The following is a 111380-nucleotide window of genomic DNA, read 5'->3' on the forward strand; positions in this document are numbered from 1 at the left end:
CACCAGATAAAGGGCCATCTTAATGGCATCATCTTGTGCACATATTTAACCACAAGAAAAGGAAGGAGCAATTCTGCAATTGTAAATTTATATGTGATAATTTTCATATTAAGTACTAAACTGTTCTGTGAAAAAAGAAACATAAGAAACACCATGACAAGTGCATGACCTGTGCCACACACAGAGAATGAATGCATCTGCTATGTCCAATTACTGATGTTGATCAATTTAAACCTGATTTACAGTCTGCTGCAAAATCTTACACCAGGAGACTCCTTGATGGCAGTATCAATATACATAGCTCTATCAGGAGAAAAAAAAAAGCACTTCATACTGGGCAAACACACACATTCTGAAAAAATTAGATTAAGCATTTACAGGATGGAGGTTTGTGTTCCATTAAGTCACTCTTATGCCATCATTAGAAAATGCCCCTAAGCAGAGGTGGGTTTGAGGGATTAAGAAGGAAAACTTGGCACAAGGAGACACCTAATACTGGCATTGCATCAACAACATAACTGCACTCAAGTCTCAGCAAATGCGGGTTTTGCTGACTTCAGTTTGCAATTTGTGACAGCAGATGGTTGAAACCTGCCCCTATAAAAATTCCATGCCTGAAGTGGCATTGCCTATGTTTACACACCCTGAGAAGTAAGACTTGGATTTACAAAGAACCAAGTGAGTAACTTCTATTCCCACATGCTGGGATGCCTGTTACGCAGGGTACAGGACACTTGAAAAAACAGCAAAGTATTTGGCCACTCTTACATAGTCAATAAGCTTTTATTTAGACGATAAAGGGCAACGTGTTTGCAAGAAGAAAGATCTAGGTAGATTTATTGCTCCCCTGAAATTCAGAGAAGTCCCACAGGTTCCCTGTCCACATATCAGTGCTTGAGTGAAAGAACAAGCAGGTTCTTTAAATCACAGGCAAAGTCACTATCTGCATTAACTGCACAGAGATTTCATCTTAACGTTGCCTCCCGCTGGATACATTCTGTGTATGAGGAGGAATCTAAATATTGGATGGCACATATTTGGCAGGTCTTGCACCCCTCTTCACAGACAATGGTTTTGTCATAACTCACAATGAAGTTACTGTAATACTGCTTAAAGAGTGTGCTGTGTGGCATAGACAACTGTTTGGCCATTTCATATAGGCTTTCTGGCTTCAAGTCTTCAATGCCGTAAGTTTTAGTCAGGATGTATTCTAATTTCCAGTTGGATTCATTTTTCTTATTGGCATCTCTGAGGTCCAAGTAAAACTGCCAAAGATCCTACAGTTAAAACAAAAAAAAAAAAAGAAAGAAAAAAAAGAGAAAGAAAGAAAAAATAGTCACGGCTGTATTGCTTTCTTCCCTGCTTCATTAAGTCTCTGGAGTGATATATTGATTAGGAAGCTGTCACTCCTCATTATTCACAAGCGAATAGAAGGTCATGTCCCACCCCAAGAGCTGGGCTTACACCCAAAGCTGGTACTTGCAGTGCAGTAATGGTGGGGGGATGGGGAGGAGAAGAAAAAGGAGACACAAAAGGAGCAGTGCCAGTGTTGTAGGTCTTTCCTGTCCAAACTCCTCTGTGCTCATGTCTGCCTTCGGAGTGGGGCAAAAGGGTAAGAATCAGAAGTCTCCTTTCTGCAGGCACTCCTTGAGGGGCAGAATGGACAGAAAAAGAATGGCCCAGGGAGAATTTAAAGGAAAGGAAGAGATCTCAATGCAGGAGTGAAATCTGCACAAGAAAGGAGCAGCCTTTATTAGCATAGGTCTCCAGAGAGAAACCCCACTCCCAGTCAAGTTGCAGGGCACATTGTCACTGAACTTAGTGGAGTCAAGATTTTATCCTGAATTACAGAGAGAAAGCCCAAGTCATTCAGAGTCAATATAACTATACAGGATTCACTTTATCTCCAAAAATCACGAGACTACAGAGTAAAAGTATTTTATTTTTTTTTCCTTCTAAATTTATCTATCATTTCCTATAAAAAGTATAAACTCTATATAGGCAGATGCATGATTACAAAAGACATCATATGGTTAAAAGCGCTTTTCTTCCTCTGCCCTTCTACACCCTTTAAAAGCCTTTCATGGATTGCATCCCAAAGCTCAGGCTATCTTCAGCAAACAACAAGCCTAGGATTTGGGGTGAACCTCTTTCACAATTGCAGAGCTCCCTGGATTTTGCCTAGAAAAATTCTGATTGTCTTTGATCTATGTCATAAGAATATGCCATTGAGAATAGAAACTACTGGGTAGTCTAGCAGGCATAGAAAGACAGATTTCCTTTCCTTTGTCCAGGAAGAATAATTAAGAGTAAGCACCAAAGTTCCACCAATAGTCATGATACTATAAAGGCTGATATCTCACTGTAATTTTCAATGACACTATATTTAAGGTCTTAAACAATGCTTTAAAATATTTACTTACCAGTAAGCTATAATCAAGAATATCATACTGATACAATCTGACACCAGGGTTATTGGACTCCATTTGCCATACACTCTTCACTGGGGTTACAGCAGGTGCCACAAACAAGGAATTGACTGGCTTTTCTGCAGGAAAAGGGAAGGTGAGAAGACAATTTTCTTTCAATCATTTCTTTTTCAAACAAATATTTTTTTAGAGAACCAACATAGGAAGAACAAGAGTGACTGGCTTAAGGACATTAGCTTTTTTTTTTTTCCCCTGAATAAGCTATATCACTGTGAACTCCTTCTATACTTTCAACAGATAGACCAAAACCTGTGTCAAATACAACAGTACCCACTCCAGTGTGTACCATTTAAGTTTGTCTATACTAGAGGCTTCCCAACCAATTCAGCTACCTGTGCGAAGTGGTCTTGCCTATATGTGAAGCCTCTGCATTTTGCATATTTCTACTGAAGACATATTCAAAACCTTTAGCTGCTGTTTCCATACTGCATTTTACATGTCACTTTACGTGTTTATGCTATTATTAGAAACACCAGAGTCTCATCACCTGACCCTGACTTCACTCAGCTACATTAACTCAGCACCCAGTATATGAACACTGATCTTCACAGCAACTGAACTGTGAGGATGCACATGGGTTTTAATGAGACAGAATATGTAGGTAAGTACATTAAGAGGTTCTCTGTGGAAGAAGAAAGAAACCCTAACTTTTCCCTTCTCTGACACTGTCACAGCAGTGAAATCACAAGGTCAGTCTCCATATATAAGCAGAAGTTTTGAAAGCCTGGAAATCAGTAGAAGATAAAAGAGAGAAGATAAAACTGGAGAAGATAAAACTGAGCTCTATCTCATTACACTGATGTTGGCTGCAATATTACATTTATATTGAATTCTCTGGAATTTTGTCAAGAGGAAAATGTCATGAATAGAAGACAGTCTAAAACTGTACAGATAAACACCATCTGTATGTAGCTACATGCAACTTCACTGTTTAAATCTTGTCAAAAGACGCAAAATTACTAAAATAATTTGGAAGCAGTTGCACATATGAACTGTAATGACAAACACCAAGATCAGTCTGTCCTCAGTGAAATTTGCAGTAGAGATGATGATTTCAAGCACAAATGGGACAAGGTACAAAAGATGTAAGTATGAGACTGCCTTGAGCACCATCAAAAAAAAAAAAAGAAAAGCCAGCTCTTTCATTAGTCTGGATTCTTTTTTACTGGAGATTAATTCCATGATTACACCATGTTAAAAGGTAAAAGATTTGGAATAGTGTTACCCCAGTCATCATTTTGGGTATTGCTTTTATAAGTTTATAAAAAACACAGATGAAGAGCCAATTAACATTTGGGTATTTTACATAAAGCAAAGCAACGGACCTCTCACTGTTCTGTGCTACAGACACAACTTATTACATATCTTCTGTTAGAGATGTTAAGAGTGCTCCATATGGCCATGCACATGCTTCAAACCAGGGGATTTCCAAGCAATAAACAAAAATTTCAGTGTGGGTGATTTTCTTGAAGGGAAATTAGCTGATCTAAGAGATGCAACAGGGAGAGACTTTCTTTCCCCTGCCTCCTGCTTACCCTTATCTTAATTAACTTTGAAGCAGCAGGGAACTCAGCAGAGAGGCACAGTAATGATGCAGGAAACACAAGAACATAGAGCATGTCTAGCTGGCCTGAGAACATTCCCTTTGACACATTACACAATAGCAACTGGCTAGTATAATTTGCCTGTGTCACTGCCGAGAGTAGAGAGGAAAGACTAGAAATTCTTGTCTAGGCATAAGCATTCATTTAAAAAAAAATAGATTAGGAAGCTTGAGGAGTCTCTTCTGACTTCAATAAAAAAAAGACAGTCTGACTTTTAAGATTCTCTTTGGAAAAAGAATGGGAGTGTGTGAGACTTGAGCTCTTGCAGCTATAGAGCGGTATTTCACAATTTCCTTTTTCAATAATTTATAACAGAGGCTGACTAGGAAAAACATGCAAGAAAGTATTAATTTGCTTTTAATCAGGAAGAAAAAGATTTAGGAGTCAGCAAGCATCATTACCTTCTTCATCCAGGAGGACCATGATACTATCTCTATGTGTATGTCCAAAAAACTGGCCCGCAATAACACTACTGTATTTGCGAAAAATCTTTACCAGTCTCTCATTGTAATACTCCCTTATAGCTGTAGTATTCCTTGCATATGGCAAGTATCCTACCGGTACATGACCTATTATATATACCTAAGGAATTAAATACAGAAAGCACGATTAGCACCTTCATTTGAAACTTACACTTTTAGCTGTAACCTAGAAATGGTTACTACAGTTTCATAATAATGCTGTCTCGGAAATGGCATTCTGAAAGGTGTAAATCATGACAAGTTTTTTTATATAAAATACAAGAAGTAAGAATGTTTAAATTTATATTATCACTTAAGTACATTATTAGAGGAAAATATTTCCAATAAATCTACATGCGATTTTAGGCCTAAGGAAAATGTAATCAATTACTTCAAATGAAAAAAATTTGTTACTAGAGCAAGACTTAAAATTTGGCATCTCAAGAGGATAGAAGGAAAAACTTATGTTCAAGTATTACAGTGCTTGCATGGTCAGAGAGCCACCAGAAACATGGAAAAACCAGTTAAAACCCCTCTGTCTGAGGCAGAGACTTAGTGGCAACTGCACACACCAGCTAATATGCTGCAGAATTTCATGAGGAAGGGAAATCTCTCATTTCTCCTGACTGGACTATAATATTTTTTAAATTATGACACTGCATCAAAATGTAAACATGCTTCAAATTAAGCACATCTTCTGCTCAGATGATGATCCAATCCCTGCACCAATCAATCAATCAATCAGGAGCCAACAATTCACTTCAAAACCTCAGTAATATATGATAATTTACTATAACACTCAAATCATAGCAATTGCTGCAGCTTGGCTAAGTTTTGTGGTTGACAAACTCCTTTCTAATTTCTATTTTTTATACTTTTAATTATATGAAAATGTAAATCAAACATGCTAGCTTTTGTCTTAGTCCAAGACTGCAGATTTTAAAATTAAAGGCTATGGGTAGAAAAGGTAAGAAACTGGCTTCTGCAGTATTTCACACAATAGGAAAGTAAAGGTGTTCTACTGTATACTTTGAGAAACTTCATTGAACTATTTTATTAATTGTTGCAGTATAACGTAGCTATCCAAAGAGGAATTACTGAAAAACAAATTTTAATTTTTTAGTATCTTTGGCAGCATTAGTATTCTTCTAGAAGAATGTTTATATTTTCATTGTCTCTACTTCTTCTGATGGGTTGTGTTCATGGTCCCTACCTTTTCCTTGTTTTGTGAAGAGGTTTCAAGTATTGCCTCTAGCCAGGCAAACTGGCTGGCTGGGTCAGTGATATTCACAGTTACGCTGTTGGGACTGTAATATAAATTTGTGTTCAAACTGATTATCCTGAGTGGTTGAGAGCTGTCACCGGATTCAAACAGCTGTGTGTAGAAGCCACCTGAGAAAACAGGACCAATATCCTATGAAAAATGAAAGGCTTCAAGGCACAACTTTACAATCAAAGTACACTACTGACAAATTACCCAGCCTTACTCTTTCTAATAGACTATGCATGCTTATTCAAGCCACACATCACCTAGTCACAACAGAACATCTTAACGTTTTCAGCCATATTTTAGTACAAATTGACACTGAATTCTTTACGAATTCTTGCCTGTAATTGTCTTTGTGTTTATTTGACAGTATTCAGATGCAATTATCACAAGCAAGAAGCCCTGTAATGTTTCTTTCACACTGAGATACAATAGTTGTTAAAAGGTCCACATTTCTTGAAATACTGCAAACATACAGGCTCCTCCAGGAAGAACTGTTTGAGTTTGGTAGCCTTGTACTTTGAAAGTCATTTAACTTCAGATTGATAACATGATGAAAAGATCACATTTTTCAGTTCTAGCTCCCAAAACTCTCCACAGCATGCTGAGCTTCTTCAGTGGGTGTAACCTCATAGCTCAGTGGAGCTATAGCAACAGAATTGTAATATATGTGAATTTATGGTCTGCCCTTTGAGTTTTGTTATCCTTCTTCAAGTTTCTGCTTCCATTCTTATCCCACGTTTGTTCTCTTTCAGGACAAAACCCACAAATTAAACTTCCAAATCCCTAATGTTTGAGTGGATTGGAAATCGGGTTGCGCTTTTCAGTCCTTTGCTAAAAAGAACAATCCTAATTAGGATATCAATATTCTCCCACTTAGTAAATTGGACACAAATGTTAACAGTATAATCACCGTGACTATGTGCTATCATAACCTGAACAAAAATGTACCTATTCAATATGCTCTGAAATACATATAGCATTTAAACAGAAACAACATTTTAACAGTTTTTTACAACCAAAGTTAAGTTTTCTTGTGCATCCATATGCCTTCATCTAAAAAGTATTAAGAGATATTAAAGGCAGAAAGGTATTTCACATGCATTGGTACAAAGTAAGTAACACTGTACATCTCTACAAGAAGCAATAATTATTGTATCAGAAAGGAATAAATGTATTCTGAATACAGGTATTGACATTCAAAAAGATAAGTAACTTCTTCCAGGAAAAGCATTACAGATAATCCATTGTTCTGATTCATCCTATGAGACTTAGCTAAACAAACAGGACAAATCCATAAAAACATTAATTTCCTAAACCCTAGCTTCACAATGCATTACTGCCATACTTTACCTTTTCTGAAGGTATTGATTGCTTCATCATTTAGCCAAGGTTTCCAGAAATCGGCAACAGCATTGTAAACTTCACTAGTAGTCACAGGAAGCTGATCCTGTTAGAGAGGAGAATCTGGCTAAGTCCTAGCGTTCAGACACACAGACAAAAAAATCTCTAAATTATGCTACCTGGCCTCTTGCATAACACGTAAGTGTATCCATTCATCACCAGGAGGAATCCAAGAAAGGAAAAAAACAACTTCTGAACTGCTGATTAGCTTCGAATGCCTAAACTTAGTCAGAACCGACTGCATGGCCTTGTTAATGCATTGATAAACTAACGCCAGAAATATGTCAAACTTTAGGAATACAGCAGAATGGAAAACCACACATTCTGCAAAATTAATAAACATATCAACTGACAAGTCAAAGTCTAAAAATAAACTCTCTTGGATGACAAGCTTGAATGTAAGCTCCTTTTAAAGAAGGTGATTTTTTCAAGACCTTGAAGTTCATAGCAGCTCCCCAAAACTCCACTACGGTCCTCAGACACATTCAGATGAAATTGGCAAATGTTACTGTGGTGTCCTGTAGTTCTAGTAACAAAGCATTTAAAATATAAAAGAAAAAGTTTTGTCAGTGTTTTCTCCCACCAGCTTTAATTAGGACTGTAGCATTCTTCAGCCTGAGCCACAGCCTGTTAAGAGCCATGCTGTGATCTAACCCTGACAGGAAGACACCAGCCTGGCCTAAGAGGGGTTGAAAAACAGGAACAGCATTGCAGTGCATGTTTTCTTAAACATAAAATTTGACCTTTCCAAGATCTTTGAAACCAAACCTATGTTGTTAGAGGCTTAGGCAGTAAGTCTCTGTCTAGGCGCAGTGCAATCAGACGTCTGTTGAGAAATTTGTTTCTTGCAGTGCAGAGACATCAGTAATTAGGACAGCTTTGAGCCAGACCTAACAGTCACTAACAGACACAGCAAAACCTGATCTCAGATAAGAGGCCATGTTATGGACTGAAGGTGTTTGGGACCCAGGCAAGCCAGTGTTCTGTGAACTGCTAGACAGCAATTTGGGAATCTGTTTTAAGCAGAGGCAAGGGTGTGAAGCAAATAAGACAATGCAGAAAGACTGAGGTCACAATATACGATCTGAAAGGTATCCCAATGCTTGATTATACTGAGTAGTGTTTATAATATGTTCTGCAAGAAAAATCACCCAAGACTGTTTAATTGTTAAGACAGGTCAAAATACAACTGAGAGCAATAAAATTCTTCCATGCATGGGGAGCACGCAGCTTTCACACTTGCTTTGGAGAAGCCTACAAGGGTGCGGCTTGCTCCACATCACTTCCAGCCTACAAGACATTTGCCAAGCATGTCCATATGAAATGGACATAGAGAAGTGTCATAAACTGCAAAAAACAAACAGTAAAACAATCAAAACAGTTGAAATGACCCCATGGTGGGGATATCCTGATCCCATCGCCTTTTTCAAGCAGTAACTGAAAAGCATTCCAGTTCTGCACATTGGTGAAGCACGCCATTTTCAAAGCAAAGTATTACACAAACACTCCTGTGTGGCTTTGCGCAGAGAAAACTACAACAATCACCAGTTATTCTAATCATCTGCCTGCTTCACAGTCCTATTTGATGTCCATCTGCCCCTCCTGACCATCTTTTTTTCTATTTTCAGATTTAAATTCAAAACCAAAACTCGTATTTGTTGAAAAATTCCCTACACTGTTTGTCTACAAGGTTATTGTATCTAGTTTTTTTCTTCTATATCAAAGAAGACTTCTGAATGACAACTATTCTCTGTTCAGACATTTTTAAAAACAAAACAAAATGAAAACAAACACTGAGACCTTAGTTAAGGTGTTTTAAAATACTTTACCAGAGGTGTCCAGTGAACCAACCTGTCCCCATCAGTGCACCTGACAAGCTGACACAAAACTACCACAGTAAAAACACAAGAGACTGAAGTCCCAGTTTGGTTTGTATGCTCGCATTTCCAATATATGTCTAGTTCCTATTACTGTCTCTCGCGTTTCCTTTTCCCACTCTCTCAGCACCTCTGTTACTCTTCAGTGTCCACTCTTCAGCAGGAAACCACTAATTCCAGCAATGACACAGGCAATTATATAATTACCTACTACACCAACATATACCCTGACAGGCCTAATGAATAACACAGAAAGCTGGAATAAATCCTTTGGGTTGTGAAAGGGTGTTACTGAATTGCCATGAGGCATTTCAAACAAAATATTTTAGTTGACCTGCTCCACATCCCTTCTGATCCCCTCAGATCCAATGACAGCATTTGCTTCTGAGTCCTGTGTGCTGCCAGATCAACCCACAACACGCTTTAAAGGACACATGAAGCAACTGTTTACATTTGAGCTATGCCAAGAACAATATTCGCAGTACAGTCAAAGTGAAAAAGTCCTCAGCTGCACAGAGAAATATTCACATTGATGATTCACTGGCTAAGTGTCCAATAAGGGAAGAAAAAGACATATTTTTAATAATAGTGGCAAAACTATAGGGACATTACAAAAATTCTGCCATTAGTTTGATAAAAAAAAATAAACCCAGTGATGCCAGCACACAGATTTCCAGTAGGCCTTGAAACTTACCACAGACTCACAGATCCATTAAGGATGCAATTTCTGATGCACATGCATGATGCATACAGCAATAAAAAAATAAGCATGTATTAACTATTCCAACACGTGGTGGTTCCAAACCATGAGGACCAATCAGCAGTGAATTCACATGATCTCAGGCCATGTACAGATTTTACCTGGCACCAGCCTTTCCTTAGGTATGAGCACAAAGAGAGAGATCTAGTTTCTGTTCTACAATGGAACTATTGATCATTTTAAATGCTAACTGCAAAATTGTAGAATTCTGTTTCCAGAATGATTTCTGAGGGGTTAGGAACACACTCAATATAATGTATAAACAAACAGCTAACTTGTTTTACCTGTGGCCAGTAGTCATGATTGCCCAAGGCCGGGAAAACCTGAAGATCTGGAAAGAAATTACGAATTGTAGAACTCATATTGCCAATGATGTTAATGACCAACTTTGTGGAGAGCTCTTTTACAGGAACATGAGGAGGGCTATCTCTGAAAAAGAAAAAGGCTTTATTAACAAAGGTTTGTTAGCAACATAAGGGAAGGTAAAAAATTCTGCAAACACATCTACATTCTAGCATGTAAGACTACTATACTTTTTGATTAAACCCACTGAATTCCTTGAAAGGCTCACTGTAAAGGCATTAAAAAATGCAAACAAGTAGACTAATGTTTATCCTATGTTTCACATCATAATGAAGATTTCTTACAAATTAAAGTAATGCCATCATTTTGAGCTACTGTGCAGTTTGGGTTATGTTTTTCATCACCTGCACAACTTTGTAGATTTTTTTTTCCCTTTTAACAACATCCTGTTGAAAATTAAGTACAACAAGGTAAGTGAAATAAATTCATCACTTATCTTCATATACTAGTATTTTTTAACACCCTTCCCTCAGCAAAATTGACACAATATAAACAAGCTGGTTCTCACAAACACTCAAAAATATTAATCTCTTTGATAAATCATCCATTGATCTATAACAAAAAAAAATTATGTGCTGGTAAAACTGAGAGTTTTCCTATGGCAGAAGAGTACATCAATGCTATCTTTCATCAATACCTAGAAAGTAACAGGGCACAGTACTATCAAGCTACTCATATGCCTCCCTTTCATACTTCTCCAGTCCCACTGCTAAGGCACACAAAGCCTCACAGGCAACACCTCTGTGAGAGTATTATTATGCTCACTTTCTAATATGGAAGATGGAAGCAGGAAAGGTAAATGTTTTTACTCAACAGAGGCCTGCAATGAGGGACACTTTCTTTAGAAGTACATGCAACTATGAGTGACAATACTGAAGAGAGAGGCAGCAACTATGACACTGTTACCCTCCCCCTGAGAGCCTCTGATCTAGAATCCATAGAGGTACCAAACCAGACTGGTAATTTTATACATTAAAAAAAAAAAAAAATTGCATAGGCTATAGTATTGCTTGTTCTAGTTACCTCTTAAAGAACCAAATACAATATAGTTACAGGGTATCTTCTAAGAAAGGATGCACTTCAGATTTAGACTTCAGATGCAGACTTGAAGATGTGCAAAATTCACTGCCTCCCATAATAATTAATTCCAGTCAGTTAATACCCTTTCTTTTTGCTTTTTGCATTTTCCACCCTCCTGGCACCATTGCTATTAACTTACACTAACACAGCCATGTGGTAAATATCGCAATGAACAGTCCAACAATTAGTACAGAGATCGAAGTCTGTTCCTGAGGCCTTATATTCTCAGTCTTCCACCTAGTAGCCATTTGGACAACTAAAGGGACAACTATCATTTGTGACATACTGAACCCGGATCTGTTGGTGCAAATATAAACCTGTGAATTACCGCACTATCTGGATATCCAGCTTTCACTGCAGAGTGACTTGAACACTTACCCTGTCCAAATCATGAACGAAACCTGCTCTTTTGAATCCTTCATGAATGCAAATGCTGACAAAATAAGTTGGTAAGGAGAATCGCACAAAAAGTCTCCAAATGGGCCTGGGTTGGAGGCATTGGCTCCTTTGGAAGAAGAACAAACTTTGGTGCGATCAGGGGTAATGTGATAAGTCGGATCTAAATGTAGATCAGATACATGCCAGAACTGCCCTGTTTTCAGAAAACAAAGATTAAAGAAAATGCATTATTTGCATCTGAACTGGATATATAAGGGTAGTGCCAAGTTTGCTCCACTTTGTCTACTGCTATTCCTCTCTAAAGTCTTGAAAAGGAGAATAAATTTAACAAATTGTTGATTAGCCTGTCTGATAAGCGTGGGCAAGTTCTGCATTCCTGACAAGAGTCGAGTCCTTCATGTGGTCCACTTAGAAAAACTGAAAACAGAAGCAGAGGCATGGGTTTACACTATTCACCAGAAATAAAATGGGGATTGGAAGGAACTGAAAAATCAGCTCTTTTTCATTAATAGCAATCTGGAAACTGTAGAGCAGAGAAGGCAATAAAAGGACTTCTCCACTTCACCTGAAAAGAGAGGGAGTTGCATTTTAATTATTTTTCCAGAGCTTCCCCGGCTGGAAGCTACCATAAAAGATCAGTCTAGGAAGAATGGCAAGAAACAGCAATGTTTCTTGTGTGTGCAAAATGTTCTTGTTTCAACGTGTGCAAAAATTTCAAAGCTCTTCTCCTCAGCAGCCACAGTAGAAGAGGTTGGGCTTCTTACCATATAGCAGTGTGTCAGCCTTACCTATTCACTGCTTTCCAGGCTGACGTGTTCTCAGCCACGGCTACACAGCACTGCATGGATAAAGAAGCTGAGAAGTTCAGGAGTATGCTGAGCATGGTGAATGAAGACTGTATTAGTCTACAAGCCTTGAAGTTTCATGTAAAATAAGAGTAATTCCTTTCTGTCCGTTTCAAAGCACTTGGTAAAGGCTGTGATACGCATGTATCTGGGGCAGTGGTTGTGAAACAGGGACGGATATAAATTGATTTTTCCCAAGGTCACATGCCCACTCTGTGGCTGAGCAGGCACCACGCCACTCTACCGCGTGGAGCTTTATTTCAGGAAGCAAAAACCAGCAGTGTTCTTCAAAGCCCGCAAAACTGTGACTCCTACGATCAGGACTCAGAGAAACGCCGGGGTACTGCTGCGTGTTCGGTCCGAGGCCAAGTGTGAGGCGCCATGGAATGAAAAGTCCGTGGGAAACCCTTTGGGAGCACTCACCTGCGCGCAGGGCCGCACCAGGGTCCGCGGCGGGCAGGGCGCGGGTGTGTTTGCTGACAGCGCGGAGCCGCGGCGCGGTGTTTGCAGTGCGTGCCTCGGGACAGCGCGCCACAGGCAGGGCCCCGCTCACCTCACCTCACCTCACCTCGCCTCGCCTCTCCTCCCCCGCTGGATAACTGGATATAAACCCCGCTTATCCCCCCCGTACCTGAAAAGCGCCGTGTTTACTGATCTAACAGTGACGCGCAGCTGCAGCCAGCTGGGACAGGGAATACCGCGGCAGGGGGCTAAGCGCGGGCAGCAGTCCAGGGGAGCGGACAGGAGGCACAAGCGGGCAGCGCGCACCCCGGCCACCCCACACTCCCCCCGCAGCCGGGCCGGCAGTGCCCCCGGCCGGGCCTCCCTCCCCGGCTCCCGCCAGGCGCTGCCTCCCGCCGACTCACCCACGGCGGAGCGGGGCTGCGGGCCGGCCGGTGCCGCCTCCAGCGCGGCGCAGAGCAGCGCCAGCCCCAGGGCCTCCCGCAGCTCCATGTCGGCCGTGCGGGAGAGCGCGGCCCGCCAGCGGCTCTGCTCATGTGACTGCCCGGGAAAGGGGCGAGCCACGGGCGCCTTGTGCAAGCCCCGGCCCTCCGCGGCCTCGCCGGGGCCGCCGGAAACCACGGCGCCCCGCCCGCCCGCCCGCACTCCCGCTCGGGGCCAGCAGCCGCCCCGGGCCGCGGCTCCCAAGGGGCCCGGCTGCCGTCGCCTCGGCCCGCCGTGCCCGCGGTGACCTTCAGGGGAGCTCGCAGGAGCCAAGCCTGGCCGCGGGCAGCGCTCAAGTCAGGGCACCGGCTGGTGTGAGGCGGCCTCGAAGGAAGGCTGCTCTCAAGACACCCCACCCACATCTCAAACTTTTCTTGGAAGGATGGATCCCGGTTACTTAAGGTGCTTAAAACAAAACAAAACAAAACAAAACAAAAAACTGATGAAATATGCTATGAAGTACATGCCTAATGCAGCTTAAGGGAAGCGATGAGGTGTACTGTAAATTACGAGTCTCCTCTGCCAAGGCTGTGTGGTAGCAGAGCTGCTGTTTATTGCTAAAGTCAGAGTAGTTTGTTCTAGAGGAAGAGTACTTGCCATCAGTTTTAGGAGCACATGACAATTGTGGTGTCATGGATCCTGTGGCTGCCCTCAAATGTCACAATGCTCAGTATGCTGTTCTGTACAGATCTGCTTTCCAGGGCTCTGCAAAGCTGTTTTATTAGCAGCAGCTGGAAGTCCTATGTCACTTCACTCCTCTGAGCAGTGTCACAGGCACTACTTCTCCACTTTTCTCTAATTTGACATTTATAATGTTTATCTTTAGAGTAGCAAAAGACTTTACCAATAAACTTCATAGTGGTTTCATATTACATATAAAACTGATGTTTGTAGGGGAAAAATAGCCCCTATAATGCAAAATATTTACTGTTTAGGGTTTATTTTTAAATGCAATGTCTCTGCATTCCTTTCCTCACATTTAATAAAAACTTTTTGTTTTTTTTTTTAAATAATGACCTCACAAGTCACTTGTTGTGAAGATGAGTGCTAATATTGGGGAGGCAAGTGTGTTTTTCCCAGTAAAGAAGGAAAAGCAGCTGCTCCCACCTTTCTCAGAAGGGGTGGCTGGGAAGGACAGTCATGTGGCAAGTGCACCCGCAGGCAACAGAGGGAAGGCAGATGAAAGCTGCATCAGATACTGAAGCTGAGGATTAAATCAGCTAATAAAACTGAAGGGCAGAAGATGCTGCTTAAACGTAACTTGAACTGTAGCAGCTAAGCAGCCCAGAACACCTCCCCATATCACTGGAGCAAGTTCTGCTTTCCATTTCTCTGATGAAAAATATTTGCTCCTAGATTTTAAAAACTATCAATAGCCACCAAATAAAACATATCTTCAATGGTTCATAATTAAGGGATCTCTTCTAGACGTGTAGTGGTCCCCACAAAACAGACTTGAATCTTCCTTTCAGACAGCTTCTTTGTGAAAAAATAAAGCTAATGACATTGAATTTTATATTTTATAGTTGTGTGGGTTAGGTGCTAGTTATGTCTGAACTTTCATCAGATGAACGAAATGAGCTACCCACGTTATCCTACCCATCCAGGGAAGTCAGCAGCCTCTTTCCATGATATCACATAGGAGACCTGAAGGATGACACAGTGCAGGATTAGGCCTGGGAGTTGGGCTCAGCTGTGCCTGTATGCAAGGCTATAGGTAGCTACATCTCCATGTGGTTCACTAACTCAGAAAATGTGTGTAGAAAACATGGACTCTCTAAACAATCTCCTCCCAGCTGCCAACAACCCGTTTCAATTTTCCTAATAATCTGAGGCATAAGGTAAGTTTTCTCACCCTGCTCTTTTAAGGAAATATTGGTCAGGCATAAGGTTTTAATTTATATTTTTAAGCAGCATTTTATTTTACATTGCTCACAGTGCAGACTGTTCCCTCTCCTGTACAGAGTAGCTAGGAAAAAACACCTCACGGAAGGGAATTGTAGTAGGTTTGCCTTGTACTGTTTCCCTGCCATCCTTGTGGAAACTGAAAGTTATTTATCGTGTTGACCCTTTCCTCTGACCCTGTGAACGACTTCAATATTTGCACATTAGCAAAAACAAACAAACAAAACTTAACACAACACCACAACCAAAAAAACAAACCTATCAAAACAAATTAAAAACTCTCTTAACTACTAAACCCAAAACTCCATGATAGCCCCAACATCAAAGTCTGTCTGTCTACTGACCTTAACCTGCACTGGGAAACAAATTCCCTGTGAAGAGTAGAGCTGAAACTGGCCTGAGAATCTTACTCCTTTGTCTACATAAAGACAGGGACTTTATCTTTCTCCAGCAAAAAGAAGCCACTGAAGTAAGTCAGTTTTTCATTTCCCGAAATACTCTACACCACATAGAAAGGCTGCTGCATTATTGTGCTGCATGCTTTTCCACCCTTAACCTCAGAAAAGGAACTTTGAACACCTCCCTCCAGAACACTGGAATATTAGCTCATTAAATGCCAAAGGAGCACAGGTTTAAAAAATGTTTTAATTTCTTTTTGATTTGCATTCCAAAACAATTCACATATTTTCCATTTACTGTAATAAAAAAAAAAAAAAAGAGGCAAGTGTTTCAGAAATTTAATGCCAAGTTTAACCTGTTTCACGATAGAGCACAAGCATGCCAATTTGATGGCATAAAGTTGGTTTTTTTTATAAAAAACATTCCCAAAACTCTTTATTAACCTTTCATGCCAGAAATGTGCATTTTAGCTATGTTCGATTATGGACGGGACATTAATCCATCCAGCAGAAGTAACATCTGGACAGAGGTCACGTAAACTCTACGCTTTCTCATAGTGGCGAACAGCAACCACATCACCAAAGGTGAGAGTCTGCAAGTCCAAGGAAAAGACAGACATGTTAGATGCTGGACCATTTTCTGTTATAACACATATTATGAAGGTTGTGCTAGAGCAAGTTTGGTTTACATTATATAATTTATAGAAAAACAAATTGATCTAGATTGACATTTTAAATGAAGAAGCAGCAAAGCCTTAGTTATAGTTTCCATAAGAAATGAAACTTTCTCACTGCTACTTTCACACCCAAGAAGCACATAATGCACATTTACAAGGCAGCGCAAGTGAGGTTAGAATTTAATTTGTTTAATATAGTATTGTTTTAATACAGATTTAGCACTTGTTTTCCCAAAGCTGATCACACCAAGATGTGCGGTCTAAATTTCCAAGTCCTCTCTATCCCTATTCAATACTATTATGCATAGATATATACTTAAGGAGAACCTTGCATTAAAAAAATGCTTTCTGTGCCTTCTGTAGCTAGAACTAGCAGATACTATAGTTGCTGCAATTGTGTAGAACACTAACTACAGTATGCATTCTGGAGGTATTTCCTGAAGTAGAACAGGGCACCTCAGAATGTTCAAATTCCAAAGAAAAAGGTTTTCTGTATATTTGTAGCTATTTCAAAATGCAAAGCATGTGTTTTCCCTTGAATTACTTGCCACATTGTGTTGCACTGACTGTATGCTTTAAAGTTTGTATCATTTGCAAGTCTCCATCCATGCAGATACTCTCCGAAGTATGCAGGAAACAAGCTAACTCCAGTAACCACCTTTGCTAGAACAGTATAGCTGAAGACATTTTTTTGAAAGCTACATCTCAGTGCCAAAAATAAGCAGGAGAAGTACTACCCTGGACATTAGCTACAGTAACTTATAACATTTATTCACCCCATACTCCTGTTTCTGAAAAGTCAGGGAAATAACATATTTAAAGTGAGACTTTTCTCCACACAATTGCTGTTTATTGTAGTTTATAAACAAGAGAGAACTAAAGCCTTTATTATTAAATATGAAAATGCCATTACCTCCTGCAATATTGTAATTTTATTTTCACAGGGAAATACTTGTTTTGTGTAATTAATTCTTTACGTGTGCATACACAAAGAAGCCTGAAATATCACTGGCAACAGATAATTTCCTATATAATCAAGAACTTAGTATCATTACCAGAACTTTTTTTTCTTGGGTATTTACATAAAAGTCTAGAAAGAACATATACCTTCTGGAAATCCATAGGTGGGCTCACCTAAAATCACTAGCAATTCTTTAGTTGTCACTAAGACAAGACACAAAACAACTATTTGAAAAATCCCTGCTAGCTTTCCCCACCAATTAGTTTAAGGATTTGTGTCTAAGTAACACTATCTGTTCGCAAAGCTTGAGATAAGGGTAAGTGAGAAGTGTTAGCTGTGCATTCAAATGCTCAGTGAGCTTTATACTTACCATTACCATTTTGCCATCCTTAATTTCTCTCACAAAGTTTGTCTCTTTGCCGTCCCACTTCTGTACGTGCACCAGTTTGTCTCCATCCAGGGTCACAACTGACTGTGAGATACCAAGAAACACAAAGACCTTCATTTATTTGGGATATTTGGGATTCTGCTCACACATTCACCATTCTATTGAATTCTCTTCAATAGATGGATGTGGATCTAGAATTATAAAGTAGTCCTAGGCATTTTCAAGCCAAGGCTATGAATCATCCTTGTTTTAAGCATGAACTCCACACAATTCTTGTTTGTGTCAAAGGATGAAAAAGTTGTTTCCTTCGAGTTCCAATCTCACAAGAACCTGCGTCAGATGTGCTTTGGGATAACGTTTCACGTTAAGCCCTCAAAGGTACAGGAAGAAAAAGGAATTTAACTATTTCGACTGGAAAAGAGTTATGCCAAATTGTATTTGGACTGAGAGAAAAGCGGGCAGCTAACACAATTCGTCGACACTGGAAGGCAGACAGGAGACTGGGGAAAGGACACGTTCATTCAGACAAGACGGTAAGCGGGCTGGGCAAACAAGATGCAATCTTGCCCTTTTATTCCCCCCTGTCCTTCGCAGTGCTACAATTACTAGTAGCAGAAGTTACTTTTTTTCCCTTTGACCCTACCAAAATACAGCCTCGGGGGCGGGGAGGAAGAAGAGAAGAGGCCACCGCAGCCCCAGAGTTCACTTACTTTGCAGTTTCTATCATCGGGAGTAGTTTCATCAAATTCCTCTCCAAGTTTAAAGCTGATTTCTGTGTTTTTGAAAGTGCTTTGAGTCCTGATCACTACTTTGTCCCCCTCGCTGCTGATAATCACAGTGGGTTTAGTCACATTCCCCACCTGCCGTGTTGCAAACCCCACTCCTAGACCATTCAAAGACAAAGAGAAATCCATCAGACCTTCGGGTTTTAATACATTTTTTTTCTTTTTGCCGCACATCGAGGTACAGAAATCTCTTCTCCCGCTCGACAGCTGTAAGCTACCCCTACGAAATGCTGCTTTCTGCTTCGCTTGTGCCCTGGTACCGACAGTATCCATCGGTACTGGCCCCCCCCGCACCCCGGCTGTAGCTCCGCGCCCCCCTCGCCGCCACCGCACCCCGTTCGCGGTCACTCGCACGGCCTCGATCGCTTCTGCTGCTCTGAGTTTCAGTTCCTTATCACTCCAGCATAATGATTTCTTTTGTGTTTGTTTGTGTCCAGCTTATCGGCAAGCAGCATGTGCCCGTCTTTCACACGCTTCTCCTCGCCCGGGGCCATCTCCCGGAGCCTCCATCCGCAGGACGGTTCCCACGCAAGCACACCCGCCCCCCGAGGCTGAATGACCCGCAGCGAAGTACCTCTGGGCATAGAAGCACAGCCGTCTCAAACACGCCCCCCTCATCACCCCCACTGCTGCCTTTATTTTTAGTAGGGTGCAAAACTCCAAGGTCTCCTAAACAGGTGCCGCCTCCCGGCCGTACCTACCCAGTGCCTTCATGTATTCGTCGAAGTTGTGGCTGTCCACCAGCTTCCAGGTGGCGCAGAAAGCCTCGACCATGGCGGCCGGCTGCGTGTTCCGAGCGCAGTGCCAGGGAGTGGCAGAAGCGCCGGTCCTACCGCGCCGCCCCGCATTTAAAGCGAGCGCCCGGCGGGGGGCCGGGGGTGGGGGGCGGCCGCGATCCGCCCCCGACGGCCCCGCGGAGCCGCCCCACACTGCCCGGGGAGGGCGCTCCCCGCCCCGGCGAAGGGACGCGGTGCTGCCCGGCCGGGGCACACGGCGGGACGCGGAGGGGAAGGGAGAGGGGAGCCTGAGGCACCGCTCCTCACCCGAGCCTCCCTGGGGGCACCCCGGTCTGCCTCCGTTGCTGTCCCTAAATGTAAATTAACACGGTGGGGAAAAACAGAAGCGGGCACCCAACGTGAAAGACTCTACTGGGGATCACAACGCTGCTGAGTTTTCCCATGAAGATTTTCCAACCCAGTTTGGTGTTGGCCAAGTGCAGATCCCTTTACCCATCACAGCATCTATGTGGATGCTGTGTGAACTTGGCATTTGGTGTTGCTGGTTGGAAACAGCACCTTGCCCCCACAATTGGCAGCATTTACAGACTAAGAATGAAAAAAGAAGGAAAAGAGATTAAAACTTGGGGGGGGTTGTTGGTGATTTTTTTTTTTTTTTTGGTGAGCGTTTTTGTTTGGTTTTGGGGTGTTTTTGGTTTTTTGTGGGTTTTTTGTGGGTTTTTTTGTTGTTTTTTTTTTTTACTACAAGAGAGGGAATGTTTTCTTCCTAGTTGTTCTTTGAAATCGTTTTAAGATGCTAGGTGATCATCTTGTCTCTCAAATGTTTTTCAGAAAGCAGCCTGTCTTTGTGGGACACACCACAGTGCCAGCTTTTCCAGACCTATGACTTGGATGGATTCCAGAATACTGAATTTAGCACTTCAGCTCTTGTAACAAAACTCAGGGACTAAGTGAAAGAGAATTTGTGTGATTCATGAACAAAACCTCAACAATTTTTTACCTGGTTCAGCCATACAAAACATAAATAATTATGAATATTTTCCTAATATTTTAAAATTAGCTTTTGACCATCATTTGCATTTCTTTCAGGCTCTTGTAGTATGGCACATTCTTTGAGTGTAGGGCAAATGATAATTTCTGATGGGATTTTAATTTAATTTGCTGTTTTCTCACTTGTCGATAATAATAAGGAATTAAACCCTCTCTGAATTAATCCCAGGAGTATAATCCTAATTCCTTTTACCACACAACACAATTTTCATTAGCCTTCATAACCTAACGTTACAAACTAGTCCATCAATTTCTCTTTAACCTTCCATCCACTTACTTTGAAGCAAAAAGTGCCCTCCTGCAGCTGCTCAGTTTATGTCTGATTGCCTCTTCCAACCAGCTCTTCTGAGGCTTTTCAGACAGTGCTCAGAAAGCCAGGGAGACTAGAGCATCACTTGAAATGACAGACCTCCAAGTTGATCATCAGACTGAAAGGAATCAAATCCTCTTTTTTTTTCTGGTCAAAGTTGAGTAATGCTCTACCTCCAAAGTTTGCAGAGAATACCAGCCTTAGTGGTGCATCTCCTACAGATGTTCCCCAGCCTCATGTCCGTAGTCAGTCAAACCCTCTGTAATGAATGAGAAATACACTTTGTGATTGGCACTGTTGTGGCACAGGGCATATGGGTTTGATATTGTGCATGCATGTCATCCCTCGCTGCAGTTCAGTTTGGGGATTGTGTTTCCTCAATGCAGTAACATTATCAAGTAAAAAATGCCCACCACTCATACCCGAACTCTTCAGTGGTGGTCTCACAGAGCCTCATCTCTGACACACAAGGACATGCCAACTGACCTCATCACTTACCTACTTCACCTGAGATGCATCTGTACCTAATGCAGACCACAAGAAAGCTCGAAAGGGACTTCTTCCATGGGCATGCAGTGATAGGACAAAGGGTAAATGGTTTTAAACTGGAAGAGGTTTAGATTAGATATTAACAAGAAATTCTTCTAGTGCACAGAAACATGGTCACATCTGGCCTTTAGAGCAGATTAAATTTAAGACCTATCAACCTCAACAGTGTCTGTGCCAGTTTTCTTCCTCTGCACTGACAGGGAACAAATTTAAAGCCCCTGATGCACCATTTCTATATCTCATGCTTTGAGTTATTCCCTTCCTTTAGCACAGTAGGCCTGTTCCTTTCCTGAGTATGATCATTTTTCAGCCAAACATTGAAGTTGGTGAGGCACTGGAACATGTTACCCACAGGAATTGTAGATGCCCCATTCCTGGAACTATTCCAGGCCATGTTAGATGGGGCTTTGAGCAACCTGGCCTAGTAAAAGGTATCCCTGACCATGGGGGGCGGGGGTCGGACACAGATGATCCCTTCCAACCCAAATCATTTTATGATTCTATGATATTAAATTCTAAATTATTTTACCAATATCATCTTGCTCTGTATAAATGCTTTGCTATGGCTGGAACGGAGATTGCAGTGTGAAACACACTGACCTGGTATGCATTTTAGGTTGCTGCACAAGAGACCAGCTTGGAGTTTCGTTTGTGCAGTCAGCAGTTTGATGGTTTTAACAGACTCTGTACTCCCCTGTAAAATGCCTGTGTGACGAAAGCTACCTCTGGAGATTCCTCTCTGAACTTGAAGGGATTCATTCTCCTTTATACTAAACTCTTTATAACACCTGAGCAGTCTAAGTAGGCACATTTGCATTTTCTGTGCAAGGTCTGCTTGAAAGACGAAAATGCTGTGGCAACACATCCCTGTGTAATGAGTAATCTTTGCTTCCAAAGGCCATTCAGGGTGAATGTGAGGCTACTCTAACCTTCAGCCTTCAAATACTGGTCACAAACCCTGCTTTTAGCTACCTGTCCCCTCTGTTATATCCCTGCTTCACATGCCCTCAGACATTCAGAGATGGAGGCTGTCAGCCTCGTTCAGCCTTCATCCTGTACTTGAAAGAAAAAAAAATTCACTTGTTCAGGAAAAATAAAAAAGAGGAGGAAGGGGGCACCACAGGATGGCTGCCAGGCTCCTGTGGTAGAAAAGTCTGACCATGAGGTTCTGTCATGTGTGTTCCTCACAACCAATATCAGGAGCTGCTGAGCATCTAATCACTACAGCCAGTCACTAAAGGCTGTAAAAATGTAGTGAATTTGGTGCAGTTAGTGTTTGAAGTCAGATTTATCTATCCTTCTGCTCTGTAGCTCAGTGGATCTAATGCAGGCAGGGCACTCTTGCTACACCACTTCAGTTAAACCTCCACCCTTTCACCATCTTACAGTACAATAGGCAGGAACAGCGTATTACTCTGTAAAGTTTGATCAGTAGTTAAGGGGATACTATGTTATAAGACCTTCAGATAATTTAGTGATGACTGCATCATTTAAACATTTCTCTGTTCGAGGCAGTAAAGACCCTGGAACTGCAGAGTATCTTGTATCCATGTGTGCAACAAAGGGCAGCAGTGATACCAGGGCCTAACTCCCCTGCTACAAAAGCAGATGTAGGCACTCAGAGGCCTTTTAGGTATTGAATCTCATTGAAAACCAACAGGATTCAGGGTCCTAACTGACTTAGGTGTTTCCTTAAACTGTTAGCATTGTGCAACATATAAGGGGCTATTTGCTTCTGAATTATGGAAATTGAAAATAATGTGCAGCTGAAAGAAGACGTTTCCTCCATTTACGGACAGCCAACTAGGGTATTCTTATCAGGTTTTAAGCTTTTTTGAAGCCCCACTGTGAATCTCTGTGCAGTTTTGATATCAGTGCAACACAGTAATGAACAGATTTTAGTAGCTATTGTGTCAGATAGAACGATGTTACATCAGGGCTGAGTGTGATTTGATTTTTGGTGCTGCAGAAAAACCTAATATCAAATAGGACAGTAGAATGTCCTTAACTAAAATTATCTCATACGCTCTCTAGCTGTCTGAGAGATTTGCTAATCCCCCTAATAAAAATAAACCATCTCGGTGCTGTTGGTGAATCACAGAAAATACCTAGGTTTATTTACTCTATTGATGAGCAGCTCTTTAGAAATCCCAGTTTCAACAAATGCCTTATGGAGAAGACACCCAATTATGCAGCTACAAAAGGAAGTGGTCGCAGAATGGTCCCAGGTACAAAGCATCTGTATGAATCCAGTCTTGTGCTGCCTAAATCCCATGTGAAGGGCTTTGCTGGAGCTGCAGACCACATGATAGGCAGGGTGCAAGGTAATGCAGGCAGGAGCAGGAAAGGCATGTTTATACCATATCCCTTCAAAGAGCAGGGCACACCCTAGGCAAAATTTAGGAGCACGTTCAGCAGGCTTCCTGCCACTTCCTGCTCAACCAAAATAGTGCCAGGACAGTCTAACATTAGACACAAGTCACGTTAAAGTCTAATTCTGGTGTTGATTGCTAATTGGTGAAAATGAAGTGGTCTGTGATCATGCATTTCATTCTTGCAGATTCTCTCTTATGTTACAAATTGGTATGACATGAGATTAGGAGAGTCCTGGAAAGTAAATACCCACTAATACCTCATTATGAACTATTAGACATATATTCGGATTGGTTTAAGCTGAGAGGGCAGCTGGTCGACAATGGTTTTAAGAAGTAAGCAAATGCTATGAAGTATCTCCAGGGTCTTCTCTGCATCTAAAAGGCTTTCAGGGCATTGTTATCTGTTGTCTAATATTACTGTATAAACTCATTTAGTGGACTCAAGTCAGGTTCTCCTCAAAGAATTAGCCTGCACTAAAGCCAGCCACCTTCCTGGCTTCCAGTTCAATTCATTGAAGATGCAGCTACTTTAACTTTGTGCCATCATGCCTTTTTAATTTTAATATTTGTCTTTGCTTTCCTTTGTATTTAAGAGTAGAAAACCTATTTAAAAGCCTCCAAAATGCAACAGAAATGTTTGATACAGGGTGTCACTTACAATAGCAGTCTAGTTATTGTAAAATCAATACAAGTAATTAGCTTTTCAGACTTACAATTTCAGCATGTGCAAATGTTAGGTTGTACACTGAGGAAGAAAGAAATAGTCTTATAAACAAGCAATTGACTATTTCAGGGGTAATAATGACTCAGAGAAATTTAGGAGACATATGAATAAGAGGAACAAACTAAATTAAAATAATCCTTATGTGGAAACCCAGAAAAATAGCACATAGATTTAAGGAGATTAGATGACTTGCATTTGACTTGTTGCAACTGATTCTGAGAGTCATGTGTGGATTTGGTGTTCAGGGCATACCAGTGAGAATATTAATGGAGCTGAAACACACTCTGTATTAAGGTCCAAGGATTCTGTATAATAGCAAAGGAGGGAATGAATTTTATCACCATCAATATAAATTTTACAGTGTTAAAGGTACAAGTTTAAATTATCATATGCCATTAGTGTCATATTCTCTTTCTGTAGCTCTAGTATACACCATGGAGGCTGTAAATACTTACTTAGTGTGACTACTTGGAATTCAGTGTAATCAATCTCAAGCTAAATCCTTTCAGCACAACAAAAGACAACCCTGTAGTCTGCAGGGCTGGATTTAAGAAATTTTTGGAATAGCTCAATGTAGCTTCATTCTGTTTATCCATACTGAGTCATTACATTTTCTTCATTATCCTGAAATCACTTTCAACACCAGATGAGGTTTAGATAAAAATAAAATCAGGTTTATTTGACTAAATTTCAAGTTTAAGAAAACAGCTACTGAATTTAAAGAACAGATGCAAAATTAAAGCTCAGCTCATTAACTACCTGCATTTGGATATTTCTAAGGTCCTCCTCTGTTCCAATCAGCTGTGGACTTAAAGGACACAGTCACAGCCTGCTGGAGCCAGATGTGATGCTCCAGATGCAGCTGGAGCCACCACTCCTCTCAGTTTGTGTCCTCTAAATCAAAATCTCTCACCTGGAGGAAGCCATTTTCTCTGAAGTTCTAAAATGCAGTGTTAACACACCCTGGAGAAATGTCTGAATTCTGCAGTCCTGATAAATAATTTAATTATGTTATCAATTTGTGGGCCGGTCATGGATGAACAAATGCCTGACACAGATCAGGCATTTGAAATGAAACCTCACGCTGGGTGACCTAGCTGGAATTACACACCTAACTTGATTCATTCAAGAGTGCAACTATATCCCTACTTTACACACTGGTTTGTGACCAAGTGTTGAGTAATTTCTGAGTTTTCATGAGTCTAAACACATAAACTTCCTGGAACACAAAATTCTAAAGCAACTTGAACCATTGTAGAGTTAAAATAGCTCATTACTAGCTTTAAATATGGACTAACACCAAGACAAACTTCAGGAAAGTTTAGGTCATACTGGCTGTTTGGAGACAATCCCAGAGAAACAGTGGTCTCTTCAGTCTGGTATACAAAACTACAGTCATTGAAAGTTATGCCAACAGAAATTTATATTAAATTTATATTAAATTTTATATTAAAATTTATATTAAAATTTATATTAAAATTTATATTAAATTTATATTAAATTTATATTAAATATGAAGTGCATATTAGCTGTCAGGAGACTTAACCCTTTGATCAACTTTCAAACTGCCTTACAAGACCTTTTATCCCTGCAAGTTGTAAACTATGCTAATAACCACAGCCATTGAACATGATGCAGAAAGTGATTCAGAGAAGTTCTATATACTGGATTGTGCAAGAAATCACATGAGACGGTTGCAATAAGCAAGTCTATACCAGGAAACTTAAAATCACGTCCCACTTGCTAAGTGTGGGTTTGCACTTTGCCATATTCAGAGTCTACCATGGGAAAAGATAGAGATATGCATAGAAAGGAAAAAAGGCATGCAGTCCCTGCCTGGATAATCATGGGACTCACTTTCTGGACTGTACTGCAATAAGTGCCAGAGGGGAAGTATAGATACAGCCACTATTCCTTTAATTGTATACATTAGTGTGTTTCAAAACATGTTTTGAAATATTTCCCTCTCTGTGTGGCAGTAGTAAACTTAATCCAGATCCTCTGTGGCCAAAATGAATAACTAATCTTGTAACATTTAAACAAAGCTTCTAATAGCATCTTCCTCCAGACCTTTGAAACCTTCTTGAGTGGCTGATCAGCCTTGCAGCCAGAGCTCAAAACATCCAGAGTCCAGAGCCAGTGGAGGGTGCAGGAGCAGGCTAACTTCCTTGCACCATGACTGGCTCATCTGTTCTGATAAAAGAAGGGCTATGGAGAAGAAACATGGCACAACTTTCATGCCTTTAAGTCCATTTCACTGTCGTTTTCTCCCTGTCCTTAAATATATTCCTTCTTATATTTCAGCATTTCATTTTATCCTTTATAAATTTACCTAAAAGTTTCAACTCACAACAGGCCACGTTAAAATAAAAAAAAAAAAGAAAAGACAAAAAAAGGACACAAAGTTCAAAGGCTGTCTGTAAGAAGACACTTATTTCAGCACTTTCTTACATTGCAACACCATCTCTGTATAATCACATGCTATTTGTTTTCTACAGAAGCTATCTCCATGTTCAAGACAAGGGCTGTTCAGGGCCTGGCTCAAGGGTCTCTAATGTGTCTGCCTGATATGTAAGATTTGCCCAGAACTTGGTGGGAGAAACAGCAATGGGTTGTCCTTTTACCATTTCATTTTAGTGAACACAGAGGTAATTAAAGAGAATCGTTTCTTGTGTTGAAAGCAATAATAGTTGATGTTGGGCATAAGAAGGTGTGAGTGAAGAGAAGGGTGAGCACTGAAGATAAGGCAGTAAGTGGATGTGAGCTTTGACTGGAGTTAGATGAGAAATTAAGACGGAAGGAAGGAAGGCGATGGGATTGTTGAGCAATTAAAATAGAAAATGGGTACAAGAGTGGTGGGAGGAACAAGAAGGTTCAAACCCTGTAGTTCTCTTATGAATCCATGTATGGAAGTTTTCCTCTTTTTTCACTTAAAGGGACTTTTTCGTTCACGGTACCCTGGATGCCTTGGCTCATCCCCGGCTGTCTGTTGGAAGCCGGAGGATGTCCGGGTAGCTGCCGGGGAAATCCCAGCTCCCCGGGCAGCTCTGAGCGGCTGGCTGCTGGGCCATGGAGGGGCTGCTGGGAACCGCGGGCTTGCAGGAGCCACAGCTTTGCTGGAGAGCGAGACTTAATGATGTAGCGCTGCTGTTTTAGCTGCGCAGAGGGACGACAGTGCGGTCTCTACGCGAGGCGCCTCCGAGGGGAGGCCACCTGCCCTTCACCGGCAGGAGCTGTTGGGGAGGCACGTTTCCAGCCTAATCTCCCTGCTTTGGAAGCCTCGGGAGTCCTGGCGCCCAGGGCCCGTGTGGGGATGACCCGCCGGGCCAGAGGCTGGACGCGGCGGCGGGAGCCGAGGCCGGCCCAGCGCAGGGGCGCCCTCTGCCGGCACCGCCCGGCGCCCGCGGGGAGCCCTGTCCTCCGTCCTGCGGCGCCGGGCGGCCGAGGCGCTGGCACAGCCGCCGCTCTTTGTCGTGTTACTGATCATCCTGAAGGACAGGCGAACTCCGCCGTGTCCGAGGCGCTGAGAGCCGGCGGACGGACAGAGACGAGGGCTGAGGAAGGCGAGGGCTCGGCCGCGTCTCTGGCAAGGCTCGGGCGCCATCTTGTGCCCGCTGGGCGAGGGCTGCCGCCTGACGGCTGCGGAGCCCGTCCTTCGGGAAAAGGTGTTCCTGCAACCTTAGGAGAGTGGGTGCATTATGAGACAGCTACATCTGAAATACTGATGAGGCTTAACAGCAGTTCACGTGCTCCTTCATTTTGTGTTTACCCTGCTGGTATGTCGTTTACAAACATGCCCAAGGGATCTGGGGGAAAAAACAAACAAACAAACAAACAAAACCAACAACAACAAAAACCCCACCACAAACAAACAACAAAGCACCAAAATATAAAATACACAGTAAGGTTAAACCAGCCACAGATTAGCTTTTCCGTACACTGTATGGTAAGCACTGGATTTAAATCACCAATCCTTGCACAGCAGAGTGCCAGGAATAAAACACTGGTAGGGATTGCCCAGATCCTCACATCAGGGCCCTTTACATGGCAGGCAATTGTTGAATACATGTTTAACACAGAAAAGCCCACAGCACCCGGGGTGCGGATGGGTGTGGGTGGTGTGTGTGTGAAATCCACCAAATCCAAGTCTTGCACTAAAATCCAGAGATCTGGCATTAGGATATGGCACAAGGACAACGTGAAGTGACAGCCTTCAGGCTTCCTATCACTCCCAGCCATCTTGGGATATTAACTGGCCCCATTGGGCTGAAGAGGGAAATAAACCAAAATAGCAAAATAAAGTAACAGCTCTCAGCATTTATTGCTAATTACTAGCCAAAGTAGAACAGCTTCAGATTGGGAAGATGAAACTGAGTTCCCCTTAACAACAAATCAAAACCAGTCAGCTGTGGTGGGATTGACACCCCAGCCCAAATCGCGGAGCAGGCACCCAAAGCTGGGTAGGCTGTAAGCCAGGCTCAGGCACCTGTTTTACAACAGAATGGGTTGGAACACGAGATGCCTCCTGCTTGCCACCACCCACATTTATGAATACAGAGGCACCAACGTTCTGGGCCTTTAGCAAAACCCCTGGAGTGAAATGTCTCAGATTAGCTGGAGACAGTCGGCTTCTCACCAGGACAGTTTGCAGCTGGGTTTGAGGTCTCTTAAACTGTCTCCCTTCACTTCCTCGCACAACCTCGCAAAGCTGAGGATCCCACTAGGTGGCAGGACCGTTTAAGCCTTTGCTATTTCTACTTCAGAGAAATCGCCCCGGAATCCCACGGGCTCAGCCCCACTGGTCTGCGCTGCCTGGACCCTAGGGAATCCACACTAATCACGATCTGCAGCTTATGCTCACTGAACACAGCAAATATAAGCTGTGCCATAGAGTTGGAGAAATCCATGCAGAAATCTCTGTTCAACTCCTTTTCACGGGCTTTATCACACATAGAGCTCCATCAGACAGAAGAGAGGAATACGAACTAATCCTAACTTGCTAAATCTTTAAGTATTCCTCTTTGTGTGTGTGATACATAAAGGATATTTGGCTTATTTGGTAAAGTGTAGTTTAAATCTCTTCTAGCCGCTGCTTTGTTATAATTTTTAAGTAATGCAAGTGCAGTTATAATTTTGTATGATCACCATTGTATGAAAGCTGCAAACCAGAGAAGTGGCCACTGTGGTCAGGTCATAGATCCATATAACTAAATAAGATGTCTTGGATAGGGCAAACATATATGGCATTTCCACTTATTAGCTTCCTTGCTTCCAAGTATTTGTGTTTATGGACTTTCTGAGTTGGGAGATATTTTCTGTATGGTTAGTAACTCATGACTTAAAACTAAAGCTAGGTATAATTCTCACTGTAACTAGTATAGAACCCATTTTTATCTTCAGTGATAACTAGATTTGCCCTGCATATGGCTGTACTATCAGTGATTTGGAAATTTCTTTTAAAATACACTACCTTGTGAACTGCTTTGCCATTCATTTCATCCACCCAAGCTCAGCCTATGCAGTACTACACCAGAAAGATGGTACTTATCACAGGTGAGGATAGTCTGCATGAGGAATCATTGCAAATAAGCTTCACTTTAAAAAAATCCTTAATTACTTCAAATTATCTCATTAACATTGTAATAATCAGTCCCCTACCTTGAATCTATTTAGTCTTTTATTACCTTTCAGATAAAAAATTGAACTCTCCTGTTTTATATTAACAAAAGATGTGCCTCAGCATATGTATTCATCCACCTCTTACATGAAGCTGCATCAGAAGCTTCATGACCCAAAGAAAATGACCTTCTTAGTGACATCTGGCAAATACTATGGTCAGTTTTCTGTATATTCCAAATATCTAAATTATTTTATATAGTCACAATAAAATTACAAGGGTATTTCTTTTTCTGTTGTTTTTGTGGTTTTGTTTGGTCTTTTTTTGTTGTTGTTGTGTTTTAAATATGCAGAGTGGGTAAGAATGGATAATTGCTTCATTAAGTTTTAAAATTTGGAAACAACAAAGTTAACTTTTTCTTGGTAGTAAAATGAAATTCTTTATAAAAGCCTCAGAATAGTGCTGTAAGATGATGAAAAAGTTACTATGACCTGTGCCACACTTGCTGGAATGGAAACTGGGATTAATGCATTATAATACCAGATTAGCCTTAATAGAAGTTTGCTGCAGTAATTTATCAAGGTAATTAAGTATGTACCTAATTTTAGTCACCTAAGTAGTTCTGTTGACTCCTGTGAGACTAGTCTGCATTTAAAGTTAAGCATGTTTTAAAATACCCTGCTGATTCAGGGCCGTAACTCTGTCACCACAGTGAATTAAGAGAGCGCACTGTCTTCAATAACCCATTAGTTGAGTTAATGGGGGTTGGTACAGCCTGGATAATGACTGAAACTGGATAAACTGGCTCAATGACAAATATATTCAGAAGCACTTCATTTGTTCTTTATATGCTCAGCTGAAGTTTAGTAGGACTATTCCCTATCTTCAAGATACTAACAAGAACATGAACCAGAGCTTTCCCAACTTTGGCTGTGCTTAAAACAGTAACCCCACCCAAACCCCAGACTCCTGGACAGCATGGAATAGAGTCCCCCCAGACAGCTCTAAAGGGGCTAGCTCCCATCTGCCTAAGTCAAGCATAATGCACAACTAATAAATTCTGCACCTGTTCAAAGATTATATGGCACAATGTCTCCCACACCAACCAGTTCGTGGTTCAGTTTATCCTGGTCAAAAATACATATCTGGCTCAGAATTGGAAAGATTTGACAAAATCCAGGCATAACTAAATATTCCTCTTCTACTTATGAATGAGCTCTCTCATTAGTCTAGACTTATAACTGTTTAGACACAAACAGTACATACACGTGGCAAAGAAGCATTTCTGTGTCTGTAGCTTGGTTAATATGTAACTAGGTAATACACATGAAACACTGTATAACATACTATAGATATTTTTAAAATGTTCATCCCGCTTTCAATTGAGATGCATTTTAAATCTTAGTTTTTACTACTTTTGTATTTTTTCAAATTTGCTGTTAGAATTCTTCTTTCGGCACAATGTGTTTTCAATGACAGGTTCATACAGCTCAAGTGTAAAGTAAGCACTGTAAGCACCAGAGTGCTTAGAGTAATCCTCCAGGGTGTTGAGCACTCTTGACTAGTTCTAAGCTCTACATTTGTGAGCGGTTAACTCCATTTATGTACACAGCTGTAGAATGATTTTAAATAGAATTTAGCACATTAATAATTTGCTACATTCAGCTGGTTCATAATTGGTGTTTTAATAGTAAAAAACTTCAAATCATCTTAGGCTAACAAAGTACTAAAAGTATCTATTCCTGTAGCCCAAATTTCAGTGTCTGTATTCTATCAGGGAAGAATCTAAATACATTTAGTGCTGCAACTGCAAAGGTGCAGAATTCGATACAGGCCATGACCCAGAAGAGCACATTAGCATATGCTCCACCTAAGGCATATAAGGAATTCTGTTTCAGTAATACTCGGTTACTTGACTTCCATGGGATCATTATAGCTTCTTATAATTTGCCAATTTTATGTACTGTGATGCTATAAAGGAGGCTGGTATATGAGAATGAGACTGCAACCCAGAGTGTGCCACAAAAATAGTTGTCTCCAAGTCCCTCTCCACTGCAGTTTTCAATGCTGATTCTCCCACTTCAGCTAATTGTCTCTCAGACTCTCTTATATCACCTGTTTTTCTCCAATGGAGCAAGTTATTTTACCTTTTCAAGCCTGAAAAAAACCTGGGATGTTGCACTTGTTACATGAATACGGGTTAAAGAGAAGGGAACTAAATGTCAGTTCAGTTGAAAGAAACTGGATCCTTTATTGAATGGTCCCCAAACAGCAGGGCATGAGTAAATGCACAGCAGGAATGGAAGTTGTACACAGAGGCCTCTTACAAGTTCTCTGCCAGCTGTAGAATACACAAATATTTTAAAGATGGCATACCAGTCAAATGTGGAATGTACCCATCAAAGATGCTTCCTCTGTCTGGCTATAACTCAATGGTGGGCAAATAAAAGCATTTGATTGCAGGTGTTGGTTAGGTTTCAAGATGTAAGTGGCTGCTATCCAGGCTATAGTGAAGGTGTTTGTACCTGAATCTTAGGTCTCCTACAACAAAGGAATGAACGCCAAGTATCTTCAGGAGCATGACCTCAATAGCAAAACAATTCCTTTCAATAGACAAAAACTTTACTTAAAATCCTTGTAAAAATCACAATGATTGAAACATCATCATTGTCAGTGAACAATAAAGCAAATTCTAGATGAAATAAAAGAAGTATGTATTATGGGGTTTTGTCATATAGGAGAAACATCAAGGAATCAACCCAAGACAGAAAAGACTATAGATAATTAGTTTCCACAGTGAGATTAAACAATATTCATCATACACAAACATGGCTACTTTATTTTAGATACATATGAACAGCTACAATATTCAGCCTGAAAACAAATTACAGAAGTGGCAAGACTGCTAAGAGTGGGAGAGCTGAGATAATCTGCCATAATTAAATAGAACTAAGGAGGTTTTGAAAACCAACACTGGTGTTTAAGTTGTTTACAAAACCTTTTGGAGACAGGAGAAGGAAAGAAAAAAATGGTTTCTTTTTTATTTATTTATTTTTTATTTCTCACACCCATCTACATATGTCTAATGAGAACAAAAATCTCAGAAGATAAATTACAGATAATGTCTGTAATCTAGTATATATTTCATATCATGGTGGAGAGAGTGAATACACCTCTGTGTCAGAGAGAAGAAGGCTGTTTTAGGAAATTAGGAAACAAGATTTTTATTTTGAAACAATCATTCTTGGAACATCTGCTAGATATATTAATTGTAACTGTCCAAGAGGATTAGTTAGGATGAATACTATAACCATGAGAAAACCCCAAACAAGAGATACATTCTTTAGTTCTCTTCCCATTCGGATGTGTAGAACATTGGTTTTGAAGGATGACAGTATCAAAAACAGAATGTCATTCACAATAATGTCATCTAGATACAAGTGTGTTGCAAAACCATGTCTATGCTCCTAAAGTTGCTACCACACTTCAGAAAGGGTGACACAGGGAAGCTGAAAAGTCTGTTGAAGGGTTCCATTAACCTAGCAGTCCTTAGGTGTTAGGAATCATTGCTTTTTCCTTCCGCCTCTTGACTTTCCAGCAAGGCTTTGGATGATGGCACTTCTCCACCCTCTGCTCCTGCATCTAAAAACAGACAGAATTAAACATTTATACCACACACATTCTTATAGCTTTTTTAATGCAGCCAAATATTTGAGTTCATCTCTGTTTGGACGGGCTCTTTATTACCACAGTCATGGATGCCTTAGAAAGAGAAATTAACTTGAAAGATAAAGAACTTGCAGAGGATCTTCCAAAAGCAATTGCTTATTGGTGTTGATTTGCCTGCTCCTTGCACATACTGATCAATGTGCATTTGGTTTTAACAAACAGATTGGAAATAACTTTGTATTACTGTTACTCTTTTTTTACTGGCTCATTTCCATAGTCAAGTTACAATATTGCATTCCTCTGAGCACTGCTTGGTTTCAGGTAGATAACGTTACAGTTTATGAACATGCCAGTTATCTGTCTGACCTTCTTGGCCAAGAAATACCTATGTGAATTCCCCCTGTCTTCACAAGACGAGAGATTTTTTATTACTCTGATTTGGAAGTTTGCTCTTCCATAGATTGGAGTTGAATACTTACATGACTAATATATGTAGAAGCTCCCCAGTGTGCCTGGTCATTATATGAAGAGTTCCACGCTGTTTCTTTTGATGCTCAAGTTTACTCACTGAGAAACAGGAACTCCTGTTCCCTTGTTTGCTTTGATAACCATAATAATTTTCACATTACCTTCAAGTCCCACATGGCAGTACTAGGGGTAACAGAATACCCAAATCTATGGCAACACATAGTTTTTGGGGACAAGAGGAGACCTGCTCAGCACATCTTCCACTTTAACAGTTTTAAATGTAGTCTAAGGAGTACATTTTCAGCTATTTGACCTAGAGACTTGCTATAAAATATCACAAACACCCAGAAGAGTTAATGTCTTGATCTCTATATATCACAGCAAATATATAATGCTGTACACAATTCATCAGCAAAAGCTCTTGGCAGAAACTGATTATGTTTTAAGTCTGGTCAGATGTTTAGAGGCTTTGGAGATCTATACTGGTAAATAAAGAACTGAGTTATTTGACACCCTTCAGCATTACATATCACAGCACTGTTGAGGAAAGGGAGACAAAGCAATCTCCTCTATTGGCTATTTCTGTGCGGGGTTGGATGTCTAATGTCTTGCAAACAGGTTAGAAGAAAACAGTTTGTTAGAGGAAATCTAATCTCATAGTTGGTAGCACATAGGCGTGCAAACAGGTGTTAAGCTGCTGAGCATATTAAGATAGGTATACAAAGTCACCTAGAAAAAAAAATCACCAAATAATAAAGGTTATTGGCAGAGTGGTGCCTTAATGCAGATTACCAAATGTGGGAGACCAATATAGCTTCTTTGCTCTCTCTTTGCATCCTGCAGCCTCCTCTTTGACCTTTGGATCATCTGTGACACCAATCAGCTGTTTAACCTGGTTCCAGTACGACCTCCCACCAGACAACCTGTGGCAAGTCTCTGCCCTCCAAAACTTATGCACCATTAGAGGACAATCAGACAGGATACAGATGGTCTTCATTTCAGAGTTAGGCTCCCAGAAAAACAGCTGGTGTCAGAATCTTTCCCTCTCATCTCATGAGAACTTTATTTGGTGTGGCTTGCAGAGTACATGGACATCTGTATCCCACAGCCACAATCCTTGTATAAATAAAGCAAATATCTTTTCTCTTCTAAGCCAGACAAAAGGTATTAGCACATCCTGTTCCTGACTTTTCACTATGACAGGAGCTGACAGCATTTTAGAAAGAGGAAATGTATGATCCAATGAGCATTAGCTAAATTTGAAACAAGATGGACAGAGTCCTCCTCATCATTTCCTGCAATCTTCACTGAATCTGAATTTCAGAGCAGAAACAAAATAGGGCATACTTTATATAGCTACATGTTCCATCTTCTGCACTTCTCTCATTCATCTAATTTCTTTGTTCTGAGCTGAAAATTACTTTCATTTTTTAACAATTCATTATTATAGCCTGAAACAGGCAAAAAGAGATGCCTGTTTGAATCCCAAATGTTTTGCAAACAAACTCTTTCCCTGTCACGGCGTTTGATCTTCAAAACTGTCTTTCCATTTTGATGAAGTCTTCTCAATTTTCTTGCTGCCTCATCAGAAGTTTTAACTTACAACACAACGAGGCTGTAATTCCCATCTGATGCTTGAGGAATTGCCATCCCCAAAAAGCATCCAAGCAGTCAGTGAACCTAACTGCATCCTGTATTCATTTCCTATTATCACTGCTGCAAACTGCCGATAACAGAATCTGCTCCCTTCCAGCATGCTCTGGCACAGCTATATGTCAATGACAAAAACAAAGTACAGTTCCATGATCTTAATTGTTCTTCAAATCCCAGCAATGCTGGTCCCTGTATTTGTAAGAAAGCATCACTACATTTTGCTAAAACTAACATAGCTGTGTTTGATTTCTTCTTCTTAATTAATTGGATGGGCACAAGGAGAGAGGACTATTCTGTCTGGAGGGCTAAATACTTATTTTATGCTATGCTGTAACATTTCTTCTAATAAGACTTTCCCTCTTTCTGGTTTTTTTTTTTTTTTTGGGGGGGGGAAGACTGAAGAGAGAAAATTTTTATGCTTTAAAAAGTGTATTCTTTCCAACTACTAAAGTTGCCAGAGGTGAAAGTGAAACCATGAGAAATTTATCTATAGCTGTTGTATTCTTTTGTGGTTTAACATGGTACAACTCCCTCAAGATTCACTGCTCTAAACAATACAAAGGCTAGTTACACTTAATATAGCAATGAATATTTCAGAAGACTGGACCTCTCACTTCACTTCCACAGCTCCTGACACTAATAACAATATAAATTCCCATCTACCTTCCCTTTGGTAATGAAAACAATTCTTTCCTGCTGAAGCCTGACCATGCCAGGCAGAAGAGCTATTTGGAACAAAAAACCCTATAACATTTGAAAACCAGAACATTAAATGTTAAGTGACTGTTTGTACTCTGGAATGGATTTCCAGTGCTTCAGCTGCACATACCAGAAGGAGAAAATCTGTAGGGACATAATGTTCATATTAATAGGAAAGAAAAATCTCTCCTTGAGACAAAGGAATTTTAACTGGACTCACAGGACTCCCAGCTTTACTTTGAATGAACTCTGTCACAGGAATCCCACCTACTCTTCCAGATTCTCCCAGTTCCCTCACTATTACTCTGCAGCCTGAAAGTATCTGACCTTGCCGTCTTTCCCAATTTTTGTTTTATTCCCACTCTCTTTTCTTCATAAATCTTTGCACCTTCCTTTCTCAAAAGTAATGCCTTCTTCCAGCACCCATTCAGATTCTTATTTTCCTCTCTTTTCCTAGTTCAAGTCAGGATAAGGTCACTCAGTCCCTTGTCACTCCTCCTGGAAATGTTTTTCCACCTGTCCAGCAGTCCTTTGATTAGGCTCATGTTTGGTTTAGATTACAGAACCTCAAATACATTAATATAAATTAAATCACCAAAGCAATTACAATATTACAATCTGTAATCAAATAAATCCTCCTCTCCACCCCAGCCTTTATGGTGTTTTAGGAAGCTGTAACCTCAACATCCTATAATTGCTTCAGGCAATGTAAAATAAGGACACGCATCCTCATCCCTCCTATAATCTACTTCAGTTCAGATTCATGGACCCTCCACACCTCAGCACAGGCTTGCCTTTCCCTGTGCTTGCACCCACACCATCACTGCTCCTGAATATGGGGCATTTGTCATGGCAGCAACAGTGATGGACATGAGAAGAAAAGGTTTTCTGAAAAGATTCTGATTAAAAAAGTAGGGGCAAACCATGTTTAAGGTCAACCTATAATTTTCACTTCATAGGCATTAGAAACCAGATTTTTCTGAGTATGAAAATCCCTCTGAAGTCACTCTGAAAGTAAAAAGCTCACACACATAGCTGGGGTTGACTTAACCTGTGCTAAATCAACAGAGTACCGTATCAAATTAAAGGACGTGGCAAAATTGGGCACTGGTCTCAGACAGCAAAGTTGAAAGCCTACTATCAGGAGTAAATCACTGTAAACTCTACTCTTAATGTATATGGCTGAGTTAGGTTTGCTGTCATTGGATTAAGAGCACAGCTTGCTGTCTTGTGCTAAGTTATCTCAGAGCAGGAGTACACTTGAATAGCTAGTTTTCCAAGTTGCCCATCAATGCAACTGTGTTTGCTTTTCCTCAGGGGAACTGGAATTCAGTTCCCAGCACTGAACTGTTTCCCCAGGCTGCTGAACACTGAATCTGTGGGTGAATATGGCAGACTTAGTCTGGGTTAGTATTAACTTTTCTTATCAGGAGGTACAAGAGATAACTGCTTTGGAAGGTTGAATTTATTTATAATTGAAAAAATAAAAACCAGTATTGACATCACAACTGTGTGGTGGCAGAAATCTTAAGGAGGAAGCAAAGGACGACTGCATAAAAATGTTCCTGTCTGCGTGTGCAGCCATTACCTTCTGAAACAGAGAGTTTAGCCAGTTTGTGTGGCAGGTCTGAAGTCCCAGCACCAGCAGGAGAGCCCAGGATATCTGGTAAGGCGTTGCGGCGCCCTGCCCGTCCTGATGCTGCAAAATCTGTGACCACAGGCTCCACATCAGTCATTGCTGACTCCTTTCGTCATAGCAACGTCTGCATACAAACAAACAGAAGAAGCAAACAGCTGTAGTCTGACGGATGGTAATCACCTGCTCAACAATACAATAGCCATAGGCTTTGTCCAATGGTTCTTTTGTTAGTAAAAGCCATACATTTCAATACTGAGTGCTTAAGCTTTATTTCTGCCCCAGACGAAGATAAAAAAGTCTGTGCATTTCCTTACGGTGCCACTTGCACACCACACTAGCATTACGAACAACTCTGTATTTACAATAAACCTTTGAAAAAGGTCAGCAACAGCCCTTTCTGCCAGCCACCTGTATGTCTTTTCATTACCTGTTCCCTTTTTTTAAGTGGTTTTACCATACAACTACCTGGAAGGAAACTGAAACTCCTTGTTGCCATACAGTGCATATGAAGTAAAGCATGTTTTCTTTATTACGAATCTTGCTCAGATTCTTATTTAGAACAAACTTGTTTCACAAAGGAGCGAATTATACAAAAAAGACCTCTCAAAAAACAAACTGAAATTCTTCATAAAGTTTCTTTATCCAGCAGATACCAAACCACTTGTTTTCCTCTACTCCTTGTTAGCCTGGTTGAACTCTTGCTTGGGAATGTAACTTTTATCTAATAAGTAACTGGATCTTGGAAATAATAGAGCCAACAGTGCTCTGCTTCCTTGATCTCTGTTTCAAAGCCCACTGAATTGATGGGAAAATTGCTGACCAAAATGGGCTTTGGATCAGGCACAGAGGTGTTTGCAGGATCATACCCCAGAGCAACAGATTAAGTGAGAACACCCTGAACAGATGGAGGCAGTACTTGGCTGCAAGTGGCACACAGGGATAGTGTGTGAAAACTGCCATTAGCAGTCCCAAAAGACTATCAGACCAGAATTTACACAATAATTTCTGATAATTAACAGAGTAATAATAAGGCATAATAATAATAATAATAATAATAATAATGCATCTGTTACTCAAAAACAATAGTTACTTGCCCTATATGAATGCAGTTCTGTGTGCAATATGGGAACAGGAATTTTGTCTCTTCAGGTAAATACAGTCAGTACTCTGAGTGGGAAGGGATATAGATGGAACTGGAGACCAATCTGATGGAAGGCTGTCAGCTTTTGTTTGACAATTGGCTGTATTTAGTATAAGAACTGGATAAGGAAATTCTCTATCATGTTAGTGTTGTTCGTGTAAGAAGCACAGCATCATACTCCTCTTTCTAAAGTTCTAAGGTTGGGAAATATAAGTGCTTTCACTCCATGGATAGAAAAAATTGTAGAAATAGAGATCAAACATGACTTTTCTGTTCTGCAGGAAGGAAGGATCAGAAATTTGATTACTGATGATGACCTGGCATTTCCACCACAAACATTTTCTTTTTCTCCCTCAAAGTGCCTTTTAGCCATGTCACTCCAAAAACAAGAATAAATATTCTTCTTCTTCTTTTTATCTCTAAATACTTTGTAACAAAATAAATGAAGAATTTTTGGTGAGAAATGAAGGCACAAGTAAAATCTTTAAGTCTGAAAGATGACCTGAACATGCAAATAAACCACTTTCTTTAACCAAAGTCAGCAAGTGAAAGTTCTGACCTGGAGATTTTGTAGAAGTTTCCTGTCCTGCATGAAAACAGGTCAAGTCCAAATGAATCTTTTCTGTAAGTGGCAACAATATAAAACCATGGATATTCAAGAATGCAACTTTTGAGAAAATACATAAAGTATAAGCACTGACATTCTTAGATATAGCATTATACGATGTATTACTTAAAATGGCTGAGATTCAGTACTTGACATTTAATATAAAAATAAGGAGAAAGAATCCATGTTTACAGACAGTCTCATGGCTTTTTGTGAGTGTCCATATTTACTTAACTGTAGGTGTTCCAAATGTTTTTCTTCACATGCTCACCAGAGCAAGTAAAGACACTGTAAATTGCACTTCAGAACAGAAAATACTTGGGATCTTCTTTTACTTAGTAAACTTGTTAAAATTTGTTCCCAGTGCTAAAATACTGGGAATTTTGCTGCAGTTCCTGCCCATTTAATTTCAGCCATTTATACAGTGAAGACAATAACACTGCTGTGAGTTGACTGCTGTCCACATGAAGATAAAGAGAATGACATTAGTGTTAAAACACACCAGACTTTCTCAAGCCTGCCTTGTGGAGTTTTTTTCCAGTCTTTTCTCTCTTGCATAGATGTTTTGGTCCCTAAATGGTTACTTTTTAAATGGAGCAAATCTGCTCTACAACTCATGCTATATTAAACTACACTCCTGCAGTTCAGTTTCACCTTACCTTGTGTATTTGTTTCAAATCCCTCCTTTCCTCTCCAGCACACCTCCTTCTCCTCTGATGCAATCTCCCTTCATTGCACAATATCAAACAACACAGGACGATGATGAAGGACACAGTCTGACATTCCTTTGTGTAAATGAATTTTGATTTATGCATTTGATTAAAAAAGTGTGCAAAGACAAATCTAGAACATCTGTCAGACAGAAAGTCAGCTGATCATTATCCATACATCTGGTGTAATTCAAATGGAGTTATCTAAAAATAATAAAAGTACACCGTCCTTCATATACATAGCAGTTATCAATATGTTTTCACCTTTGTTTTTTCTATGCTACCCAGTGCTAGCACAGGATGTTCTCTAAGTATATTTGAAAGATGAAGGACTATCCCAGCAGGCTTATAATTGACATTAAAAAACTTAAGTCTATTTAGGTCCATATAAAACAAAGCTTAAGTTCACCTCCAAACATATGACAGACATTATTCAAAACAGCTTGTTGCTGTACTTGAGAGAAATGGTATTTTGTTCTTTAATGTTCTAAGGAATATTTTTCAATTTAATTCTGCTGCTCTCTTATAATAGCATTTTCTAAGGCCTATATCCAAGTAAGGATGTAGAGTTTCTCCTCTTCATCTGCTTCTACCTTTAATTTTTTTAACATATCCATCAGGAAATATCTACCTTTCTGGCATCTTCTTTCATCTGTTAAGCACAGTATTATTCATCCTTACTCACAGAGTAAACAATAATCACAATGTGCAAAGCATCTATTTTCTCAATTCCACTCCTCCTCCTGCTGGCAACATCTCCTTCAGCTTCACTGAACCCATTTTGCTCTAGCCTTATCCAAGATAAAGATACTTACATCTTGCCAACTCCTGCATGCAATTGCTTCTCTCAGTTTCCAAATTACTGTTATCATTTTTCTCCCATGTCACTGCTCACCAGATTAACAGAGCACAGCTCTAAAAGAATAGTGCCAGATTTCCAAAACAGAAACTTCTGTTTCTGTACTTTCCCAGCTCCGTTTTTTCCACAGCAAAAACTCAGGCTACCCAAAAGTATAAGGAGACTGTATGAAAATGAAGAGCTGGGTAAGGACGCAGGCTGCTTGCAGTAGGGTCAATACTAGGAAAGCAGATGGATTTCCCAGAAAAGCTCACCTACTAAAGTTAGAGACTGAAGGCTTTGCCTGGCATCCCATCAGTACTCCATGGCACCAGGCTAACTTTGCAACTCATTCCTGGGCCAGGTTTTTGGGAATACTAGATTAATCCTCTCATATGCGCCTCTGAAATCCCTGCAGGACCACCCAGAATGCACATCAGGCCATTCAGGTGTTGTCAGAGACTGAGACAGTTAATGGTTAATGATTTTCATGTTCTGGGACTGCCAAGGGACTCTTGCAGGCTGGGAAGAGACGGCTGCTCACCCAGCGGGGCCCATCCTCCTGCCAGTGCTACTGAGGAGTCGAGTCCTGAAAGGCGGGATGAGCCATTTTTGCCATGCCCTTCACGTCAATTCTGCACGTCAGGCCTGGGCTGTCGGAGATGCTGGAGGCTCATGGCATGGCCTGTGACACTACCCATGGTAAAACTCCCTGCCCCTGAAAGGTACAAGGTGTTCACACCTGAGCTGGAAGTACATAATACCTCATAACTTCTGTGAGTGTGTGGGTTTCCCTCCCCCACCCCCAACGGACCAAGACCACCACTTCAACTAATAGACATGGAAGCTGCAATTACCAGGTTTCGTCGCTGGATCCAGTGGGAGGTGACGATATACATCTTTCCACCTTTATCCTTTCTTTCCCTTTCTCTCCCTTATGCATTTCTGTAAGTGTTATCCTTATGCTCTAATGATTGCTATATTGCTATAGATGATAGGTATAGATGACAACACCCAAAATGGCAACATACATGTTTACCTTTGAAACTACATTGTTCTAAAATAAACCCTACATATATATGTTTTCAAACACTGATTATTCAGTGTCATTTTCACTCTAATCCACCCCAAGGGATTAATTAATAAGAATTTGGGTTATCCCTCCACTTTTTCCAGGGCTGGGTCACAACAGGTGTGCGAGTGGCAAGGAAGTGCTCTGCTTGTGAAAACTAGCTACAATCAAAAGTACAACTCAATTACTGATCTATGAGACATTCAAGTAATCATTCTCAGACAAAATAATGGCAAGTAAACTACTAGTGGCATTTCTTTTGAGAGACAGCTAGTTTGTTAATCTTTGAATCTTTTGTTGGCAGCATAGCCAGCCCTTTGGAGGAAAATGAGTCACAGAAGCTGGTGAGAATTTCTTTGAATAAATGACAAAGGAAGAGAACAAATAAGTCTCCTGAAACGATTTGTGTGCAGCAACAAGAGAAATAATGCTTCAAGGCGCTCAGTTGTTGCAGTCCATACGAAATGTCAGTGCTGTCTCTTCCTCATTCTTATCTGCTAGGAAGTAGATAAATCACCACCTTAAGTATTTGTGAAAGCTGTTTTTTCTCCTGATCTTTCTACTGTCTAACACAGGTAAAATACTGGTTTTGTTCTGTTTGGAAGGACAAACTGTTTCTCAATAAATGTCAAAAGGTTCCTGACATTAGTATTGTGGCAACTCCACTCCACGCAGGAGACTGAAAGACCAAACATATCACTCCTTGCCACTCAGGCATTCTGTCAAAAACTTTTATCTTAGGTCTCAGGAACAGTCTCTGCCTGTAGCAGAGAAAACTACACTTCCTAAATACTGTTCCTTTTCAATGCCACTTAATAGGAACAATCTGGAAAGTGTGAAATCCTCTCAAAATCAGATAAAAAATCAGTAGCCAAGTAGTACTTTCAGAGGCAGGCTGACTGATTCTATGTCTGAGGGTCTCTCTCTTACTGTAAGATTCATTTCAGCATCTTACTATATTCAGAAAGAACTTTTGTCCTTTTAGTGTTGTTTAGTTCATTTTTATTTACTTGTAAGTCATAAGTGTTCTCCAAGCACCTGTAGGTTCAAAACTTTAAAAGTAAGGCAAACAAAACAGAAAACTTATTGAATGAAATGCTTCCGACTGTGCAGCTGAGTTGAAAACCACATCCGCTTGCTGTGCAGTTTGCCACGGTTTCACATCCACTTCTGCTGCAACTGCATCCTGATGGCTTTGCCTCCTCTTACCAAAGGTCTCAGAACAGGAACATTATATATGTGCTCACATAATCCTTATACCTTATCATGAGGCATTTCTGTATTACAGAAAAGGGAAAAAAACCCTAGGAACATCCGTGCTTTTAAGGAAGACAGCCCAGAGACTATGATGATGACTAACAGTAACCCGGGCACTCGCATAACAAATTTTGCGAGAAAAATTCCTGCTATCTGTTTTTTCACATCAGGAACGTTTGTAACACACTGGTAACCCTAGTGCTGAGAAGCACACAGAAAGGTAAGCAACTGGTCTTTACCATATGTATATCCAAAAACAGGGGTCTTGATTTTGTCTGGGGCTTAAGACAAGAGACCACACATTTCTTAAAACACAGAAGCAATACATCTGACTGTATGAATGTTAGAAGTGATTCACTAAAGAAAAAGAAGTAAATTTGTTAGCTTTCAGGTTTTTTTAATACATCATTAAACTTCATACCAGAGTTCCTTTTATTATTTCATGTTAGAAAGATGATTTGGGTTTCCCATACCAAAAGAGTTGACCTCTCTAGTCCATGTTCTCCGAAAAACTGATGAGCTGTTTTTCCCTACAGGGAAACTAAACTATATCCCATCTCAGTAAATCTACAGTGCAGAAGCATCTGTGAGTCCTTCTACATCTGTGTCAGTTTGGATGTTGTACAGCTCAAATAACACATGACATTTTTGGGATGATATTTCAAAGTCTGGTGTATTGTATAACAGGTTTTTACTTTTGGTTGCTTACAGTATACACAGCTGGACAGACGTTTAACAGAAATGTGTTATGTGTTCCTTCTGCTCTGGATACATGACCTGCTCTACACTCTTGCACCAGAAGAACATTCTTACCGATAATGTGCAAAAGTGGGTTCCGTTTTTCCTAATGCCAAGTTTGTCAGCATGGGATATCATGATTATGCCAATCCTCCGTTTCCTCCCTTGGTGCTCTTAGAAGCACTGAATGAAAGTCCAAGATCTTGATCCTGTTGTTCAGAAGCTCATAATTTTGGGACACAGAATCTGAAAGCCTTGGCAAAACCTGTAGGATTTTTTTCTTTCTCAGAATGGTACTTCAAAACTTACAGTTGAATTTCCTGATCACTTCCATAAAGCCAATAATATACTCATGGGAGAGACAAGAGATAAAAAGCCATGTAATTTATTAATCCTGCTGCCTTCATGCTTCTGGAGAATGCACAGATACCAATTGTGAAGTTCACCCTCTACAAGCCTGTGCAAAGTAGAAAGCTTTACTATGAACTGTGTTTGATTCCTGAGTATGCATAGTGCTCCAGTGCACAGGAGAACACATTACAAAACTAATAACAGTTCTAAGTAATGGCACAATTTTCCCTTTGTGAAAGAAAATAAGGGAGAGAGGAGAAGGGGTCATGATACTGACAACTGAATCAGAAGTTATCTGCAGTGAGTAATAAATGAAGTGACATTAGCTGAAGTCAGTCAATACCAGGCAGGCAAGCATGTCACTTTCCAAATGTCTGTGAGTGACCAAGAGCAATGACAGACAAAAATATTTGTCAACTTCACGTGAAACACAATTCAATTCAAACTCATCAGCTATGCTGGAAATAAATCAAACTAATCCTCTACTATAGAATAAGAAGTAAAGTTCAATGGTTACAAATCAACTGACCAACCTAATTCTTCCTCTTATATTTTGGCCATTCATCCTCACAGAGTTTTCATTTCCTGTTGCAATACCTATCCCACATACCCCCAAATCACTTTCTCAGTTCAGCCATGAAGTTCCAGCCTTCTAAATCCTTTCTTAGGATCTGTACCTGGCTTGAAATCCAAAAGAATTTTGCCCACTTACAGGTATATACATGAGGAGTAATTTAGAATCACAGAATCAACCGGGTTGGAAAAGACCTCTGAGATCATTGAGTCCAACCCATGACCCAACACCAACCTGACAACTAGACCACTAAGTGCCACATCCAGTCTCATCTTAAAAACCTCCAGGGACGGTGAATCTACCACCTCCCTGGGCAGCCCATTCCAATGTCTGATTACTCTCTCTGTAAAGAATTTCTTTCCAAGGTCTAACCTAACTTCCCCTGGCACAGCTTAAGACCATACCCTCTTGTCCTATTGCTGGTTGCCTGGGAGAAGAGACCAACACCCACATGGCTACAACCTCCTTTTGGGTAGTTGTAGAGAGCAATAAGGTCTCCCCCGAGCCTCCTCTTCTCCATGATAAACAGCCCCAGCTCCCTCAGCCTCTCCTCACAGGGCCTGTGCTCCAGCCCCTTCACTAGCCTCATTGCCCTTCTTTGGACACTCTCCAGCACCTCAGAGTCCTTCCTAAACTGAGGGGCCCAGAACTGGACACAGCACTCAAGGTACAGTCTAACTGGTGCCGAGCACAGGGGCAGAATCACTTCCCTGGTCCCGCTGGCCACGCTGTTCCTGATACAGGCCAGGATGCCATTGGCCTTCTTGGCCACCTGGGCACACTGCTGGCTCATGTTCAGCTTCCTGTTGATCAGAACTCCCAGATCCCTTTCTGCCTGGCTGCTCTCCAGCCACTCTGTGCCCAGCCTATAGCGCTGCACGGGGTTGTTGTGGCTGAAGTGCAGGACTCAGCACTTGGGTCTTGTTAAACATCATACCGTTGGAGCCAGCCCAACTCTCCAGCCTGTCCAGGTCCCTCTGCAGAGCCCTCCTACCCTTCAGCAGATTGACACTCCCCCCCAGCTTGTTGTCATCTGCAAATTTGCTGATGGTGGACTCGATCCCCTTGTCCAGATCATCAATAAAGATATTAAATGGGACTGGGCAACAACAGGACAAGTCAACAACTATGTAAGCCAGCACATATATGTCAATACTGTATTCTTCATTAGCAGAAAGGGATTTGGTTCTTTACTTGCCAACTCTGTGGAAGAAAACTACTCTGACAAAACCACTGGGAAAAGCTGAGGCAGCAAACAGCTTAAGGGATACTGAAGTCTACTTACACAATGCACTCAACTAAAGCAATCAGCACTGTGCAATCTAAAATGCAATTGAGAGAAGATGAATTTATAGTTTAGCAAATATATGAGAATGGCGTAATCCTATGCACATAACCAACATAGTTGTGTACCCAAAGTCTCTCACTGGAAAAGGCCCAAGTCTCCTTGAGATCTTACTGACATGAATGAGGAATGTGTCGATCTGGTCCAGAGTGAATTCGAGGGTACCAGTATGTACAGGCCCAGGAATGGAAATCCTTGTGGAAGTGCTTATAGAAGAGAAGGAGTTGCAAAGCATGAGAGGTTGACTGGTAGCATCATGTGAGCACAAACTGAACATGTGGGCTAGGAGCACAAGGACGACAGAGAAGAGGCATGGGGAGCCTGGAGCTGTACCTGTATGTAGAGAGGAAAGATTAACTGAGGGTGTACATGGGATAAAGAAATTACATGGCAAGTTAAAGGGGCACAGGAAGAAAGGAGGCCTCTGGAATCTTACTGAGGAAGAGAAATGAAATCAGTAATGAGGAGTTTCTTTGGAAGACAACCAAGATGGAGACAGGGATGAAGAGAGGCTTGTTCAAGTTTGGGGAACATTTCATGAGACTGAAATGCAGGATGATGCATAGAGATGGGCATAATAGAGAACCTATGGATTAACAGCAAACTAGCTAAGTAGCTAACAGATTAGTTGTATTTTATTTGTATGATTCTTCCTTCTTCAAACCTATGAGTAGCATTTTTTATGGCCAGCAGACCATCCCACACTCTCCATGGTGCAGCTCAGTTGCACCTTACTGATGTGGAAATACTTTGTTTTAGCCAGTTTTGTAGTCACTCTCCTTAGCATTTCTTCACCTGAAGATAGGAGAGGATACTCTCTGTCTCATAATGATAAGGTTTATATCGAGAGGATACTTTGGAAAAATTGAAGTCTAACCAAATCCAAGCACCATTCTTCTCTTAATTTTTACTTCTATTTTAATTTTTCATTTATGCATTCTGGTGTCATAGGGCCAAGCACACACAAGGAGGAGTCATCATTTCTGTACCAAAAACTACTCATAGCAGTCTAATACAAAAATAAACAAACAAACAAACAAACCCTAAACCCCCAAAATGAAGCAAAACCCCAAGCAAACCCCAAAACAACTCCCCAAATAAACAAACCCCCAAACAAAACAACAAACAAAAAAATCCCCCAAGACAAAACAAACCAACAAAAAATGAAGTGGAACTTAATATTAAATTGCTACTTACACAGAGGTCTGGATACAAAGTCAGCTTAACTCTCCATTCTTTATTGAGCAGTTAAAGTGCTAACATACTAATAAAGGCTATTTTTATTTTATTTAGCACAGCAAGCTGCAGCAAAGCCTGCTTGTCTTTGTCATGAGCCAGCTTGTAAATCTAATCCTCCAAGTTTTTATTATTCTGTAGCTTCCTTAAGCACCAGCCTGACAGGTAAAGCAATTGACAGCTTCAGCTATTTCGGTAGCCTTGACTGTTGATGCCTCTGCCACTCTCTTCACAAAACACAAATATCAGTCTGAGAGCCACTAAGCTATCTTGCAGACATCACCCCAACACTTCACTGAAACACAGTTTTCTGAGTCTCAGTGTTCTTTGCTTTCATCATGAAGCTCTGCATAACTATTTCCCCCATAATTGTTTTATATGTTTCTCACTTCAGTTGCTTCTTTTACTCCACAAGTGATCTGGGTTTCCTGAACTATTCTTCTGGCTCATCCACGAATGCTTCTGGAAAGCCAATCCAAACGTCCTTAGGCCACCAGTGGTGCTGGAAAGTTCTACAAAATCATTTTGGTTCAGTTTGCCCTCAGGGGAAGATGAACCAACAGAGAGGTGAACACTGTGCTTTTCACAGTAATCTGGAGACTTTTAAAGTATGCCCAGGCAGCAAACAGCCATTTGGCGAGTGAAGACTGATGCAAACAAAATGGAGCTAACTCCCAACTGCAAGTCAACCTGGTGCACTGAAGAAGCCTTTAATGAGTTACTGAAGTTTCCTACTGCTGTGCTCAATATGTCAGTGACTTTAAGATTCACAATGATTAAAAATCAATAGGACATACGACTACATTTTGAGGAGTTTTATGACTTTGCTGCACTATCTTTGAAAATTGAGTTTTAAATCTGGACCCTCAGTTCCCTGCTCTGTATGTTCAATTTATATTTTATTTATGCTTTAGCGTAAACTCTGGCCTCAGAAACAGTATTTCTTCAATACTGAATGGATAATTTTTCATTTTCATTTCATTCTCCAGCATGCATCATACTTACTCTAATACAATTCCACTCAGGTCATATCCTCTAGAGCTTACCTGTTCCATCTTGGCAGTAACCCTATTTTCTGATTTTAATGAAGTCACAGGTAGAAAAACCTGCCCCCTCCCATGGCGACTCACCAAGAAAATAGACTGAGATTTGAGAAATCTATCTTCCTTTAGGTTTATAATATAAGTTAAATAATGACCTTGATTGACAAGACTTTCTCAGTTATATTTACAATAGACCTTAACATGCAAGTAAAAAAAAAATCTAATTACAATTCACTGAAACACATCCTGATAGTAGAGGTTTACAATTTGACCCTGTAGTTCTGTATGTACTTAGCTTCATCTAACTGCAAGACTTCTGTTGCTTCCACTGAAATCTGGTAATACATACAGGAGGCAGTACTAGGAATGAGCTCTGACATTCAAGAGCAGAGCAATGAGTTGGGTTTATCCCACTCAAATTTGGTGATAAGGGTTGTCTCCAGAGGATCAGACTCTTGATGATACTGTCCCTGGTTATCTACACACCAGAAAATCTGTGACTGCACAGATAAAGGTCAGAGACTGCAGAGTAATTACACTCACAGGCACAAAGGATCAGAACAATGCAAACCTCATATTTACTCCTCTGTTAGAAAATTCCGAGACTGGGGGAAAAACTTTTTCCACAGAACAAAGAATATAGGTCACAAATATTTGAGAGCATCTTGTTCTTAGGTTTTCTGGGAATGAGCTAGCTACACACTGCTTCCCTAAATATCACCGATGAGAGAAATGAAATAAATAAAAAATCCACAACTCTCAATCTCTTGAGGACTAATGATAGAAACAAACAGGCTATATGATTATCTAACTTATTTGGATTAACTTTACACTTCAGGTGAAGGGTTTATCTGCAGTACTATACTTGCTCCTGCCTTCCTATTTTTAGATGACTCCATTTGTTTCCTCTGTGTCTCTGCTGAAAGGATACCATTGATCACAGCAATTTATAAACCTATCTGACTTTTATGCTATTTTAGAGTGTCTCTTTTTCCTAGGAGAACAAGTCTAACAGGTAAAATTCATACTAGTTACAAGCCTAAACAGGTTTAATTTTTTCAGCCTTTCAATATGCTTCTATTTTATCAAAATATGGATCATCTCTATTACCCTCCCATGCCCCTAGCCTAGGATATTAAAATAGCCTTCTTATCTTAGGACTTCACAGTTATAGACTAGTTTGGTAACAAAAAAAAAAAAAAGGAAAAAAATGTATTTTAGGATCTTACTGAGCTTATGAGCTTACTTGGCAATTGAGGAAAATTATTGTCTCTCAGAAAAAGTAAGCCTTAAAAGCAAATCCCTACCTCCAAATATTATAGCCTATCTGTTGTTCAAGAGTAAGCACGAAACAGACCTTTCCAAGACATGTATGTATGAGACTGTCAGTCAGGTAATTTCCACACAGTTGAATTAATGTATTTTAAATTAAAATTATCTCAAATTAGGGCTGATGGCTTTAAAAGAATCTTTTCCATTTTGGTAAATGATGCTTCAGTAAATATGCCCTGCTATTGAAGGCACCTGGAAAAAGTGCTTCAAATAGGGATCACAAAAAGATAAATTTATATCTCAAAAGATAATTAGGCTGTGGAAAAGAACCAGTACATATAGGATGATTTAAAAGATGACAACAGAAAGTAAAATGTGCTTTTTATAAGTTTTTTGAATGAAGTACTTGCAGGTTTTGAGTACTTAAAAGGGGTCTAGAAGAAAGATGGGACAGACTCTTTAGCAGCGCCTGTTGTGACAGGACAAGGGGTAATGGTTTTAAACTGAAGGAGGGTCAATTTAGATTAGATATAAGGAAGAAGTTTTTTACAGATGGTGGTAAAACATTGGAACAGGTTGCCGAGGGAGGTGGCAGATGCCCCATCCCTCAAAACATTCAAGGTCAGGTTGGATGGGGGTCTGAGAAACCAGAACTAGTTGCTGATGTCCCTGCCCTTGGCAGGGCAGTTGGACTAAATGACCTCTAAGGATCTCTTCTAACCCAAACCATTCTATGATTCTATGATTCTAAGTACAGCTAGACCCTTAAGCTATTTTAGCTGAGATGCCATGAGCCACAGAACTTTTATTTAACTTTATTAATCTGCATGGGCCACTGATGCTTAAGGAAAAGTGGAGGAATGACACCAAAATATAAAGCAATGAAGTCTTGTTTCTATTTGTCATACAAACAGCATTTAAATAGAAATTCCACATAATTTAAGTAGAAATTCCACATACTGAATCTTTTGGGTTTAAAAGCTTAATCAGTTGGCTTTCTCCTCATCTTTTCAATTTTAATTTAACATTTAGCCTGCTATATTCTGAGTGAAAGGTGGGTTTAACTTTGACATCTTAGAGCAGATCCATCAGAGCCATTGCAAAAGCAAATGTTGCTTCCTTTTGGAGCTGAACTGGATAGGATTTTCATCTTGAAAACTGTCACTATAGCAGAATCTGCACTTCCACTGCACAGGGGTCTGTTGGAACCATGCCATTCCTGAATCACATCAATTTTAATGAAACTTTTTTACTAGTTTCGTCAAGAGAGAGATTGCTGACTGCTCCTAAAGAGTTGCTTGCCAGTACTCAGGGACTGGCACAGTGTGGGAGGACAGTCAGCTTGAGTTGCTACAGACATGGCGAGTGCTTTAATCACCAGGCTTAACTGAAAACTCCATGGGATTTTTTTTTTTTTTGTGGAAATATGAGTTGAGCATTTCAAAACAAAACCTGTAAGTGATACTGACTGACAAGTGATGATCACTGAGGGATTATGCTGATGTTGTAGCACTCAAAGCATTTACTCCTTTTTTTATGTACTGGCATTTACTTCTGCATTAAGACCTATATATTCAAAAGGTCAAAAATAAGACGGTTGCTTGCCATGGTCTCCTGATGAGTGCATATCCTTAGAGATGGTGGATTCTCTTTTTTCTAAATACCACTCAGCACTGGAGTTGAGTAAAGCCTACACCTCATGTTTAGAGTCTTGCATAAATCTGGGTGGAAAACTCTCTCAGGGGAGTCTTTCTGCAGATGACTTCTTGTTCTTCAGGAGCTACTAAAGACTATGGGCATGATAGGAAAAATCTTCTACATATTTATGTCTCACTTTAAAATGAGCAGTTGAAATGTTTGTTTTATTTATAACTTTTGTTTTTATTTTAAAAGTGCAGAAATAATTCTGCATTTTCTTGATTGCAGATGAATAGGCATGACCTTTCACTGAACAGACCTGTATGGTATTCTCATTTTAAAGCCATGGGTCACATTCTATTCCTTATAATATCAAATAAACCTATACAGATTTGTTCAATGACATGGAGGTTTAGGAGAGCACTGTCAGGAATTAAATCTCTGTAGATACCCCTCCAAAATCCTGACTCGTTAATGATGACAGAGGGGAAAAAAGTAAGAGCAAAATTCGTTCCTGCCTGAGAAGTTTCAGCACTCCTCCCTAAACTGCAAAGGGTCCCTCAGACTTGTGAGGACTGTGTGAAGGCCAGGTCCAAGCAAAAGCAGCTATTCCTGCTCATTTCAGAGCTGTTTGTGTCCACTACTCCATCTCAGACTCCTGATGGTCACAAAGGGCTCCAGAAACCTGGCTGTGATACATATGCCTCTACAGGACTGACCTGACAATCTGCACCTTTAGGGCCACATAAATGGTTTTGCAGGATGAATCCCTCTTCCCCTCCCCAACAGAGAAACGGAACCCATTTCTGTACTTCTCAGCAGGGAACTCCCTAAAGCACAGACAACCACAGCCAAAGAACAAAATTTTAACATATAATCTAGAGTAGTCTTGGCTTTTAATCTAACCACATTTATTAAACCAATAGAGGCTTGCTCTGGCATTTCAAAGGAGGCCCTAGAAAGACAAAGATGACTTTCACAGTGTGTAATGCCCAGTGAACAGGAGTACATGGGCAAGGCTACAAGTTTAAATTAAGAGGAATTACTCTGTTTGCTTAGTCTGTTCAAGGCAGTAAGGAAACAAACACTGCCCTTAAACTAAACTTCTTTAGGAATGGTAGATATTAATGAAATGTTGTTAAAACATTTTAAAAACAGACCTAAAAGAGGTAGAGAACACAATATGGAAAATAAGAGCATAATAAAAAAAGCTACTTACAAGACAGCAAAAAGGGGCTGATGAATACCAGAGACTCTCAGAAACAACTGGGAACATGATCTCAATGTCTGTTTTTTCAGCTGACTACAACAAAACACCAAGGGAAAGCGGAACTGTTGCCAAGAGGGAAGATAAACTTGCATACATTTAAAATAAAGGAACAGATTACAAATTTACATACAGAAGCACATGCCTTACAGGCAGACTTCTGGACTTCAGCCTTTCCATTCAGGGAATTTCTGGTACAAAAATAAGTCCTTACAATCATGTCATTGAAGGAATTCTACATCCTCCCATAATAGAGGGCAAATCTCTCTGCACCAGCAATGCTGTTACATTCACCCCAAAGGTGGCAACTGCTGCCTGGACACGGTGTAAGCAAACAAGCTTTGGCTGCTCAGTGGCATTCTGCTATCCAGCGGCATTCCGCTATCCAAAGGGAGAACATGTAACTGGCACAAAACCCACTTCCACACTGTTGTAAGATAACTAATACTTTCCCAATGCATTTTCAGCAAAGGTCTACAACAGTTAAAATTTCAGCATCTACACACAGATCTCACAGCAGACAAGAAAGCTGCCTGGAAATAACCATACTGCTTAATTTTGTATTAGCTCTCAGTTGACTTGCCTGGAGAACCAAACAATCTGCAAGAAGAGGGTCATCCAGTATGGCTACTTGGCAATCTGCCCAATTCTGCCTCCCTAAGTGCTAAGTACCTGGAAGTTTGTGGTTCAGGTATGCCTTCAGCATCCACACCAAGAGGGGCCAGGCACGAGCTGCAGGAGAAAGCCACTGCTTGAGCTGTGCCAACAGCTCTAGAATCCACTGTCTCCTCAAAAATAATCTGCTGTCACATAACTACCAGAGAAGCAAACTGCCACTGGAAAAGCCTCCCTGCTTTTAAAAATGAGGAAGGCTGAAACAATTTGAAGCCATACAAATTAAAAAAAGCTTCTTTTGTGCTGAACATGTCAGCAGGGTAAAAAGAGGAAAGGAACGCTGAAGAAAAATTAGCTTCTTGATTGAGGAAATGATTCAGTATTCTGTGCCAAGTCAAGACAGTCTCCACTGACATTTTTCGAAGGTCAGTCAGCCACAGGTGAGGGACTGAGGGAAAGGTGAGGTTTTATTTACCATCAAACAGGTTTCTTCAACATGGGACCAATGCTGAGTACAACTCAGATGCTGTAAATCTAGAGCAATCCCACAAGAGTTATGTTCCTCTGGATGTATACCAGGGCAATTGAGATAGAGATCTTAGTACAGACTGTTCAGATCAGTCAATTACTTAGTTACCAAACTGAAAATGGGACATTTCAGTGGATGTCAGTGGAAATATAAAGTCAGGTAGCAGAAATAGAAAATAATTTGCCTAGATACATATTCCTTTTCTGCACAGTGTCATCTCTATTTCAAGTATTTAACCTAGACATGAAAAGAAGATAAAAAAGGAAACTTTTTTTTTTTAATGGTTATATTAAACTAACCTTCAAACAATTTATATATTAATTTGGGTACCACACTAAAATGAAACCACAGTAAAGTCTACACATATCTATTAAACAATTCAGCACTTGCCGAAAATACAACCTTTTCTTCCCCATATTTTCTCTTGGATGAACATTCTGCACTTTCATACTAAGAGATACTACTTCATGAAACCCTGTCCAAACTCTGCAAAGAGCTCAAAGAACCCTGCCTGTTTCACAGGTACTAGTTATAAAAATGCTTCTCCAGAAAGTTATTACAATAACAATATGAAAACCAGGATTGTGAAGTAGATACGGGTTCATCATAGAGAGATGACTGGATTTAAAATACTTCAAAATAAACAAACTGTAACACTTCTCAGCTTCCACCTCAACATTTCTGCAACAGTAGCTGATACAATGAAGAGTGCATAAATTTACAGAAAAAGTGCCATCTTCCCTGAAGCTTTTAGCACTCTGTAAAATTAATTTTCTTGTGTATATTGATTATGGCCATTTTATTGGTTTTGCTTAATTAGCACTATCAGAAAAAAAAACTTCAACTACATAGCTGTCTTTGACCATTGGTTACAAGATATGCTTCATTTATTTTAGTATAGTTGGCAGGGCCAAGCAAAAATGGGTTTCTAATTAAGAGCCAGGATCTGAAGAGACTAGTGTGAATACAGGGAGACAGAAAATGTTATCAATTTCTACCTGTTCTACAGTAGCAGAAAGTATGTGGCTGCCACTATGCTGATGCTCACAGACAACCCAGTTAGGGTAATGCAATGTCTACAGCACCATTAGCCCCCTTTCCAACCTGTTTTCTTCTCTTCTATTTCCCCCTTCCTTCCCCCCTCCCCCAATAAATCATGCCTGATGTCAGCAGGGAAACATAAAATTGTGAATGTTATCTCAAGTTAAAATGCCATCTTGTTCCAAATCTGTTGCTCACCTGAAGATCAAACCCCATGCTTTTATTTCAGCTGATACACTACTGGACCAATTGTTAGTACAGTCAGTGCTTTGAACCCCATCCTTAGCCCAAAATACTTTCTTTGCACACATGTCCTTTCAAACCTGACATTTTGTGTGTTAATTTTAGCTGCTCTATAGTTACCTAAGTGCTGAGGAGAGGAAGAAAACAACACGCACATACAAAAGGTCTGTTGATGGGTTCTCTCTATTTTGAAGTTCAAAAGCATATATATTATACAACTTTGCAGCTCTCCAGGGTTTTCTACTAGCTAAAGGATAGATTTTTTCTGAGCTGTTACTGCAGCTTCCAAAACAGTGACTTAGAAACCAAATTTTCACACTTAGAAGTTTGGCAAGTGACGTGGTGCCAGATAAACTAATGATCTAAGAGCTTTCTAATATGCAGCAGGATGCTTTAAGGAACATTTGCCTACTAAATATGCAAGGACAGATTATTTGCTGTAAACTTGGACAAACGTTGTTGGTCTTGCAGCATTGAGAGCATTCAGAGTCTCACAAAAACCATGTTTGGGTTGTGTAAAGTCCATTCAGTCATGTCATCATTTATTAAACCTTTTGCATTTCCAGAAATTAATTTTCTAGATAATTCTGCTGAGACTCTTACTTACTGACTTTCTCTACCATAAGTTCTATTCATTAATTCTTTAATTTATGAACAAATTATTCTGAACTTGAATTTGGTGCATTTGAGAAGCTCAGGTAAATCTTTTTATAGACTGACCAAGCTATCTTGCATGAATTTTTAAAGAAATCAAAATCAGAACATGAGGTATATTATTGGATCAATGTCCAGATGGTTCTTGGGTTTATAAGATGCATACAAAGGCATTTCAGGTTATTTTTAATGTGCATTTATTTTGTATTATTAGGTATGGACAGCTCCACATCTCCTACACTGAGGAGATATGCTATCCAATTTCTTTTCTCTCTGAATGCTCTTGCCATAACCATTAAAGTGAGATGACAAGGGATGAAAAGAAGTTCTCTGAATTTCACTGGATGTGAAAATATTTGGGGTCATCCTACAACTGACAAACCCACACTTTTCTCTGAAGTGAATAAAGGTGGAGTAAAAGCAGCCATTTGCAAAGTCCAGCTTTTTATGGACTGTCATGATGAAGGCCCACTACTGCCCCTGGAACTCCTCTTGCCTTTTTTATTGTTTCACACACCACAGTTCTTCATCGCATTTGGGAATGGATTTTCTTCATTCTTCAGCAAAGAGCATGTGTATATAGGACAAGTGCCACAACACCCTTGCTTGAGGTAGCAGACCTGCAAAGGATACAGAAGCCAAACTGCAGAACTAGATGCCAAAGTTTCCTGTCCCAAATTAGATGCTTCAGAAAACTGCTTCAACCTACAAATTTCATACATAAAAGGAGAACCAGTCGGAACTATCCGAAGGGTAATAGCTGGGAGAAGGGCATGCCTAGGGATCTGACTCATCATGGACTTTGCCTTGCTCTGGGTTGTCAGGCAGCACCTACATCTGCCCACCGCTCACTTCAGCTAACAAAGAAGTCATCACCTCTGCAATGACATCCTCAAATCACCAGGCACAGTTCATGCCTCCTTTTGAAAACATGGCAAGAGGAATACCTTATGATTTGAAGAAAAACTGCCTTGAGCTGCTGTCTCCTGCTAGAATGTTTTGATCAGCAGGGAAGAAATGAAGTTGAGCAATAGCACTTTCCACTGTGCAGAAGTATTTTAACTGAAATGCTGCTCTTTTGACGTCCACTGAAATTTTGCCCTATTCTTTACACTTTAATGCAATGCTTTCTTTGAGGGGGAAAAATGTATGCCACTGAAGTTGGGGGTCAGGACTGGCATTAGTCAGGCCATCGCTTGAAACGCAGAGGAAAAAATATTATGCTTTATACCTAAGAAAACTTGCTCCTGTAATTTATGCAGTGACTATTTTTTACACAAGAAGAAAGAGGTCTTGGAGTCAGGCCAACATTCACAACTTCCACATTGCAGCTGAGTACCATAATTACTGTCCTTGTTTTGTCCCCACAAACCATGAATTCTTATGTGTCCTTTTCTCTAATTAGCACCCAATTAGCTGAATAAAAACTGTCAGCAGCACTGAGCTTTTAGAAAGGGTTAAATCAAACATGAGTAAAACCAAAACAAAATCAAACCAACCCAAAAACACTGTATGTTTATTTAAGTAAGACTTGACACTTAAAAAACATCGACCATGCTGCATGAAACATGCAGAGTGTTTCTATGAAAGAATATTTTCCTTGCATTGCCAACATTACATTACAAAAATACTGCTAAAGAAAGCACTCAGGAGGACCCCCAGACACTCTTCTCTTAGGGACAGCAGTTGCAAAACATTTTAGGACGTTTACATGCTTCTTGCAACTGAAAGTGAATGAGATCAATCACAACACAGACCTGCTGATCTGATGACAGCACAGTTGTAATTGCCTCTGTTGCTACATGCTACGTTAACTCACCACAATTAATAGTTTGATTTTTCCTATCTCCCTGGTGGAATGGTTAATAGAATTTATCCCTGCTAGTGAGGAGTTACCACATCTAGAAAGGAAGGAACAGGATTAAAAGAAAGTTGAAGAGTCAGTTTTCAATTGTATGTATTCTTTGCATGTACCAAACTCAAACAGGGATTATTTACTCCAGAAAGAGTTTTTAAACAGTTTTAATACAACTACACTCAGGGAAAAAGTATTCCTCTTGCCTGACTTTGGTGATGTTTAAAAACACAGCATAGATTAGTTTGTGAGGAATACTGGATTTAAGAGTTCTGAAAAAAAGGAGGTCAGTGTAGCTGTTAGACACACACGGCACTAGAGACAAACAGACCACTGATGCCCAAAATAAGCAGAAGTTATTTATGTAATTATTTTGGAAACTCTAGACATCAATTTTTGTGTATATCATTCCTACATCACATGTCTCCGACTGCCACCTCAATCCCCAAACATGGACAAAGCTGTACCGAGTTCAAGAGCTGCATCATCACATAATGAAGCCTTTATGATGCCAACACTTCATCATAAATCACAAATCTGTACTTCATCATAGATCAGAAAATGCCTCTTGTTTTGTTCCCCTCACCAAATAGAAGGCTGATTTACCCAGATTCTGAAAAGTCTTGCTCACATTGCTCTTTTGGAGAGAAATTCTCAGGCATATCCCAAGTTAATCACTGAATTTGAAGTTCATGAACTCTTAGCAACTGTTGAGAAAACAGTGATGACCATTTCTCAAGGCAGCGTAACTGGGTAAAATGAAGTGACTTTGTATAGACAGACTGACCATCCTACCTCTCTGACAACAAGGAGCTGTGTTTTCCGGGAGAGACTTTGCTCACCTTATTGTAAGCCAGGTTTCAAAGTAACATTTTTAGGGGAAAAATGTAATACCAAACATTCAACAGTGGCCTAAGAGCAAAAAAGACGTGTTCTTGTTATAACCTTTGTTATATACTTTAACACATTGGAAACTGAGTCCTTTTAATCTTAGGAAAGAAAATAAATCCTGACATTTTCCTAACTTTATTTCACATTTTATTATAAAGTTATTATTTCAGACTACTCATGGGCAAATTTTAGATGATGTCTTTGTATCTGCCCATTCTGTACGGATTCTGACTCTGCTGCTGAAGAAAAGTAAGAGCTTTCTGAGTTTTTCTCAATGTCAGCTGAGGAGGGTAAAGGAACAAACAATATAATTAGGAAAACTACAAACTAGTTCAACTTTCTGCTGTTTAGTCTTCTAAAAAATAGTTCTGTGTATGAAAATGAATTAGGGTCACTGCTTCTGGGACAACTAAAAAAATGATTTAAATCAAAGCAAGGAATCTTACTTGAGTTTGCTGAATACTTTCTGAACAGATGGGGTACATGAGACATGAAGAAAGGTCTGTGAGGAAGCAGATTGTGGTGGCTTCTCAGAGGCCACACTACACTGATGCTAGCTTCAGAATAACAACACAGATAAATTTCGGGATAGACTAGAATGTCTGCCTCCTGAAAAAAAGAACAGTCATCTCTTTCACAGTGAAAACAAGTTAACAAAACAGAGTTCTTCTGTTCAGATGGGAGTAAACAGATGAGGCAGTCAGGAAGAAATCAGTAACTTTCACTTCCAGCACTGGTTTGAACCATCATCTTCACCAAGCAGATTCACAAGGCCCCAGGGACAGACTGGCATAGGTTTGAACTCTGGTACAGAATCAGTCAAGACGGTGATTGGGTGTGAAACATGTTTTTACACTTCTCTGATGTAAGAAGTCAAGTCTCTTGCCAATGACTCCTGGGTTTGCTGTATAGGGTTTAATTTTTTTTCCATCTGTCTTTTTGCCTAAATGAACATGTATCCAGTGCCTTTGGCTCATTTCCTGCTCCTGCTCCCAGAAATTGCTCCACTTTATTTTGGACCTGAATACAAGTTCTTTGAACTTACTTGAAGAAGGAACACTAGACAGTATTATTTCTTCATTTTCTGAAGTGGAAGGAAAACTTCATTTTTGTTATACTAAACTCCCTCAGCTAAGTGTTTGTTGGAATTCCGTTCTGCCTTCCTACTAATTATTGCTATGGCTTCTTGCCAGCCATCATTTTGAAAAGCCAAATACTAGCTTCCAGATGAGCAGCAATGTGAAAGACAACAAAGAATCATTCTAAATATGGCAGCATGAAAGGAAAGCAAATGTTTTCCTGTTGGGATAGTTGCCTACAAGTCCTGGCTAAGCAACTGCCTTAGGAAGACAAGGAGGGGTTTTGTCAAAGTGGGAGTTTGTCCACATCTCAAAACCAGTAGTTTTCATCATGTCATGGCTCAGCTGGTGGAGAACAGCATTCCTTCATTCCTTGTAGGTCTCTGAGAATGGGATAGGAGGAGGTGTCTGGGACAGAGGTAGAATTAGAGGACAAAGCTAGGCTGAAAATTTGGTGATATAAAATCATAGAGTAATTCAGGCTGGAAGTGACCTCAGGAGGTCATCTACTCCAATCTCCTACTCCAAGCAGAATCAATAATTAATTCAGATCACAGTCCTTGGGAATTCGTCCTTTCAGCTATTGAATATTTTCAAGGATGGAGACTCCACAAGCTCTCTGTGCCAGGGTTTGACTGTCATGAAGAAAAGACTTTTCCTTACTTCACGTCTGAATCTGTCTTGTTCTAGTTCATGACCATAGTCTCTTGTTCTCCTGCTGTGCAACTCTGTAAAGAGCCTGGCTCCATCCTCTCAGTAACACCTTACAGGTATGGGAAGGCTGGTCATAGGTCCCCCAAGTCTTCTCCAAGCTGAAAAAACCCAAGTCCCTCATCCTCTCCTCTTCCCTGACCAACTTGGTGGTCTCCTGCTCCAGTTTATCAACATTCTTTTGGTAAAGCAGGAGCAAAACTGGGCAAGTCTTCTATACACAGTCTAATGAGTGCTGCCCAGGATGTTGTTACGCCTTCCTTGGTGAGTAAAGTTTGGCTTGCTGCAGGCAATGCACAAAGCAGAATAAGATGATTACTGTTACCAAGAGTTTTCAGGTTGAGGGGCTCACCCTGACAGGTGTGCAAAAGATGGGAAACTATCCACTGATCCAGCAAGATTTTGTATTCCAAGAGTCTCCACCTTTTGGAAACTGGGCATGGTGACAGATTTCCAGTTCAGCTGTGAGACATATAGAGCGGAGCATGTGGTACCCAAATCAGGCATCAAAAATCAGTTTTTTTATTCTGAACAGGACTGGCACCGAGTCTGGTTTCCAGATGGTTTTCTGTTGTGTGTTTCTGTTGCGTGTTTCTGTTGCTTAGAGGAACACAGCAAAATCAGAAGGGGAAGCCCTTCCCCACAGAGAGGCAAGGAATCAGGGAAGCAGAAGTAAAAACCTGAAGAATAAGGCAATAATTAGAATTTTACGTCACTTTCCACATCAACTTTCTGCAGTAAGGAACCAGCTGTGGAAGCTCTCACTTTTATGCCAAACAATTCAGTGTTTGACTCTTCTGTTTGTAGTAGCTTTGGCTGGCATTTTCCAGTCTTATATATATTAGATGCAAAGTAACCCATTAAAATGCTTGTTATTCCTTTATAAAAAAAATGTGGTCTTTTAAAGGACAGCTCTTGTTTGCCATCCCCTCAGATTTCAGTCAAACTTCATATCAGTGTTTGTGCTCTATACTGTACAAAGTCTGATTTCTTTTGTTCTTTGTCTGCTTTTGATATTTAATTTTTCAAACTATTCAATGACTCTATTAGGGTCTGGTTTAGTTGTTTCCATATTTGGAAATGTTCCTTACAGCTCATTGATTCATTTATGAATCTCATTAAAAGTCAATGGGAAACTTCAGTTTAAGAATTTGATCTCTGGAGTAGCTCTGGCATCTAAAAGACACTCTGCACAGCTGAAGAGTCCATATTTACTAAAGCAGGGACATCACAAAGTTGGCTTAAAGGATTGCTAACTACTATTTGTTGGTGTTCCATTTATTTGTTGTATTAAAGCCCCTTTGTTACCTAACAAAAGACAACTCAAATACAAGAGAGGATAATGTAAAATCAATAAACTGAAGCACAATATACAATGAAATGCCTTTTTAAGTCCAAGCTGCAGCACTACACACCATTGTACTGCATAGCTCCAGTACATAGGAGAAGTTGATTGCATGTCCAATTTTCGTAGTTGCATCCTTAAAAATAAATACTTAAGCACTTTGTAAAACTAGGACCATAAATGCTTATTTTATCTTACCTTCTAATTTATTCTTTAAAAATAGCAGATGTAGGCTTAAGCAAGACTACCAGGACACAACAGGTCCAAATGTTTAACTCTCTCTTTTTAACTCTGCAGAGTACTGATATTGCTGACTTCTAACAGGTACTGGGCAGACCTAAAGTTATTTAGCAGCTTAAAAGACTGAGCCCTGTTAAATTACAGGAATGTGCAAGACCTCATCAGAAAGGTTTCTTTCATTGGGGAAATCTTTTCTAACAGTAGACTTTTCCCTGACATCTGATTTCCTGTAACAGATGGGATCACGTTCTTGTAGGTCTTTTGTGCTGCTGTGGTCTTGCACCCAGGCGTCTGAGCGGACAGAGAGAGCAAAGATACAGCAAATTATAAAAAACAGGACTCCTTTTGGTGCTCATACCATCCTGCCTAAGGGCATGCATAGGAGGCTGAGCCTGGGGCTCATTGCTGCTGCTGAGCAGCAGTACCTGGAATAGAGGAATCCGGGCAGGAATTACATTACCCTCTAATTCTAGCGCTCTTTCAGCATTTTCCTCTTGACCTTCAACTCATCTTATAGTTTCCTCACTCCTTGCCTATTTTTCTCTTTGCCTTCCATCTTACTGATTCAGAATTCGAGGTAATAAGCTTTATGAGTTTATTACTTTTTCCTACAACTTACTCGTCTTGAAGTAGAAACTCAGGAAATCTACAGACTGTGGTAGCCAAAATGTCAGACTATCTCTGCATAGACAAAGGCAAATGTGTGGTTGCAGCATTAGGACCCATGAAATACAAGGGGTGAACAGGCAGCATTTTTAAGGGTAGTTTAATTTTAATTCCTGGTCAGAGATTTGCCAAAGGGAGAGAAGGCCTTTCAGGCTTGCCACTATCTACAGCACAGCCACACAGATGCCAGTGCATCAGTAAAAGACCTTTTTTCACATGCCCTAGCACAAGGTGGACACAAGCAGAGCCACATAGACATCAGCAGAGCTCTGACCAGCCCTGTCTGCTGGCCTGAGACCCAGAAACAGCCATAGACTCAAAAGGGGCCAGGGAGGGAGAGTGGCCAAAAGGATTTAGTCTGTCCTCTTATACTGTAGAGCCCATTTGGGCCTGTTTGTCAAATAAAAAGGGAGAGGGGAAAGAAATCTCTCCCAAACATCAACATGCAATCTTCCACAGCTTGCAGTCAGGAATCAGCAAATTCACACAGGCAGACCTAGGTCTGAGTGAGGCTACAGCTTATTTCTGTGTAGGTTATCGTACTGTGCACAGGTCTTTGAAAGCACAAATATAGTTCCTGACATCCTAACTAAACGAGTGGAGTGGTCACCATAGTAACACCTGCATCACATGGCACTGAACACCTGATACCAATCAATCGTGAAAACATCGTTTTAAAGAAACAGCCTCCTGGAAAACTGCAGATGAATATTTCTTGCTAAGACTAAGAAGATGCTCTTACAACAAAAATGAAAATTTTACCTTATCATCTTCTTATCTGACTCTCCCTCCATAAAATCCCATTCTCTATCAGCTGATAAAGGTGATAGAAAATAAACTAGGGCAATGTTTCTGTGCTGAGAATAGTTACAAACAACAAAGTACAGCTGGCACATAAAAGATCCCTTGCATTTTTTTCCAGAGCATGAACTGTGGCTTCTGAGAATACAGCCATGCTCTGGTTGCTGAATCAAAATATCAACATGCCCACCAAAGTGCCTCTCTACCTTCCTAGGACACTAGATTTCCTTCAAATGTTAAGAAAAATCCCAGAACTTACATCAGCTTCTTTCTCCTTTTTTGCTTCCCAAGTCTGCAATTAGATTTCATTGATTAGCATTGTGTTCCTCTGTGTGGGTATAGGAAGCAGAGTATGTTTAAAGAAGTGATATTTGCACTTAGATTGGTTCTTTGGCTTTCTGAAGTGTGCTCTGCCACCAGCCCTCCAGACATGCCCAGCAACCAAACAGCAGATGATGCTGCTGATGTCTCTAGGGTTTTTGTCGTGTTGCCTTTTTTTTACAGCTCAGTTCCACCCTAACAACCTTCGGGCTATCTGTGCTGTGACTGATCCTCTGCCTGTTTCAACAGCCTGCTGCCTCTTGTTACCCCAGCAAGAGCATTGCTACAGGTTGATGAAAATAATCCCAGCAAACAACTCATGGACAAAGTTCCATCAGCCTCATCAGTATTTCCAACATAGTCTTGCTATTTCCTATTTTATTCTATCCCAAGTTATCACTACTTGCATTATTTCAGTCTTCTGCTTCTTAGTTTTCCTTCAAAAAGGATTGTTTCTGTTCAGGTGGCTTCCATCTTTGTCATCATTCCATATATATTTTCTTTTTCAAATAAGTCACAGCTATAATCACCTATTCTGACAGTGCCTCTCCTTTATTTCGTATGATTTCAGAACAAGAAAGCCACTGAATCTGCAAATGCCATTGAGTGACAAAATTTGGGTATCCAACTGCCATAAAGCTAGTAACAAATTTGCACAGAAATTCTTTCAGCATCCTGGAGATGTGTGTAAAACCAACAGAAGTAAACACTGCATGAGTCTAAGGAGGGAATGAGACATCCTTTCATAAGCCTACTGAATGCACTAGAACCTGCCCCACGCCTTGCCATTGCTGACCCACCAGAACAGATTATGTGCCCATGAACTGCTGCCACAGGTTGTTTGAGCTTGTCTGGGTGACTGTACACCAAAACTGATTAGGAAGATGACTCCACAACTAATTTCCAGAGAGACGGTCATATCCGGAACTAACTACTTAAATCATCAGATGGCCACCTAGAAAAGCAGATGTCACTACTGCTGTTCAAGAAGAGCGCTATCAAGATTTTGTAAGAAAGGAAGTGCAGTAACTGTGTGATTATGGTATGCGTAAGTCACTTTGCACGCATCACAACTGAAATGTCAAATCGTACTTGTTTTGCTTAGGTAGGAAAAAAAATCCAGTTGTCTCCAATTTTAATATAATATGGGCCTCTACCTAGAGGTGTGTTTCAGGAGAAAAGTGAGGAGTGTAGAGAACTAAGATGGATGTTATTTTGAAGCTAGAAAAATAAAGGGAATTGGTGGTATGTAAACACTTGTGGCAGCTGTTCTCTGCCCTCATGTTGTCATACAAATAACTCTGAGCAGCTGTACAAGGTATTTTTGCTGTCTGTGATGCTCTACAAGCCAGTGCTTTCTACAAGTCAGCTCTAGCAGTCATGCAGTCCCGGTACATATAAGGAAGTCCGGCTTTAAATCTGCTTTCATAGTGTGGAAGTTACATTTATTCAGTAGTGGTTCTGACGCACATCTCACAGTAAATGGCATTACTTTTCAACAGGGCAACAGACTCCAGTGATAGAAATATTCTCCAAAATCCAAATGAAGAAGTCAGTAACAGCTTATTGGGTTTTAAGCTGTGCCAGGGCCCAATTATGGCTTTCAAACTGCAGAGGAATCAATGGCAGAAGAGATCTATTTATTCCATTGATTTTGGTCAGGATCAGAGACCATACTTCAACTACAACCAATATCTTTTGCAAAGATAAATGGCAAAGGAGTATCAGGAAAGTGCAAGTGAGTTGTCACAGCAATTGAGAAAGCTGCCTGTGGCTTTCTGTGATTTATCAGCCTATAAGAAACTACCCAAAACCTGACCTTCCCAAATCCTTAGTTTAGAGACAACAATGTATTCCTTGCAGTGAAACACAAAACCAGTCCACCCTCGCCCTGAAAGAGCATTGTCATAAATAACTAATTAAGCACACAGTTCAGCCTGGAAGCTGAGTATTGTACTTGCCACCAGAAAATGTTGATTCCTTTGTTTCCCGTATCCATTTATAAATAAAGGGTCATCAAAAAAAAAAGCAGGGAGGGTCAAAACCACCATAAATATTTTCATTACCTTATCTAGCAGGTCTGCATACTCTTTTGCTGACAGGAAGATCACAAGTCTCTCACCTCTATGCAGCTGACTCATCAGTGCTGTAGAAGCTGTCAGTACTGCAAGTTTTGAAATGTACGCTAAACTGATGCTTTCTGTTCAGGTTGCTACTAACCTTATGTGTATGAACTTCAAACACCAAATACCAGATTGTGAATATGGCATGTGCCTTTTAGGCTGGGGTTCATTTTTTAGTGCTCCCTTAGTAATACAATCTTCATGTAAACACATCTACACTGTGACTCTTTTTTATCCCCTGATGCTGTGTAGTAGAAATAACAAATACCTTGCTAAAGGGTTATTTATACAAGTACAAATGCAAACCCTTAGATTTGATAATATATTTTTCTTTTGTACTGGTGTAAGATAATAATGAAATAAAAATCATCTTGATAAATATTTGATACATAAAGAGAAAACAGGATCAGAACAGCAGAACTCTCAATCAAAGCAAGTCAGAAAGTCTGCTCTCTGAGTTCCCCTTTCAGATTCAGACTTCCATCCCTGGCACCTATGGTTAAGATTTTTTTTGCCTAGTCCAGTTATAATTTCTGAATCTCAGTACTATCACCTAGACACATCTGACACCTTTTTTTTCTCCTCCTCAAGAGCAAAAGGCTGGATTCTCTGACAGGGTTTATCTTCACACTGTGATTAATGAAGCTGATGCTGTATTGAATTTTAACTTGAAAACATCAAAACCAACAACATCCCTCTGATGCAGTGTGGAAGAAAGGCACCAGTTCAGTCCCTTGCCGGCCTGAAATTGCTTAGAAAGGCTCAAAAACTTTTGAAGACATAGGGTCTCCCCTACTCCGTGAATTTCCCTACAAAACCATTCAGACATAAACCATTGACCAAGCCTGGCACTAAAATTGGGCTCAGCTATACCTAGGCTCCAATAGGAGTTTAGAAAGCAAGGGAGTCCTCCTAAAACCTCATGACTCAAAGTCCCTTTTGCATCCCTGGACTCCATGTAAATAATTTAAAACTGATTCTAATCTGATTTTTCTTTGTAAGCTTTATCTACATAGAAAGTCACAGAATGAACGTTGCCATCAAACTTTGTCAAGATGCACCTGCACAAATTGAGATTAAACCTGCTTTTGCCGGTACCTTGGACAGTGATTCATTAAGTGACGTAAACCACTCATTTGCAACAGTCTCCAAAGAGAGCATCCATGGTAACAGTTTTTATGCTTTGTCTCTCTCTGCCTTCAAGTGAGTTTGCATCTGTGTTAGGAGCAGCCTCCTAAGCGCTGACCTCTACTAAGAGGCATTTTATGCCAGCTGTTGAGATGCACAGGATTATTAGATGAGTACAGCTCCACTGAAGGGGAGAGACCAAACTTTGGTCTACAGACAAACCATTCTCCATTTGCTTCCTATTCCCATGACCACAATTTCAGCATCACATTGGCTGTAAGAGGCAAACTTGCTCTTTCTTCTGAAACATGGCATCAATTTAGACTGTGCAGTGCTTTTACAGGACATCTTTAATGCCCATGTAGAGCAGCTTTAGAGATTCACCTGTTCTTTTTCTGAGAGGTGTAGACAGGATCTCTTCAATGAAAAAATCCTTTACTGCAATTTCTCCTGGGTCCAGTATAATTGTATTGATCTGGAGGACTGTTTCCCCATCGCAGTGTGCTGCCCAGGCTCTGGAGGTTTTGAAGAGGAAAAAGGTGTCTATATTATAGAAATAAAGATGTGATGTTAATGTAGGTTCAATACTCGATCCAACTCATGCTGAAGTCAGAGGAGCAATTCCAGGATCTCAAATGCAGGACAGGTCTCTAAGAAAGGGATTTTGTATAGGTTTGGACCAGCAACAAGGAATTCAGCCTTCTGTGAAGCATCTTTGAAGCCTGAGAGGATGCACAATGGCTTAATCCTCTTCACACAGCCTATGCTGAACATGAAGGATATTGGCAGGCACGATTTCTACATTGTAAGCTTGTATTTGAGGAGTTTATCTTTCAAAAATGAATTAAGCTTATCAGTTTGCACATTTCAACCATTCCCAGACACAGAGATATGTGGGCTCTACGTCTGAACAGATAATGAAGGTCAATTCAATTTCTGATCCCACGTTGCAGCTACTAAGCTAAACAACTTGTGTCATAAGCATCATCTGCAGTGAAATATGTAAAAAAATGACATTTCATGAGTTCTTTTATCAAGGTTAAAAATATGTCTATAGGTGCTTCGTAGGTTATCTTATGCTTAAGCAACATCTGCTTACAGTTGTAGTTCTTTCCTCAACCAGTAACTCACATAAGGGCATTGTAAAACTTTCAAAAGAAATTTCAAAGGTTCAGAGAGAAAAAAAAAACTTTCCATACCCAATGTTATTATTACTTATTGATGAGCATTTAAAACCCTAAATCTGTTTTAAACATTCAAGAATGAGCAATGAAGGAAGCTTGTTTTTAGTGGCAGAAAAACAGTTTTTCAAAAACAAATCTGTCTGTATTAATGACGTCTAATTAAGCAACTTTCCCTTAACAGTCCTGGCTGTAAGCGCATACTGAATTACTAATTTGCAGAACTGCTGAGCATGTACTTCTCATGTGGAATCTGTAGGAATTTAAATGAAATTATATAGCGCAAACATAATCTCCTGTAACTAGGCTTTAGTTTTAATTACACAAGTTCATATGATTTGTTAACATGTAGTTTCTTCAGGTCTTCAAATACAACATTAAGGAACTCTGCTCTCCTCAATAGGAGAGAGTTCCTGTTTCTTCCAGAGTTGTGACTAGTTCCTGTTCCATTCTCTTCCTCTGGGACATTTCAACATATACCCTTGGTATAATCAATAGCTACATCATCTGAGAGGTGTTCACTGCACACATCCCCTTTCTTACCTCAGTATTTCTGTGTGTGCTGAGAGGCTCAAGAGCAAAGCTTTTGTCTTCAAAAGTGCTTAGCCTTAGCAAGGCAGTGACAACATCCCTACATACCTGAAGTGGACAAGAAAGCAATGGCTACAGCTGGGGTAGGGGACAAGGAGCAAACCACATCATCTGGCAGAGCTTGATGAGGAGGTAGCAGTTACATCCAAAAGAGAGGTGAAATAGGGCAGCAGTGAGGCCTGGCTTTGAGAAGATGGTGGCTATCATTCCCGATGTCCTGTCTCTTGGCCAATATCTCTGCAAATTCACACACCTCCACATACTTACGGTGTGCTTTCCATTATACATGATCTTAGCATTTCAAATATTCACAGAATTAACAGGCAACAAATTTCAAATGTTTCCAAGACAGAACTTGCCTCATATCATGCAGGTGGCTTCAGGGAGCAACTTCTGTGGCAAATCTATCCTGGATTTGAAAAATGTTCAACGTAAATAAATGATTGAGAGGTCAAAGAGGCAACTGATAACGTTGAGAAGGTCATAAAAAACCTGAAGCAAGCAAAAATCTATCAACAGCAATTAAAAAATACTGTGTCTGGCTTCAGTAACCAGTGAGCTGCTGAGCACTGGACACATGAATATACAAAGGGATGCACCTTTGTGCATTCACAGTGGTTTTCCTTATTTTTTACCTCTCTCAGCAACAACACACTATACACTAGACTGTATTTGATAAGAACCAGCTCAACTGTCCTCAACTGCTCTACAGGAAAATATGAAAACAAACTCCCCACAAATGAAATCCCCATTATGTCAGTACAAAGAAAATGGAGAAGTTCTCTCCCTTTCCTTACCAAAGAGCAAACCAAGTCATGTAGTCACCTCTGACTTCAGAAAATTCATTTCTTTCTGTGACAAGGCAGAACATCATGTTTCTAACAAAGAGAAGACTATATAAAAACATTTTCAGTTCTGATTTCAACCTCCAGAACCTGGTGTGAGACATCACCTTCAACTAAGCCCACAGCAATCTCCTTCAGAGGGGCAGGACTAGTCTCTCCTATGGCAAGGAGAAGTCAAATGTGTCTGCCGATTTTGGAGGTGAAAACAGAATGCAAAAGTGGAAAATTACAGGGGTATTTTGTGCTAAGACATCAGCTTTCTGATGAAAATGGGAAAGGATCCCTTTAACTGTTCATGCAGTTTAGTTTTTTTTTATTTCAAAGAAGAACTAGACAATGAAAGAGCACTCTAAAGATTGAAAGAGATCAGTTAGAAAAGAACATAAGATTATCAATTTTATCTTCCTATTGAAATTATGTTACCCCTTCACTCGTGCTAAACTCTGCCTGAATTGTAAAATGGGAAGTTTCACATTGCATAAAGAGATGAACATGTAGGTTTTCCCATACTGATCACCCTTGAAGCCCAGCAACTCTCTTCTGGTGGTTGCAGAGGTAGCCCTGCAGTGCTGCAGGGTGCCCTTCTGAAAGGACAAGAGGAGCAACCAACTCCCAAAGCAATGTTCTTTAAAGCAAGGTGATGATGATGAAATTTAAAAGTCAAATGCCCCAAAGAATCAACAACTGCTGTCCTGTCTACAGAGACATCTCTGACATTGGGCAGGCAGAAGATGACAATTTATGTTCTGTCTCTGCCATAAGTAAAGCCATCAGCATAGATGTGAGACCTGAAGTCAGCAGTTCCTAAACTAAATCCCTCTTTAAAACTTATGATGTGAAGGAAAAGGGGTCAGAAGCCCAGACACACTCCAGCTGCAGATTGCAGTCCCTTGCCAATATTCAGCTAAAGCAATCTGCTCTCACACCAGGGTTCTCCAAAGGCTGAATGGTATTTGGAGGTGAGCAGAAGGCACTCCCAGACAATGACTCATGTCTGATCCCTAAAGAGATGCAGAGGGACAGCAGAAGCAGAAAAGGGATTTCTTCAGTCTTTGTTCTTGCACTGTGCAAGCCAGACACACAGTACTTATATCTGCATGTAGCAAATAATAACAACAACAAGATGCATAACTGATAATAATGGCCTTGATGATTAGCCTGAAGAAAAGCATGACTGCTCAATCCACCATTCATTTTCTCCTCCCTAATTTCATTCACATTATCATTGTGCCTACTCCTCCCTTGACCCCATGCAAACTGTCCTGCAAAAGAAGACTCATAGAATCACAGAATCAACCAGGTTGGAAAAGACCTCTGAGATCATCAAGCCTAACCCTTAATCCAACAGCACCCTGACAACTAGACCATGGCACTCAGTGCCATATCCAGTATCATCTTAAAAACCTCCAGGGATGGTGAATCCACCACCTCCCTGGGCAGGCCATTCCAATGTCTGATTACTCTGTCTGTAAAAAATTTCTTCTCAATATCCAAATTAAACTTCCCCTGGCAGAGCTTAAGGTCGTGCTCTCTTGTCCTACTGCTGGTTGCCTGGGAGAAGAGACCAACACCCACCTGGCTACAACCTCCTCTCAGGGAGTTGTAGAGAGTGATGAGGTCACCCCTGAGCCTCCTCTTCTCCAGGCTAAACAACCCCAGCTCCCTCAGCCTCTCCTCACAGGACTTGTGCTCCAGTCCCTTCACCAACCTGGTTGCTCTTCTCTGGACCTGCTCCAGCACCTCAATGTCCTTCCTGAACTGAGGGGCCCAGAACTGGACACAATACTCAAGGTGTGGCCTCACCAGCGCTGAGTACAGGGGAAGGATCACTTCCCAGCTCCTGCTGGCCACACTGTTCTTGATGCAGGCCAAGATGCCATTGGCCTTCTTGGCCACCTGGGCACACTGCTGGCTCATGTTCAGCTTCCTGTGGATCCAAACTTCCAGGTCCCTTTCTGCCTGGCTGCTCTCCAGCCACTCTGTGCCCAGCCTGTAGCGCTGCAGGGGTTGTTGTGGCCAAAGTGCAGGACCCAGCACTTGGCCTTGTTGAACCTCATCCTGTTGGAATCAGCCCAACTCTCCAGCTCTATCCAGGTCCCTCTGCAGAGCCCTCCTGCCTTCCAGCAGATCAACACTCCCCTCGAACTTAGTGTTATCTGCAAATTTGCTAATGGTGGACTCAATCCCCTCATCCAGATCATCAATAAAGATATTAAATAAAACTGAGCCCAACACTGATCCCTGGGGGACACCACTGGTGACCGGCTGCCAGCTGGATGCAGCCCCGTTCACCAGCACTCTCTGGGCCCGGCCCTCCAGCCAGTTCCTGACCCAGCACAGAGTGCCCCTGTCCAAGCCATGGGCTGCCAGCTTTTCCAGGAGTGTGCTGTGGGAGACGGTGTCAAAGGCTTTGCTGAAGTCCAGATAGACACATCCACAGCCTTCCCTCATCCACCAGGTGGGTCACCTGATCATGAAAAGGAGATCAGGTTGGTCAGACAGGACTTGCCCCTCCTAAACCCGTGCTGGCTGGCTCTGATCCCTTGTCCATCCTGTAGGTGCCGTGTGATTGCACTCAGGATGATCTGCTCCATAACCTTGCCAGGCACTGAGGTCAGGCTGACAGGCCTGTAGTTTCCCAGGTCCTCCTTGCAGTCCTTTTTGTGGACTGGTGTTACATTCCCCAACTACCAATTGTCTGGGACCTCCCCAGTGAGCCAGGACTGGTGGAAAATGATGGAGAGTGGCTTGGTGAGCTCTTCTGCCAGCTCCCTCATCACCCTAGGATGGATCCCACCTGGTCCCATAGACTTGTGAGGATCCAAGTGGCTCACTGTTTCCTCCTGGATTACTGGGGGGCTATTCGGCTTCCTGTCTCTGTACCAGTCCCAGAGGCCAGTTGTCCTGAGGACAACCTGTCTTACTGTTGAAAACTGAGGCAAAGAAGGTGTTAAGTACTTCAGCCTTTTCCTCATCTTTGGTGGCTGTGTTCCTCTCCATGCCTGACAAAGAATGGAGGTTTTCCTTGCCCCTCCTTTTGCTATTGATGTGTTTGTAGAAGCATTTCTTGTTATCCCTAACAAAAGTGACTCGACTGAGTTCAAAGTATGCCTTTGTCTCTCTAATTTTCTTTCTACATGACCTAACTATATTCCTAAACTCTTCATGAGTACCCACGTCAGTCAGCACAAGGTTATCCATCATGCAGGCTCTATAACTGCATTTCCTAACGTTTCTTTTGACCTAACAGGCTGTGACTGACCACGTGTTATTCCATGTCTGGTATCACTGAGATCAAACCTGAAATAAAACAACGGAAGGAAGCCTTGGCACACTGGGTATCACATGGCTGAGAACTGAAGGTCACCTCTGGACTCAGTGTGCTGTGACACCAGACCTCAGGCAATCTGGTGGTGTTCTTGCTCTTCTCTCTGCTATGTATACATCTGAAACTGTGAGACACTACTTGTGCAGCTTTAAGCAAGCTGCAAGTGAACATAATTCTGATGTTAATTCACCAGGTATTATTCCTGGTGCATCGCTCTCTCGGGTATGCACAGGAACAGTATTCTCTATGTTCATTCCAGGAATGACAGCTTCACCTTACCCTATGTACTGTGAGGAAAAGCACGAATGCACTTACGCTTATTCTGAACACAGTTCACATGTCAGTGCTCTACACAAGGATATAGTCAGGTCATACATCAATGAACCATGCAGCTTTACAGTGACAAGCAGGCAGATGTATAGATTTTTTAATTGCCTTTGGTATGGATGACATCCCCCCCAGAAAAGCAGGGCCAGTGTACCACTGTGCTGCAGAGATGCATCTGTGAGGCTAATGTAGCGAGGCACGATTTGTAACAGATATTCTGATATATACCAGAAGCCAAATTCACTCTCATTTACCCTCAACCTCCACAAAGCAGAGAGGCACCAGCACCAGACTCTACCCTTCAAGTCCTGGGTGGTCCATTCCTCAAGTCTTGATGAGTTATGGGTCTAAGCTCCCCCTGAGGGAGGAAACTGTTCTTGAAAGAGCTGCTAAAAAGATCTCCTAAGGATGCACTGCTTCCAAACAAATCCATAAAACCCCAATTGAAATAGAAATAGGGTGGATACGTCTCACAGAAATGAAGTGATACATGGCATAGGACTCAACATTCCCTGTATTCAGCCAAGTTCCTTTCAGAGTTTTATTCAACATCATAAAAATATTCATGCATAGCAACCCAAGCTACCCATTCCCACTGTAGGATGTTCAACCTCCACAGCCAACTTCTCATACAATGCTCTTTTTCCTATTTGTCCTTAGTAATTTTTTGATTTGTCAAAGAATCCACAGGGCAGCATGAAGGAGAGGAGACAGCAGTTATTTAGCAGAACTATCATGTCTGTTAAAAGTACAAAAGCTACCCTGCCCCAAACACCATCAGTTAGGGGTTTGTGCCTAATGCCATTCCTACCACATGTCCTAAGGATGCATCAGTCAGCCGGTCCTACTTGGTCTTCTCAGTTTTCATGGTCACTGAGTTTCATAAGCTAATTCTTGATTTCTCAGAGAAGTGTGTTTTGAACACATCTGGGAGGTGACTAACAAAATACTCAAGATGTATATATGAAAATTGTATGTATATGAAGAAAAAAGGAGCCACATTAACAAATAAATTACTGTCCTGGAATTCTGGTCTTTTGGCTACAGAAAAAGGGATACCAGATATCAAAACCTGATGCAGACAAAATAACCTAGTCAAAGGAGAATGAGTTGCAAGTTGACACTAAGTCCTTTACCAGAGCAAGTGTTAATTTAATCTGGAACTGTGAACAACAATAAAAAGAAAAATCAAAGTCAGGATATACCAATAGCCTTTCTGAGCCTTCATGCAGCAAGAAAATATGCTGAACCTACATATCCAGGAAAGCTGTATTTAGTAAAGTGAGGTTTCAAACTGCTTACAAAGTGAGCTGAAATAGCTGAATGGACCAGGAGTAGTTTAATGGCTGTAGAGAAAAACAAACTGCGTGAGAAAACAGTGCCCAGTCTGTGTGATGGCAGAACCCTTGCCTTGTGCACCATGTTTTACATACAGGTCTGTAAACGTTTCTGGGATCATAAAGGTTTCACAAACAATGAATTTCTATTATCACTCGCTAAGCACAACTGAATCCAGGACATGTCACTCGTTTGCCTCACTAGAGGACATGAACTCCTCACTCTTTCAAGAACCTTCCATGGTGATACAGTTGTCTATTCTGTGCTTTGAAGACTTCATCTCACAACTCAGAAGGTAATGTTTTCCCATCTTAGCAGGGACAGGAAAACCCACCCTTACCTCACAGATCCCCATCTGAAGGGTGGCCTCCAGCCACAGAAGAACACTTCCAATGCAGGATGCCTTATAACTCTTCATATCACCAAATCAGAATGTGGAGGGATCTTTCAGATGCCAAAACCCAGACCCTAGCATGAGTCATCTCTGACAGCCACATGGGGCTCATCATCAGGATGGGGAAAAAGCTGAAAACTTGTGCAGCAATTGGGGCCAAAATGGCCATGAAACTACCAAGCCAAGGTGGGGGTAGGAGCCCAAAGCCAGTGGTGTGAATGGTCAATAGATGCAATACAACAAGCAGCAGAAAAACAGCTGAAGATCTTACTCTCCTTCCCCATGTTCCACACTACTGGATATGGTACTTGCTGTTGCTGGGAGGTACTGCGATGTTGCACATCAGTATGTTTGTTGAAGCTCATTCTGGATTAATCGGATAGCTGCCCTCACTACTCAGTCCCAGAGAAAAAAAACCCACAGAAAAAAATCAGAGTTGCTTGGTAAAAATGCTTTTTCAAAATCAAGTTGTGAAAGGTAAGAATGGTTTAAATAAATTTCTGAATTAGTAGTAATCAGTTTGGTGGTGCAATAGAAAAGCTGTTTTGATGTGTTTGGTTTTTTTGCTTCTTGATTGTTTTTTTTTTTTTTAATCTGAACCATCCATCACTCTAAAGCTCTGCACAATTCCTGCATTATCTCAGTATGCACTGCTGATTCAAAGCAAGGATTAGTAACAAATCTGTGCCACCCCAGAGCTATTAAAACAGCAAGTTAGTGGACGGAAAAAAGACATATTCACATGTGATAACTAAGAGGACCTTTCCTACAGATATTCATGTTTGATTACCGGTATCTTTTCTTGATACAGATCCACTAGTCTGCCCTAACATCACAGCTCTTACTGAATTGTGGAGACAAAAATAAGATAGTCTTTACAACAAAACAGTGCTACGTATACAGTGCAAAATAGTACAAAACCACCGGAACAATTCTGTTCTTCTGAATAGTGAAGATACTTTCATAAACCCTATTAAACCCAAGCATCAGTACCAGCCCCAGCATTAAACTGTTGAAGAGCAGTCTTTTTATGGGAAATTTATGACCAAAGGAAATGTTCTAGCCTTGGTATTTTTATAGCATCCATTCATTTGTTAATGGAGGAGGTAATCCAAGATTTTAAATGGTATTCAAAGTGTCTTCTATCCTGAAGAAGAAAAATAACCTACATGCAAACACCCTGCCACAGCTCCCGAAACATGAGATGACACCTGGGTACAACTGCTGTTGACAAAGCACAATCATTTAGCCATCCACTGTTCTCCTCAACAGACATCCTGCACATTTTGGTTATAAAACCATCCTGACCTTTTTTTTCACTCAGTATCATTGACGCCCATTGTCAAATCCCTGGTGGACAGCCCCAAGGCCAAACAGTGACGGTCCTCAAGCTCTTTCCAGGTGCCACAGACCTTGTTCCCCAAGCTGCCTGCTGCTCTGTCACCTCAGCTTTGCCCCCTCCCACTGGCGGCTGCCTTTTCCGAGGCGTTCAAGTGAACATCCTGCAAACTCAGCACCCCAAACAAGAAGTACACACAAGTCATGAGCTATTTTCCAGTGATTTATTACCAAACGAAGCATGACCTGAGGAAAAAAAAAAAAATTAACTGTTATTTTTGTTCCTCTAATTTAGAAAATGAGGGCACGATTTCCTCCAGAAAGCAGATGCCACAGAATTAGTGGTGATTTTTTTCTTGGTACTTTGTTCACAGTTTAAACATTCAAATTGGAGTTGCAATATGTGTTTGTTAAATTTTTTGCACAGTTAAACTCTATTTTTAATTAGGTAAGTATCATTTCAGATGTCACAGTTCACCAGCAAATGCTGAGCACCACCTTTGTATAGAGGGGCATTTCCCATAGGATTACAACTCCAGAGCTGTTAGTGGAAATGCCTTTTTCTCCTGAGTGGCAGCTTTTCCAGTGAAACATAATTAACAAGATATCACACCACTGCAGCTCTTCTGCATCTTCCATTTGCAAACAAACTGGTGCTAAGCCCTATCATATTCCAGCTCTTTTCTCAGCTTGCCTTCCCCCTCACCCTCCCTTCCTAAATTCAGGGACACAAATCTACAGAAAAACGTGCTAAGATACTTTCTGAAGAGATGTAAGGAGAACAGTGTCTGCTATGTTCCTCACCCAAAATAAGCCTATGTGCCTTTTATACAGTCCATATGCTTATTTTCTTAACAATTTTGAAACTTTCTTACTGATACCAGACATGAACATGCCATAATATTCCTTCCTTAGTTTCAGGGCTTTTTCTCCCCCAAGGATTCAGTCCTCTGAACATTCCCAGAACATCTCCAGCCTTTCCCAAGTTCAGTACTGGCTGTGCTGGCACTGTGCAAACACAGCTCACAACACCATGGAGCTGTTTTTAGCTCCCATGCTGCCTGAGGCTGAGATCTTCCCCCTCATCAAATCCCATTTCATGATGAGCCATCTATCCTCATGCTTTTGAATGCTACACTGTCTCTTAGGAAATCAAGCTTTAAAAAGCCATGCTCTTCATCAAAAGAGCGTGTCTGTATGTATTTTGCTGTCAAGGCCTTTGCCCCAAAACATAAGAAAAGTCATTACAGACACTAGAAAATCAGATCTACGTCTTACTCGCCCCTATTATGTTAGGCTGCATATACGGACCGGCCTCCTGTCTTGCTGGAGCAGTTCAGACCGGCACAGGAGGAGTGGAGCCAGATCTCTCTGCCACCTCCTGCTAAGACATCTGAACAAATACCCCCATTTTGTGAAAAGCTTAATTTCAAATGGTAATTATGTGTCACCTTTGATGGGCTCCTACTTTTCTAAGCCTGAACACTGGACCACCTCACTTGTCACAGACACAACCAGTGGATCCACTGCCATCTACACATCAAATGTGACTCCTGTCAGACAGCAGCTCGAGCTGTCAGCCTTGCTTCTCGTCCTATACGAAATACTGACGTTGGAAATTCTCAACAAGGAAACTGGGATTACAGGAGACATCCTTTGCTCCAGAGACAGCACTGACGGCTCTTATCTCTGTTCTCCAGTTCTCTGTCAGGAATAGTGCAGTAACAAATGCATTCAATTCTACCCTGAAAGGCAGCCATACAGAAAGGTCTGGGTTGGAAATCCCAGCTTTTTGGTGGCTTTAATCAAATGGAACAGCTTTGGGAGGAGAGGGGAGTGTGGTAGTCAGGAAGTGTTGAGCCATTCAAATTTAAACTGACCTTTTTTAAATTTGCTTTTATTCACCTCTTACACACTTTTTCCTAAATTTTGAAAAGGTATAGAAATGAGGCCAAGATACAGATTAAAAAAAAAAAAAATTACCATTTCCTTTCAAAATGTATGACTAGAAAAGTTGCATAATTAAAATATTTATAGTAAGGGTTAATTGAGTCATTAAGTATAACTTAAAAGTTTCCTTTCTTAAAAAGGTGCATCTCTGCATCTCATCTTTCAGTTCTTCCAGAGTATAAATCTTTATTTAATTTTAAGCAATAGAACTTCAGGTTCTAGGTTTTACAGAAATCTAAAGAGCCAGTAAGTTTTAAGATCATTAAGGTGTGAAGTTTTAATTGATTTTTTTTTTGGTTGTCAGAATCATGAGGCAAATACTGTGCCATGTGGATGTGCAAAATAGATCAGCTGGATAAATTTGTTCAGCTTAGTCCTATGCTCCGCAGACTACCAATTGCTATTTCTTTCTAAAGAGGCCTCCAATTTTCTTTGTTCTCCCTTTATGTGAATTAAATTCTCTACAAAGTTTGCATTGTTAACCAGTTAATTAACACAGTGCATATGGAGTCAAATATCTTATTACATCCCTTTAAAATAGCTAAGTTTCTGTAACAACATTCGATTTCCATGCTAAGATGCATGACTTATTACAGTTCATGCAAAACAAGAAACAGTCTCTCCTTAAATGTGATTACAGCAATAGGCTTCAATTTGGAATTATTTCAATATTCATTAAAGGTAAATGAATTAGTGTCATGAGTTATTATTTATTTATTTTATTTCTTTTTCAAAACTTGCTAGAACAAAGCAATACATTGAGTCTCTTGGGAAATCTGTTTGAGAAACAAATCATCCCATTTATTCTGTTTTACTTTGAAGCAGTACTTCCAGCTACCTGTAAGTAATGAGAATCTGGAAGGAGAGAAGGCACATAAAAGTGAGTTACTCATTAATAAAAGGAACTGCATGGACAGCATGTACACTCTCTTCAAACTGCAAGTAATAAAACTACCAATTCAGAACAGAAAAAGGTAGCATTGCCTTTTCAGTGAGCCTTTTTCCTAAAGGCAACATGCTGTATACCTTCCACGTTCAAGTGGAAAGCTTCCAACCACATCAATAATAGCTTGTTTCCATTAGGAATTGGCTGAGATTTATTTTTATTCAATTCAATTCAATTGCTTCCACGACTCTAGCTTTTCCAGCAAACAAATGTCAGTTTAAGGAGAAAGAAAACAAATATTCCTCCAACCCTCCCACACTCATCTTTTTAAGCTTTTTTAAGCTCTCTGAGGTAAACAGCAAGCACTTTCAGTGACAGTTTCTGAATAATGATGGGGAAGAGCGAGGAAGTGGTTGAAAGCACCACTGGCTTCTTAATGCAAACTCTTTTATGTTACTCAGGGAACATATGTTCAATCACTGCTTATGAAACAGCTTTGAAAACATGGAGAGGAGCTTTCTGCTTGCTGTTTGTTTAAATGAGACTATCTATTGTAGATGAAATTGCTTTTGATTTTTTTCCCTTTTTTTTTTTTCTTCTGATTAAACAGAAGGAACTCACAGTCTTAATAACATATTAGTGAGTGGCTGTCTTCTCTGGAGACTTTGTTATCAAGAGGTTTCACTGCACTCCAGCTCTTCTGAAAAGACATTTAGAGAAAACATCGGAAGAGTAGCATTGAATTTCTAATACCTGACCTTCCTGAGAAGAAAACCAAGCAAGATACATTAGAAGAACCCCATGCCCACTTAGGGACCTTTCTTTTAAAGATCAAAATCACACCATTGCACATGTGCCTACTTCCAAGAAAGCAGGAGGTTCACTGTTTCATTTTTGAATACAGAACATAGCTATCACATTAAGGCTTTAGTAAAACATGTTTACAGAAATCCCTGCATTTTTATTGTGCTGTATTGTGCCTTGGAGAAAGCTTTTCTTAAGTGAACAAAAGCAGCAGCAGCAGACTGAATTAGACTTGAAACCTGAAAAAGATTACATGCAGCACAGTTAGAAATTGTTTTACAACATTGAATTTTATCATATCTAAGGCAGACTATATTAGCAAGATATCTAAAGGCAGGGACTGCAAACCACTATGCTGTTGTTTTCATCTATTTGCTATTTCTTATTAAATTCCCTCTTACTTTTTTCATGCACAGATAGTTAACAAGGACTTCACTGTAACTTTACAGAGGCTCAGCTTTGAACTTTGAATGATAGAGTCTTAGGACAGCTCAGGTTGGATGGAAGCTCAGGATGTCCCTGGACCAGCTCAGCGTTGAGGTCAGATGGGGCTGATCAGGGTTGTCCCCCTTTGGGACTGGAATGCCCCCAGAATGGAACTGGCACAGCCACCATGGGCAGCCCCCACCTCTGCCTCCCTGGCCCTTTTTCCTTGTGCACCATCTGAACATCTCTGACTTGTTCCAGCTGATGCCCCTTGTGCCTCTTCTTGACCACCTCCCTGCGGTACCAGCGGCTGCTGTCAGTGCCCCTGGTACCATGCCCCCTCAGGCAGCCTGTCCCTCAGTTTCTCCTCACAGGGCAACTGCTCCAGCCCTGACCATCATGCTTTTGATACTCTAGAAAATGGCTCCTTCCCCAGAGGAAAGTGCATCCCATTTTACAAGGAAACAAACAGGTAAAGTGAACTTGGGGCACCGACAGCCCTGCCCAACTCCACAGCACCATCTGACTCCCTGTGTCAGGATCAGAAGTGCGTGCTTGTGTCCAGGCCCGGCTCTGCTACAGGCAGGGTTACAGCTAAACCAGTGTCTCATCTCCCCATTACAAGTTGTCTCTGTAAGAACATCCCATCCATGTTCTGGAAGAAGTGGCAACAGAATTGCAGAGCTCTGCCCTGCTTCTCTGTTCCAGGGTGGCTTTTATTTTCAGAACAGTCTATAAAGCCAATCCTCAAAATTTTTATTCATACAAAGAGCAGAAAGACTCCAGCACTCCCACTGCATCATAGATTTAAGTTAAGATGAAGTGCCATATGATTGCTTAACACCTTGTGTCATCTGCCAAAGCCAATGCTATTCACAACTGGCTAAGCCCTGAGAAACGTGTATACTTCAGGTATTAGGCAAACCATATCTTTCTACTTGGTACCACAGGGGAAATTCTGGTTAACATTTCACATTCTACTTTCAGAACTGCTTGTCCAGTCAGAGACAGAATTTCCAGATGTCATTTTCCTGTCTTCTGCTTCCTTTTGTCCTCTTATCCAACCATACCTCGTCCACAACAGACGGAAGAGACATACAAAGGTCTCCGCGTAAATATTCACAGGACAAATCTTATCAGATTCTATTTAACAGAAACTACCTTAATTAAGGACTATAAAATCCACCTTTGTGGATACAAATTGTTTATGAACAAAGCATATCACATATTGCCCAGGAATTAAAGCTATTTTTAATGAGGCAGAGAGGGTGTACACTCATCTCAATGACAATCTTTGGCATCACTCAGTGATATCACAGAGCATTTTCATTAGTTAGTAAGAAATATTTAGGAAGCTGCCAGTGCTTCTGCATTTGTCTGAGCAGGTGTTGCTTCCTTTTCTTTTAAGGCCTATCACACAGGTACTGCTAACTGTTTTGAATTCACAACTAATTCAAAATACCATGAAGAATATCCTAGTGACACCACCCTTCAACAATTCAGCCTGCTCTATCAGGAAGAAAGACCAAACACAGAGATCTGAAGGCATCTGGGTTTGTCTTCTCAAAACTGCGTATGTACTCCAGTGAGGATCACTGTAATACTTGTTTTTATGGATCTGCTAGCTTCTCTTTATGCAAAATGAGTTGCAGGGTGTTGATCCAATCCAGTGCTGACTCTGAGGGACGGGTTTTCATTGCAGAGGAGGAAGCTGTACCTACTGCCCAAGAAGTGTTGAATGCTGCACATCTTCCAAGGTAATTTCAACAACTGTGAAGCTGCATTACTAATCACAGTTCCAGGTTACTCAGGAGCTTATGAGCAAACTTCTGGGTTTCCCACATAATTCTGTAAACTGGTTGCAGAGGTAATTGAAAAAGGCCAAAATAAAAGGCTGCCCATTTGCCCATGAGGGCTAGAAAGTAGTACAAATTATTCCCTCTGTTCTGCATCAGCAGATGTTCAGACCTGCAGGCATGACTAGTACTGTGTACAACAAACTCTCTTCACCTTCCTCTCTTGGATGGAATATGTGGACAGGATGGGGAAAACCTACAGAGATATCTTTGCTATCATTATGTATGCAGCAAATACTGCTTAATCTGTAGATTAAAAGAAGAAGTTAGAAGAAAAAAGCAAGAGGTGCTCCCTGATCTGCACTTTTTTCTCTGGGATTTTCCTAAGGACACAGAAAATGGAAGGTATTTAATTAAGAGCTGTGTCCTTGCAGCACAACCTAGCACTGCTGACCTGCTCCCACTCTGGGGTCAGCACAGAAAGATGTGTGCCACATACAAGAGCAAGCACATGGAGAAAGCTTCTGCTGCATGTATTCAGCCCACACTGTGCTCTGGGAAGCAAACTGAACATCTCCTGTCCAAGTGCCTCAGCCTGAATGCACCTGGCAGAGATCCACACTCAAAGGCTGCTCAAGGTACACGTCTTCACATGTGCTCTGCAAACCTGATCCAGCTGGTAAAATCATCACCTCCCTTCGCTGACAGTGTTTTTTTAGGCCATAGTCAGATTCGCCTCAGTCACAGGTGAACCATGTGAAGGGCTCCTGCTCTCAGCCCTGCTGACATCTTGCCCAGCCCACGCCCCTGTTCTCTGGGCAGAGCCACACTCCCTCTCTGCAGGTTGTCACTGCCCTTCTCCAACCTGCCAAGGTAATGGCACAGGTTTGCACACCCTGCCCAATCTTTCACCACAATACAAGTTAAACCGTTCCACTGGCGTGGTTTTGAGATCCATCCCTTGGATGCATTTGAACTGAAACAGACTGGGTATCACCTACGTATGCTGCTACATCCCACATTTCTGGGAGCGACACAACTGCTGGTGAAGGGTAGGGGGTGAGAAACCTCTGTGGGAGTTGTCTCTTACACCAGCTGGGAGGCACCCAGCCCAGGGTGCAGAGTGGCAGCTTCACAGAACACAGGGAGAGCCACGTGGGGCTGCCAGGAGGCCACATCCTTGCGGCAGGGAAGGATGTTTGGCTCCATCAAAGTGCAGGAAGATGAGGCAGGGCAAGATGCTACGTGAGCATTGTTCCCAGAGAAAAAGATATCATCGTGCACCTTATTCTTCCTCTTGCTAAGATAAAACAAGAGAATAAAGTCAAAATGTAATTGTTATACAAGCTCATAGTGCTCTGTCCTTAATAGGGAATGAAGGCTTTAATAACATAGAAATGATTATAAAAAATGTAGAGGAGAGCTTAGTGCAACTCGAATGCAGACAAGTATTTTAAAAGAAATGAACATTATCCACTGAGCACTTTAATAAATTTGTTTCATTTATATATGTATATTCATGTATATATATATATATTCACTCCCAGAGAGTAAGGCCAGTTGATATGATTCCTACAATAGGGGAAAAAAATAGCAAATCAACTTAATATATTATTAAAGCTCTCTAAAAAGCAAAATTTTAAAAAACCCAAAACAACCAAACTCACCTCCCCGAAATAACCTACTCACAGCAACTTTATAAGGAGATAACGAAAGATAAAAGATAGATGAGTATTGTGATGATACTAAAGTTGTCAAGACAAGGAAGGAGAAAATGGGCAATTACCCATAAACATATCTCTTAACTTTAGCCATATAGCAGAACAAATAATCAGAATGATAACCACCACTTAAAGCCAATAAAAAGCAACATGTATTTATAAAGGTCTTGCTAGATAAACTCACAATACCTTTTCATATTTCTCCTCCATTATCCTTCTCCTGTCATGACAGGGGGAGAGTGTTAGAGCATCCTGCTGTGCAGGAAAAGCAGAAGAGGATGTTCGGATGCAACCATAACCAGAAGAAACAGCAGTGGCAGTAGGAAGCAAATTAAAGTCTAATCAAAAACTTGTAAGCAATTCAGAGAAACTGACTGTGGAAGAAACTGGATTTTATTGTGACCACATTAATCGAGTGTTTGCACTGAGTCAGGAAAACAAAAGAAAATTACTGCACCATTGGCTATCAACCCTGTATCAAGAAGTATTAAATTATGGGCCAGGAATTCAACACATCAGCTTATGAAGTTAAAAAACCCCAGCATTTGTACATAAAACTAATTACCAGAAACATCTCAGAAAGATAAAGCTTATTTTGAGGGGACTATGGAGAAGAAAAAGCATGATCAAAACTACCAAGACTGTGCGCTCCCGAGGAGCAAAGAAATTGAAAAATACAATCACCAAGCCTTGAGCAGCAAAAGCTGTAACACTCAGCATCCTATGGAGCACCCACACAACACCAGAAGTCTTGAGATTTGTAAGATTTCATCACTTAGAAATCTCTGCTCTTCTATTTATATTGGTTGAAATTAATCTCTAAGGGTAAAAACATTACTCTGAGGCAATGAGGGGAGCTATCAGTCAGACAGCATTATTATTATTTTAGCATCATCTCCTTAGGGAACCAGGGTGAAATGAATAAAGACAGAGCAGAAGGGAAGAAATAACAAACATTAATCTAAAACAGGAAAAACTTTTAAACCCAAAATTATTAAGTCAAGTATAGAAGACATTATTTCACGTGAGGAAAGCCAGATTTGGGAGCTTTTCACAAACAGATCACCATTCTGACTTTCTAGGATTTCTGCTAAGCCATACTCTGAGGCTGTGATGAAAATCTGGATGATCCTCTTGTAAAAACGCAAACACCAGAATCTTAATCCATTCTAACACAGATGTTTGACTGTCTAAATACTTCTACCAGACAAGATCACTTGGATTTACTTTTGTAATTCTCCCCTTTCAGTACTGGAGGTGATCCCACGTGTCTGAGTGGCCAGTCTGGATGCCACAGAGTGGAACAGATCAAGGCACCAACCCGAAATCCTGCACTGTTCCACTGCTCATGAAACTGTTCGAGAGAACAAGGACCACCCTAGGGAGACACAGTGAATGGAAGCTCTTTGGACATAAGATATGGAGAGAGCACACCAATTTCCCTCGCTTTGCCTCCAAAGCCAGCCAAGAGGGAGCCATGCCCAAAGAACTGAGTGCAGTCCTGGGGCATCTTTGCCTGGAGAAGAAATCAATGAAGTCCAGCAAAAAGCCCAGAGGGAGTTCAGGGAACATATGATTTTGAGCTGAATGAGAAAACTACACAAATGATTCCTCACAGATTTTCCATCCCAGGTTTTGGAAACTGAAGGAAGCAGTTACATTCTGAAAGGCTCACTAAAAACACTCATCAGTATACAAATAGAAAATATTATTTGTACAGGATAATAAAAAAATGGACACAAGGGAACAGTTTTGCACTTCCAGACAAATTAACAGCATGACCTGGATGAGTTTCTCTCTCTCTGCATTTCAACATTTGCATTAATATTTTTAAAATTTGTCATGATTCTGAAATTCATGTATATTTTTATAGCATACTGATGTATGTTATGTTGTTTTGCTTAAACTTGCCATTATCATGACATGATTAATACAAAAAAAACCAAACAACCAACACTGGTGTCCGTTCCAACAGGGTGTATTTCAAAACTAATTTACAGAACTAAACTTTCCCTCTAACAGTACAGTAAAGTGGCTGCTTTTAGGAGTTATTTGGGTATTTCTAGTTAAGTTTCAAATTATTTTTCTTGTGTATAAGTAATTTTTATCAACCACAATCTCATATTTCAAAACATCATAGCACAAACACTGAAGTTCAATGTTTCAAAGAGAATATTAACAATTGAAGCAAAAAACCCCAACAACCATTCTCATTCCCATGACTCCTTCAGTGAGAAAAGGTAAACAAAGTGTCATGGTCGTTCCTTCAGCTGTTTTCAAGGTCTCTGTTCTGATCAAATATTTCATTAAAATATGGGTTTTTTCTAGCTTCAAAAGGTGATGAAGTTACGCTGGGTAACTCAATATGCCTTATATATTTCCACGTTGTCCAGTCTTAACCACAATGACCCAAAAGGTGGCCAGGATTTTCTTGGAATGACCAAAGTCTCATTACTTTTCAAAATGCAAAACCAAGAATTGTACGTATCTGTACCAACCAGACAAATAGCCTGGTGTAGATAATTTTATCTATCATACTGCTTCAGGAATATTTTATCTATTGCTTCAGGAATTCTGAATACGCTTTTACTTCTCCCTTTGTTAAAAGCACTTGCCTGCTCTTCGGAGTCCATAAATTACCAAATGCTGAGAAGCACCATTTATAACTGGACTAAGATACAATTTTGTTACTGCCAACATTTTGTGGCAATCAGAAGGAATATTTTCTGCCTTGTGCATAATCTAAGTACAAGGACACTCCTTACAATCACAGAAAGCTGAAAGTTAATGAGGTATTTTAAGTGATTTTCTAGGAACATCTTTTGCATCCACAAACTGCATGTTAGTTGTTCATTATCCTGTCCGTGCAACTTAAATTGTGGACTTCATGCACAACGGCTATGCAGTGCCACTGTGTAAATAAAAACTGTATTTTTACTCTGTAGTCTTCATGATGTCGCTACTGATTAATTTGACCATACAAACATAATTTCACAAAGGAGATGCAGTTAAAGGTCGCACCTGGCGCACTTCTGATTGCTTTTCTGCCGGAGAAAAACTCATTTCAGTTTCCTTCCCGATGAGGGGCAGCCTACGTATGATACCGATTAGCGGTTTCCCTAAAGGTTTGATACCTGGCGTTAATAATCATTAAACCTGGTCGGTCCGGAAGCATCCAGGGCAGAGAGGCACAGACAGATTATCCGTGGTCTATCCGAGGCCACGCAGAACGCCTGGGACACGGTGGGACACGGTGGGACACGGTGGGACACGGGACATCACGCCCCCAGGAGCGCCCTGAGCAGCAGCTTCACCACTCGCCCGGAGTTGCCCGCCCTCCGCTCCAAACTTCTCCCCCTTCCCTTCGGTGCCCACAGGGGTGCCCGGGGCCGGGGTCGCGGCGCGGGGGACCGGGAGGGACTCACACGGTACCTGGAAGCTCCGCACCGCCGGGAACGCTCCTGTTCGCGGGCGCAGGGCGGCCCCTCCCACGCCCCCTCCGCCGCTCCCGAGTTGTGTCCCCGCAGGCACCCGCACCGGGCGGCGGATTCACCTCCCGCAGCCACGGCCCGGCCGGAGCGGGCACCGCCCCGCTCGCCCCCGCCCGGCCCGGTCTGGCCCGGCCGGACCCCGCTGCCCGCACCCCCGCGCTCACCCTTTGCCGCACTGCCCCGCTCGGTGCCCTCGGCGCGGTCCCCTGCCCGCCGGGAGCGCGGCCGTGCCCGCCGGGAGGCGGCGGGATGCTGTGCCCGCCCCCGCGGCGCGCCCGTCCCGGCGGGAGCGGCGCGGGGGGGGCCAAGCCCGAGGGGCTGCCAGGCCTGGAGGGGGCGGGCGTGGGGCATTGTTGCCCAAAATAGCGACCGTGGGGTGGCTCAGCTTGCCTTTGCCGACACGGCTGGGACCCCCCTCCCCCGCTCCAGCAAGCGCGGAGGGACGCACCCACTCAGAGTCCCTGTTCCCAGTAGTCCTTACAGGGGCACAGAGCTGTCCCGCTGCAAATTGATGTCGTGGAGAAGAGCAGCTCACCGTGCCCGGTCACCCTAAAACAGCTGGGAAAAACACAGCTCTTACCCGGAGCCTTGCTCACTTTAGTCCCAGTTCTTCCTGTTACGTTTTCCTCCTTTTTTTTTTTTTTGGATGCAGTCCCTCAAACTGCACCAGCAAAATGACACAGGACATCCTCCTGCTCCTGCCCGACGCAAGCAGCTCGCGTCTGACAAAAAGTTGGCACCTGGATGTAGCCATATGTGACCCTTTCTGGCTACAAGCTTTGTTACACCGCCCAGGGAGAGGCCGTGGTGCAGCTGCACTCGTCTGTCAGAAGGCTGCTGGACCTCTGGGATATGCCTTATGCAGGAGTTTGGAAAAATCCAACCTTGGCCTAAAATCAGCGGTCTTTGCCCTTTTCATCTTAAAATGGTACCCTGTGAAGAATACCACAAGTTCTCTGTCTTAATTATTGCATTTCAGTGGAAACACAAAATTAACATCTGGCATCTGGCATATCGAGGCACTGGTACATTCCCTGAAGCTGGATGTGTAGGACCAAATTATACCAAACTGGCTTTGAAAGCATTTTAAAAGATCTAGATGGTTTAAGCATTGATTTTTAGCAGAGGGTGGTTTTTTTCCTTTTTTTTTTTTTTTTTTTTTTTTTATTTTACCCAAGGGACTCTAGGTTATCTATTTTAAAACCACTTTAAACCATTTTGAAAATCACACTACAGCCAATCCATATATATCTAAGCCTTTATCCAGCCATTTTCCTAGATCCAGTCAGAGCTAAATGACAAGGGAATCTACACAAAGGCTTCCCATTTATACTCTCAGATACTTTACATTTGTATTCTTAGAACTGGACAGATGCAGCTAAAGGTGTGTATCTTCCCTGGGTTTTGCAGTGTTTAAACTATCAATGATGTAAGATTTTTTTAATTCTATTTATTTATAATAACAAATAAAGAGAGTCAGAGGATTAGAATTTTATTTCATTTTGAAAATGAAGTTGGCTTTCCTGAACCTAAAATCCCTCGGGTTTACTTCTTACAATTTTCTGGCATGACCTAGAATACTTAGGATCTATTTTTAACACTATTTAAGCCATGTTGTTACAGTAATCCAATTTACAACAGGAACTTTAAACACCGAGTAACTCAGGTGATGGCTTAGAATTGGTTGATTATCTCGCATTTTTATTAGATGTTCCCAAATGTCCTCTTAAAGAGCTGTAGTTTGGAGTTCTGCCAATACTCACTCTAAAATATTTTTCTTAGAATATAATACAGTGTACCTCCTTTAATAATTAGTCTTTTTGTAATTTATTTTATTATTTGGGCAGATGTTTTTGATTTCTCAAAAAAACCCACCCTTATGACTACTATTTTTGGCTAAATGACAAAAGTAATTGGCAGGCGCCTTTCATTTTGGGGGTTATAAGAAAGGTTTATTAGTAAGAATAAACCTGCAGTTATTCTTTCATGAAGCCAGAAATTTTACTATAGATTTACATTCAATGGTTCATTTTTTCCAGCAGAAACTGAAATTTAGTGTGCTGATCACCTACAGTGCTTTGTTTGTGTGAGGACCAATGAGATAAGGAGAATGCACCCAATCACCATATCTATCACCATTACGGATAATAGTGCCAAGATACAGTCCCAGACTTCGCTTAGTGACATGTGAAGGCCTTGACATCTTTCTAGCCCATCTGTATGTCTTCAGAGGGAAAATTCAACCTGCATATTCCTTCAGGGTGAGGTAGGGGGTAGGACTTCTGAGGCAGGAGGAGATGCTGGTCAGCTTTCCTGATGCAGCTGGCATCTACCACGTACAGGCAGGATTTCATGTGTGGGTTTTGGAGGGGAGCACTTCAGGCACCTTCTCTGAATTGACCCAATATAAATATAAAAATATAAACAAATGCTTGGAAGAACTCCTATGCCTATATGTGAGACAATTACTACATGGCAACAAGTTCTTCAGGGATATGTGCATTCCCACGGTGGCACTGAGAGAAAAATCCTTCCTGCAGAGGAGCGAATCAGTTACCTTAGTGATGTTCAGTACTGGAAAGCTGTTTTGAAGCAGCTGGGATCAACTTATTTTCTGCTGTGGGCATGCCTTGATGGAAACGTGGAGCTTCCCACTTAGAGCTACAATGGTGTTTCTCTGCCCTTTCTTTCTCATAAATTGCTATTTCTTTATTTTAGTTTTTCCTTCCTTGTAGTAAAATCAATGTAACTTGAAAAAGAGATTTTATATATTTGTAAGTTTTGTTGAGAAACTTTTCAAGTTGTAGCTCTGTGCAGTTTCTATATTTTTAAATATCTGGAGTATTAGGAAAAAATCCTAGTGTACTTTAATAATATTCCCGTTGAGCCTTTCGTTCTTTATATTCTTTATATTACATTGAACATATTGAAAGTTTCCAATAGAAAATAATACAAGATTAAATCCCAGAGAAGCCTCTAATGAAACTGATTGCTACCAGAGGAAACAAGCTAGTGAGGGAAATACTGTAGATGACTGGTTTTGAATTCCAGTTGAGAAATCTGTGAAAGAAGATTCTGGTTTACTGTGATGCCTAGCAGACATGGAATTAAGTCAGTGGCCCAAATCCTTGCTAGTCCTTTGACCATGCTTCATGTTCCACTTTGCATCTAAAATTTTAAAGATAAACAGGATATAAGTAAGGTAAAAATAAACGAAAGCAAAATGCAGACTTTTACAATCATTTTGCTCTCTGTGCAGTGAGTGCCCCCACTTATGGGCACTGGCAATACAGCTAGGAGAGGAAGGGGGCTACACCTGGGGAGCTATGGGGAGCTGCAGGACCACCATTCTTCTCTGTTGGCCACCTCACTGGATGGGCCACATAGCAAACCTCCTGCCAATGGCTCTTCCTTGGGGATAGAGCTCGGCTGAGCTGGGTTTTTATAGGATCTGAGCAGCCTCAGTATTGGGTGTGTCAGAGACTGAGGCTACTTTTTAAGCTGGAGGCAGAGTCTGGCCCCAGTAAAGGCTTCTGAACTCTCTCCTTTCTACTAGAGAGCTGGCTTTAGAAAGCTGATATTTTACTATTTTACTCTCCTTAAAAACATCATCTTAAGAGGTGCAGAATAAATGAATATTCCTTGTAAAAAAAAAAAAAGATTCTTAGATAAATAAGATGACAGAGCTAAATAGAAGAGGTCTTATCTGAAGGTAAAAGGCATTTTTGAAGAAGTGGAAGTTATGTGAAAACAAGGGAGCTTACATGGATCATAAGCCCAAACAAATTATGCTTAAAAATATAAACAAAGAGTTTGAAGAACAACTTGATAAAGGCAAGTATAAAAATTACTCATAAGACTTTAGACCACAAGAACTAGGAAGATCTGCAGAGCTGAGGGTTGATCAAGGAGTAGGAGGATCACAAAAAAGGACATATAAGAGGTGCTAATGCAACTCTTTGTTGAAATGTTCACTACTAAAGTGCTTGGAGACATGTACTTTCTTTACAAAAATCAGGTTTGCAGAGTTATCTCATACTGAAAGGTTGGAAGAAAAAAAAAAGCTCAGATAAGGAAAATGGGTAATAAAATCAGCTTGCCTGAGTCCTATGCACCTGGAAGTTCCTTGAGAGGTCAGATTGAACAGCTGTTCCACTAACTGAAGTGTAAACTTACCACTGAAATAGTTTTTGAACTCAGCCAAATAGGAGGTACAAAATCTTGAAAAGGGCTCCAGAGGGTATTTGTATTTGAGACAATCCTTTTAAAAATAACCCAAGAATACTGTCAGCTGGCACATGAATAACTCTGAAATAATAGCATCCTGGCCTGTATCAGCAATAGTGTGGCCAGCAGGATTAGGGCAGCAATTGTCCTGCTGTACTCAACACTGGTGAGGCCACACCTCGAATCCTGTTTGGTTCTGGGCCCCTCACTACAAGAAAGACATTGAGGTGCTGGAGCGTGTCCAGAGAAGGGCAACGGAGCTGGTGAAGGGTCTGAAGCACAAGTTTTGTGAGGAGCAGCTGAGGGTGCTGGGGTTGTTTACCCTGGAGAAAGGTCCTTCAGCAGGAACCTTATCACCCTGTACAACTGCCTGAAAGGAGGTTGTAGTGAGGTGGGGGTCAGTCCCTTCTGCCAAGTAACAAGCAATAGGATGAGAGGAAATGGACTAAAGTTGCGCCAGGGAGGTTTAGATTGGATATTAGGAAAAATTTCTTCATTGAAAGGGTCGTCCAGCATTGGAACAGGCTGCCTACGGAAGTGGTTGAGTCCTCATCTCTGGAGGTATTTAAAAGAGGTATTGATGTGGCACTTAGGGACATGGTTTAGAGATGGACTTGGCAGGGTTGGGTTGATAGCTAGACTCAAAGATCCTAAGTGTCTTTTCTGACCTAAATGATTCTATGATCCTATTCTATGATTCTATTGTGCAATTCTATTGTATGATTCTAATGAAGAAGCATCAACATGCCTTTTGTGGAAGGAAGTCATGCCTGCTTACTATCTGCTGAATGCTTCATCAAGCTCCTTCCTATGTAAATGATCTGTTTTATCTAGACTTTTAGGTTCTATTAATGCTTCTTTCAAAGTGTTTCAGGATAGATCAGTGAAGACCTTTATAAAGAATCTCAACTAACTTGAGTTGAAAAGGATTAATAACTACTTAAAAGCCCACCATGGGATATTAAAAAAACTGTTCCAGATTCAGCTTCTGTCTCACAAAACAAGAAAAGAGTCCCTGAATTAAATCCTCAAACACTCTTTGAAACAAATAAAAAGAAGTAATTGTTCCATGCCACACATTGTTGAATGACACTTTGCCCTCATGATCAGAGAATAATGTAGAAACAAAAATCATAAATGGGTAAAAAGTGCAAACTATGGAAGAAATATCTATCAGATGAAATTACACACAAAAATTGAGGCTTCTAATAAATGGCCCAAAGAAACAAGGTTTATAAGAGTGTACCAAAACAGAAAAGCAAGAGCATCATCTGTGTCTCAGCTCTTTGCAGCTTTAATGCCTGTGGTCTTTGGGGAAGGCTCAGACTCTGGAGACATTCAGAAATCTTCTTGGAGAGAATGTTAGTTGGAAAAGGTGTTCAACAGGAATATTAGGGTTTTTATTTACTTGTTTACCAGTATTTTCATTAAAATACTGGCAGTATGAGCAATGCATGGAGCCCTTCCTAGTTTGCACAGCACAATTACTCTAAGTGGCAGAATCTTTTTCTTATTACTATCACACCCTCATGTTGATCAAAAGCAGGACAGGACCTCCAACATATTGGCCTCTAGCAACTGATCTCTGAATTAGTACAAAGCAAGAGTAAACTCCACAGAAGCTGAAAGCAACTGTGAAGCAAAAATCGAGCTTCTATTCATGAGATTGATTACAGGTATGCATCCAGATACATGCAAACTTCCACATGCAGGCTTCCTGTCATCTGTGATATAGCATCAAGCATCACATCTTGCTGCGACTTAGAACAGAACTGACAGCTATATATGTACTTTGAATTAAAGCACACTAAGGAGAAGGGATGAGATTACATTGCCCAGATTCAGAAATGTCTACCCAGAGGATCTGCATCTGAAATGTGTGTTTGTATCAGAATGACAAAGCCAGGGTTTGAAGAGAGATGCTGCTTTTTCAGCCCATAGTTGGCCTTGACAGGTTGCATGTGATATGTGCCTTGCAGATATCCAGTTCCTGCCTTCTGCCCCTCCTCATGTCCAGGCTTCCACACACAGTCATAAAAGGCTTAGAGGATTTAAATAGCCTGGTTACAAAATTGTATTGAAACATAGATACTGATGCAAATTGTACAGCCTGTTGGCACTGTATGAATCATGCTAGGCCTAGAATGAGTCTACATTAATTCCAAGTGTGCTTATTTCCATTTCCAAACTAGTTCTCTTTTCATATTCATATTGTGAGTTGCCTTCATTTAGATTATTTCCTTCTTTTTTTTTTTTAAATTTTCTTTTGCATGCATTAATGTTCTTGCCAAGTCTCTACATACATAGCTAATTTCTAAAGCTTCCCTCATCCTGTTCCGTGTTTGATCTCCAGTTCTTCCAAAGGAATAAATACAATGGCAATCAGAAATTGAGATAAAGAAAGAAGCATCTCTTAAACTGATTGTTACAAACAATTAGAAGCAGAACCAAAAGAATAAGAAAAGGGTTCTTTCCCACTGTAAAGTTGCTTTTTTGCATCCCAGAGATACACATAATGGACTGGTGTCCTACCACTTTGGTCATCCTCACTTCCTTCATATGAAAAGTGTGTGCCACCCTTTGAAGCCTGCTTCTGCTTTCTAAGGCAAAGCAAACTGTTCCCATGTCACTGCCATGGGGAACACAGGCACACACACAGCCTCACCCACAGCACATACACCGTGCCATCAAGAGCAGTCTCCTCTCCAAAGAACAGGGAAGCAGGAAGATGAGTCAGGCTGGTGATACTGCCACTGAGCAGGCTACTTGCTGTGATGGCTGCTGTGATTCATGACCATATTCAGGTGATACATCTGAGAGTGGCTATGAAACACCTGTCATTAGGAATCTGCATTTATGAAGTCAGACATAACTTTGGTGAATCTGATACCTGAGGGGATTAATGGGCAAGACATATGCAACTCTGTGTGCTGCAGCAGCTACCATGAAGTCAGTACATTGCTACCAGAAATTACAGAACCACTTTAAACAAATACAGTTGTTCATAAATCCCAGGGATAGCCTGCTGGGTGAAAAGTTCATTAAAAGTCACATTCAATTAACAAATGACTGTTATGGCCAGATGTATATATCCTGAGGTGCAGTTTAATGTATGTCAGACACAGCCAAAACGACAGGCTAAATGATGATTAATGCTCAGCTGACAATTTCACAAAGCATCACACTAAGTAAAGGAATACCTCTGAAATAAACAGCCTAATCTGCATAACTTAAGCTAACTAGGGTGAAAATATGAAATAAGTGAAAATAGATGATGCCCAAAAAATACAAAAAATTGCAATGTGTCATTTCCCAGGCTATATTTCTATCTTTCTCCCATCTGGGGAGGAAACATCTCCTTTTCAGGTCGATAAATAGACAAACATTTTGTTCAAAGTGATGAACCAAAGCAACAGAGCTGTAACTGCGTTCCCAAAAAGACAACAAAGACAAGGTAGGGTCTTAAATGTGACTTACTGGGCTTCGGAAGAGAAGCAGCTTCACGTACAGGCTCAGAAGACCCAATGTGGTGGTGTTCATGAGCCTTTCCATGGCTTCCTGGAACATCCTACTGTTGTTACAATGTTACAACAGAAATACTATGTTTTCATTGTATGAATGCCCTGGCAACAGGAGTTAAGGAGTTAAGTTCTTCTGCCTACTCCAGAGATGGTCGATTTTAGCTCCATGAAGTGGTGCTTTATCTCCTCAGGTGTCCTGTACAACTATCAGTGAGGTCATGCTGTATACTGCAGCAGCAAATGGAGCACAGGGCAGGCCACAGGCAGTAATGAATATTACCGGAGGGGTATCATGAAAGCATGGTCTCCACTCAAGCTCTGCTATACTGCAACCATCAACATATCCATAATTGCATGAGTCAAGAACTGGGCCAACTTTGCAGAGCTATGCAGCATCAGCTGGAGTGTTCAGACATTGCCTTTTGCTGGTGTGATGTCCAGTTTACGCACTAGCATTTAAAGAGAAGACACTGATTCCTTTTGTCACACAGCTCAAAGTTCCTAGTGCAACTGAAGCAGTGCAGAAAAGTTGCCAGGCCATTAACCTGTCTCCTAATAGTTGAGTTTTGCGGCACGAGGTGCAGGAAAGGTACAGTGCAGGCACTGGAAAATTGCTGCTTGCTTGCTTTATAGCGTTGAGAAAAACAATGCAAATTGCTCTTGTTCTGTGAAATGGTTTCTTAACTCTCTTTGATGTCTGTGATTTCATCTTGTCTACTCTATGACCCCTAAACCTCTGGTGATGGAAATTACCTGGCAAGTTAGCTCAGTTGGAAGATTCACGGTTCCTGATCACTGGGATATCAGATTCTGGACAAAATAGAGCTTCAGTGCACCAGTTCCTTTTACATTTAGATTTTTATTATTTTTTCCTCATTCTACTGGATAGGTACAAAAAAGTTAGAAAACACTTGCTTGTATGGCTGTCTACAAGGTTTTCTTTGTGACTGAGATCAGTTTAACCTTGCAGAGCTGCTAACACTGGCTGCTGCAGTAAGGTCATATGCTATATGAATTCCTGGGAAAGTGCTTAAAAGACAGTAATATGGGGGGGGGGGAGGGAGGGAAGAAAAGAAAAGAAAATAGATGAATATGTTTTCCCACTCTAAAGGGGACAGGTTCATTGCATTCCTCTTGTCCACTTCCATGTTTCCCTCTTCCGAGGTTGTTTGACCTGTCTCTCAAACCTGGCCACATGTCGGTCACAAGCCTATGTTGTTTAAACTGCAGAAAGGCAAGTAGCAGTGGCAGATCCCTTCAGCCTGCACAGGAATGACAGATATGATACAGTACCAGATACAGCATATGCAGCCTAACAGCAACCACAGTCAACCAGTGCTCTGGGCATCAGACTAACTTTGCCAGCAGTGAATTTGTGGATTTATCACCTAGCACCTCTTCCTGTCCAGAACTGTAAATCAGTCAAATACCTCAACTCTGTGTGTGCATCAGCTTCCTGCATGCTGGGTGAAAGAACCCAGCAGAAGGACACCAGTATGGACTGCTTGTATGGCATCATACGGTGAGACAGCTGTAAGAAATAAGGCCTGATTATCTCTGATAATTAAATAAAATAACTCATTTGTTTATTTCCTCGTCAAATAAGAGGACACAGGTGTGTGATCATTTGTTTGTGTTATGGATATACAGCCTACTGTATACCCACCTCACAGTGACATCTCTGTGAGGTCTTCTCATACAATTTATAATGTACTTGATGCATCTATAACTGTTTTACAACATTATTACCTGAATTTCTTTTTTTTTTTATTTAAACAAAGTAATTAATAAATTCTCTTTCAGCTATAAATTCTCAACTTTGGGAATGGGCTTTGGAGAAGTCCCAGCTAAAAAAATGCCATGTTAAGGTATCCAGTTTCCCTTGGTCATCTCCAAAAAGCCAGGTTCTTCCTCAGAATTTATTAACTAGGGAGCACTCCTTTAGTAAGCACTGAGTAAAGGAGCTGGAGCTTATAAAAGGACATAAACAGGATTCTTGGAGGCTGCAAGAGCTAGAAGAGCAAGCAAGCATTGAGACACATTAATGATGAATGAAGCACAAATCAATAGAGAGACAAAAGACAAAGGAAACAGCATTGCGGAGAATTATCTGCATGTCATCACAAGGTGATTAGAGAACTAATATTACAAGCATCCAGGCACATGAATATCTATTACTTTGGCATTACTTGTAATTTAAATTTAGTATCTGAGCAACGTGGACTAAAAAGTTCCAAATAAAGAAGACACTAAATGCAAGCAATTTGGAATAAAAGAAATCAGAGAATAGAGTGGACTTGAATCTGAGTTTCCACTTCAGATCATTATTTCAGCGATGATGTAAGCAGTAACAAACTTGCACTCTGTCTTTCTGGGAGGTACTCATACCATGGCTGACTGGGAGAAGTCTCCAGGGAGAGAGCGCATGGATACTGAAAAGCAGAAAAAAATAGATCCTCAAGAGGGGTAAAAGGACATTTTGTCCTAGGAAAAAAACCCACACAAAACCAAACAAACAAAAACCTAAAACCAAAACCAACCAACCAAACAAAAAACCCCACAAACAACATCCCCCCAGAAAACCAAAAAAACAAGAGAAGATGTTTCATGAAAGAACCTCTCAGAATGAATCAGCTCCTTGGAGTGCGTCAAGTCAGTTTTACAAAAGAGATTGTTGCTATGTATTCACCATTCAGGAACCTTCAGTGAATCAGTGAATTAATTTCTTTTAGGAAGTTTCTCAAAAGTGCCTTACCAACATTACTGGAGAATTAATCTTTATAATTCATCTGTCAAGCAGTGTGACTGATCACCTGCAGTTTTATTCTTACTCCCTCATTAAATGGTCTCTGCTTCAAAAAGACTTTTTCCCCTAAAAAAATCTTCACCTAGACACAAAATTGATCTCAAATTTAAGCAGGCTTGAAGATCAAAGTTCTTAACTTTGTGTTTATTAGTCTCAGCCAGAATTGTAATTATCTGAAAATATTAGGAAAGAAAAAGTTATATTCTTCAGAAAGCTCAGGAAGAGAAGGTAACTAGGGCATAGACAATGGATTTGAAGATGCAGGCTGACCCTCTTAAATAACCTTGTATAAGAATATCCAGACTTGTAAGATGGGAGTATTAACAAATCAGAAAATCTTTAAGGGAATGATCACTGTGGATTTGGAAGTCCAAAACATTATACCAGGTAATGAGACCATAGGGAAGAGATTAAGGATGGACATACCTGAGATTTTATTGTTTCTGTGGTAGGCAGTTTGAGCAAGGATCTACCAACAGAAAGACCATCAGTGAAGGATTGGGGAGAGAGATGAACTCTTAAAAAGCAGAACTGAAATATTTCTTCCCTGATGGTGATTAAAATGTGAAATGTCCAACCAAAACAGTTGCAACAAAACTTCATGTTCAAATAAAAGTTGGATGCAGTCAGATGGTAACAACTAGAAATCGTATCTTTATCCAGAAGCACTGACTGGGCATATCTCCAATTTATTCATATGTTATGAGAATGCCAGAGCATCACCTCTGTTTGCAGACTGTGAGGATGACTGTAATGATTCACAGAAAAGTTCTGTGACTACAAAAATGCAGCACGTGGTCTTTCCATAATACAAACTTACTATTAAGTTCCCTCCTGCCAAAATAATTTAGCAACAATAATGAGTTTGGTTATTGTAGAATGCAAAATTTTCAAATTATCACTATGTAGGAGACCCACAGTCTGAGGGGTTTTTTCACTCTCATAATCCCTGAAAGACTTGTTTCCTCTAATTGTCCACTAGACAATATTATTTCCTCTTCAGATTTCTTTGCATACCATGGTACAGTTAAGAATGTCCAGAGATGGCTGGTCTTCTACGTTAATAAACCAAATTATTTAGGGAACTGTCACTGGGAAAGTTCATTTGCTATATTGCTTAGAGTTTATACAATGTTTACTCACTTGAATGTGCTTCTAAATTTAATAGAGCTGCTACTATAAGAAAGTCTTCACTTGAAAGAGAGATAAAGTGGTTCTTGCTACATGGAAAGTGCTAAATTTGTAATTTAAAAGTGCTTTTATTTTTTCTAGTTTGGTTTTATGCAAGAGAACAGAATATGAATTTCCTACACTACAGATGTGAAATATACAGCAAAAAAGATGTTTCCCAATTGGACAATCTGATTTTTTGATTTTTTTTGATTTTTTTTTTTAATTTGGAGGGGGTGTGGTTTTTTGTTTTGTTTTGGATTTTTTTAGTTTAGTTAATTTAGGACAATTCAACTTGATCATAAGAGTAGTACTTGGAATCAGAAGGTGAAAAGAACAAAATGAAAAACATTTTATTTCAAACACTGAAACACAGCGGAAAAGAAACCTTGTCCAAATTTTTTAGTTTTAAATAGCATCTATTAAAGTACAGCCCCACATACAAAACAAAAGTATGACAACAACTTATTCAGAAAAAAACTAAATGCTGATGGCAAGACATCACTTTCACAGGGGTTTCCTTCATTTTAATGAGCTTCTAAGGACATCTAAATGTGTATGAATCTCTGAATTATTTTGCTCTCAAGCATTAACTTGATAATCAGGTAACACTACAATTACCAGGAGATAAAAGTAAGGTATATAGTACCAAACATAAACAGTAAAAGCTAAGTGCAACTAGCTTAGGCTGGGTTGTTCCGATACACATTTTTGTTGTAGATCTCCTCCTCCATATTCATTGTGTATGTTCACTTTCATATTCATTATATTCATTATATTCCATCTAGGTTTTCTTTCCCTCCTAGATCACACACTGCAGATTGAGGAGGTGTTGCTGCCCTAAGACTCCCTTCCATAAAATCCCCATGAGATGGCCACTGATGTGCTAGCATAAGAGTACAAAGGATCTGTAGTTTGTTCCCATCTTTTCATTCACCAGGACATGAAAGCTTCTGAGACTAACCTTTTTCCTTTCCTGCAGTCAGCTTTATAAAAATGCCCACTTTTTCTGCTAGTGGCATATCAAGTCTTGACACGAGAACATCAGAGTGATCTATAAAATGCTGCCCAGCCTCCCAAGCTTGACTATTTCTGGACCTTTATTTAGAAAGATATGTGTCAACACTTGTATAAACACAAGTTCTAGCAAGAGGCAGCACTTATACTGCTTGCATATGAAAATACCTGCTACAAAATGGAATGTCAGGGATGTTACCTGGGGTCCAGAACAGCACCTGTCACTACCTAGGCTGATAAGGATGAAAACATAACATTGAAAATTCTATTTTATGGGCATGGTATAAAAATATTCAGAATGGGTTTAATGTATTTCTTTTGCACTAATGTCCGTGCTTTACATACAAAGATATGCTGCATATTTATAGGCCCAAACCACATTACACATGCTGGGCCACCATACTATGCCTGCTTGGATATGCAAGTCCAGATTCATCCCATCCCCATCCCTGGAAGTGTTCAAGGCCAGGCTGGATCGAGCTCTGAGCAACCTGGTCTAGTGGAAGGTGTCCCTGGCAGAGAAGCTGGAAACTATATGATCTTTCAGGTCCCTTCCAGTCCAAACCCTTCTATGATTCTATAATCGTGCTCTTGTAGGCTCTCTCCATTGTCATTCTCCATCATCTGGGCTAGGATATATAGGAAGGACACTATCTGCCTCCTGAAACTTGACTCCAGTCCTGAGGCTTGGAGTCTTGCCACCAAGTGCCCAAAGCCCTCTCCCTAAGTCTCCATCTTTAAGCCAATGAGAAAAATATCAGTAGGTTAACTACCTTCCACTCACTGACTATGTAGGGTAAGGAAGCTTGGGCAATCAGACATTTATTTAAGGCACATAATTTAAGAAAGAATAAATAAAGCTTTAGAGTGGCCTTCAATTTGGTATGTTGCAAGAGATAGATGAGGGCATTTCCAGGCCTTTAATTTATCCAGGAAGATGGACGCTGGACAGTGACCTTTAATCCACTCTCAGCACCACCTGGACCAGTACTGTTTGGACCTTTGTCTTTCACCATCCACACTGGCCCTGAAACAGCACCTCTCCTTCAGACCTGTTACATCATCTGCCTCACTTGAAATACTGCTATCACAGATTTTACCACTCCAGAAAGAAGACAAATTACATTTCATTCTTTTCCTTAGAGCACTGAAATTGAAATCTGCCTCTGTTGTTGAGTAGCTTGGAGTTGGCTCTTCTTATCTTGGTTTCAAGTGGGTAGACAAGAACATTTTTGTTCTTGAGCGCTGACTCACTGCTCAGAGCTGGCAGAAAATCTCATTGCCCTTTTTACAAGACCTTGCATGCCCACCTGAAATAGGTGTGCTACAAGCAGATCGGAAAATTCTATTTGCAATTTGCTCAGCTTTCATCAAATTACTTTGCTCTGAAACAAAGCTGGTCTGAGGGCATTCCAGAAGTGGTGGGAGGCTGCTGAAAACTGTAGTGCAAAGCCCCACCAGGAGATAGCACAACCCAGGCATGACTGTCTTGGCTTTAGCCCTAGAGTCAAAATAGGAGTTAATCTAGTTCAGCATTTGAAAGTTGCATGTCAGCGTAGGTGTGAAACAGTATGGTGAAACAGCTGTGGTAAGACATACGAGAGTGCAAAGAGGAACTGGCAGAAGCTGCCGTGATCCTGCCATGTAAGCATTTAGGAGGGGGGGTCTATCTACTGTACTACCATGAATGTATTATACATATTATTCATTACTAGTAGCTTCTTGTTTTCCTCCTGATCCCAACTGCAGGCAGGCTTATTGTAACCTAAGGCATGAAAAGGAGTCACTTGAACTTTTGTTTCTCTACCAACACAAACTTTTGTACTTTTTTTCATACTAGTGCAACTGTATTCTTGCTTTTTCATCTCTCTTACCTAAGGTAATTACAACATAGATTTTATAATTCACTGATGATTCCTATTATATAAACACTCATCTAGATCTGCTTTCTTAGGTTTTCCAAGCTTTCCCAACATATTATTTGGCAAATTTGTTTGATATGTTCTCTATATTTTATATAAATATTTCATTTTTAATATGGATATCCTTTCAGATCCATATTGAAAAGTAATTTTCTTATCTCATCTCCTCACTTTCATGGCAGCTTAACTTTTATCCTAGAAAACATCTGTCTTCAGCAACAACATGTGCCAGTGGCAATGTGTGGCAACTGTAGAGAAACGGTGCTCACCTAAAGGAAACAGTACCTGATTCTTGGTTTTAGACATAAAGAGGAAATCAATGCTGAACATATTCCAAAGCAGTCACAGAAACACTAGTGCTTCTGAGTGCTTCCTCTAGCCCATGGCTTTTCCATCATTGCTACAAAGTGACTGCTCAAATATCATCACTCCAGATATCAGAATACCATGAATGATGAAATGCAGATTTAGCAGTGAAAAAACACTGTTCTTCAAACCAACCTGTCAAGCCAGAAAAGAAAAATGGTAGAAGGATGTTGTTCTTATCACAAATAAGGAATTGTAAAAAGAAATTTTGGCTCTAAGGTTTTGGGTTTTTTGTAAATAGGGACCCCAAGTTAGGCATGATTGGCCTGAGTAGTCTGCTAGCTGGAGGTCCAGAGAATCAGCAAGTTCAGCTGAAGTTAACAGGACTGCAAAGGAATTATTTACATATTAATTGAGGCATTCATCTCTGAAAACACTGATTCTGTTTAAAAACTGGTTCCATATGAAGTCAAAGGATTCTGAAAATAAACACTGATTTACTTCCTTGAATGCATTGATCAGTATATCTGTAGTGTGTTCTACTCTTAGGCTATATTTGCACACAGGCAATTTGTTCCACTCCAAAAAATAGCAGCAAACTATTCCAGCTTGCCAAGAGATCATACCGACAGTTTAAGAGATTGTGAGAGCAATTTGCCTGTTTAGTACACAGACATAAATCTTTTCTCCTAACAGCTTTGTTTAATGGCCAGGACTGCTCAGTCCTACACCTGAACCTGCCACTAACATACAGACGGTCGCCCTGGGAAAGAAGCAGGAGTGAGGGAGAACACTTACATTTACCAATGCTGACTTGAACAGTGTTGCTCTCTTATGCGAGTTTATACAGATATAGAGTTCATGGTGTAGTCCAAACTTTTCTCATGTTCAGTACTCCAGTGCCTGTGGCTGTGCAAGGCACACATGAAAAATTCCAGCTTTGCTTTCCCTACACAAGTACAGCTCTTGGGTTGAAAGATTATGGCCAACTTGTGTCCCTGCTGGTCTCCCAGGACTCTGCAGAGGAGGGCTCTTGTTACAACTTAGCAAACTGCAGGCACTATGTTCCTTTCTCCAAAATCTTCTAAAAACAAGACAAATTAAAGATTTTGGCATTACTTCCTACACTGTACTGAAGCAATTAAAACCCCCAGACAACAGGGGCTCAAATTTTGAAAGTTTGACATATTCCACAAAAGAAGCTATTGATATATTCCACAAAGGAAGATTTACTAAGGGCAAATCATGCCTGACCAAGCTGGTGACCTTCTGTGTAGGAGTGACGGCAGCAGTTAACATGGGAAGACTGACAGATATCATCTAGCTAGACTTCTCTAATGCCTTAGATACAGTCCCACACAACATTCTTATCCCTACATTGGAGAGGCATTAGTTTGATGGATGGACTATTCAGTGGATAAATAATTGGATGAACACAGATAGAGAGTTGTGGTCAGTGGCTCTATGTCTAGGTAGAGGCCAGTGATAAGTGATGTCTCTCTGTCTTAGGACTGGTGCTCTTCAATATCTTCATCAGTGCCATGGACAGTGAGATAGAATGCACTCTCAGCAAGTTTGCAGATGACATGAGGCTGAGCAGTGCCGATGACACATGTGAAGGACTGGAAGCCATCCAGGGGGACCTGGACAAACTTGAGAAGTGGGCCCATAAGAACATCATGAAGTTCAACAAGTCCAAGTGCAAGGTGCTGCACCTGGGTCAGGCAATCCCACACATGAGAATTGGCTGGAAGAAGAAGTTGTTGAGAGCTCAGCTCTTCAGAGAAGGATTTATGGATTCTTGTGGATGAAAATCTGGACGTGACCTAGCAATGTGTGCTCATAGCACAGGTCAGCTACATCCTGGGCTGCATCAAAAGCAGCGTGGACAGCAGGTTAAAGGAGGTGATTCTGCCTCTCTGCTCTGCCCTCATGAGACCCCACCTGAAGTACTGCATCCACCTCTGGGGTCCTCAACACAAGAAAGACATGGACCTGTGGGAGCAAGTCCAGAGGTGGACCACCAAGATGATCAGAGGGATGTAACATTTCTTCTGTGAAGACAGGCTAAGAGAGCTGGGGTTGTTCAGCTTGGAGAAGAGAAGCCTCTGGGGAGACCTAATGAGGTCTTCCAATACCTAAAGGGAGCTTATAAAAAGCAGGGAGAAGGACTATATTTATACAGGCAGATAGTGACAGCATAAGGGGCAATGGTTTTAAACTGAAAGATGGCATATTTAGATTAGATGTTAGGAAGAAATTCTTTACTCAGAAGGTGGTGAAGTACTGAAACAAGTTGCCCAGAGAAGCTGTTGATGTCCCATTCCTGAAAGTGTTCGAGGCCACATTGGATGGGGCTGTGAGCAACCTGATCTAGTGAAAGGTGTCCCTGCCTATGGCAGGGGGAGGTTGGAACTAGATGATCTTCAAGGTCCTTTCCAACCCCAACCTTTCTATGATTCTGCATGGAAATTATTTCTCTATTTTTACATAAAATTATCAAGTTACATAAGGAAGAGTCCTTTTATCATTAGAAAGAGAAAAGTATAAATAGTTTTTACTACTTAGTGCATAATAATTAGTGAAGAATATCAGGAAGGCTGCACTAGGTCAGGGTAAAAGTCCTTGCCTAGCATTATGTCTCTGAACAAGATCAACAGCAAATGCTTCAGGAAAGAGTATATTTGAAGGACAAGCAGGTGCTGATAGCTTTGCCATCCAGGTTCCAGCAATTACCACTCTAAGGATTTTCTGAATAGAGATTGGAACTGGACAATTATGCTTAATAGCCCTTGATGGATCTTGCTAGTAGCTATTAATCAAAAAGGGAGCCTCTTTTGTCATTTCATGACTGATTAGTTGCTTTGAAAGGTCTTAGTGAGCAATAGTGAGGACCTTGTGTAAGGCTTTTTAGAAATCTAGGTACACTGCAGAAGCCAAATCACTCTTATTCATAGGTTCACTAACTTTTTAAAAGAATGCTATTAGGTTTGTGCAGCATGTGTTCCCAGGAGGCTAAGCTGCACAGGTGCCTCTGGAGCCTTTGGAAAAATTGACCTCTAATTTGTTCCCTGCTATTTTCTGGGACAACTCCCACAAACAGTTAAATAACAGTTAGTGGTTCAGCATTTGCATATTTTATTTGTTTAAAATAGCTGGTAAGCTACATCTGATCCCATGAACGTCATTAATGTCTTTGAAATTAGCCATAGTGCACAAAATATCAGTCCTAAGAGTAGAATGGTCACTAAGTTTTTGCTTTCTTGTTTCTGCAGTAAGGAAGTGTTTTTATGGAGCAAATACTAAAATCCTTATGATTACCTTTTAAGATTAGAACCTCTGCATTGGCACTCCTGGCTGGAAAACTTTATGCTTATCTGAAACTCATAATTGAGGGAAATACGTCTTCATTGCCTTTGAGAATGAAAGGAAGGTCATTAATAATACAGGCCACTAACAGCTGATGTGCATCAGCGTAGCTCCGATAACATCCCTTCAGATATATAAAAATAAATAAAACCAAAATATTATCTTATCTTAAAACACATAAATTTTCTGTAACAGTTCTGCTTTCTGTGTGCATGTATGCATGTATTTTAAGGGTTATTTTAAAAGAAACCCTTATTTCAATAATAAACTGGCTCCAGTCTTGGCCACCTGGGCACACTGCTGGCACATGTTCAGCTGGCTGTCAACCAGCATCCTCAGGTCCTTTTCCACTGGGCATATTTCCAGCCACTCTTCTCTAAGCCTGTAGCACTGCATGGTGGTGTTGTGGCCCAAGTGCATTTTGCCTTGTTGAACCTTGTACAATTGGCCTTGGTCCATTGATCCAGCCTCTCCAGCTCCCTTTACAGAGCCTTCCTGCCCTCCAGTAGATCAACACTCCCACCCAGCTTGGTGTCATCTGCAAACTTGCTGAGGGTGCACTCAATTCCCTCATCCAGATTATTGACAAAGATATTAAACAGGACTGGCCCCAACACCTAACCTGTAGGGGCACCACTTGGTACCAGCCTCCCTCCAAACCTGTGCTGAAAGCTGCCTTCAGCAAAGCCACTGTGAGGAAATCTCTGTTGAGACTGGAAGCTGCCTAGTGCAATGCCAGTGATGTGTCCTCAGGTCCTCTCAGACACCTGGATGAGCCCTCCAATACACAAGACAGGACGACTTTGAAGAATACAGATTCTTCTTCTATTTTGAAGAATACAGGTCTTCTAAAATCTTGCTGGCTGATGAAAAATAAGGGGAATAAATAATTCCTGGATGAATTCCACATGTTTCTTTAGTCTTATCCCCAGGATGAGCAATACAAACACAAAGCTTCTCATGGCTGGACTACTGGGCAAGATGGAAATACACTGAAAGCTGTCAGTATTGGGTTTTAAAGGCATCCATCACTCACCGGTACAATGCTAGCAGGAGTTTCCAAAATGCCAATTATTTAGAAACACTGAACCATGCTATGTTATACAAATTGAAGGGAGGTGTTTTTATTACAAATATTTCTGTCTTTTCCAATTAAGACATAGAGCATTATGTGTTGATGTGAAACTGTCTTGTTAATTTTCCCTTGGAGAGCATTTATTCCAGGCACACAATAACAGTAACAGAGGTAGAAATTAGTTTTCCTCTCTCACTTGCAGTGACTGTCATGGGGCTTAATAGGAACATTAATAACAATCTTGACCCAATCTGCATCTAATCTTCTCCTGCTATGAATGGAGTGACAACAGTTTGCACAATCTGATGATATTTTGTTCTTTGTTTCACAGCAGTAGCTATATAAAACAAGATTCAGACCATTCACTATTTTCTAAACAGGATTAAATCCACACATATTTACAAAAGGTATGTATGTTGTTAATCAATTTCTACTCAGTGATGCATTTTTCAAGATGACATGACATAATTTTAGAAACATACATGATAATGCTTTACCATTTCAATCCATTGCATCCTTTGATTCTGATCTACATAAACAGGTATTGTTAGAATAAAAAAACCAAAAAACCCAAACTTGTAAGAGGGAGATAAAGAGAAATATTTATACCATACTTCTATCTATTTATTTGCATCAGTATTAGATATATATCTAGGTCAGTCATTGAAAAATATGGCCTCTGAATTCCATTTAATTTCTGATATCTCTATTACAAGTCTTTGCACAATCTATCAGAAATAAGAATTGTATTCTTTTGTGTTCTACTACTCTCACATTAGAGTTAGAAACCTGGATATCATAATCTGTTATCACATACATTATTTCAATACTATTTTTCATTTAGATGCCCAAGAGGAAAAAAAAAGGGTAATTTTTTGTAGATTTCACTTAAATGTGGTTTAAAGTAAGTGAAGTGTAGAGTCGTACTGTGTACACAGCTGCACTGCAGAAAATACACCCCTGTAGACTATTTCTCCATTAACATTGTTGAGATAAAACCCACAGTCTTCAAATTGCCATTTCCATTTACACGCTGCTAGGGAAACACTTCCATTCTTTAAGTTGCACTGCCCTCTGGGGGAGAGGATCTTCAGCTGTAGTTCCGTGTCCATGTTGCTAGAACAAAGGCCTTCCTCATTTCTTTCCTTCAGTTTTGAAGGCTGAACATTTTCATTCCTCCAAATATTATGCTGATGCTTCATATGATTTGGCACAAAGATGAGTGAGGCCAAATTACAGCCATGTTTTATTTGCTTTTTTATTCTCTTGAATGTTCTCTTTGTGTGTGTATGTGTGTGTGTGTGTGTGTGTGTGCTTGTAAATCCTGTCTGGGAAGGTTTGGAGGTGCTTTTATGTCTTTCTGAAATTTGTGGATGTAAGGTAGTCTATCCACGATGAAAGGTCTGATGCTGCTGTACCACAGTGTTGAATGCTTTATGAAGCAGTGCCCTAGGTCCCAGAAAAACATGCTCATGGCTTCTGTACATCTGGAGTGGGACAGAAAACACATCAGAATCAACATTGTTCACCAAATGTTTTAACTGCTGCTTACTCAGTGCACATTCCTAACACATACGTGGGCACTGCCTAATTATGTGGAGAATTCCTGGGCTTACAGTGCACGTGCTACACACATGGTCACCATACATATACCTGGTGTTTCCTGCAAGCCACAGGGTTTATTCTGTGTTTGTCTGGCTGTGTAGTATTTATACTGTGTTTCCAGCATCCTACTTGCTTTTTCCTTCACGCAACAAAGGCAATGAACGGTAACTCAAATACTGAGGGCAGGAATTCACGGCAAGAAGCGCAGGCTCTCTCAGTATGAGGCAGGCAGGCTACATGTCCACCTCCCATGCAGAGCAATTTTCAGGATTCTCTCTCATGCTGTTTACCAGCATGTTGAATAACTAACAAAAAAATTAGGGATTTGGAAAAGCGTTGCCTAAAGAATAAGCCTGTTTATTGTGTCTTGTTCTGTCCAGCTCACCCTTCCTACCTCAGTAGTCTGGGGTCATGAACTCAAGAGACATAATGGTTACTAGGGCATTTCTGCTGAAGGCTCAAGTGTGTATAGCTGTGTTTGGGATCCCCCACAATGCAGCTCTGGGCTCTCCACAGATCTGGCGTTCGCTGAAGGAGCTGATGGAAGTTGTTTGTGAAGGCCATGGAACTGACAGGTGGTCTCTAGTCTGGAAAAATCAAAATTTTCCAATAAATAGGTGACAAAAAGGCAGGTTTTAATGAGAAGTTCCCTAATACAAACAAGAAAAAAAAGTTATTTCTGCTATTTGATTTCTGGTATTTTCTAAAAAAACAAAAATAAAATTTAGAGAGACAGTCATATAATAGACAATTATAATTGTCATAATAAGCAAGATATCACACTGGGGAAGCCATCTGGGTCAGATATCTGGGCGTGGTGAATTTCACCTCTCTTCAAACCAAGTAAACTTGATGCACTGGACCGCAAGAATGGACTCCAACCTAGTAATGCTGCAAGAGGCCTTTTCCAGTGGCAAGTGGACTGACAGCAACTAGCTAAAAGAAACTCCAGTACAAAGGAAAGTATTTACCATCATGGCTGAAGGTAAGCAAAGTCCTAAGCATTTCCATACCAGAACATAACAGTGAAAATAGACCTCCAAATTCCCAAAGAACAACACTGAGAAACTGCTAGTTTCTACACAGCTGAAATTTCACAATATGATTTAAAGCTGTCAGGCAAGCTGTACAACTTGAAAATGGAATAAAATTCTAGAAGAGAAATCCCTGTAGTAGACCTCTTCTCTTTTACAATTTCTTAAAAAAATTGTGTGATGAAGAGAAGCAGGACTTGTTTCAGTGAAGTGTATTCAATGTTTCAGCATCTTTCCACAGTAGATGCTCCAAATAAGACAGCAGAAATAATGACTGCACCAGAGAACAATGATGTGATTTAATATTTGGAAAGAAAAGTGATGAGGTTGGTATGGACAGAAATAGTCTGCCTTGGCTGTAAGGAAAAGAAGTACACTGTGAAGACTGCAGGTATTTTGAAGTGGAAAAAAAATCAGTAAGTAGTGAAAACTCATCTTTGGAGAAGATTAAGGGCTTCACAAATGAGAGGGAATGGAGATTATGAATTCATCACATGAAGCAAGCCACCGTGTTACCTGTGAGCTGGTGCTGAGCCTCTAGGACCTTCTGGCTATTGCGGTGGCATTAAGCAGAAAATGAACCCAGTGTACTTCACTGGCCCAAATTAGTGCACTAACAAAAGTGAACATTAAGAATTACTATTGTGGATCTACTGGCCAAACTAAAGGGGCTTCAAAATTTTTCCCCACCCACTGCTCTCCCATTGCCCTTCTGAGAAGACACAGGATGCAAGAGCATCAGATACTAGTTCACTGCCAACCACAGCCTCATGCCCCAGTGGCAAGGAGCAGGAGAGAGGAGAACTCGCTGCCTTCCTCTCCCCATTGTCTTTTCTCCTCCTTGGCACAGCTGGAAATCCACTTCTATTACACTGCCCAACACAGGGGAAGGTCCTGTTACATTACAGCGAGTCTTGTGCGGAAAGCTGGCTCAGGCTCAGACCCTACGCTCAAATCAGAGCTCATCTGCACCTCCACTGCTACCTTAGAGTAGGACTAGAAGGTGCTTATTGGTAACAGACCAAGGAGAGCCTGGCGGCCACTGGTGAGTAGATTATTTAGCCAAGCAGCTGATGCACCCTAACAGCTGATCCCATCTCCCACTCTCAAGTACTTCCACTTCAGCAGCATTACTACTTTTATAGAGACTTTCCAAGGCTTTCTTAAACTTTTGGTAAAGATGGGCATGCTGCACGTTCATGTAACAAGTTCAGCATTCAATGTCTGCTGAACATGTCTGTGTATTTACCTTTCAAACTAATAGCTATAACCATTTTGTTAATTATTCCCATCCCCCTTTTTATCACTAGACAACAATTGCAGCCTTAAACCTTCAGCCTGCAGAAACTCCTTCTTAGCTTTTTCTTTTCATGTTTGATTTTGAAAATAGGATTGCCTTTAAACTCAATTACAAATGATGGATTTAGCAACATCCATAGATACGTCCAATCTGAGCAGTAGCTTAGCATGTAGTACTGTAATC

The 111380-nt window shown here is 40.7% G+C and overlaps 3 protein-coding genes across 8 annotated transcripts; all 3 read right to left on the bottom strand.

Moving 5' to 3' along the window:
• Nucleotides 1–764: 764 nt before the first annotated feature.
• SMPDL3A (sphingomyelin phosphodiesterase acid like 3A) lies at nt 765–13573 on the bottom strand. 2 transcript variants are annotated; one of them, XM_050316157.1, is made up of 8 exons: nt 13416–13573; nt 11684–11897; nt 10147–10291; nt 7175–7271; nt 5768–5946; nt 4495–4675; nt 2424–2548; nt 765–1277 (listed from the first exon to the last, which is right to left on the bottom strand). In XM_050316157.1, exons 1-8 carry the CDS (start codon nt 13501–13503, stop codon nt 966–968), a joined length of 1341 nt encoding a protein of 446 aa, XP_050172114.1. In that variant the 5' UTR covers nt 13504–13573; the 3' UTR covers nt 765–965. The 2 variants fall into 2 exon arrangements, with proteins under 2 accessions (XP_050172114.1, XP_050172115.1); XM_050316158.1 differs by lacking the exon at nt 11684–11897 and having other exon boundaries at nt 13416–13558.
• Nucleotides 13574–16026: 2453 nt separating this feature from the next.
• On the bottom strand, nt 16027–19460 carry FABP7 (fatty acid binding protein 7). Its single transcript, XM_050315991.1, has 4 exons — nt 19310–19460; nt 18534–18706; nt 17806–17907; nt 16027–16390 (listed from the first exon to the last, which is right to left on the bottom strand). The coding sequence occupies exons 1-4, from the start codon at nt 19380–19382 to the stop codon at nt 16340–16342; spliced, it is 399 nt and encodes a 132-aa protein (XP_050171948.1). The 5' UTR covers nt 19383–19460; the 3' UTR covers nt 16027–16339.
• Nucleotides 19461–32196: 12736 nt separating this feature from the next.
• On the bottom strand, nt 32197–88543 carry PKIB (cAMP-dependent protein kinase inhibitor beta). Of its 5 annotated transcripts, none has more exons than XM_050316369.1 (3): nt 88426–88543; nt 38048–38222; nt 32197–33612 (listed from the first exon to the last, which is right to left on the bottom strand). In XM_050316369.1, the coding sequence occupies exons 2-3, from the start codon at nt 38193–38195 to the stop codon at nt 33527–33529; spliced, it is 234 nt and encodes a 77-aa protein (XP_050172326.1). In that variant the 5' UTR covers nt 38196–38222; nt 88426–88543; the 3' UTR covers nt 32197–33526. The 5 variants fall into 5 exon arrangements, with proteins under 5 accessions (XP_050172326.1, XP_050172324.1, XP_050172323.1 ...); XM_050316367.1 differs by having other exon boundaries at nt 88327–88452; XM_050316366.1 differs by lacking the exon at nt 88426–88543 and adding an exon at nt 88010–88150.
• Between the last annotated feature and the right edge of the window lie 22837 nt (nt 88544–111380).

This window comes from Myiozetetes cayanensis, unplaced genomic scaffold, assembly GCF_022539395.1.
Source record: "Myiozetetes cayanensis isolate MyiCay16 unplaced genomic scaffold, myiCay2020 scf2-11, whole genome shotgun sequence".
Lineage (NCBI taxonomy): Eukaryota > Metazoa > Chordata > Aves > Passeriformes > Tyrannidae > Myiozetetes > Myiozetetes cayanensis.

Bases quoted from the DNA above. Each gene is read 5' to 3' on its own strand.
- PKIB (XM_050316369.1), bottom strand. From the start codon at position 38,195: ATGACTGATGTGGAGCCTGTGGTCACAGATTTTGCAGCATCAGGACGG. The intron at 33,613-38,047 runs GTAATGGCTGCA...GTCTGTTTTTAG, and splicing joins TAAACTCTCTGTTTCAGAAG to ATGCAGGAGCAGAGGGTGGA.
- FABP7 (XM_050315991.1), bottom strand. From the start codon at position 19,382: ATGGTCGAGGCTTTCTGCGCCACCTGGAAGCTGGTGGACAGCCACAAC. The intron at 18,707-19,309 runs GTAGGTACGGCC...TGAATGGTCTAG, and splicing joins CGAATACATGAAGGCACTGG to GAGTGGGGTTTGCAACACGG. The intron at 17,908-18,533 runs GTAAGTGAACTC...GGTATCTCACAG, and splicing joins CCGATGATAGAAACTGCAAA to TCAGTTGTGACCCTGGATGG.
- SMPDL3A (XM_050316157.1), bottom strand. From the start codon at position 13,503: ATGGAGCTGCGGGAGGCCCTGGGGCTGGCGCTGCTCTGCGCCGCGCTG. The intron at 4,676-5,767 runs GTAGGGACCATG...TTAATTCCTTAG, and splicing joins CTTCACAAAACAAGGAAAAG to GTATATATAATAGGTCATGT. The intron at 1,278-2,423 runs GTAAGTAAATAT...TTTTAACTGTAG, and splicing joins TTCTTGATTATAGCTTACTG to GATCTTTGGCAGTTTTACTT.